Below are 144179 nucleotides of genomic sequence, written 5' to 3' on the forward strand. Positions count from 1 at the left end.
AAAATATAATTTTAAAATTATTTGGTAATTTAAGTCTTATTTGCCTGTAAAAATATGTAAAGCAGTTTGTTAGGTATTTACCTTCTATTAAATAAGAATTAGGGGCGCCTGGGTGGCTCAGTCGGTTAAGCGGCTGATCGGCTCAGGTCATGATCTCACGGTCTGTGAGTTCGAGCCCCGCGTCGGGCTCTGTGCTCACAGCCCAGAGCCTGGAGCCTGTTTCAGATTCTGTGTCTCCCTCTCTCTGGCCCTCCCCCGTTCATGCTCTGTCTCTCTGTCTCAAAAATAAATAAACGTTAAAAAAAAAAAAAAAAATTTAAAAAAAGAATTAAATCAGCACTTACTATAAGCTGCTTTTAAACTCTGAATTTCCTAAATAATTGCAATTTTGTAAACCTAGTCTCTTACTCTACAACCCTATGCTTTTATATTATATTTGTAGTACATTATTAGAATGACAATACTTGGTACTTGTAAAATATCAAAAGACATGAATGATGCTATGACAACTATCTATGAAAATTATCACTTGGAATGCAGTATTAATTTATGATGATACCATATTTTTTAAAAACTCTAACTTAATATCACATACAACTTTAAACTTCATTAAAATTAGATTTATTCTATATTTTCATATAATAAATAAAACTTTTTGCAGTCAAATGCTCTACCCCTGAGCTATACCCCCTAATAAAACTTTTTGGATACATATTGCAAATGCTATTGTTATCCAAGTAGAAACTATATAAATTGGACATATTTTCCCACTAATATTTATAATAAATTTCTCTCAAAGTATTTGAATATTTTATTTGAAGTTAAATATTTCAGTATATATACCTAAATGGCAGAATATCATCAAATAGAATGAACTCTTCAAAAGTAAAATAACTCTGAAAGTAAGTGAATGTCTGAGAACCTGATTGGAAGGAAATTACCAAGAAGTAATAAATTAGATGAACCTGAATTTCTAAGAGAAGGTGTGTATCACACAGAATGCCTCTACATGATGTTTTATCCACTTAGACCTTTATCCTTATACTTTTGTCCTTTATATCTCAATAATGTTAATAAAAAACAAAAGATTATATACATTTCATTGAGTCATAGAAAATATATTGAGCTAAATTTTAAATGAAACAGTCAGAAATAAAATTAGTGAAAAAATTTACAAGGCCATTGGAAATAGTGCAACAGAGTTTTATATAAGTGACCATAGCAGTTGTATTAGTAAAATATAAAATATCCTAAGTAATCAGTCCACCTAAATCTGCCTCTTCCAGAAATTATAGCCATCTCTGAACTATTTGGTTATGTGAGCCAGTAATTTCATACATACCGGTGCACATGCCACTAATTGATTGGAACATTTTCTGAATTTAAAAATTTTGGTGGTTTACTTATAAATTTTTTATTCGACATCAATAATGTGCAATATGCTAGTTTGAATACTTTTTAATGTTTTTTGCAGCCAAAAAATTGTTGCATAGCTTACTAAGCATCTTACTTGTGTTAACTACTTTTACACATCTGACCTGTATCAAATTGAAATGGACTTCCAGAAAATGACTTTGGCTTTCATATGTCTGGTATGCCTGCATTTCTGTGGTTCCCTCTACTTGGAATGTGCTCTAGAACTGTACTGTCAGTAGGACTTTTTGCAATGATGGAAATGCTCTTTTATACTAAGTACATGTGATTACCGAGCACTGTAAATGTGGCTAGTCTGAATTGGTAGGTGCCAGAAATATACATGACATTTCAAAGACTAGGTCTGAAAAAGAGAAGTAAAATATCTCAAATATTATATATTGATTAGTGTTGAAATGACATTTTGGATTTACTGGGATAAATAATATTTATTACTAAAATTAAGTTGACTTTGTTTTTGTTTTTGTTTTTACTATGACTACTAGAAATTTGTAAGTTACATTTGTGGCTTGCATTATATTTCCACTGGACAGAGCAGACCTAGAATCACCCTTTGATGAGTAGTTTATGGATTTTTCCCCTCTCCCTTTCCCCTCTCCTGTGTCCAAAGTTTCAAAGTATTTTGTGTCTTTGTAAGTTGCACTAACAGGTGTATAGAACTATCTATATTATCTTTGCAATACATTTGATCACCATTTCTAGATTGTAACATCCTTGAGAACAGAGATGATCATATTTGTCAGTGTAACCTCACAGCAATAACAGAGTGACCTACCTGCACAATCATTTATGTTGGGTTGGTTTTTAGTTGACTTAATGGTGAAGGGTTTTGGCTTTTGATAATTGGAGGTAGAGGTCATAAAATCAAAGGCTTATGGGGCATTTTAAGTATAGTAAATGGGTGAAAGGTGAGATGGATAAGATAAGAGAGTATTATGGAATTTCTGGTAAATTGAAAAGCAAATGCCCCATCTAAAGGAAACACTAGATACGTAGCCAACTTTTGTCCTGCAGGTGTTCTAATGTAATGCTGCCAGATTTTCAAGTTGTTCAAGAGAAACTCAAAATCCAAATCATTACTTCTTAATACTCCTTAAATATTAAATAAGGATCCAAACCTTGTAAAAACATTGGCCAGCAAAATTACCTCTGTGGGCTGGATCTGGCACACAGGCCACCCAAATAGGGCCTGAGGTTTTGTTTTCCACAAGTTTCCATCTTTGTTTTCAAATTGTGTTCCCTGTTATAGATAAGGAAAAGGTACGGTAAAGTTACATGTTAGTGCCACAAATTAGTAACAGATTGAAAAGAAAACCACAGGAATTCAAAGTTTCTGACTATCCTTCACATTATTGAATCTGCCACTCTCTGTAATTAGGAGATGGCATTAATCATTAATAAGAAAAGAAACCCTCAGTGAACAGTGTGAGATATCTCCATGGGAACACCACTGGCTTAATCTCAACACGAGTGAAAGATACGGGAGCACAAAAACAGATTTAGTGCACATCTCTGTAGGTCTGATTTAGGTAGCTAATATTCTATCCATGTAAAAACCAAATAAAACACTTTTTTTTTTCCCTTTCTGTGTATAGCCATATTATCTCTTTCATCCTTTTCTTTTAAATCTTTGGTGATATGTTTCTGTTTGAATGAGGTAGTCCGACCTATAGTACTCATAGGAGTGAAATATCTTCTCTACCTGCAACATCAAACACTGAAACAAAAGAGCAGTTGTACTGAGTTCATTGAGATTCACTGAAAAGTGTTGCTCGCCTGCAGAGCAGGTGAAAGTTTCCTGCCGGTTTCTCATTTAGGGAAAACCTCTTGGCTTATGCCTCAAGAACTGTACAAGCTTCTAAAGAGTGGTAGTGAGGACTAGATACAGCTTTTGCTTGTAGAGATAGTTAAGTTATATCATGGAATAAGGATCAGGGAATTAATAAGGAAAGAAAAAGATGTGATGGACTCAACACAAAAAGTCTGAGTCTTTTTCTAACAAGCTGTCCTCATGTCCGCCAGCCCCCCATCTGCTGAGAAATTTGAAATACCACTTTGTTGGAAAAGTGCTTAAAGAGGAGTGTGTTATTACTTGTCTCGTCCTTCCAAGCCAGCTACGTTTTACCTTAGCTTTGAGAAGAAATATTTGCATCCATTTCTGTAAAATAATTTATTTGTTTCAGGTCTTTTCATCAAATCTTGAAAAAAGCCACATATAAGATATAAGCAGCCAGGGATTGCCTGGATGTTCTCCAGGAAAAGATGGCTGATTTTGGTGGAATTCATTAACTTAAAAGGTTGGAAAACAAAAGCAGATTCCATTTACTTGGATAGATTAATTTTCTTATTGTAATGTGGCAGGCAATGTAATCGTGCAGATTCCTTTATGATTATTAAAAATAACTTACTCTGCCAGACCCAAGTATAAGGGCTTACCTGCACGATCTCATCTACTCTCCCCAGCTTGAGGAAGAAATTGTCATTGTCTATTTTACACAGGCTTCAAATGGTTAAATCATGTGCCAATTGATCTCACTATCACCCAACAAGCAATTGGCAGTCTAGGATTGGAATTAAATCTGCTCTGACTCCATAATTAACTCTTATAAATAACAACAAAACGATAGTAGCAATCACCTGTATTGCATTCACTGTGATCTAGGAATTATTCTAAGCATTTTACATTTAGCAACTGTTTAATCACAGCAACCCTTTGAGGTAGGTATTACTATCTTCTTTTTACAGATGGGGAACTGAGTCGCAGAAACCTATCGACTCCAATAATTTACTAATATGAGATATAACATCAAAAGTAAAGCAGGTCCTTCTGAAATGATAATCATTAAATGTATAAGCTGCATAATAGTCCCTAGATGGTATTTTCAACAAATATTTGCTAGGGAAATGATTTTTTTTTCACTTCAGCAGTACAATTAATTTATTCATTATCAACATCTCTTGCTTTGCAAACTTGGAGCCTGGTAATAATTACTTTAGTCACTGTTCCTTTGCTGTAATGCAAGAGACACCCCTTGTCAAGGTCCAATATAATTGAAAGGCAAGTTACCATTTTTATTTTTAGGTTCTGAAGATTCTCTTTTGCCAAATTGTTGTGTTGTCCTTCTGTTGCTATTGGTTTCTGTTCTGGCCTTAAATCCCATCTTGTACTGTATCTGCAGGTATTCAATTCTTCTTATATCCAATAATAATAAATTAACATACGTGTTTGAATAATATCAGAAACTTTTTGGCTGTTCAAATTAAACATGATTAAAAAACAAGCTCAGACTCCTAAAAGACTGCAGGATAAGTGCATGATAAGGAATAAATGATCCAAAGAACACTAACAAAAAATGTAAACCACAGGACTCAAGATATCTGATCTAATCGGTTGAAGTATACAGATTCCTTTTCATGAAAATAAATAAGTCAGCTGAAGGATTGAACTGGAGTGACTAATGCAGTATGGCGATGGAATTGTGTCCTTCTTTCCCCCCACTTAAAAATAATGATAGGTCCTTCTGGAACCTGCTTAAGTAAGTGACACTCGTAGAGATGGATTGCTATGCTGTGACATATGGTGCACTGATATTCCGGTTGTATTGTAGAGATTATTACTAGCAGCAAGATTTTATAGTTATTGCCCTGTCAAAGCTGGTGTTTTAATCACTATCATCAACACCGCCTTCATGTTTTACCTCATCTTCTATCCAGCAAGCCATACCAGTGTGTCATCCAAAGAGAAACTCATTTGTTTGGGCCCATTATTTCATTAAGATATATATTTCACAGGGACAAGTGAAAGATGACTTTACGAGAAGGGGAAAAATACTCATCATAGGGAATAGAATTTAAGGACTGCAATTATTGATCTGAGGAGTCATAATACCAGAGAGTTTGTGAAGAATCCTATAAGCCTGCCTTAGAGAGGAGGGATGACTGAAGGTGCAGGTGTTTCCTCTTGTTCCTGAGAGCAATTAGAGATTCAAATTATTTCCACTGTTACCTAATAAGGCAACAAGTGTCACCTGATGAAGTTAATCCCAGGCACTAGCAATGTAAACATAGCTCAGCTTCTTCAGTTCACTGGCATCACATTTTGTATATCCCACAGCCTCAGAAAGCAGAGGCAAAGAATGCAAACCATCTGTACCTTTAAAAATCACAAGCAAAGGAGAAACGGGAAGTGAGTTAAGAACTGTTTGTCTTTTGACCTTTAGTTATTTTACCTTGGTTTAAAAATACAGTGAAATCAAATAAGCGTTTTTAAATGAACTGGAGCCCACCTCTACCTCATTCCCAAGGTTTTCAAAGCTAACTTGCCCCAGTGTCAGTTGTCAGTTTCACAGGGTGGAATACACCATAATATTTTTGTTTTGTTTTGTTTGGAGGGAGACCGGACTATTTCCTCAAACCCCTTTTCTGCCTCCCATTTGAAATATAAACGTGGTTGAGAAGCTTTGATGGTGCAAGTTACAGCTGTGGAGCTCTTTTCCCCTTTGTTTGTTACAATTGACCTCTTTCCCAGCACATTAGATTCAGCCTCAAACTTAAATTGCAAGGTGTTGTGAATAACGTGTTTGTCACTTCAGGCTTTGCTGGGAGAGCTGTTCTTTCCCAGGGTCTCAGCACAAGCACCTCCAAAAAAGCCAAGAGAGACAAATTTCTCATGTGTGGAGCACAGCGGGTCAGCCCCTTCCATATGCTCAAGATTTGTGGCTCATGTCACTCGCAGACCATTCTCATCTTTCAAGTCCTAACAGCTCACTAGCCTCAAATCCCTTTGAACTCAGATTAAATGGGTTCTGGAAAACATGCTACTGTGTGTGGGGGCTTAGGGTTCTCCTGAAGTACAATGCAGCCAGAGCCTTCCTTAGACTACCCTTTGGCTATCTATCTAAATAGCTCAATACCAGTCTTTGGTCTATTTATCATCCAAACATGGTGTGTGTGGGTGGCTATGTATATATGCATATTTATGTATAATTCAGCATGCATATTTGTATCATTTTACTCTCTTGGCAAGCACATTTCAAGACCCGGCTTTCTCAGCCAAAATGAATTTCACAATTTAAGTATAATGCCACGTCTCTTTCTTGCCAAGTACGGGGGACACATTGTGATGATTTCTCCCCACTGAGCTTAATCTGCAAGTCTTATAGGATATTCCCACTGCAATGGGATCCTAAAGGAAGAAGTACCTAATCTATAGGGCATCAGGAGACCTGAGGGCCATTTATTTATTTTTTTTCCATTGTTACCAGTATTTTACAAAGGTATCCCAAACTTTCTAGCTAACCTTAATGATGTTGTATGTTCTTTTATTGATAACCATCTTAAACTCCGCCCAGTTTGATGATAACTTAAATTGACTCTTGTTTAAAGTCACATTTTTTAAAATGTGTATTCATTTTTGAAAGAGAAAGAGAGAGAGAGAGAGAGAGAGAGAGAGGAATGGAGCAGGGGAAGGGGCAGAGAGAGAGAGAGAGGGAGACACAGAACCCAAAGCAGACCCCAGGTTCTGAGCTGTTAGCACAGAGCCCAACACAGGGCTTGACTCATGAACCATGAGATCATGACCTGAGCTAAAGTCGGACACTTAATTGACTGAGCCACCCAGGCACTCCTAAAGTCACATTTTTAAAAATCATTTTTAATGTGCTTATCAACAGCATTTTCAGTAGCCCAGGGACAAAGTGAACAAGTCTGTTCTGGGTTTTGGTATTTCTACTGTAGAACCAGCATTCTGTATTCATTTTAAGAGTCCATACCTCTTCCATTTCCCCACTTTTTTGGAAAGCTTTTCTTTTACCAATACCTGTGTTTTTGGTACCATTATAGGAATGGAAACAATTCATCATTATTGCTTTATAAAGTGTTTCTGGAGTTTTGTTTTTACATGTACTCTTCCAGGTAAAATTTAGAATTTTTATGTAAACTGAATTCCTGCACACCCCACAAAACAAGGGTTTTAATTGTTTAATTGTTTAAACAATTGGGGGAGAATTGAAATATATCCATCTGATTGTTTCCATTATTTACCTTGGCAAAGCTCTGCATTAATCCAAGTGCTTCTATACTAATTTTTCAAGTTTTGTAGTTTCCTATTTTACAGATCACATTTTCAGTTTGTTTGCCTGACTTTTAAAATTTTGTTGATGTGAACTAGATCTTTTATTACACATTTTCTAGTTGAATATTGATGATGTCTAAAAAAGCTATTGACATGTGACTCTTTTAGCCTTCTAACTAAATGATTTTGTTAATTCCAAAAGATTTGGATTTATTCTTTTTATTGTTTATGTACAATCATACCATCTGTGTATGAATGATAAAACTAAAAAGTGATAACTTTGACTCTGTTTTTTTTAAATATTTCCATTTCTCTTATTTTCTCAAACATTACCATTTGCCAACCTGCTTTTTAGAACTTAGTATTGAACATCCCCATACATTCTGTAGGACCCAGGTCAAATATTTTTTCTAAAATGAAGAATAAATACCCCTACTTACCTCATCAATAAGTAATATTCTCCTTCTAGAAATCTCCATACTATATTACTATAATATTTTTTACTATATTACTATTCTCTATATTACTATATTCTTTTCTTCTCTTATTGTGCTTTTATGTTTAGCTCTTTTTATGTATTGGAAGATAGGGATCATGTCCTTGCTTTCAATGTATTCACTAAAAATATGCAAAATAAATACACATTTCTCTTGGAATGTGGAATTTTCTCCAACAACTGAAAATAATAATAGTACTTATCTGTAAAGTTTTTGTGTAGATAAAATTGCTATCATGATGATATAAATGAATTAATAAAATACAAGTATTACCAAATATGCATAATATGATTTTCCTTTATAAAAATGTGTCACTTTTTCTTCCATATTTTTTTTTACAGTTAGGTGTCATTTTCCATATTTTTAAATAATAGATCCCATGAGCTTGTCTTGTGTGGAAGCTGTCTCTGACATTGACGAGTCATTCTAGGACCATTTTTGTGGATTAGGGTTACATTGGCACTGTACATTTCTCCAGCTTGGTAGTCTTTTTATAAGGACAGGCTACTCATTTTACTTAACTGTTAATTTTTTACCCTTGAATTCCCTCAAAATGCTTGAGTGGGTCCATCTCCCAGTAGTGATTTATCTATCTCTAGTTTATCTACGGGCTTTTCTGTGCACTTAGTATGATTAGATCTAGTACCTCTAACCTGCCCAGTTCAAATGCATTTTTGACTTTCACTTAAATCTTTTCAGTATAGCCTGAAGGAAAAAAAAAATTGGTTTTCCACTATAGTCTTTTTAGCCCTTAATGAGTTCTTTATTTCAGGATCACCAAATGGCCCCACTGCTTCTTTAGATGAGTTATATAAAGAACATCTAACTTGTTATAAAGTTACTACTAGTTAACTTTACTGGTCATTTTTCATTTCTAAATTGCAATCACATTTTACATAATATGTGTTTCTCTATTCATTTCACTTTGACCTTTCTCTTAAAATAGTGTATTTTCACTTGCAAGCTTTTTGCATCTTTTAAAACTTTTGTGACCTCTATCATATGGTCCCCTGACCAGGGTTTCAAAAAGTTTTTCAAATATTCTTTAGGTGTATTATTTTTTTTCCACTTCTCACTTTTTAGAAAATTTTATTCCTTCTCTAACTAATGCCCTTATTTAGTCACAGTCTACTTTCCATTCTCATGCTCCTAAAATCACCACTAGTCACATGTTGGGGGAAAGGAGTGTCATTTATATTTTGTTTTCCATTCCCTTCATCAGGGTCAATGAGTATAGTTGATAGGTTATGTCCCATACTGGGACCCCCAGATGAAGGGGCAAATGCAGATGAAATCTAGTCTGTTTTGTGTTGCCAAGAGGACCTGTTCGATTTCCCCACAGAGGATAGGGTGCCTTTTGCTAATTTACAGAACGTCATTGTATACACTAATGTGATCTTGCCCCTCATTGGAAACTATTATTTTTATGTTTATTTATTTATGTTGAGAGAGTGGGAGAGTGTGTGTGCCATCATGAACAGGGGAGGGACAGAGAGAGAGGGAGAGAGAATCTCAAGCAGGTTCCTCACTCTCAGTGCAGAGCTCAACACAGGGCTCGATCCCACTAACCACAAGATCATGACCTGAGCCAAAATCAAGAGTCAGATGCTTAACTGACTGAGCCACCCAGGTGCCCTAGGAAACTATTTTTTAATCCAAAGATCAAAGATCAAAAGATCTTTTAATTAAAAGATCTTTTAATGAAATGATCAAAGGAAGGAAGGAAGAAAAGAAGGAAGGAAGGAAGGAAGGAAGGAAGGAAGGAAGGAAGGAAAAAGATTAAAACAAATAAACTACTCTTTTGAATATTAATATATTCAAAGGAATTATTTGGAGGTGGTGGTAGACACATATAATTGTTTTCTTTCCCTTATGAGGTCTATTATAATAGAAATTATAATTAAAGAGGTGGGATTATTCCCACGAGTAGATATCTGGGTTATAATGGGTGTTGTAGCAACTTTGCAGTATGTTTTTAGTAAATTCATATTCAGTTATTTAATTTAATTTAATGTATTTTTTTTTTGTTTATCACTTCTCTTTAGGGATCTATTTGTGAAGCAATGTGATTCATGTATTTGAAAATTCTCTTTAAAGTACATTTTAGTAAATATTTCAATTTTAAAGGAAGGTCATTTTCCAATTAAGTACCTTATGATGTTTAAAATATCTGATGAGGCATATATATAGTATATTTGATATTTCCACAGACACTATCACTTAAATAGTTTAATGTAGATATATTAATGGTAATAAAACCAAAAGAGTTGATTTCATCATTTGTTCGTTAGTAACCATTTTCAAGGCATGAAAACACTTTTATTTTTTTTTTAAATTTTTTTTCAACGTTTTTTATTTATTTTTGGGACAGAGAGAGACAGAGCATGAAGGGGGGAGGGGCAGAGAGAGAGGGAGACACAGAATTGGAAACAGGCTCCAGGCTCCGAGCCATCAGCCCAGAGCCTGACGCGGGGCTCGAACTCACAGACCGCGAGATCGTGACCTGGCTGAAGTCGGACGCTTAACCGACTGCGCCACCCAGGCGCCCCTGAAAACACTTTTAAATCATTGATGAAATTTTTGTTAAAGAGACTGATAATAAAGTGAAAAATGATACTTTCTAAAGCTTTAGTGTAAAATAAATCAGTAGATACACCCTGTAAAAGTTATTGTTAACAGTATATTTAATTGCCCTACAACACATATAGAAGGGTTCACTCATCATAAGTTCAGTGTGAAAACACCATGCCAGAGTTAGATTCATCAGCACGGACATTTTTTTCTAGAAATATTAGCCCCTACATTTTAATCAACTTTGTTTCCTTGTGTTACTATTAACTAAATTCCAGATTTTATTTGGATTTCACCAGTGTTTTCATTAATGCCCTCTTTCTAACCCAGCATCCAATCCAGACCACCATATTGTACTTAATTATTATTATTTTTTTTATAATTTGAATGAGTTTCACCTCCATTCCTCCTTCTTCCCCTTTCTCAAAGTTGAACACTTTTCATCTGCTTTCCAATATCACAAAGACTACAAATATCAGCCTATGACACATGTAATGGGAATGTTCCCCCCAAATAAAGATCCCTACAAAAATCAAAACAAAAGAAAACAGAAAGAGAAGATATTTAATTCAGTCAGTTTTGCCATTTGACTTTGAACTCTTGTTCTGATGTGGGTTCATTGTGATAGAGTGGAAAGAGCATAGCCGTAGAGACAGACAGTGCTGGGTTTGAATCTTGATTGCATACAGACTAGTTGTGTGATTATGGGCAAGTAACTTAATTTTTTAGCATCAGTGACTGAAACTGAGTTCACACGCAGATTTTCAGACATCATATTTTATATAGCATAGAGTACATTTCTGTTGATCTCTGGTTTGAAGCGTTGTATATCGATTCTTAGAACTTTGAAGCTTTACAAGACTGAAGAAATGAGAGACATACAGAGAATAATTCTTAGAACTTTGAAGCTTTACAAGACTGAAGAAATGAGAGACATACAGAGAATAATGTCTCTGTATTTTATGTAAATTTATAATAACCCTTATTTGATCAACTAATTTTATATACTTTGAGAAAAATCAAGGCTCCTCAAATAAGTTAAAATGATAATTCATTCAGCTCCAGGTTCCTCATCAATGAAATAAGGATACTGGTGCCTGCTTTGTGCTTTAAGAACTAAATTTCAGTTTTCACAGGTAGAATTGTGTTATTTTTCCTCTACAGTTAAGAGAGCTTTTAAATAGAGAAACAGACTCATGGAGATGAATAAAGCACTGTGGGGAAGAGGATCCTTGCCAGAAAGGGGAGAGTTGTAGCAGTTTCTCACTATTGGGATTTGACACACAGTGATGGAAGAGGTGGGGTGTGAACTTCTTCTGGCAGTCTGTGGGTACCCAGGAAACTGGGTCCTTCTTCTTCCTTGTCAGAGAAGGAATGTCTCCAGAGTCATGGGGTCTCAATGTGTACAAGAGTAGCAGCAAAACAGAAGTTTGTTCCATTGTCTCAGGTAATCTTGGAGAACTAGGCGTTGGGTCTTCCTTTTTATGGTGCCAGCGGGAGTTGTCCTGACTGATCCTGAGAAGCTAGGTATCCAGGAGCCATGCCAACAGGGTCTCTCAGTGGTAACGAGGCATTTATTAGCTCAAACCAGGCACCAACTTACATTTCAGACATACCTATTAGAGACCAAATTGATAGTTCAGTTGCACATCTAAGACTTACTAACTTTTAGCTACTTTAGGGGAGAATTTAATGACCAAAGAGAGTATGTCTATTTTCAAAATGGCATCTTCCAGAGAGAAGAGGGCCCAGGGAAGAGATTGTCCAGGGGATCCATTACCAAAGTCCTTCCTCGTAGAATTGGTTGCTTTGAGCTAAGTGTAATACCATATGTAAATCACTACTGACTAGTGCTTGGACACACAGACCCCATGTGTGCAATCTGTTACCTGTCTGTTTCACGCTACCCCACCCCTACTGTTCACATAAATTTGTAATTTTTTCTCCCATTTTTCTGAATATCATCTTCCATGTTGTCAGATGAAAGTTATTAAAGTATTTTCTGTAGCTAAGTATAGGTCACTACGTATGAGATTATGAAAAACACTAATAAACAGTAGTTGAAACCCTAAAAAACAAAACAAAACAACAATAAAAAAACCCAAAAAACAAAACACAACAAAACAGAAAACACCAGGCAGATTGAGAACTAGACCATTGTCAGCACATTAAAGGCCTTGTGTCAGTCTCTGTCCTATCGGACCAAAAGAGAATGGATATACTGACACTTGATGTTGCTGTCTGTAGATTAATCTATTTATAAACTTTTCATTTTTTTGGATTTTTCCCTCAATATTATGTTTGTAAGAGTTTTCTGTGTTACTTGAAGAAGGTAGTTAGTTCTTTTATTCTAATACTATACCATATTTTGTATGAATATAAAATTTATTTCTCCATTCTACTGTTGATAGACTATGGTGTGTTATCCAGGTTTTACTATTACAAATAGTACAACTATGAACTCTTAAATATGCTTTTGGGCACATATGTACATATTTCTGTGGCTTATTCTGCTAGAGTAGAATTACTGAGTCACAGAGTACTTCTATATTCAGTTTTTCTTTCTTTATTTTTCTCTTTTACTTTATTTTATTTATTTATTTATTTACTTACTTACTTACTTACTTACTTACTTACTTATTTATTTTCTGGTTACCCTAGCTCTTAAGTTCTTTAAAAACTTTGAGGGGTACCTGGGTGGCTCAATCAGTTAAGTGTCTGACTTCAGCTCAAGTCACGATTTCACAGTTCATGAGTTCATTGGACTCTGTGCTGACAGCTCAGAGCTTGGAACCCATTTTGGGTTCTGTGTCTCCCTCTCTGCCCCTCTGCCGCTCACACTCTGTCTCCTCCTCCTTCAAAAATAAACAAACATTAAAAAAATAAAAAATAAATAAAAAACTTTGAAATATACCAGTACTCTTAGTATTTCCATATAAAGCTAAGAAATTAAAACATGTTAATTTATGTTGTATTATTTAATCCATTCATGTTTATTATTGTTGTTGTTGAATTTACATCTGCTTTTTGTTTTGTTTTCTCTATTTCTCATGTCATCTAGAGATAGAATTTCTAAATCTTATGTGTGGGGGCCAGCTGGATGAAAAAAGCCCTCAACCTTTGGCCATATCCATGAGAAATTTCACTTCTTCAACTTAGAGATGGAAAAGATAAGAAATGCTGGTGGCTTACCACACCTAGTGAGATACACTAAACTCTGATTGGAAGCTGAGTGGGGAGAGATCCCTGATTTGTGGGTCGTACTTGTCTAGAATGGAGCTTCCATCAAGCTGGGTTAGAGTGAGGGGGGGTGGAAAGAATAAGGTGTGGCTCAAATGCCATAGATGCTGATTCTTATCAAGTTTTATGAATGAATGTTTTTTCATATGCTCCATGTCATTAGGACAATTTCAAAGGGTATTAAATAGTTGGTTTCTTTTATATTTTTTATCAGATATGTTTTTGATTTAATGGGAAGTGAGTCTGCATAGCTCTTCATACTAATGTCTCAAAAGTAGAATTACCTGCATTTACCTGTGAGGGCCTTTTTTACTGGATATAGAATTCTATGTTAGCAGTTATTTTCTTTCAGTACTTTAAATAGGTGCATATTGAAGATTTCTTACTTTTGGCTTCAATTATTTTCCTTCTCTCTAGTGCCTTGTACCCCCAATTCTTGCCTGCCTCAGCTGGACTTGAAGCATTGAAAGTCCTTTCTTCTTTCTTTCTTTCTTTGTTTCTTTTTTCTTTCTGTTTGTTTTTGTTTTTTTCCTTGTAATGTATCCATCGTTTCAAGCTGTTCTCATTAGAAGTTTTGGTTTCTTACAAACTGTTTCATCATAAGAAGTAGTAATAAAATTTGTTTTTTTTTAATGCACGTAAAGGCACAGTCTGATAAAATGACCACAAAATAGAAAGATCTGAATGTCAAAATTAACAGCAGTAAAGCTAAAGGTATTTTTTAAATTACTCAATAATGGCCAGTTTAGGTATTTTATTTTTTAATAATAAGTAAAGCTTGAGAAATCTGAGAGCTATAACTTTCTCTTTTTGCAAATATTTCTTTCCTGTTCCCATCATCCACAATCCCAACTGAATAAATTTTGGTGGTTTCTATTGCACAAACAATTGATGAAGTGAACACTTGAATGAATGAAGAAGGAAATACCTCTGCCTACTGATTTGTGATAAATACCTGTCTAAATTATACTGAAAGACTTCAGGTCCTCTTATCTTTAAATTCAAGTGTTAAAATAAAGATGAAGTTAATTATCATATATAAATAACAAATCTTCCTGACAAAGAAAAAATGAAGGGACTGAATAAGAGCTTCAAATTTTAAAATACTATGGAACTCAGCCTATTACACCAATTGCTTTGAAACTTAAATAAAGTTGTATAAAAGAAATTATTTATATACTTTGCTTATTTATGCAGTCATTGAATGTGTTCAAAGACTTTAGCCATTATTAGGGGTTTAGTGTTCAATACTATTTAGAAGGAAAGGAAACAACATAAAGAACATACAATCAAAGGGCTAAAACAACATAAATTTATTTTAAAGCATATTTGGTCTTTTTGGAATATGAGGTCAGCCAGCATGTAAGTTTCTGCATTATAATTAAGGATAAAAAAGATTTCCTGATCCTAAATTCTGCCTTTCTCTGATCATCTCTAACTTAACTTGGCAATTAAAAAGATCACACACTAAAGGAGTTGGTGTCTCTTATTGACTTGCTAATCAATTGTTTATTTGTTTTACAAATCCATTCCTTTTCCAAAAACTGACCTAATTTTCACAGCCTTGATTAAACTGAGAACCAAATTAGAGGATCTGTTTTCTTCTTCAGTTGTCTATATTACACTGGTTTAGAAGTGAACAAAAATATACAGAAACCCAATCTGCCTTTCTAGTGAGATTTCCTTGCCAGGTTCAAGTGTTTGTCAAAACAGAATCTGCTTAAAATGTGTCAAACTTGTCCATTATTCTTATTGCAAACTGTAGAATGAAAAGGGCTTAATATATGCAAGTAAAATACTCATAGCTAATATTTAGTCGGTACCTATTATTTCCACTGTGTTAATGTGCTTTGTGTACAATTACCTCCTTAGCTCTTCCACCAATCCTATGAGGTAAGTGTTATTGTTATCTCTCTTTTACAGACTGGGTGAAAAATTGGCCTAGAAAGGTGAGAGAAGTTGCCTAAAGTCATGCAGCTTTTAATGGGTAAATTAAACTTCTTCTTCATGTAATTTGACTTCCTAGTGTGTATAAGCAGCCCATAATTCTACTTCCATTCTTTCTCTAATGTTTGTTAAAAAATACTTTTTTCTAATTCATTATTGAAGAAGTAATGAGATACATGAGCCCTCTGAAATATCTGATATATGCATATTATCATCATTAAACACAGTTTACACTTTCTCATTCACATTTTAAGTGCTTAGTATAAGAAATCATAATTGAATACATATAAAATAATTTTAAGCTATAAATCTAGTTGATTTTTTAAGCTATTATATATAAGAAATAGAAGCTGAAGTATTGGTTTAGTTGAGACAATAAGATGATCAAAATAACAACCCATCTACACAATTGGCCTGTATATATTTTTGTGCTATAGAAAAATGAATCAAATTGATCATTGAATAGGTGAATCACATCTATCATGGCATCTAATCTACTTTGCAGGCTCAGAAACTGACCCTTGTGTGTAAAATATAAACAGTTTAAAATATAGACAGTTTCTAGGGACTCCTGGGTGGCTCAGTCAGTTAGGCCTCAGACTTTGGTTCGCGTCATGATCTCCCAGTTCCTGAGTTCAAGCCCTGCATCAGGCTCTGTGCTGACAGCTTGAAGCCTGCTTGGGATTCTGTGTCTCCCTGTCTCTCTCTCTGCCCCTCCCCAACTTGCACTCTGTCTGTCTCTCACTCTCTTTCTCAAAAATTAATAAACATTAAAAAATAATAAAAATAAAATATAGACAGTTCCTATTTTTGGAAGTATCTATATATAACTGCTTCTTGACCAACTTCTCTCCTTCTACTCTTTAAACTTAGTATCCAAAGTTGCATAAACTGTGAATTCTTTCATATTACAATAAGAATGCTTGATCACAAATACTTGCTTATCTTCATAAAATCTGAGGATGAAGCAGCAATTATATCAACCATCTGTATTTGCATCTAGAATGAGACAGTATATGAGGCCACTTCTGCAAAGCAAGTTTTTTTTTTTTTTTTTAATTGCCTTTTCCAAATTATTAAGCTTTTACTCTGGAATTATTAGTGTAGTGCCTCATACAATATTTCTAGTCTTGGAATCCAATGAAATGTAGCTATCTGGTACCCTCATGTTCTCAAATATTTTCTCTTTACTAAATAACAGCTAAATAAATGTTTAGGATTGTTAATGTCTTTAGATAAATGTTCACCACTTGCCATAGTTAATGCATTTAAATATGTGGGGTAATTATCACTTCTAAAGCAGGTACTATGTGTCAAATATTATTGTAACTATTTTACATATGGTATTTCTACTCCTTAGTATAAACTTTTGGTAAAGCTATTATCATTCTTATTACACATAAGGAAACTGGCCTTCAGAGTGAATCCACCTATGGCTACATTGTTATGCCAAATAGTATAAAGAGGACTTGTATCATAATGTTTAAGTTTTAAATGAGTGTTATTCCATGAATCAGAATTCTCTGGAACTGACATAAATGACTCTACTGTCATAGTCATTTTGTCACTCACAGGCAGTACCTATAATAAGGAGATAGAAATCCCAGGGCACCTATCAACGAATGTGAGAAAACATTCTGGTTAAGTTGGCTGACTGGTTTGAAAGTCTGTTCCCTCTTTATATCAAGCAGTGAACAACAGAGATACGTCCCAAGTTTGAAAGAACTAGGAAAAATGCTCTGCTTCCAGAAAGTTAACAGGTATTATCAGTGGTTAGGGATTCAGAGGTCTTTATGATAGAAGTCAAGCTACCAGCACATTTCATTTGCCAGCAATCCCATGGCTTACCTGTAGTCACTGAAAACAGTTTATGGTAAATAGAAATGTCATCTTAAAATGAATGAATATGATATCCCAAATACAAATATAACATATAACTAAAAATTGACAATTATTTGAGGAAAATCAATGACATTAAAAGTAAGCAACCAAACTGAAAAATGGAAAAAATAATATCCAGTGTGACAATGTCAATGGAGTAAATACAAGTCTTTTTTTTTTTTCTAATATATTTTATATTCTCAGAGAGTGGGAATGGATTTTATATGCTTGGATGCTGGGGGAATCAAATAAATACCTTGAAAATGGAAAAATTTTATCATTTATTATATATAATAATATATATTAGACAAGCACATGGATAGAATAGATTTTTTTTATTGTAAATGGGAGGAAACAATGAGACTAAGGTAAAGGAAAGCAAAGATAAAAAATGTGAAAGAAAATTTAAAACGTTTAGTTGAAAAAAGAAAAATAAAAACCATTATTCATCTAGCACAACTTTTACAAAGAGAAATTGATGAAAAATGAAAATAAATAATTAGAGGCAATAGAAGAAAATTATCACAAGCTAATGCATTCATAATTATTTATAGTGAAAGTTACAGACCTAATTCAGGTGGAACACATGAAAAAAGAACTACATCATACTTGTGCAGAAAAGTGATTAATCCAAGGCTGATGAGAAATCTTAAGATTTTTAAAGAGAATTTAAAATAATTAACTACAAAATAAGAGTCAGTATCTCAATAGAATGAGGAGAGCTGCTGATTATTAGATGACAAGGAAATGATAATACAAAATTTTATACTCTGCTATAGATACATCCAAGGGATGAAGGAAAACAAGTATGGTTTTAGTAATGTCAGAACTGAAAATTCTAACCACCCACAGATATATTCTTAATTTTGAGAGAACATAGCTTAGCAAGATAGGTTTAAAAATTCAAGAAGCAGATATAGAATAAGAGAAAGAGCAGGGCAGAGAAACCAGTAAGTGATATGATTGCATACAAAAAGCTTTTGAATTTAAACATAATAATCATCTAGAAAAAGAAATCAAAGAAATAAAATGGTGGGGAGGGAAATTGTGGACTCATGCCAGAATATTGTATCACTTAATGTAAAGCTTAAAACATGGAAAATTTGCTGTCTCTTGTTTATGGCTATGTATGAGTGCAGAAGATTTACAATCACATGAATGGAAATGATGTACCATAACTGCAGGGAAGTAATTATGTCTAAAGAGAGAGGAATGATATTAGAAGGGAGTATGATCTGTACTGATATTTTTCCTCTTTAATCAATCTCAAGCAAAAGAAAAAACAAGATTAGATATAGTTACTAGCCACCCAGAGTTGCTGTGTTATTCGTTGTGATTTTTTGGATGTCTGAAATATTTCATGATAACATAAAATATCATGAAAGTATGAACAAGTGAATAAGGGGGGAAATGGTACTTCATGAAACACGATAAAATAATATCCTTACCTTCTATTTGGAAAACTAATAACATCAAACCATAGATCACAATATTCACACAGATTCTTTCTAGATGGACTAAAGAGTAAAATTGAGGGCCAAATATGAAAGCATTTAAAAGAAGTATTGAATAATTGTTATAATTTTCTGGTAAGAGTAATTCAGCCTTAGCATGAGAATGCAGCTGAATCTTGAAAGAAAGAAAGAAAGAAAGAAAGAAAGAAAGAAAGAAAGAAAGAAAGAAAGAAAAACAGACAAACTGCTAAATTTAACTATATAAAAATTAAATGATTTATGGAAAAGAAATATATAAACAAAGATAAAATTTTAATTGACGTATTTGGGTAAAATATTTGTTTCCTTTCTATAATGGCCAAAAATTAACACAGAAATATAAAAAGAAATGCTAAAATTCCTAAAATTCAACAACAAAAGGAGGTTACATAGAAAGAAGACAAAATAAATGAATAGGCTATGCACAAAACAATGTAATATGCATTTCAATAAAGTTATGACAAGTTAACTGAATAATTAGGGAATGCAAATTTATTTATATTTTTTTCCCTTACTACATTGACAAGAATAACAAAATGATTAATGGTATCAGTTTAGGGTAAGGTTGTGTAAAACAATATCTTATTTACCAGTAATAGTACACATTTATAAAACATTCTTATCAAGTCAACCTGACAGTAACTATCAAAATTTATAACTTGCTTATGTATTCTTCTGTCACTATTGTAGAACTAGGTATTTAGCTCAAAGAAATACGCATATGCACAAAAAATTCATGTTACCTGAATGTTTATTATAAAAACACTTGGATTAGCAAAAAATTGAATGTAACCTAAATTCCCTTCAATAAAGGAACATTAAAAATACAACGGTGCCTTTATAGTATATTTTACGATACAGTAGATAAAAAAGAATGAAGTGAAACCTATATGGAGATAACCTGGAAAGATTTTCATGTCACATTAGCAAGGAAAGAATATTTCAGAAACATATAGTACCATTTCTGACTAAATCCTTCAAACTAAAACCATATACTTTTACGCTCTATATATTAGTATGTAAATATTTAAACAGAGGCCTTGAAGAACAATGAGCAAGCTTTTTGCAGTGATTCCTTGTGAAAAGGGAAATGCATCTTTGTATCCTCCTCTCAATTGTGTCATAAAACTGAAACTGCCTTAAAAAAATAAAGTCTGAAAAATAAAGAGAAAATTGCAACTAGAGATGAGGAAAGGCATATCTGTGTAATTTTTCTTACCACACTTTTTGATCATTTGAATGTTTACCATGAGAATATATTCACATATTTAGTTTAATTAATAAATGTATTTATTATTTATAAGATCAAATGTTTTAGTAACAGCTGGAGACCCTCTACTTTTCCTTTGAGGCACTTATCTAAACTATAGTAGTTGAAATTACTTGAGAAAATCTCTTGTTTAATATCTACAATCCTCATGGCCCTTTCCTTGTGGTGACTTGAAAAGCTCTAGGCATCATATCTGTGTTTAAGAGAAGAAAAGTGTAAGAAGGAATGGTGCTGATTTTATCTGTCATTTATTAAGGGCATAGAAATTCCCAGAAACCCACAAAGAAACTTCTCCTTACAACTCATTGTATATCCCTATGCTACATTAGCAAGCCTAGCTGTAAAGGAGGCTGTGAAAATTGCTATTTAATTTTCTTGTCTTTATACTTCTTCTATGGAAAGGGGGGAAAAAAATGTAAAGGGTTGTTGGCTCAGCATCTGTCATATCAGGCGTTAAATTTTTTACCTGATAGTTTAAATTTGTTGATTTCATTTAACTGATAACATAGAAAATCTGTGCTCTAGATATTTGCCAGAGAATGTAATTTCTAACTCACTGCTTCTAATTAGGTGTGCATAATTATACATAACTGCGGCCAAAAGAACCAATGTTTAGGAAAGCTTTCCTAGAAGATATAGCCTGTCCATTCCAAATACTTTAAGCTCTGCTCTGTAAGTAAGCCATCTTGCTCAACATCATGTACTCTCCTACCTTGATCCTTTTGCTTTCAAATGTTTTTAAATTACATTTCTCATATTGGTCTTGGCATTGATACCACTGTCCATTCATGAAGAATATTATAAGAAACTACTCTGGGAAACTAATTACTATGTTTTCTTACAAATTATATATCTGCAATGTTACGGAATATAAATCTCCATCAATTAAACAATTGCTGTATTTTCAACTTTTTTTTTAATTTAGGGGTAAACATTAAATATTATTTTTTTTCCGTGAGGTCATATAGTTTTCAACAACATAATTTTTAATGTCTTTTTTTGTTGTTGTTGTATTGTGGTGCTATATAATTCATTTAACTAATTCTTTCCTGCTCAGCATACCGTACTTTCTAGTGTTTCTATTATAAGTATCAATGAAATCCTTGTCACTAAATCTTTTTGACCCTCATTGACTATTCCCAGAAATGGATCAATGAATAAGGATGGGTTTAAGTCTTTTAATTTGCAATGAAGTGTTATTTTAAGGGAAGTGAGTGACATGAACTGGTAAAAAAGTGGCTGGGGAATATTTCATTTGAAGGAACTACAATGATTAAAGAAACAGCAGTAAGTCTAATTGGCACAGCAAACATATTGATTTAGTAGGAATGATGATAATGGTGGAGAGTTGAGGACTGAAATGCATGCGTAAAACACGCTGACAAGCAAGAAGGCAGGGTTATAAACAAATTCTTCCATCATAGGTTGAATGAGGTTGACTGGATTTGCAGATAGTATTGTACTTTTGATGCCATTTGAGTAGAAGGTTGATGATGAAAACATAGGTTTGGAGGAAGCTTAAATTGGCCACAGGGCATGCAGTGAAATAAAGTTATATGAATGACAAGTGGAAAAGCAGAAGTATTACATGATCATTACTGGGATTTGTATTAAACTCCATGTTGAAACTGTGTCTTTGTTTTCCTTTTAAATTTTTAGACTTTTACTAAGTTACTTCAGGAAGATGTGTATGAACAAAGTGTATATGAATGCAAAACGTGATTATATATTTATATCTTTAGAATAGTATTTTCTTTGACTCCCACTCCATGATTCATACTGTAATATATTTTTTCTTCATTTAATTTTTTTAATATTTTATTTATTTTTAAAACAGAGAGAGACAGAGCATGAGTGGGTATGGGGCAGAGAGAGAGGGAGACACAGAATCTGAAGCAGGTTCCAGGCTCTGAGCTGTCAGTGCAGAGCCCGACATGGGGCTCGAACTCACGAAATGTAAGACCATGACCTGAGCAGAAGTCGGACGCTCAACTGACTGAGCCACCTGGGCGCCCCTATTTTTTCTTCATTTATGAAGAATCATATTTATCTCTATATGTACACACAGCCATATATGTATACTCAAGTATACACCTCAGTATCATGTACATATACAATGTATAACAAATGTTTATAAATTGTTTTTTTTTTAAAAGGAGATCAATTATACATAAATATTTGAAACTTAGTTTTCTCATTCAGTAGTATCTCATGTAAACCATTTAAGTATGGAATATTTCTACTTCTTTTTTGTGTTTTTTCATTTGTACAATTTTTCACATGATCTGGATATCCCAGAATTTGTACAACTATCCTTCCTGAGCATTGACTTTGTCTCTTAATTAATTATTTAGTTAATTAATTGTTTTTTGCCATTATGAACAGTAGTGCCTCAACCATTCTTGCTTATGTCTGCCCCAGACCTAATATATAGGACTCAACAGACTGGCTTCGCCCCACCTGCATTCCCCATTCCCACAAATGACTTTTTGCTCCGAGGAAAGTCAAATGGCCACTATTACTTCATATCTTCATTGTTGGTTCTTTAGGCCTCTCTTGAGGGTTAGAATGGGTTTTCATCACAGCTGCCATGGAAGAAGAACTAATGTCTGAAGTGCTAACTTTCACCAGGAGCTACCAGAGAAAGAGTTCAGAATACATTGCTCATGTGGGTGGAGTGGCGTGCATGCAGACAAGGAGAACTGGACAGGAAAATTCATTGCTTTTCCTTATTCTCATCCATGACTGTTCAGAGGGCAGTAGTTTTATGGAGCTTCGCAACAGATGTCACTGGTGATTAAGTAAAGGCCTATGTTTCCTGGGAAGCCATAGCTAGCTTAATAACACAACACTTTATATGCCCTTTTCCTTCTTTCCCGATGGCTCTGGATTGCACCTTCACTAACCTCTTAAGAGGTAAACTTTGCTCTGGACTCTGTTTTGAAGGAAAATTGAGCTAAGGCAATGTCCTTGCATTTTATTTAATATATTATTTTACTTCTGTGAGAAAGATTTGTGTGTAGTTTGAATATGTTTTCAAATTACTTTCTTTTTTTTTTTAATTTTTTTAATGTTTATTTATTTTTGAGACAGAGAGAGACAGAGCATGAACAGGGGAGGGGCAGAGAGAGAGGGAGACACAGAATCTGAAACAGGCTCCAGACTCTGAGCTGTCAGCACAGAGCCCGAGGCAGGGCTCGAACTCACGGACTGTGAGATCATGACCTGAGCCGAAGTCGGACGCTTAACCAATTAAGCCACCCAGGCGCCCCTCAAATTACTTTCTAAAAGGATAGTTCATGTTTTCTCTATCAGTGTATGGTTAGCTTTTACTCCACATTTGTATGATGTGGGTGTTATAACTCTTTTAAAATTTTTGCTGGGCAGGAGTTTATTGGTTTTTTTTAATAACATTTAAGAAAATAATTGCAGTATGGTTAACACACAGTGTAATATTTGTTTCAGGTGTACCATACAGTGATTCACCAATTCCACACACTACCCACAAACGTACTGCTTAATCCCCATCACCTATTTCACTGATGCTCCACCTCCAACCTCCTCTCTGGGAACCATCAGTGTATTCTCTGTAGTTAAGGGGCTATTTCTTAGTTTATCTCTCCCTCTTTCTCTCTCTCTCTCTGTCTCCCTTCTTCCCCTTTGGCTTGTTTTTGTTTGTTTCTTAAACTTCACATATGAATGAACTCATATGGTATTTGTCTTTCTCTGACTGACTTGTTTTGCTTAGCATTATACTCTCCAGCTCCATCCATGTCATTGCAGATGGCAAGATTTCATTCTTTTTGTGTGGGTGAGGAATATTCCATTGCGTATATATACCACATCTTTTTTATCCATTCATCTGCTTCCATGGTTTGGCTGTTGTAAATAATGTGGCTCTAAACAAAGGGATGCATGTATCCCTTTGAATTAAAAGTCACTCATTTTAAGTGTGCAGTTCAGTGATTTTAGTAAATTTACAGAGCCGTACACCATCAACACAATCCAATTTTAAAACATTTTCATCCCACCAAAAAGATCCCTTGTACTCATAAGCAGTTACTCTCAAACTCTTCACTTACTTCCAGCCCCAGGCAACCACTTCCCTAATTTCTTTCTCTAGAGATTTATTTATTCTGAGCATGCCATATAAATGAAACCATACAATATGTAATGTTTGTGAATGGCTCGATTTACTTAGCAAGGTGCTGTTGAGTGTCATCATGTTGTTGTTATGATTTATAATTTATTTTTTTAGCACATAGTATTATACTGTATGGATATACCATAATTTGTTTATATATTTATCAGTTTGCGGTTGTGAGTCTTATCTCCAATTTTTGGCTATTATGAATAATACTATCAAGAACATTTACACCAAGTCTTTGTGTAGACATATATGTTCATTTCCCTTGGTCAGATACCTACAACTGGAATTTGGGGGCATATGGTAAATTTATATTTAACTTTTTATGAAACTGCTAAACTTCTCTTTTTTTTTAAAGTAGTGGTTCCCCTCAAGACTGAATGAGGTTTCAGTTTCTGTGCATCCTATTAAACACTTGTTACCATTTATCTTTATTAAAACTGTTCCACTGGATATGAAGTGATATCTCATCATGGTGTTTGCATTTTTCTAACAACTGCTAATGTTGAGCATCTTTTCATGTGTTCATGGTCATTCATACATGTCCTCTAATGAAATGTCTATTCAAATATTTGCACATTTTATTGAGTTTTTGAGATTATTATCAACTTGTAGCAGTTTTAGATTTTTCTCCTTTTTTTCTAATAATCTGGATACAACTCCTTTATTAGAAATGTGTTTTATAAATATTTTCTTCCAGTAAGTTGTTGGTCATTTATCTTTCTTAGTGGTAATTTTGGATGGACAAATTTGAAATCGAATTTTAATATTGATGAAATCTATTTTATTTTTTTTTCTTTCATCACTTTTGTTTTTAGTTTTATATATTTAAAATCTAAAACAGGTAAACAGAAAATAAATAAGGATATAGAAAACTTAAAAACTATCAACCAGAGGCATCTGGGTGGCTCAGTCGGTTGAGCATCTGACTCTTGATTTCAGCTCAGGTCCTGATCTTAGGGTTGTGTAATGGAGCCTCATGTCAGGCTCTGCACTGAGCGTGGAGCCTACTTAGGATTCTCTCTCTCTCTCTCTCTCTCTCTCTCTCTCTCTCTCTCTTTCTCTTTCTTTTTCACTCTCCCCCTCTCTCCCTCCCTCCTTGTCTCCTCTCTCCCTCCCTCCTCCTCTGCCCTTCACCCCCCACTCATGCATGCTCTCTCTAAAAAAAAAAAAAAAAAAAAAAAAATGACAGCTGAAATGGTAAAATTTCTTAAGAGACACAAACTACCAAAACTCACATGAGTAAAAATGGATAAATGAAACTATAACTATTAAAGAAACAAGAATTCTCCCCACAAAGACAACTCTGAGCCAAGATGGTTTACTGGGGAATTCTATCAAACAATTAAGGAAGAAAAATAAATAATTCTAAGTAAATGATGCCAAAAGCAAAGACATTATAAGAAACAAAAACAATAGACCAATTACTTCATGAATATTGATACAAAAATCTTAAAATTGTCACAAATCTAATCTAACATTATATGAACAAGACAATACATGATGATCAAACAGTGTTTACCTGGGAATACGAATGTTATTTAACACTTTAGAATCAATCAATTCTCCTTTACTTTAGTATGGGCTCTGCATAATGACTTCCTTCCAAAGAATAACATATGAAAAGGGCGGTGGGGGGGGGGGGGAGGAGTAACTTCACAGTAGAGAAATCTGTTAAACACTGCCTCAATCAGGTGATGAAGTCAGAACAACAGTTGTTAGTCATATTGATGGTATGTACCCTGAGGTAATATGGTGGCACTTTAGCTTCCTGATTGTTTGCCCAAAACCCATAATCCCAATCTAATCATGAGAAAAATTGCACACAAATTTCTGTAGGAGGCATATTTCTGGAATACCTGACCAGTACTCCTCAAAACTGTTAAGTGTATAAAAAACAAGTCAAGTATGAGAAACTGTCACAGTCCAGAGAGCTCTAAGATAACATGAATGTTACAGAATTCATGTTTATATCCTCTCAAAATCCATATATTGAAACCAGTTCCCCAATGTACTGAGATTTAGAAGTAGGGCTTTTGGGAGTTGACTAGGTCATGAGAACAGAGCCCTCATAAATGGGATTACTGCCATATAAGAGACTCTGGAGAGCTCTCTCACTCCTACTATGAAACATTATAGCAAGAAGACTGCGATTTATGAACCAGAAGGCAGGCTTTCACCAGAAACTGTATCTTCTTGTGCCTTGGTTTTGGACTTTACAGCCTCCACACTGTGAATAATAAGTTTCTGTTGTTTATAAGCCACCAAATCTCTGGTATTTTTGTTAGAATAGCCCAAATGAATTATGACAATGACCAAATATAATGTGATATCCTGGATGGGATCTTGGAGCACGAAAAAGACATTAGATAAAAACCCAGGAAATCTGAATAAACTATGGATTTTAGTTAATGATATGCCAATATTTCCATTAACCATAACAAACGTACCATACTGTTGTAAGATATTAAAATAGAAGGAACTGGGTGTGGAATTTGTGCAAACTGTGTAGTATTTTTCACATTTTCTGTAAAACTACTCTAAAAATTTTCTAAAACTACTCTAAAAATAAGGTCAATCAATGTAATTCACTATATAACTATACTTAAAATGACAAACCAGATGGTCATCTCATTGCATGCAGAAAAAACATTTGACAAAATCCATCATCTATTCCCAGTAAAACTCATAGCTAACTAGGAATATAAGGAGACTTCCTCATGCTTATAAAGGGCATCTATGAAAAACAGTTAACATCATATTTAAAAATGAATTAATGCTTTTACATAAACAAGGTAAATATGTATTCTCTTACCACTTATTTCACACTATACTGGAGGTCTAGTCAGTGTCATATGGTAAGAAAAAAAGAAAGGGATCTCAACTGGAAAAAAGGAAATAACACTGAGTTATTTATAGAAGATACCTACCTACAACAAACAAAACAACAAACAAACAAAATAACAAAAACAAAAACAAAACTAAAAAGAAAGCCTAAAAACAAAGAAACACAGTAGAATCAGCTGACTATACCAAAATATGGTTGGATATAAGACTGATATAAAAAAATTATTTTGTATTTCTGTATATCAGCAACAATTAGAAATTGGAATTAAATTATCATTTCTCATGACATAAAAATATGAAATATTTAGGGATAAATATTACCAAATGTATATAAGCTTTGGTTATATACAAAACATTGCTGAAAGAAATTCAAGAATTAAATAAATGGAGTGATGTATTGTGTTAATGGATGAGAAATCTCTGTATTATTTAAGAAGGCAGTTATTCCCAAAATGACATACTGATTCATCCTAACCATAATCCACAGTCAGGTAGAGTTTATATAAAACTGACAAGCTAAATTTCTAAATTAATTTCTAAATTGCATGTGGAAATAAAAAGGACCTAGACTAAAACAACATTAAAAAAGAACAATATTGGAGGATTCACGTGTTAAATATTATTTCAAAGTTTCATTGATAAAGGCTGCGTTAGCAAGATAGACAAATAGTTTAATGGAATAGGAAACAAAGTCCATAAACAGACCTTCCCTTATATGGTCAATAGATTTTTGAGAAAAGTGCAAAGGAAATTCAAGGGAGAAAGGGTAGTGTTTTCAACAAATAGTGTTTCAACAACAGAGTATCTGTCATATGGGGGGGGGGGGAAGCAAAAACAAAAAACACTTCAAACCTTGCATTATATGCATACATTAATTCAAAATTATTCATAAACATAACCATAAGGGCTAAAACTATAAAGATTCTGGAATAAAATATAAAATAAAATTTTTATGACCTTGGTTTAGACAGAGTTTATTTGGTATAACAAGAAAAGTTCAGTCTTTGATTAATTGATTGGTATTTGGACTTAAAATTAATATCTAGTTAAAAAAAGAATTAAAACATAAAAAGATAAGCCACAAACTTGGACTTGTATCCAGAATATATAAAACACTCTGAAAACTCAACAATAACAAACCAAAGAAATAATTCTGAAAATATGTGTGGAAATTTAACAGCCACTTCATCATCGAAGATATTTGGGAAATAAATATCTTCAGTGATGCTCAGAATCATTAGTCCATGGGGAAATGAAAATTAAAACCACAATGAAATAACTCTAAGCCCCCATTAGAATGTCTAGATTCGCTAAAAATGACCGTACTCAATATTATCAGGGAAGTAAAGCACCTGGTAAGCCCATATACTGCTGGTGGGAATGTAAAATGGTACAACCACATGGGAAAATATTTATCATATGACTCAGAAATACTACACTTGTGTATTAAACAAGTGAAAATGTATATGTGTCTATAAACACTTATACAAGGATATTAAGAGAAAGGTTGTAATATATTGGAAAAGTTAAAAATTTCTCAAATATCCCTCAATAGGTGACAGATAGAATAGAACATTACTTAGCATTAAAAAGAAAACAAACAAACAAAAGTAATGAACATTGACTATTGATACATACCACAACATGAATGGATATGGAAATAATTATGCTGAATGCAAAAAGCAAAAAAAAAAAAAAAAAAAAAAAAAAAAAAGAATACCTAATATATGATTACATATACAGTTGACTGTCGAACAACAGGGAAATTAGGAGCACCTCCCTGACCTAGTCAAAAATATAATTTTTGACTTCCCTAAAACTTAACTACCAATAGCCTCAGGATGACTGAAAGTATTACAAATAACATAGACAATTAGCATATGTTTTATATATTGTATGTATTATATACTGTATTCTTAAACCAATACCTAACTTTTTCTTAATTTTTTTGGTTCAATTGTGAGGTTTTTTTCAAAATGTCAAAAATCTCCAAAAACTTTTCCAATATATTTATTGAAAAAAAAGTATGCTTGTAAGAAGATGTGCATAGTTCATGTTCAAGAGTCAAAATTCTAGCAAACTCAAACTAATCTACAGTGATTCTTAAGATTCTATAATCTATAGAAAATGTATCAGTGGTTGTGTGGAATGGACTGGGGGGGTGGGGCATCGTGTTTGATAATGGAAGGGTTAATTACCAAGGGGCATGAAGAAACTTTGGGGGGATAATGGATACATTTATTCATTTGCTTAATGGTGATGGATTCCCTGGTGTATACTTAACAAACATAAGCTTTAAATATATGCAATTAATTGTTATGTTAATGCTATGTTAAAAAATTAAAGAAAGAAGGGGATGAGACAAGAGAAGGTTGAAGAAGATTTGTGCTCTTCAAATACATTTCTGTTTTTGTTACTTTTGTTTTCTTTAGGTATTGGTCTTGCTCCTCTAGCAGTTCTGTTTCACTAAATATTGCAATTATTCTACCTGATTTTGATCTTGCTATTAGGATCCCTGAGATAGGCTGGTATTTTCACTTGTTAACTGGGCTCAGTTCTTATTATGGAGTGTTCTATGTAGGTATCTTGTGGATGGTGGATGCTAAAAGGTCCCTTAGGACTGAGTTTTGTAGAGAAGCTATAATACCTTAGAATGGCACCCTCCTGAGCCCAAGAGAGGGAAACCCAGCAGTCTTTAACTTTGGGGGTTCAAGGAGATTCTTGATCATTTTAGGTTAAAGTTCAAGCATCAAAGGTGACCATTCTGCAAGTGGTCCACGCTTTTCTAATTTGAAAACTTTTACCTGAATGCACTGCTTTCTTGTTCCTATCTCTAACTTAGTGTTTCCCCCATCTTGCTCAAGCACTTCTGGGAAGAAACCCCTTTATCGTGTCTCTGACAGATCCCAGCAGAGCCAGAGGCATCACCACACCCAGTTAACTGCATGTCCAAATAGCTGGTTGGCGCTGGAGGATGTCAGAGTTGGAAGTGCAGATAGGAACAATGTTGTCATAATTTCTCAGGTTTTTCAAGAGAGATGTTTTCAAATAAAAACAATGGCCATGTTTATGATGGTCTAAATTGTTTGCAAACTTCTGAGAGTACACCTTAGATTGCAGACAGAGCCATACTGCCTGTGTACTCCTAAGACTTTCCATTAGAGCATTACTTTAAAAAAATAATTGGTCCTTTTAATCTATAATGGAACATGGACTCACAGGTTGTCAGTGATTAAAATTGTCTTTTCATATAGTACTATATTCTTGTGCAAATGAGTGTGAATTGATGCCAGTTGTGTGATGGACAGTAAGCTTATCCAACATGACGGAGACAGATTTCTAGGAAGACGACTCTGGTGTTTTTGTGTACAAAGGGGATGAGTAGACCATATCAGCAACATTTAATTATTCTGTACGTAATTATTCATTTGAGGAACACAACTTTTCAGAGAAACAGAAAAGAAGACAGACCAATACAATTACTATTTGCCTAAGTACACTGTTTGGTAGGAAACTGTAATTAGTTTTTCATTAAATTTGCATGAAGTGATTTAAAAAAAAAATAACAAGCAGGAGTTAAATGCATTCATCTAAGAAAAGAAAGTTTGGATGTGAGTTAAAGTTATAATACAGGCTGATTTTTTTAGGCAAAAGTACAACAAATGATAATTTCTCAGATTTAAATTAAAAGCTAATGAGTTTTAAAAAGAAAGTCACTTAAAATGCAAAGTTTCATGCAATATATTATAAAAATCCAGTAGGAAATTTCATTCTGGATACTTCTAGTCTTACTTGTGGGCTAAATTTTGTTTGTACATGTGACTTTACAACAGCTCAGTTTCTGTATTTAATATTGTACCTATAGAACAATACATAATTATCCCTATTTTGCTTGCTAAGCCAAGCTTATTCATGTGCTCCTACCAGTATTAATGGAGAAGAAAAGTCAACATTATTTGTGAAATGTATGTGGTACACCCAAACCTGTGTCCTTAAGTAGAAACATTGCCACTATTTAATTTTACAAGGCAGAGAATCTTTTCCAAAATGTAGATTGAATAACTGAAATGGAAAGATGGATCACTACATGCGTGCATCTCAATTTTGTCTTGAATTTAGCTTCTTTCTAGGTAAAAATGATTGTATTTCTCATCATTAATAATGTTTTAAGACTTAACATCACAGACCAAAGGCTGTTCTCTTTGTATCACACAGATATTTGTAGTCTATATATTCACTTGGCAAAACTATAACTTTTTAAATGCAACTGCCTATACCACACCTACACCTGTGCAATTGAACACAGGTGAAAACTCACATGGCTGCTGGCTGGTCTCCCACCATCCCAACTGTCATAAATCTCTCTCTGTCTCTCTCTCTCTTTGCAAATCTCAATCTTTGCTTCCAAAACAAGCATTCAGAAGAGAATTTGTAGAACTCCCACCAAAACATACCCTGAACTACCTTCATTAGTGCCAATATTCTGCCTTCAATGAATACTGTGTATTAACAGTGATAGCAGTTAAGGCCAATGTGTTTATTTGTGCATAGGATCTCTTCCCTTCTTGTACATGTGAGTATTGATCTCTCCTCTAGCAATTTTTCTCATTTTTTTCTGTTAAAAAAATTATAAGAACTTGGAAATTTAGTAAAATTATTTTGTGCTTTCTTAAACTTACACTGAACATTTTCTAATAATCTTGCTTAAGAACCATCTAACTCTTGGGGATGTATTTTTCCTAAGAAAGTTTTAAGAATTATCAAACATATTGCAAATTAAAATAATTTTACAGTGAGTAACATGTACCTTACTGTACTTATTTTTTTTCATGTATCAGTCCAATTTACCCCACTTTTGTTGATGCAAATGAACAAAACTTTTAGTTTTTTTCTAAAAGAAATGCCTTTATTTGAATCCAAGTTGGGAAAGGTGCCTGGGATACGCAATCTTCAGGAAAGAGTGTTCCAGAGAAGGAATTTTTAATACAGGGTTGTGTATTTCTTACATCAAGAGCTACAAATTGTCATGACATAAGACCCAGAAAAACACAAATTTTATCTTATGCTTTTAGTATGTGCAAGGTTGCAAGCTTGAGAGGTATGGGAACTTAGGGAGATTCTTACTCTTACCTTTATGTTTGAAATGTTTCTTTTAGGTTATTTGCTAACAAAGCTGATGTACAATGTGTGCTTGGGGCAAAAATAGAGCCTATACTTGGAAATTTGGTAAAGTCATTCTGACCTTGGTAAAGGTTAAAAATATAGCTTCCCTGACATCCCAGGAGCAGAGCCCACAACATTAAAAGTTGAAATTTTCTTTATCACTGTCTATCCATTTATTAATCTTATCTTTAGTGCATTTTAAAATAAATTATAAAAAAGGTAAAATTTTGTTTGATGTACTATTTACTATTGATTATGGCCCCCAACCTGTAAAGTTTGATGTTAACTTGTAGAAGATTGATAAATTATGAACTATTTTCATCTGGAAACATACAAATGTTTGCTATCCTACAGGTAAACAAAAACAAAATAACAACAACAAATCACACCCCCACACATAAAACCCCAAAGTTTACAGTTTAATTACTATAAGATATTGATCTTCTTTTTGTATAACTTTGCAATCTTATCTCACATTCCTTTTTTTCCAAGCTCTCCTTTTTCTGAATCTTCTTTACCATGGTGCTTGTTCTCTCATTAGTAAGTTAAATAGAATTGACTATCACACTATATGTATGAGACTAACATTTTTTTAACTTTTTGATATTTATGATTTTATACTCTCAAATTTTTCCCATTACACACACACACACACACACACACACACACACAATTTGCTCTCAAAACACCCTTCTCTTGACCACACTTCGCTTTTTAACTATCACTTCACTTCTTTCCATTTTAGAGCAAAATTCATCCAAAGAATTAATGTTCTCCATATACTCTAGAACTCACACCAGTCAGGCTGTCTCCTTTAAATCTCCATCAAACTATCTTATCAAGATCACCAGTTCTTACACAGTAGTCAATCCAGTTATCCCATTCCACATAGTAGTTATCAGTAGCATTTCCCATTATTTGTCCTTGGCTTCCAGCACACCATTTTCTTTTGGTTTTCTTCCTCTCTTCTTTCCACTAGAGTCTTTTCTTAATCTCCTTTGCTGATATCAATGGACCTTGATGGATTTTGCATTCTTTAAGAGGTACAGTAATTTTAGTAAAGTATCTCAACCTTTCATAGGACTTTTACATAGTCTTGGAAACTCCCTGGTAAACTGAAAAAGCAATTTATATCTTAAGTCTGCATGTAATCAAATACAATGATTCTTTTTTTAAAAAAACTATTAACTGGCTACTAGCAATTTTAGAAATATGCTCTTTGTTTCATGTATTCTCCATGTGTGAGGATTGATCTCTAAACAAAACTTACCCATGAAGCAGTAAATTTAACTTAATTACATGAATCCATAAGATATATTTACTAGGCTACAACTTCTAATAGAACTGAGTACTAGTATACCATATTTAGAAATAATTTTGAACTTTGATTCCAACCAAATCTTCCTCCATTGTGCTCACAAATAATAGAATTATTATGATCCACTCTGTTTTGTAATTTGAGACTATATAACTACCATAATGGTTTCTTCAAACCAGTCTTTTTTATTGCATTTTTAAAAAAGTGTAGTAATTTCAACATAAAATTGTCCGTTAATATATATACATTCTTTAAAAAGGTACAGTAATTTTAGTAATGTACCTCAACATTCAATAGGACTTTTACACAGTCTTGCAAATTCCCTGGTAAACTAAAAAAAAAGCTATTTAATTGTGATGAAAAAAATTTTTTTTAACATTTTTTTTTTTTTTGAGAGAGAAAGAGAGACAGAGACAGAGACAGAGACAGAGACAGAGAGAGAAAGTGAGTGTGTGCGTGGGTGCGTGCGCACGCACCGCACGGAAGAGGGGCAGAGGAGAGGGAGGGAGACGAAGAATCCGAAGCAGGCTCCAGGCTCTGGGCTGCCATCACAGAGCCGGATGTGGGGGCTCGAACCCATGAACCGTGAGATCAGGACCCGAGCTGAAGTCGGATGTTTAGCAGACTGAGCCTTCCAGTTGCCCCGTTTATTGTTTTTTGTTTTTGTTTTCTTTTTTTAAAAATTTTTAATGTTTATTTTGAGAGAGAGTGTGTGTGATTCAGCTAGGGGCAGAGGAAGAGAGGAGGTAATTGTGATTTTTAACTGTGTGACTTTCTTGCTGAATAGAACCTCTGCATCACTAATATAAACTGGACTTGCCATTTTGCATTTGAATCCCTTTTAACTGAACTCTAATCCTTTTAACTGAACTCTAGCTAGTATGGTTTTGATTATACATGAAAGACTTCAAGTTAATAGCATAGTCCTACTCTGGTCATTTTTTTTTTTTTTTTTTTTTAATTTTTTTTTTTTTTTAACGTTTTTATTCATTTTTGAGACAGAGAGAGACAGAGCATGAATGGGGGAGGGTCAGAGAGAGGGAGACACAGAATCTGAAACAGGCTCCGGGCTCTGAGCTGTCAGCACAGGGGCCCGATGCGGGGCTCGAACTCACGGACCGCGAGATCGTGACCTGAGCCGAAGTCGGCGCTCAACCGACTGAGCCACCCAGGCGCCCCCCTACTCTGGTCATTTTAACCAGGTCCTAATTCCCTCAGGAAATATCTGGTTGGTTTGGGACCACACACCTTCTTGGAAATCAGAATTCTCCTAAAAACTTCAAGTAATGGAAGGTTCTGTTTCGTCATATACATGATAACACCTGAGACTTCATGAACATTTATCCATGTGACTCTAAACTAATGAGGGATTAATACTCCTTATTTTTAAATATAAATGTGCAAATAAAAAGTATGCTTCCAAAAAATAATGATAATAAGGTTTAGATGTTTTCTAGTTTTGTTGCCATTATCTCATACATTTATGAAATCCTTGTCCAATTGTCTCTGACCTATTTATGATCCTAAATAAAAATCTCATTGCAGATAATATAACTTTATTATTATTATTTTTTAAGCCTCAGCCATATTTTATGTCTCCTGAATTACTCACCTTTTAGTTCTGGATGACCTTAGACTGTTTCCATAAAGTGAAATACTCAAGGAAAAATATTTAGAGAAAATTAAAACATTTAAACATATACTGTGAAGGCTATTTACTAAGAAATGACAAATACATTTTGAGTAAAGGCAACATCATTGGAAAACATTTAATCTCTCAATATGTCTCTTTATACATTAATATACTTAGATTTCTAATTTCTGATGTATTTGTTCTAAGAATAATCATCTCTCATATGTATTCAAAAGTTGTGCTGTGCTTCTGATTTTAAGAATGAGGTCATCAAAAATGTTAACACTCTCTTTGAAATTGGAGACTGGATGATGGGCTCATTTTCCATTAAGATATTTCTAAGGCAAGGAAGAACTTAGTGTACAGGTTGAGTAACCCAACAACCTAATTCAATCACTGGGGCTGAGGGCTTATAGATCAAAAATGTTCTCATTTTTATTCCTACAAGAAAACCATGGCAAACCCAGTTTAGGTGCTGTAGTTAATAGGTACTCAATAAATGTGAAAGGGAGAAGGAATAAAGGGAGAAGGAAGAAAATCACCTTCAGCCTTGCCTGAAGAACTGTACAATTAAGAAAAAATTCATAGTAAGGTTTCTGAATTTGGGTTTCCTCAATATCAGGTTTTTTTTCTTTGAAAGTCTCACCTGGGTGGCTCAGTTGGCTAAGCATCTAACTCTTGATTTCAGCTCAGGTCATGATCCCAGGGCCCTGAGATGGAGCCCTGAGTCCTGCCTGCTTAAAATTCTCTCCCTTTCCCTCTGCCCCTCCCGCACATGTGGGAGTGCTTGGATGCTCTAGCTCTTGGTCTCGCTCTCACTCTTGCTCTCACACACAAGAAAAGTATTTCTGTGGAATTTTAAGGAAAATTGGAAATGTCTACATGTTATAGATAACTTTTCTACTGATTTAAGTTATTTTCTGCAAACATGACATTTTATTTAAAAGTAATTTTGTAATAATAATAATAATATGCCACTTAGGCAATATATTGTCTTAAATGGTAATATAGCTTGTCCCTCAGGTGCATGCTTTCTAACACAACCAAGGCATAAAATAATTGCTTAAAATATACTACTTGTCCTAAGCTCAATAGTCCCTGATTCTGCTCAATGTTTTAACTCACTTAGGTAATTTTTATCATTGTCAAAGGGATGCCACTGGTATTTTATTATTATTATTATTATTAAATTTTATTTATTTTGAGAGAAAAACACAAGTCGGGGAGGAGCAAAGACAGGAGAGAGGAAGAGAATCCCAATCAGGCTCTGTACCATCAGTGCAGATCTTATCACGGGGCTTGAAAGTCTTCCACTGACTGAGCCACCCAGGTGCCCCCATTGTTTTGTTTTGTTTCATTTCATTTTGCTTTGTTTTGTTTTTTTGGGAATGCCAATGGTATTTTAAAGGCATGTCACCTGGTCAAGTCTAACAGTTCCCTTTGATCGATGTTCTAGATTAGATGTTTTTCCTGCATCTGCTTCCTTGCACTGCACTGAAATGAATGAACCAGCACAATGACAGTAGAAAGTGAACATTATGAAATCTATGGTGCAATTTTAATGAATCTTCCTTGGAATCTATTGAGCAGGTTACTAGTTCTCTCACTGATAAAAATACTACCAGCTGGCAGACTACATCTTGAAACTTGTCTATTGTGTATTTTATTTTAACATGAGAGGGATTCCTTTCCTCTGCCAACCGTAAGAAATATTTCACTACAATAACCCCTGAGAATCTTTTAATCACACTTTATATTTTAAACACATATCTTTCTTTTTCAGTAATCACATCATATGTGATCAAAACTAAATTTTTTTGGAAGATTTCAATCCAGAATTCATGTTTTTTTAATAGAAATAATAATAATAAACAGTCCATTGATTTAGCATGAACATTCAGATTATGAATGGCCATAGGGTCATGGCACAAACCTTAGTAATTTATTTTTGTATTTTTGGAGTTGATTTTAAGGAGATTTAGAATAGTATTGGTTTGGTTTGAAAACTTGAAACTGAACTGTTTTTTCAAAAGTAAATTTTCCTCTGAGTGCCAGTCATTGAATAATGCAGAGGAAGGAGGCACTGGGTGGAAGCTAAAAGAAATTTTGTAGTATAGTAACACCTCCACCCTTTATCTGTGGGGCTACATTCTAAGACCTCTTGTGGATGCCTGAAAGTACAGGTAGTATCAAACTCTACATAGTTTTCTGCGTAGTTTTTTTTTTTTCCTGTACATACATACATATGATAAGGTTTAATTCATAAATTAGGCACAGTAAGAAATTAACAACAGTAACTAATAATACAATAGAACAGTTATAACAATATACCATAATTAACCTTATGTGAATTAGTCTCTCTCTCTCAAAATATCTTACTGTACTGTACCCATTCTTCTTCCTGTGATGATCTGGGATGATAAAATACCCATGTGAGACGAGGGGAAGTGAGGTGAATGACATAGGCATTATGATGTACTGTTAGACTACTGTTGGCCTTCTGACCATATGTCAGAAGGAGGATCATCTGCTTCTGGGCCATGGTTAACCATGGGTAACTGAAATCACAGAAGGCGAAACTGCAGATAAGGAGGGACTACTGTACAATGAGACATTATAGTCAGCATATGGGAGAGTGTTCTCCTACAGTCAGTAGTCAATGGAATGAAGAATGGAAAAAAATCCTGGTGATTTGATGAATTACCAAAACTCTGGATTCTGATTCAGAAAATTCTTTTAACATCTCCAGGATCATTTGTCCAGCAACAAAATGGATAAAAGCCAGGCAATCACTTTTTTAAGTTGTCACATATTTTTGTGAATAATAACTTGTTGTGCTACTTTTTCTAATGTAGTCATTGCATACATTAATATCAATTTGTTTATTTTTTAGTGGTAGGAAGTTTTTGTTTTGTTTTTGTTTTTTTCCCCTTCTGGAGAGGGTTTTTTAAAACTAATCATGGAGCATGCACCCTACTTTACCAGAAGTCATTTCTTAAATATTCATATTCTCCATTCAAATGTGATCCACTAGTTGTGACAATCTAAAAACTATTTGTTGCTCATCTGTAATGAAATGAATAAAGAAATTAAGACTATCCATTTAGAACCTTTTATAGCATTTTGACATTTCTGTGGTATTCACATGCATGATCATCTTTGTAGCAATTTACTTATTTACAAAAATACCAGTATGCAGCTGACAGGAAATTAAAAAAAATAGCTGGTGCTTTTTCACAGAGGTCTGCGAAACACTGCTCAATAGGTTTTGAATGCTGCTGTATGGTACAGATTCTGATCCTCATGTATAGACCTGTTTGGCCACTGCATGTTTTTGCTTGTCTTCACTCTAATACCAGTCATATTAGGACAAAGACAAAGCAGCATAAAGTGAAAGGAAAGGGAAGAATTTTGTTCTTTCAATTTATTTAATAATTACATTATCAATTACATCCTCTACTTAAAAATCACAACTTTTAATCCTCCTACTTATAGTTCTTTCAGGATCTCCACAGGAAAAGAGGTTCAATTTGTTAGATTACATTTTTTCCACAGTGGTCACTCAGTGAATCAATATCACGTAACATTTGAAATTAAAATCCCTTAAGTACTTAATATAAATTTATTGAAATTGTTATATGTTTGAGGATATTTATTAGCATATAAAGTGTTTTTGGTTCTAATAAAAAGCTATGCTTGATGTTTTCTAACTCCACTGGAAGGAGGACTCTGAATTCCATCAGATGATCTCCTTGGCATGAAAGGAGGCCTTAGTGAGTGCCAGTGTAAAACCTATACCACCTACTAGGAAGAAAGAAAGAGTTCAACAACTATGTTAAAGTTAGATTCAGTGAAAGAAAATGAGGAATAAGGATCCTGGATATCATCTCTGGAGAGGTGCAGGACATTGCATATAGCAAATTTTATACCAATCATCACCCTCCCTGATTCCCCAAACTCTAAACGGGTAAAATTGCTAAAATGGATATGGTGCCATGTTGCATAGGTATCCAAGGGAAATAGAACATAAGAGAAAGTACATGTTGGAGAATTTAGAGAGGTGAATTAAGGTGATGGATTATAATATGATACAGCCACTCATTCCACCTATAATAATGCTAAACTAATCCAGAGGATAAATGATTGCTAAAACAACTTCCAAAAAAAGTTGCACGAGGTTTTCTGCATGTCCATGTTGTATCATAACTATAATAGTGTAAATTAAGCCACCTCAAATGCACTTTTGGAAAATTATATAGAGAATAAACAACAAAGTAAAGTGTCCATTGTTAACTTGAAAATGTGCCCAGTAGTCTCTCTCCAAATGTATGTTTAACATTATGCCACTTTTTAATATCTATGATTTTTTTATGACCTCATAAGTGAATATTACCTCTGAACTTCAATTAAAAAATATTCTTAGCTCACAGTCATACAGAGTTACCCGGGGCATGTCACTACCATCTCCATATAAATGAAAACATGGACTCTGGATCTGCCTAATGAGGTAATAATATTGAAGAGCTCTTTAAGGAATACCTTTAAGGTATACCTAAAAGAGCATAGTCAGTTAATTCCGCTATTCACTTTTTAGTATACTCAGTGTGGTAACTTTAACAAACAGGTTTCCTAAGACCCAGTCTCCCTTGCAGATTATCTAACAACTAGTGGAAGTTTCACTTGTCTACCTATAGATCAGAAAAACAGTATTATAATAATAGTGATTTCAATTAATAGTTATAATATCAATAGCTAATGTATTTTGAGCATTTATTATAAGTCATGTACTTTGTTGGGAATGAGTAGTTCCTTGATCATAGAATTGTTAAGAGGATTAAATGAGATTCTATGATAAAAGAACAACTTTTATTTCTATTTTACATATGAGGATACTATGGCATAAAAGAGTCAAATATTTTGTTGAAAATCAAAAAGATAGGAAAAAAGGCAAAACAAAGAGGGTGCTTCATTCTGGCCCCAGATGGGTCATGTTTTTCTCTACCTAGCTGGGGAAGGAGGGTAGATTTTCAAAGGGATTCTATAAAGAAAATAAAAAGAACTAAGACCTGGAGGAAGAAGGAAAGGAGGGAGGAAAAGAGGGAGAGAGTCAGTCACTAGCAATACATTTTTCTTATTTATAATATCTTAAAATTTGTCAGAATTAAATATGACATTTAAGGAATAGTTTGCCAGTAGATAATTTAGTTTGTTACATCCCATCATCTTGACACCAAACCTTTGTTTGAATAGTCATTATTCTGTTTGCTTTAACAGATTTCTGTTTGAAATGTTTTAATCATTCCATCACATGCTCAGTGCATATCGACTTTTTAAGTACAGTCACAAATGGGGATTAAGTATTATACATTAAAGCTATTTTGTTAAACTTGCCGCATTTTGCTAATACTTGTTTAAAAGAGAAAATATACTATTAGCTATGATCCTAATTAAAACAAAAACAAAACAAACCCACAGTATCTTTATACAGGTTGAGTTAATTAAAGCTAGATAAGAGACTTCCTAGTGAATTAATTATCCAAAGTGTGGATAAAATCAACCTACTATGGTAAACATAGCTTAAAATTTTTAAATGAGTACAGATATTTTTCTACAATAAATATTTCACCAGATGTAGTTTCTTAAAACAAACATTCAGAATCACCTACGGAGAAGAAAATAAAAGCAAAAAACACACACTTTCAATATTTAAGCAAAATGTTGTCCGGTTAAGCAAGCAAACTTTCACAGAATTTAATTTCATGATAAAATAATACATTGTAAGATCAGACATAACCAATAGTGTGTAGAAACTGGTATGTGAATATTTGCTAATCCCTCTCCTTTTAAACGTCTCTAACATGCTATAATGTGTACCTCAGGATTTTCCAACTCAAAGCACATTGTCAACAAATACCAATTTTTTTAAGGTTCGCTATTATTCCTAAGGTCAGTTTTTTTTCCTGTTTCAGTTACTTTTTACACATACTCCTCCGGGTCAACTTCCAACGTGGCTTTGTTCATATGAAGTGCTGCAATCCTATTTTCCAGATATTTCCATTTTTAAAAATGTACCCTGTTTTATTGATTAATGATAGGTACTTAGTTTTAGCCTATCTAAGGATTTAAGTTTAAAAAACAATGGCTGGGGTAACATCAAGTTAATCTCTATTGGAGTGTCCTTGAAAATTACTACTGAATATATGTATTTGGTTTATATATTTGGTTTATGTATTTGGCTTATATATATATTATATTATGCATGTTGGTTCTATATAATGTTTAAAAACTTTAATTATTGACAACATTTAAACTTTAGATGATTTAATATAAAGTGAGAATATCTGTCTTCTCTTCAAGAACCTGAAGACATGATCAAAGTGAGCCTGCATTCAGTTTCCATGTGGCAAAATATTGACCAGAATTATATTGTAGCTGTTTCCTTTTAATGGATACAGACACCTTCTGTTTCCTTCCTTTTCCCATCTCTCCTCTGTAGCAATCATTCTTCACCCATTTAAGATACTGCTTTGTCTTTGCAAGAATTTGAACTTGTAATCCTTTTTTCTTTTTCTTCTTTGAAATTATTTAATATATTTGCTCAAAAAACAATGAAGTATGTGAATAACACACCAGAGATGTTACACCTTATTCACATAGAAATCATGAGAAATTTAGGAAATAATCTGTCAAATAAAGCTATCTTATGATAGGTATAGCTTCTATGATCAAAGCAGAAAGGAAAAATAAGCCCAATTGTGAATTCCTCATTTTAAAATCATTTTGTCAAGTACAACTTGCTAAATTGAGACTTCTCTTTATCATCGGTTTCAGTATATCAACCTTTCTGCATGCCAAGCTCTGCAAAATTTATGAAAGGCAGCCATACGATAATGTAAATTAATGGTCATTCATTGTTGAGCAGTAATAAAGATAGAGGGTGTTGATAAACAGTAATAAAAAATATAAAAATGGAGAAATGAAACATAAGATTAAGTTTGCTAAATTGTTTATTCATTTATTTTCACATTTTTGTTGTAAATTTTGACCAACTTCATACTTGCATAGTCCCAAGTCTATAAACATGAATGACCCACAATATAGCATCTTACTACTCTTTAAGATTGACTATATTTGTACAATGAATTGATTCTATTCTAGATTTAATGCCAAAATTAAAAGCTGTGACATCAGCATCCAGTGTAGTAAAAGTGCTTAAAACTAAAATTCTTGGTTATGAGTTACGTCATGTCCCAAGTGAGTGAAAAACTTGAAACGATAAAACAATATAAGGTATAAAAATGAGTTTGCGATATTGATGAAAAGTGCAGTAAGAATAATTCTGGTATGATTTATATATAAAATCTAAGGATGTAAAACAATAAGCACAACTATTATTCTAGGTAGTAATTTCTTTATCTACATTATTACTCATCAGGAGAAATATTTAGTTCTGTTCTTTATACTTCATGTTTATTTTTTTCTATTTAAAAATAACAATTATATTATAGCTTTTCCTTTATTACAGTTTTTCCTTATTTCACAAATAGGGAGTTGAATATATCACTCAAGAGAACAGATACACATGGGTTGCAACCCAACTTAATAGCCGTGTAACCTTGAACAAATTAATTCACTTCCCTGAGTGTCAATTCTCTACCTCCCAGGATAATGTATTTAAAGCATTTGGCTTGGCATGTAATATATTTACATATGTATAACTATGTCTCTGCATATCTAAACCTATACTAAAAAATTAAGATCAGGGAATTGCAAAATATTTTTATCCAACACGCTTTTGATGGCTGCCTATTCTATCATTGTATGAACTTATCACAATTTTTTGTGCCTTTCCTATTGGTAAATGGTAGGACATTTCTAATATTTTGCTTTTATAAACAAAACTGGGATGAACTTTCTTTTAAATATATTTCTGTGTAAATTTTATTTAAAAATGACACTTAATACTGCATCATATTTATAGGTTCCACAGGATATAATGTATATTAAATTTATATATATGCATATTTGCATATACTAATATAATTATATATAGTACATATATACCCATATAAAATATATAAATATATATAATATATATGTGTATTTTATGTGTATTTTCCCTTTTCCATGAAGTAGATAAATAGTTAGAAAAATAGAGTTCTCAAAGAGAAAGAAGGTACTTTGAGAAATATTTGTTGTGAAGAAAGTATGTGATTCTCCTACCTTTTAGTTAATCATTTTAATTCTTTATAGGCAATACTTAGCCTATAGGCTGCTAAAATGTTTAATTATATTATAGCAGTTGGAGTTAAAGTAATTTTTTGTTATGTGTAGGACCACAACAACTCATTTATCCTTAAGAGCTCAGTCATTGTTGTTCTTTTTGTGAAAATCTATTTTATAAGCTATCTCCACAATGTTAATGTACTGTTAGAATTTCTGGAGTAACTGTATTTCAAAATATTGAAGGAAATATTATTTTATACAGAGAGAACACTTTTTGTGGAGAGCAACTGACATGGCATTTTTATATTTTAGCATTATATCATGCATTAGAAAAATATGGAAATCCCTGCATAGTTTTAAATAGGGCATGTCAAACTTATCAGTTTATTTGAGAACAAGAAACTAACCAAGCATGGGGGAAAATATCAGAAATTGTATCTCAAGTTGTAAAAAAATTATAAAGTCTCCACACAAATGTTGACAGCTCAAAGAGAAAATAAAGTGTTTAATTATATTATCCAAGGAATTTTTTTAGTACGCATGTTCATTAGTGAAAATGCAAATTCACTGGCATATATTATTGATAATAATTATAACAATGGTTTAATAACATTGAGAATGACAAAATAGACATATATTCTATCATTGTATGTTTATAGGATTTTGAAATAAATGAGTCTGTAGTTACGGAAGTGTAGTCCATTAATACAAAGATGTCTGCATATAAACATCAGAGTAAGTCTCGTTATTTTATTTTTGCCTCCCTCTGTCCCTTCCCCCAGAATAATTCTCATTTTAAATTAGTGCCAACATTGACAATGGATTTTGGTAGTAATTATGAAGAGAAAAATACCTCTAAACTGAAAAGATTTTATTTAAAGAAGCCAAAAGTAAATAACACCTGACAATAGAAAATACTCATATAGCACTTATGTATTCTAGGTAGCGTTCTGAGCACAGTGACTCAGGAACTGAATTAATGAATTTTGTTTAATCTACAAAACAACTCTATGAGATAGGTACTATAATGGTATCAAATACTCTCTCCATTTAACAGATAAGAAAACTGAGGAACACAGAAGGTAGAATACGTGGCTCAAGGGTCACCTGGGTGGCTCAGTTGGTTAAGCAACCAACCCTTGGTTTCATCCCAGGTCATGATCTCCTGGTTCGTGGGTTCAAGCCCCACATCAGGCTCTGTGCTGATGGCATGGAACCTGCTTGGGATTGTTTCCCTCTCTCTCTCTCTGCCCCTCCCCTGCTCACTCGCTCTCTCTGTCTCTCTCAAAAATAAATAAATAAACATTAAAGAAAAAAATTACCTGGATCAAGGTGTCAGATTAGGGGATACAAGAGCTGGAATCTGAACCCAAGTAGCAATGGTTCCAGACTGTACACTCTTCCAAGTATGTCATCGTAATGGACCATACGAAACTGCAAATACTAAATACTAAGTCATTTTAAGCTCTCTTCTAATAAAGGGAACTGAGGTCAAATAGGCTTATAAAATGCAACATTTCCCACTCCTGTATGGAAATTCCCATGTTGAATATTTATCTATTAAAAAACAGTGAAAACAAAAACTCTTGATGCAAGTACTGCAAGTACTTGATTTCATCCAAAACTAATCAATCTTTTGGAATGCATTCACTTAAAAAATCTAAACTAGCTATTAATTTAAGAGACAGAACATGCCATTAATTCAGTTGGTGGGGGGATTTTTTTTGTTCCTCCTTGGGTGATGGCTGATGTGTTCTGGCCCAGTCAACAAATGAACAGTTTCCCTTAACCTGAGGACATATATAACAAGAAGCCATCTGGTTTAGGTTTCAGATTCTCTCCTTCAAGTGTCTGTGGGAAAAAAAATAGTAATAATAAAAAAATATATGGATATGATCAAAGCAGATTATTCAAAGTACAGAGATAATAATTACATACTGTTAGTCATTGGAGGTGTTGCAAGAGAAAAAAGAAAACGATGAAGTTTCAGAGTTTGGGTAGATGACTCTTGAGCCAAAGCACTTATTCTAAATTATGCTATTAGTGGTACATTTACAGTTTCACTTCTGATTTTCTCATTCTTCCTTTAAGTTTTCACGTTTGTAGTGGCAAAATTATGGCCAGATATTTATTTGAAAGTGAAATAAGAAAAAAATGAATATAAGATGCTTAATAATAGAAAAATAGAATATTGTTCCATTAATATTCTAGGTCAGATACTCTTAACCTGTGATCTACAGCTATTTTGAAAAACAATGTGGGGGGTGTATATATATATATATATATATATATATATATATATATATATATATATATATATACAATGCAGCATATATATACATATGCTGCATTGTTTTCCAAGAAAAAAAGTCTGTAGTTTTATTCAGAGCTTTCTATTTCCTATCATCTTCAAAATGTTTGCTATTCCATATACTGAAGACAAAATATAGTCTAAATTAGGTGGGTAACTTTGTTTTCACTTTAGTATTTTAAAGAAAATCTAAATCTAAACTTGGGGCGAACAGAACAAAGTCACATTGAACACAGAATAAATTTAAAAAACAGCAAATGTTTTTGCTGAAAAATGAATTTGTTTTATTTAGAATAGTGCTTTCTTAGATCTTACAAACTAAACTGTTCATCATATTATGAAAAAATATAAAACCAATAATAATTTTAGGTAGTAGAAGTGTTTGTGTATTAAGTATTTTTAATTAATATTTAATATATGAAAGGTGCCGCATATGTATTTTATTCACAGTAATTATAGACATAGTAGTTCATTATAAAGCTACTTTGAAAATATCTGGTTACTTTATTTTTAGTGTTTTCCATGTATTTGAATATATAGGATGACTTTGATGTTATCCCTGATTGAGGTATGAGAGTAGCACAAATAAAATTTTGCTAATCTAGAATTTACTCTAAGCTGCATACATGCTTTATAAAATCCATATGCAAACCCATCTGGACAATTGGACATAGCAGTTTGATGGTGTTAAATAAACTCAGCATTTATATTAAGGTAGCATGATCTCATCCTAAGGATTTCTGTAGATGTCAAGAGGATAAAAAGGCTCAGGAGGGTGAGGAAGAAAGGATGTTTTCATCAGTAGGGAGAACTTACAGTCCTTGCCTATTCACATTAGACATTTTAAAAGCTCATTTGTTTCTCCAGAGCATGTGAACATAGTACCTAAGTCGTTTTAAATCACCACACTTGTGAAAGAACCGTTGTCCTAAGAAGTATCTTAGATAAACGCCTACTAGGTTAAGGCCTCCTTCCTTGGAACCATTTTGGATTTTTTTTTTTTTTTTAAGTAATAGAACTTCCTGAAATTCTGGTTAAATATTGTGTTTATGAAGGTTAATTTTTTTCAACATTAATAGGTCATATAGTTTTGGAATGATTAGTTAACTTTCTAAGCTTTTAATTTTTAATTAAATCTTACTTTTCATATTCTCTTTCCTTTTCTTCTCTAACAGAAAATGATTGAAATATTAATAAGGCTTAGCAGCATTCCATGAAAGGCTAGCATAATCATCAGGTGAGGAGTTATATTAATGAAAATACTATTGTTGCCTCAGTAACTTTTGATTCTCTTTATATTTTCCCTTTCAAGTAAATATTAAATGCTCACATTTAATTAGAGTAGGGAATCTTGTAAAGGACAATTAAAAATAAAACACAAATAGCAAATTGATGCGATAAGCAAAATACGCTTCGATTCCAGAAAACTCTGAACAAAATAAGAAAATAGGAAACAAATACTACTCAGAAAGAGAGGTGCTGAATACTGTCAAATATTTTGGAATGATTTAGTCAATGTTATGACCAGTAGTGACACTTACAGAACAGATTTCAGCTTTAAAATGTGTCTTTACTTTCACTGTTACCATGACACTTTTTTCTAGGGAGTCTTGGTGCTGAAAGAATGGAAATCAGTAACTGAATAATAGCTATGTTCCAAAATCAAATATTTTTTTATTTAATTTTTTTTAAATTTTATTTTAGTACAGTTGGCACACAATGTTACATTAGTTTTGGGATGTACAACATAGTGGTTCAACCTCTTCATTCGTTATGCTATACTCACTACAAGTATAGCTAAAATCACAGTGCTATTACAGTATCATTGACTATATTCACTATGTTATACCTTTCAAAGTCAAATTTTAAGATATAAAAATAATAAAACAATAGAAAAGTGAAAAGTAAAAAAAAAACAAAAACACAAAACAAAACAAAACACTTCTGAATAGCTATCAGGTCAATTAACTTGTTTAAATTCATAGTACCCAAATTGGTTTTTTGAGACATCATTTCTTTCATCATACACTCTTTGAATTTATACTGAGACATGAAAAATCACTATTTAAAACAAGATAGTTGGAAATATTTTAAGACTTTCCGTGATGTGTAATTTTTTGAAGGTTTAATACAGCATTATTTGATGGCAAATCTATTATATTGTAATGGTTGTCCGGTGCTGCAAAGCTGATTAGGAAATTACATAATTGTTATTTAATGCACCATTCTTTTATGGAAATTGAAGAAGGATATTTATGAGGTATATCCAATAAGTAGATGATTCCTTAAAAGAAAGGTTATAAACATTCGTGGTTACGTTCTACTAATTTATCAAAGAAATGAAGTGCTACTAAAATGGAAACAAAAACCCTTTAATTTATTTTGAAGGACCATTACTTGTTTAATGGGGGGCCAGGAATTGGCATTAAGGTGTTACTACTGAACAGTGTGACATATATTTGTGTGAACTAAGAAATATGGCTTGCAGGGGGTGGAGGGGAGAGTGGTGAGGAGGGTGCAGCAGTCAGTGACAAAGAAAATGAGTCCAAAGAGAAACATTTGTGTGTAGTTTCCTGAGAAGCAAAACAGGGAATATTAATTAAGAGGCTTATTTTATTAACCCAACATGGTTCCACCGATCACATAGAGGGCTATAAGTACATATCACAGCTATTTTTCTCAGTGAGTCAGTGAAAACAGAAGCCTAAGCTGAGATATTTGGGAACCCAGGAGTTAATAATAGAGTTAGAGGAATGGACAAGTTCCCCACAACTCCCCATCCTACTCCCCTGTTGTATGGAATATACTATGATTCCTTCTCTGGAGAAGTGAGAGAAAAATAATACCCTTTGTTGGTTTAAGAAAAACATGGATATGCAATAGAAATAATGGTATTAAACAGACCAAAATCATATCTCTGACATAGGCCACTATAGTCATTGATTATAAAATTGATTGACTTTTTTCAATATTAACACATGCCTGTGGTAGTGCATATGTTGACATGTTTATATTCAAAGGAGTGGAGGCTGAATTTCCTACTGTCCTTACATAGAAGAAATCGGTTTTTGCTTGAATAAAGATCAAACCGTCTGTTGGCACAACAGCACAAGTTCTGTAGTGGTTAAAGAGAATCAGTGAAACACCTCCCTTTAAAATGTGATAAGGTTTTCAATAAATCAGCTACTTTATTAGACTGACTATGTCATTCACAATGAAATAGCAGAACCGTATGTCCCCACCAATATTTCATGGTTTTACTTTGAAAAAGCATCATCTCTAGTGTTCTGCCAGTATTGTATGATTTACTGTTCTATACTCAATTCTGAAATATCCTTCTGCATCTCAGCTATTCTATTCTTGGCGCCAGGAAAGATTTTGCTTCAGGTTTTATTTATTCAGAGCCTGTTAATGTTGTAATTTTTATATCACTGTCATGTCATTTTGCAACTAATGTCATATATCTGATAAAAGAGCATAGGGAGAGGAGCTGTGTACTTATTAATTAGAGAGGTCTGATAAATGGATTATCTTATTTAGTAAGCAAGTCCTTGACAAGCAGGTGAATACAGATGGGCATATTAATGCTGGTTGCCTAATTTACTGCTGTGTTAACCTCAGACTTATTTATTTATTTATTTATTTATTTATTTATTTGGTAAATTTCTGAACATTTCCTTGAAACGTGCCTTAATAATAACAACAAAACTTGATGAATAACAACCATGAATTATTGTATATGCTAAATTTGCATGAATTATTTCATTTTACTACTTTAATCGACTCTATAAGGGATGACCTGTTATTACAATTTCCATTTTACAGATGGGGAAACTGAGGTAAAGCAAGGTTATAGGAAGATAAGATTTCATGGCTAATAAAAGTAGAGTTGCAATGAGCCCTTCTCTGAAGATGCTTTCTTGCATTACTGCCTTTGATAATGTTTACCTCCTGTAACTCTCATGCTGACCTTTTTGGCAAATACATAAATATTTACATAAAATATAAATTTGTATAAAGTATATATAGTAAGCTTTTCATGTGGATTTTGGGCTTATATTATTGTTTGCTCACTGATGAACTATACAGTTTTTTACTTCCGTTCTGTAACGAAATGCTAACTTGGTTATTTTGCACTTGATAGGGATTCTGACTAATGCACTTTAAAATGTAAGAGAACATTATCAAGATTTATCTTGTTTTTGTATGGAAAAAAAGTAATTTCTATTCAGTGCTATCATTCAAATAATTTCCACTTGAAGATGAGTAAATTTTCTCCTTGCAATCCTCTTTATTTTCTTTTGGCTCATTCACTGAGTGACTGCTTGTATAGGAAGTGCATAAGAATGATTAGTTTCTTACCCGTGTATTATAGCTTTTTTAATTTTGATAGTTAACTTTTGGAACCTCCCTTAAAACATACACAAACACACACACACACACACACACACACACACACACACACATACACACACCCCATTGGGTTTTAAGCATTCATTTTAGGAAAATACATGTGTAATAGAGAAGTATAAAAATCCTTTAATAAATCTTTAACTATATTTGTGTGTAAAACCTATTAAGAGGGAGTGCCTGGGTAGTTCAGTCAGTTAAGTGTCGACTCTTGATTTCAGCTCAGGTCATGATCTCAATGTTCATGAGATCGAGCCCTACATCAGACTCTGTGCTGATAGCACAGAACGTGGTTGGGATTCTCTCTCTCTGCCCTCCGCTACCCATACATTCCCTCTCTCTCTCTCTCTCTCTCTCAAAAATAAATAAACAAAAAATAATTTAAGAAAATGACTTATTCAAGAGGAATTTCAAGAAGAAAAGTGTTTATTTTAAAAGAAGGATGAGACAGACTTGGATTTACTTCCAGATGAAGCTCAAGTGTGTTTTGTCTGTGAAGGGATTCTCATTCATCTAGCCAACATCCTATCGCTGCCAAATCTCCCAGGGTCAGGGATGTCAAGATTTGTAGGATGTTAGTGTCAACCCCTGTCCAACTCTGACCAACTTGGATTCCATGATACCTTACTCCTAAAGGTTCGGCCACACTTAGTTCCTGAGTCTCTCAGGGAAGTTTCCACGGCCCATAAAAACAGATCAGAGTGGAACTACATTAGTCTTTTGTAGGCCTTGCCCTTCAAGTTCCTCCAACTGGTTACTTCTGTCAGTTTGTATGACTTTGGTTTCCTAACTTCCACAGGACTTCAATCTCTCTTAAAGTCATAACTTTGGTACAGCCCTGACACTGGCCTATATTCTTAGGTACTTCTGCTTATTTTCCCATTACTTTCTGTGCCTCTGCCTGTCCCAAAAGGTTGGTTTACTGAGACTGAGGGCTATATTGCTTTGACTTTGAGTACTATCACTTATGGAAACCCCTGTGTCCTCTGGACCAAATTATATCCTTTTGGACATGGTCACTGGCCTATATCATATCCAAATAGGCTGACTTCCTATAGGTAAACATTACCTGATAGAGTGTTACTGATGGAGCTTACCTCTCAGGATAATTTATTTGCTGCTACCTTGGCTTCTTCCCCTTCCCTATCGGCTCAGTCCACCAGGTTCCCAGCCTGTCTATGGACTAAGCCCATCTGAGGAGCAACAGCAAATATGTAGTTTTTCTTCTCAAGCAACTCTGGCTGTATGTCCAGTGGAATACTGACAAACACATCCTAGGTATTGAACACCACTTTCATTTCTGTTTGTGTGATGTAAAGGGCAAAACAGTCTGGAAAAGGGCAATGTGATCACGAGTTTTCTACTGATATGGAAGCTGGAAGCTAACTTAATAAGGTCCTCCTGGCTGAGAACTAGCATTGTGAATCACCACACCATGTACTTCTTGTGGAGATAGGTGACAGAGATGGAACTTCAGCTCTGATGTGCATGATTACAAGATCCTACACTTTGTACCTCCTTTTGCTGCCCCACTTTCCACTGTGGTGCTCAAATTAGCTGTCTTAACGTGGATCAGTCCCTTAACCTCTCTGGACTTGATAGATTGTTTTGTTAAATTAAGGAGGTGGACAAGATGTTGTCTACTTTCAATTTCTGATATAAGTCATACTAAGTGTCAGAGCACATTTCCAATGAGCAATACACTTTTAGCACTTCTAAAAGGCTGGGAATGAAAAGAGGAGGAACTGCCTGTGCCCAGAGCCTGCCTTTTCTGGGGACTAACTCAGGTTTGAATCTATTTCATTGTAGTTTGACATTTTGTACATTGTTATCCTGCCTCTTATATTGAATACATTTGAGTTTGTATCTTGAATATTTTCACACTTCCATCCAAACCTTATGAGAAATAGATTTCTCCACCATCCAAGTTTTACTGAAGAAAGCTTTCTAGAATGCATTATAGAGGATAAAAAGCCATACTTTCATTGCCATTAGCATTACTTTCTTGTCTCATTTTTTGCTTTGCTTATTACAAATACACATATTGGGAATCTCTCTACCCAACAAAGCCAACAACAACAACAAAAACACCTTTTTAAAAAAAATATTTACAGAGATTCTCTTTTATTCCTTCAAGTTGTGCAGGCATGGACATATGGTAGATGGAAGTATTCTGAGGTAAATACTTAGAATTCTGAAATATTTTGTGTAATAACAAAGTATCCCAACAGTTTCTTACAGATTTATCTGACTAATTACTACAGATTTGGTTGCAACCCAAGTCACTTTAGTACCTTACAAAAAGTGAGATGCTTCAGGCAAGATTATCAGCATGAGAATAAATGAGTTAGCAAGCATTAATAAACCTGGAGAACAACAGTGTTAAATGTTTTATGCATCGTTTGAGTATGTGCAGTGCAGAAAATTGAATGAACAGCTTTTTGGTTATGAATACTGGAAGTAATTTTTTTTTTTAACATTGTTTTGCATTTCTTTTGGTGACAGACTTATCAAAATGAACATTTTCTGATAGAGAATGCCTTGCAGGCATTCTGTCTCTTAGAGTTTAGCAGTGTGTGAGAAAACTCCAGTCAGTCACCCTTTATATTTACCTTTCTTCTCTCATGATGAACCATTCACCCGCTGAGCATTTATTGAATGTGGATTCTGTGTCAGAGATAGGATTCCATTATGATCACACTTAGGGCTACAACAATGAAGAGAATTATGTCATATACTCTAAAAGGTCATCAAGTGCACCATTGGTTCTGAGACCATTTTTAGCATTCAAATTCTATTGGATTACTGAACTGTGAATGATGGTATAATATCAATAATATTCTTAGTAGCAAAATTTTGCTGAATAGCTACCATGTGCTTAATGCTCTGCACGTCAGATATTAATGATACAGCTCCTACCCTTAGGAGTGATGTGAGTTAGTTTACATATGGATTTTCTGTTCCCACACAGTTCCAGGCCCATAAGAGTAGAAGGAGGAAAAGCAAGAGGAGAGTGGAAGGAGGAACAGGGAGAGGGTTAGTAATAGTTTGTGTATGTGTGTGTGCATGTGTGTGTGTTTGAGTCTAATGTGCAACAAGAATTCTTTAAACTTCAAATGAAGTATAACATGAACTCTTAAAAATTACTTTCATCTAGCTAGAATAGAAAATAATATTTACTGTGTTTTTCCTATGTATCGGGGATTCTAATAATAATAATAATAATAATAATAATAATAATAACATTTACTGAGAAGTAACTAAATGCTTTATGTTGATTATCTTTACATGGGTTTTTGTATCCAAAGCCATATGAGATGGATGCCATGTTTGTCCCTACTTTAGAGATGAGGAAACCTAGGCACAGAGACATTGGTAAATTGCCTGAATTCAGATAGCTGACAAGATAGGGAGCCAGGATTTGATTTTAGGCAGAGAAAGAAATTTTCCACAAAACTGATGAAATGTAAGATTCAGGAACACTCACTTGTACAGGCTCTTTCTGAGGACTTATATTTAAATTGTGTTTGTAATTTTTGCGTGTTTTATCCTCAAAGGGACCCTAAAAAGTCAATAAGCTTCAGACCTCAGGGATTTGGACCTTGTGCACAATTTCACTTCCAGTTAATAGGAGTATAACCCCACCTACTTCTTGAGCTGTGTTCTCCTTCCCTCCTCTGACCACGGAGGAAGTGTATTCCCTGATAACAAAGGCTCATCTGTCTGTCTCTCTGGAACTTGTTTTCTCTCCTTTCACAGATACTGTGATCTGTACAGCTTTATTTATTTTAATTCTCTCCTTCCTCTCTATTATAATTCTATTTTTCTCTACTATATTAGTCCCATCAGCATTCAAACGCGCTCTAGTTTCACCATTAAAAAGAGAAATTAAAAAAAGAAAGAAGAAAAAACAAATCCCAAGTCTTCCCATTTCCATTCCAGCTATTTCCATACTGCTCCCTTTTCCAGCTCACAAAAGACCTATTGACTCAGTCTGTCTTCACTACACTCATTCTTTCATTTATTCAACAAATGTTTATTGATACCTACTAGGTGTCAGTCATTATACCAAACCAAAAGATTAAAACAAAGAACACCAACTCCACAGGTGTAATAATTCATGATAGGAGCTTGTATTTGGTATGTCCTATTGTCTGAGATGCACTCAAGAGATCATAATAGGGATCTTAGTTTTCTGGTGTTTTCTTATCAAACATGTCCATGTTTTAAAGTCTTGGTGGGCCTGTACTCAAATAATCCACCAATGCTTTTTTTTTTTTAATATTATAAAACATTAGTGGAACTTTTAGGTTCCAAACCGGCCATTTGTATCTGATTTATCTATCTCTATTGTCGTCTAAGGACATCAGTTTCATTTTAATTTAAGATGTTAGATTTACCTAATTATTTAGAAATTTGAGTGACTCAAGTAAATAACTGCTGTCATTACCAGGTACCCAAACAAGGACACATTGTCCCACAAAATGGCATTTTCGTGGGCATTTCTATTAATATGGGTATGTTTTATGGACCCTCATTTTATAGATAATATAAATAAGCAATGGGGATAAATGAATAACTTGTGCAATCTCACTCAATTATATACAAAACCAAGATTTGAATACAGTTTTATTTGATCTCAGGGCCGGAGATCTTTCAAATATATTTTATAAATGCCGCAAAATCAAGACATACAGGATAAGTGAGATTGAATGGGGGCAAAAGTATTACAAAGGTGAGCATTATGGTACATGACCTCAAAAGGAGGAGACAAGGAAAAAGGCCGTAGGAAACTTTAGGTAGAAAATATGTAATCAGTTGTGCTTGAGTAGCACAGAAAACCCAGAACAGGAGTGTCAATAGACTAACTTTCTATTTGTTGAAATCTTTCTTAGTCTACTCCTGTTCCCTAGCCAGGGAAGACAGATATTTTAAAAGTTCCATCAAAGAGATCACAGTTGACTAAGTGGCTTTTTGAACTATTGATAGATTGTTTCATTTTCATTTTCTATGTAACCAGACTCATAGTGTTTTGTTTCTAGAACACTTACAAACTCTTCAGATTTTTGCTATTAAACTATTGGATTCTTTTGCTGTTATAGGAGAAATATTTTTAAAGGAGGATTTGTTCCTAGTTTCCTTTAGCTGAATTTAAGTTTATTTGAGATTTTGTGTGATTTAGTGTTCTGCAGAGAGTTTTGTTGTGTTTTTTTCTCCCTTTAATTTTAACCTGAACAGCTTGATGAGAGTTTAATAGAATTTGTTTTAAAGTTATTGCTGACCTTGAATTAAGTGGGAGCCCATATATCCCCATACAGGTGTGGGTTTCAATTTATGGCAAATATGTTTGTCTTTACAGTTATGCATAATTTCCAAATTCCAGAAATTACTTCTGTTTTATAGCTGTACCTTCTAAACCCATCGTAAGGAGGGCTCTGTCAGCATTTCTATTACATTCTTTACTTTACAGAGGTTTATAACGTGGTCATAAAACTCACTCCAGGATTAGTTTTGGCAGATAAACTCTCATCTAGGGAAGAAAGGTGTTATTTTTTACCAACTGTTTAAAAAGAATATACCGGCTGTCTCTTCTCATACAATTGGACTTCACAGACTCCTGTTTTTGCTACAAAATCTCTTTCTCTAAAAAATAGGATGTCCTAATTAGCCTTTATATATTTGTGCAGTAGAACCTCTGCTTTTCTTCAGAAGAACTACATAGTAAAAAAAAAAAAAAAAAAAAAAAAAAAAGCTTGCTTTGACACTAGAGTTCAACAGACATGAGTTCAAATCCCAATTCCATGACTTACTGGGTAGGAGATTGTGAGTGAGCTACTTACCAAATATAATAAACACTTAATAAGGGGTAGCTATACAGGCATATACTATTCATAATTTTTAGTCCTTTTATCACTTAGGAACTTAATGAGCTCCTTAATCAGATGCTTATCTCTAAAAAATGGATTAAATTTGTTCCTTCATTTACTCATTCAATATTTATTGAGCATCAGACAGGTTACTAGAGATACAAAGGAAATATAACACAGCCCCTGTCCTCAAGGGATATGTAGCTCAGTAGGCAGGAGTCAGGCTTCTAAGGAGACAAAGTACAGAATATTTAATGCTTCCCTAGAGGCTTGGACAACTCAGAGCAAAGTCACTTTACTCAGAGTAGGGCAACACTGAAGGTTTTTTTAGGGAGTAAGTAGAAGCGTAGATATTTCTGAACCGAATACTAAAAGATAGTTTCAAGATAGATAAATATCCTTGTGTTGTGGGAGCAGCATGTGCAAAGTGTAAAGAGGAAAAGGCTGGTATAAACTGGGAAATGGAATGTGACCGCAGTTAAGAGTATAGAGTGATACGAGGGGAGCAAAAAGGTGAAATGGAAAGATATGACTAGTTCTCCCTCGTGGTAAACCTGCTAGGCTCTTCCTTGGCTCATATATCCTGCATGTCAGTCATATAATCCTCTATTTTGGTTTATACCTTTATTTTGATGAAGCATATTCTTTAGTAATGTTCCGAATAAAAAAAAATAATAAACTGTGTGAGAGGTATGATTTTTAAAACATCTTATTTGACTTAAAATGACTTTATTCTACCTTTTCCTTTCAGATATATTTTAGCTCAGTATATAATTTTAAGTAGGAAATTATTTTCCTTCAAAATTTTGGAGTTTTGCTCTATTGTCTTCAAGCATCTGATAGTGCTTTTGGGAAATTGCAAAACCTTCTGATATCCAGTATTTGTCTACAACTTCCAGTCTTCTCTTCAGAAAATTTTAGAATATTCTTTTTGGCCCCATATTTCAGGACATTTTTACTATTTTTTCTAGTTGTTCTAGACAATCTGTAGGACACTTAATACCAAAACTCATATCCTTTAGAACTGGAAATTTTCTCAAACACTTTATTTTATTATTTTTTTTTCCATTTCTCAGTGTTTTAGAACTCCTCTTAATCCCATGGGAGACAATATTATTATGTGCTCTTGTTTTCATATCTTTTTCCTCATCTTTCATTATTGTGTCCTTTTGACATATTTTCTAGTAATTTTCTTAATTTTATCTTTGAGTCTCTCTATTGATGGCTTTTTTTTTTTTTTTTTTTTTTTTTTTTTTTTTTTAGTTTTCCATTATGGTTTTTATTATCAAGGACCAATTTCTTTTGAAGCGTTTATTTTTGTCAATGTTTATTTACTTTTGAGAGAGAGTGAGTGGGGAAGGGGCAGAGAGAGGGGGACAGAGGATCCGCAGTAAGCTCTTCACTAAGAGCAGAGAGCCCAATGCGGGGCTTGAACTCTCGAACCCTGAGATCATGACCTGAGCAGAAGTTGAACACTTAATCCACTGAGCCACCCATGTTCTCCTCAAGGACCATTTTTATTCTCTAAATAATTCTTCAAAAATAACAATATAATTTTGCATATGAGAGGATATACTCTCTTATCAACCTGAAGGTAATGATTAGAGTTTTCTTTTCTGAATAATTTGTTTCATCCGTGTTTCATTATATTGACTGGTTTTGTTCTCTGTTCTCCATATTAGGGAATTTCTTTAGATGTGTTGTAATCCTGATTGTCTATTTCATGATTATATTTGGAAACTTAAGAGGTAACTTGAAGTTATGAATACTTAGGTGGTGTTTGTTGACTTTGGTCTTCACTGTGGATGTCACTGGGAAAGCCATTTGTTGGAACTTCCTTAGATAAGCATTCTTTGATATTTCTTCTTAGAATGGTCAGATTTCCCAGAGAAAGCTTCTTCAAACTTTTACTAGAGAGTAGAGGTCTATATACCGGTATTCTGGGAGCTAGCATTCTGTAAAATGTGTTGAGATTCTTTGAGTTAAGCATTCCACATACATACCTCAATTAATTTGAGGTATAAATCAGGTTAGTTTCTGGAATTTTCCCTGCCAGCTTGCAATTCTTCTGTCAGGTAAATTTCTTTCTCCTCATCTATCTGATTTTCAGATTACAAATGTTGTTGATTCTTTTCTCCTTTTCTTTCCATTCTATGGGTTTATGTCTAAATAGCGAATAAACTGTCTATTTTTTTTTCATTTAACCAATAGATCTTTATTTATTTATTTTTTTAATATATGAAATTTATTGTCAAATTGGTTTCCATACAACACCCAGTGCTCATCCCAACAGGTGCCCTCCTCAATACCCATCACCCACCCACCCCTACCTCCCACGCCCTATCAACCCTCAGTTTGTTCTCAGTTTTTAACAGTCTCTTATGCTTTGGCTCTCACCCACTCTAACCTCTTTTCTTTTTTCCTTCCCCTCCCCCATGGGTTTCTGTTACGTTTCTCAGGATCCACATAAGAGTGAAAACATATGGTATCTGTCTTTCTCTGTATGGCTTATTTCACTTAGCAAAACACTCTCCAGTTCCATCCGTGTTGCTACAAAGGGCCATATTTCATTCTTTCTCATTGCCACGTAGTACTCCATTGTGTATATAAACCACAATTTCTTTATCCATTCATCAGTTGATGGACATTAGGCTCTTTCCATAATTTGGCTATTGTTGAGAGTGCTGCTATAAACATTGGGGTACAAGTGCACCTATGCATCAGTACTCCTGTATCCCTTGGGTAAATTCCTAGCAGTGCTACTGCTGGGTCATAGGGAAGATGTATTTTTAATTTTTTGAGGAACCTCCACACTGTTTTCCAGAGCGGCTGCACCAGTTTGCATTCCCACCAACAGTGCAAGAGGGTTCCCGTTTCTCCACATCCTCTCCAGCATCTATAGTCTCCTGATTTGTTCATTTTGGCCACTCTGACTGGCGTGAGGTGATATCTGAGTGTGGTTTTGATTTGTATTTCCCTGATGAGGAGCGACGTTGAGCATATTTTCATGTGCCTGTTGGCCATCTGGATGTCTTCTATAGAGAAGTCTCTATTCATGTTTTCTGCCCATTTCTTCACCGGATTATTTGTTTTTCGGGTGTGGAGTTTGGTGAACTCTTTACAGATTTTTGGATACTAGCCCTTTGTCCGATATGTCATTTGCAAATATCTTTTCCCATTCCATTGTTTGCCTTTTAGTTTTGTTGATTGTTTCCTTTGTAGTGCAGAATCATTTTATCTTCATGAGGTCCCAATAGTTCATTTTTGGTTTTAATTCCCTTGCCTTTGGGGATGTGTCAAGTAAGAAATTGCTACGGCTGAGGTCAGAGAGGTCTTTTCCTGTTTTCTCCTCTAGGGTTTTGATAGTTTCCTGTCTCATATTCAGGTCCTTTATCCATTTTGAGTTTATTTTTGTGAATGGTGTGAGAAAGTGGTCTAGTTTCAACCTTCTGCATGTTGCTGTCCAGTCTTCCCAGCACCATTTGTTAAAGAGACTGTCTTTTTCCCATTGGATATTCTTTCCTGCCTTTTCAAAGGCTAGTTGGCCATATATTTGTGGGTCCATTTCTGGGTTCTCTATTCTATTCCATTGGTCTATGTGTCTGTTTTTGTGCCAGTACCATGCTGCCTTGATGATTACAACATTGTAGTAGAGGCTAAAGTCTGGGATTGTGATGCCTCCTGCTTTGGTCTTCTTCTTCAAAATTACTTTGGCTATTCGGGGCCTTTTGTGGTTCCATATGAATTTTAGGATTGCTTGTTCTAGTTTCAAGAAGAATGCTGGTGCAATTTTGATTGGGATTGCATTGAATGTGTAGATAGCTTTGGGTAGTATTGACATTTTCACAATATTTATTCTTCCAATACATGAGCACGGAATGTTTTTCCATTTCTTTATATCTTCTTCAATTTCCTTCATAAGCTTTCTATAGTTTTCAGCATACAGATCTTTTACATCTTTGCTTAGATTTATTCCTAGCTATTTTATCCTTCTTGGTGCAATTGTGAATGGGATCAGTTTCTTTATTTGTCTTTCTGTTGCTTCATTATTAGTGTATAAGAATGCAACCGATTTCTGTACATTGATTTTGTATCCTGCAACTTTGCTAAATTCATGTATCAGTTCTAGCAGACTTCTGCTGGAGTCTATTGGATTTTCCATGTATAATATCATGTCATCTGCAAAAATGAAAGCTTAACTTCACCTTTGCCAATTTTGATGTCTTTGGTTTCCTTTTGTTATCTGATTGCTGATGCTAGCACTTCCAACAATATGTTAAACAACAGCGGTGAGAGTGGACATCTCTGTCATGTTCCTGATCTCAGGGAAAAAGCTCTCAGTTTTTCCCCATTGAGGATGACGTTAGCTGTGGGCTTTTCATAAATGGCTTTTATGATGTTTAAGTATGTTCCTTCTATCGCGACTTTCTCGAGGGTTTTTATTAAGAAAGGATGCTGAATTTTGTCAAATGCTTTTTCTGCATAGATTTACAGGATCATATGGTTCTTATCTTTTCTTTTATTAATGTGATGTATCACATTAATTGATTTGCGAATATTGAACCAGCCCTGCATCCCAGGAATGAATCCCACTTGATCATGGTGAATAATTCTTTTTATATGCTGTTGAATTCGATTTGCTAGTATCTTATTGAGAATTTTTGCATCCATATTCATCAGGGATATTTGCCTGTAGTGCTCTTTTTTACTGGGTCTCTGTCTGGTTTAGGAATCAAAGTAATACTGGCTTCATAGAATGAGTCTGGAAGTTTTCCTTCCCTTTCTATTTTTTGGAACAGCTTGAGAAGGATAGGTATTATCTGTGCTTTAAAAGTCTGGTAGATGGGCACCTGGTAGCTCAGTCGGTTAAGCGTCCGACTTCGGCTCAGGTCATGATCTCCCGGTTCATGAGTTTGAGCCCTGCGTCGGGCTCTGTGCTGACAGCTCGGAGCCTGGAGCCTGCTTCACATTCTGTGTCTCCCTCTCTCTCTCTGCCCCTTCCCTGCTCATGCTGTGTCTCTCTCTGTCTCAAAAATAAATAAACATTAAAAAAAAAAAAAAACTAAAAAAAAAAAAAAAAGTCTGGTAGAACTCCCCTGGGAAGCCGTCTGGTCCTGGACTCTTATTTGTTGGGAGATTTTTAATGATTGATTCAATTTCTTCGCTGGTTATGGGTCTGTTCAAGCTTTCTATTTCCTCCTGATTGAGTTTTGGAAGTGTGTGGGTGTTTAGGAATTTGTCCATTTCTTCCAGGTTGTCCAGTTTGTTGGCATATAGTTTTTCATAGTATTCCCTGATAATTGCTTGTATCTCTGAGGGATTGGTTATAATAATTCCATTTTCATTCATAATTTTATCTGTTTGGGTCATCTCCCTTTTCTTTTTGAGAAGCCTGGCTAGAGGTTTATCAATTTTGTTCATTTTTTTCAAAAAAACAACTCTTGGTTTCATTGATCTGCTATACAGTTTTTTTTTTTTTAGGTTCTATATTGTTTATTTCTGCTCTAATCTTTATTATTTCTCTTCTTCTATTGGATTTAGGGTGTCTTTGCTATTCTGCTTCAATTTCCTTTAGGTGTGCTGTTAGATTTTGTATTTGGGATTTTTCTTGTTTCTTGAGATAGGCCTGGATTGCAATGTATTTTCCTCTCAGGACTGCCTTCGCTGCATCCCAAAGCATTTGGATTGTTGTATTTTCATTTTTGTTTGTTTCCATATATTTTTTAATTTCTTCTCTAATTGCCTGGATTACCCATTCATTCTTTAGTAGGGTGTTCTTTAACCTCCATGCTTTTGGAGGTTTTCCAGACTTTTTCCTGTGGTTGATTTCAAGCTTCATGGCATTGTGGTCTGAAAGTATGCATGGTATGATTTCAATTCTTGTAAACTTATGAAGGGCTGTTTTGTGACCCAGTAGGTGATCTATCTTGGAGAATGTTCCATGTGCACTTGAGAAGAAAGTCTATTCTGTTACTTTGGGATGCAGAGTTCTAAATATATCTGTCAAGTCCAACTGATTCAATGTATTTTCAGGGCCTTTGTTTCTTTATTGACCGTGTATCTAGATGATCTATCCATTTCTGTAAGTGGGTTGTTAAAGTCCCCTTCAATTACCACATTCTTATCAATAAGGCTGCTTATGTTTGTGAGTAATTGTTTTATATATTTGGGGGCTCCCATATTTGGCACATAGACATTTATAATTGTTAGCTCTTCCTGATGGATAGACCCTGTGATTATTATATAATGCCCTTCTTCATCTCTTGTTACAACTTTTAATTTAAAGTCTAGTTTGTGTGATATAAGTATGGCTACTCCAGCTTTCTTTTGACTTCCAGTGGCATGATAAATAGTTCTCCATCCCCTCACTCTCAATCTAAAGGTGTCCTCAGGTCTAAAATGAGTCTCTTGTAGACAGCAAACAGATGGGTCTTGTTTTTTTATCCATTCTGATACCCTGTGTCTTTTGGTTGGTGCATTTAGTCCATTTACATTCAGTGTTATTATAGAAAGATATGAGTTTAGAGTCATTGTGATGTCAGTAGGTTTCATGCTTGTAGCGATGTCTCTGGTACTTTGTCTCACAGGATCCCCCTTGATATCTCTTGTAGGGCTGGTTTAGTGGTGACAAATTCCTTCAGTTTTTGTTTGTTTGGGAAGACCTTTATCTCTCCTTCTATTCTAAATGACAGATTTGCTGGATAAAGGATTCTCAGCTGCATAGTTTTTCTGTTCATCACATTGAAGATTTCCTACCATTCCTTTCTGGCCTGCCAAGTTTCAGTAGAGAGATCTGTCACGAGTCTTATTGGTGTCCCTTTATATGTTAGAGCACATTTATCCCTAGCTGCTTTCAGAATTTTCTCTTTATCCTAGTATTTTGCCAGTTTCACTATGATATGTCATGCAGAAGATCGATTCAAGTTACGTCTGAAGGGAGTTCTCTGTGCCTCTTGGATTTCAGTGCCTTTTTCCTTCCCCAGATCAGGGAAGTTCTCAGCTATTATTTCTTCAAGTATACCTTCAGCACCTTTCCCTCTCTCTTCCTCCTCTGGAATACCAATTATGCGTATATTATTTCTCTTTAGTGCATCATTTAGTTCTCTAATTTTCCCCTAATACTGCTGGATTTTTTTATCTCTCTTTTTCTCAGTTTCCTCTTTTTCCATAATTTTATCTTCCAGTTCACCTATTCTCTCCTCTGCCTCTTCAATCGGAGCCATAGTTGTCTCCATTTTATTTTTCAGCTCGTTTGTAGCATTTTTTAGCTCCTCCTATCTGTTCCTTAGTCCCTTGATCTCTGTAGCAAGAGATTCTCTGCTGTCCTGTATACTGTTTTCGAGCCCAGCGATTAATTTTATGACTATTATTCTAAATTCACTTTCTGTTATATTGTTTAAACTCTTTTTGATCAGTTTGCTAGCTGTCGTTATTTCCTGGAGATTCTTTTGAAGGGAATTCTTCCATTTCTTCATTTTGGATAGTCCCTGGAGTGGTGCGGAACTGTAGGGCACTTCCCCTGTGCTGTCTTGAAAAACTTGTGTTGGTGGGTGGGGCCGCAGTCAGACCTGATGTCTGCCCCCAGCCCACTGCTAGGGCCACAGTCAGACTAGTGTGTACCTTTTCTTCCTCTCTCCTAAGGGTGGGATTCACTGTGGGTGGCATGGCCCGTCTGGGCTACTTGCACACTGCCATGCTTGTGGTGCTGGGGATCTGACATATTAGCTGAGGTGGATCGGCAAGGTGCACAGGGGCGGGAGGGGCAGGCTCAGCTCACTTTTCTTTGGGTGATCTGCTTCATGAGGGGCCCTGCGGCACCGGGATTGAGTCAGACCCACTGCCGGAGGGATGGATCCACAGAAGCACAGCGTTGGGTGTTTGTGTGCTGCAAGCAAGTTCCCTGACAGGAAATGGTTTCCTTTGGGATTTTGGCTGAGGGATGGGCAAGGGGGATGGCGCTGGCGAGCCCCTTTGTTCCCCGCCAAGCCTAGCTCTGTCATCCGGGGCTCAACAACTCTCCCATTGTCCTCCAGCCCTCCTTCTCTCCGAGCAGAGCTGTTAGCTTATAACCTTCCAGATGTTCAGTCCCACTTGCTGTCTGAACACACTCCGACCGGCCCCTCCAGTTTTGCAAGCCAGACTCGGGGGCTCTGCTTTGCCAGCGGGCTGCCCCTCCGACCCGGCTCCCTCCCGCCAGTCTGTGGAGTGCGCACCGCCTCTCTGCCCTCCCTACCCTCTTCCGTGGGCCTCTCATATGCGCTTGGCTCCAGAGAATCTGTTCTTCTAGTCTTCTGGTGGTTTTCTGGGTTATTTAGGCAAGTGTGGGTGGAATCTAAGTGATCAGCAGGACGCGGTGAGCCCAGCATCGTCCTACGCCGCCATCTTCCTCCTCTCTCATGAACACTCTATTAATAGTTATAGTGGTGTTTGGGAGGAAGAAAAATTGCATGCATGGGTTCAATCTGCATTCTTAACTTGAAACCAGTTCTCCTTTGAATGTACATCATTCCAACTTTTCCCTCAGGGCGCATGATAACCTGCATTTGTTGAAGCCCCTAATTTTTTTTTAATGTTTATTTTTATTTATTTTGAGAAAGAGAAAAAGAACGTATGTGAGCAGGAGAGGGACAGAGAGAGAGAGAGAATCACAAGCAGGCTCCAGGTTTTGAGCACAGAGCCCAGTGCAGGGCTCAGTCTCAGGAACTGAACCATAATCAGGGTCTGAGCCAAAGAAATCAAGAGTGACCAGATAGTTAACCTACTGAGCCACCCACACACCCCATTGTTGAGGTTGCTAATTAATCTACACTGCAAACCCAGTGTTTTTGTTTGTTTGTTTGTTTTTCTCTCCTCTCAGTCCTCATACTTGGCCAATCAACAGCCATGATACAGTCTTTCCTCCTTAATACACTTCATAAAATTAGCATTTAGAAGAACTTATTCTACTGGTTTTCCTTCTATTTCTGTGACTTCTTAGTTTGTCACTTTTTCAGATTTCTTATCTTTTCATCCTCTCAACAGTGGACTCTCACAGAATTTAGTCCTTGCATCTCTTTACTTTCTTTTAGTCTCCTTCTCTTCATATTCTTATCTAGTGTCATGACTCTAAGTACCATTTATATGCTGATGACTCCAACTTTTATTTATAATCCTAATATCTCTCCTGAACAACAAACCAAATATTCATGTCTACTCCTGGACATATAAAGGTATCTCAAACTTAATGCCAACCAAGTTGACATTGATCTTCTTCCCCAAATCAACGTCTTTCCTGAAATCTTCCCTGGTCTTGTATATAATAACTCCTTTCTACCAAGCACCCAAGCCAAAGTTTGAATTGCCCTTGACTTCTTTTCCTTCTCACACCCTTCATCTAATCAAGAAATACAGTTGACCTTTAAATATATCTTTAAAATATATCAGGAATCTGACTCTTCTCTTTATTTCCATTGCTATCACTCTCATGGAAACTACCAATTTCTTTCACATGATTATTGCAATAGCTTCCATGTGGTCTGCCAGCTACTTCTTTTGCTTTCCTTCCAACAAAGCAGTTGAACTGGTATTGTTGGAGCTACAGGACTCCTGAAACAGAATGCTAAGGACACCAGTGACAGTCACCACAAAGTTTATTGCAATGAGAGGCAAGGCCGACTGATGGGGACCTACACTCTTGACCAGATTGCGGCCTTGAACAGCTGGGGTACAGAGTTTTTATAGTCCACCACATTGTCTTATCATCACCTGGGAACAGAACAAAGAAATAGTTCCCAGATGGGGGTGGAAACAGTTCAGAAATGCCCTTGCCCCAATCCAATCAAACACTAATCCAGTTGATTTTCCTTGAACTTTTGTTCCCTGGATTGATAGGACAAGGCTGTTATCTCTTAACCTACAGTGTCAAAACAAAGCTGTTATTTCTCAAGGCTGTAGGTTAGCCCGACACTACAATTTAACCCTTACAGTGTGTCAAATCACGCCAGTGTTCCCAGTTTATTCAGTGCAAAAATAAAAATTTTGTGATGACCAACAGAGCCCTGTATGACCTCTGTTTACTTTACCTCCCATCCCACATTACCTTTCTGACCTTCTTTTCTTTTTGTTCCTATTTTGCATAACTCCAGCCATTGTCTTCTTCTACTTCCTTGAACATCCCCTCTCTCCTCCATCAGAACGCCTCTCCACTAGCTGTCCTTTCTGCCTGGAACACCCTCCCTTCCCACCCCTACTCTTTATCAATAGTTACACCTCCATCAAATCTCTGGTTAAATGTCACCTTCTCAAGAAAGCACAACCCATCTAAAATTGCAATTCCCTTTTCAAAATAGCAACTCTCCCCACCCACTCATCATTCTATACATGATTTGCTTTCACCTTTCATCAGGAACTAACATATTACATAACATGCTTGTTTATTTTCTTTAGTAACCACTAGATTATAATATCTGTGTAAGAATTTTCATCTCTTGTGCTCACTGATTTACCTCCAGTGTTTACAACATGGCCTGACACAGAGTATGATCTTGATAAATAAATGTTGAGTAAATAATTGAATGAGGTAGATTAGTTTCATTATCGTTTTGCATTTGAGGAGATTAAAGCTCAGGATTAAGTAACTTGCCCAAGGCCTCAAAATTCTTTAATGTGTGAAGCACAATTTAATTCCGATCTCTTTGGCTTCAGTGCCTATGCATTATCTAAAGAGTAAACTGCCCCTGATAAGTAAGTAAGATAAAGATTAGAAATTGTCTAGTAGACTTAAGAACAGAGAAATTTTCTGGTGGCCTTGTCAGCAGCAATCCCGGGAAAGTAATGAGATAGAAGCCATAATGTAATAAGTTTAGGAATGAATGGAGACAAGTTTAACTGCTTCTTCAAAGCCATAAAAAAAGGAAAGGGGTACATAGGGAGTATCCTTTTTTTTTTTTTTTTTTTTTTTTCAGATGGGAGAATCATGAGTGTGTTGAAGTGCAAAAGATAATGAGAGTGGATAAGATAAAAGAGGGAGGGGAGAAAAATGATGGAGAAAAACCACTGAGTGGATGGGAGAGAATGTGACAGGAAACCGAAAGAACCAAGGAAGAAGAGTTTAATTTTTAACAATTTTCACAGTAATGTTATTGTATTCACTCATTATTCTTTCAGTAAATATCAACTTATAAGGCCTTATGCACTGTTACAGGGTATAGGGTGGCATAGGGTGGGGAATAATGATAATATTATTGAGACTTTGCATTGTCTCATCCTATCCTTGCAACAACTTTATGAAGTAGATGCTATCTTTATGCCAATTTTTTTATTTTTTTTATTTTTTTTAATGCAGGAAGTGCTGAATTTTAAGGAAGGGAATGGACTGGCCCAAAGTAATTCATCTAGGAATTGTTGGTGTCTGCATTCCAATCACAGAAGTCTGACTCCAACCCATGACTTTAGTCACTTTTTCTACTACTTACAAAAACAAAATTTGTATTCTGGTGAGGGAGAGAGAAACAAACAGAAAATCATTAAATACCCTACAAAGATCATTTTACATTTTATAATGAGGTTTAACATAGGTTTATAAGACAGTTAGTGACTGGGTGATCAGAGAGAGTTTCTCTGAGGAGGTGGTATTTAGGCTGATTAGAGTATAATAAGAAGCTAGCCACTAAAAGATTTGGGGAAAGAACATTTCAAGCCCAGAGGAGAGCTAGTTTCAGGACATATGTGGATTTAAGCTTTTTATAATTAAGAATGTAAAGAAGGTTAGTGTGTGTCTGGAGAAAAGGGAGTGAAGATGAAAAGTGTTGGCATCTCAGATCATTTGAAACAGGTATGTTAGGGCCCAGATTGTGATTCTGTGGAGTTTAGATTTTATATTAGTTACACTGATGTGCCATTGGAAGGTTTTAAGTATTCATTTAGTGTGATGTGATTTATATTATTGAATGATTATTATGATTGTAGAGGAGCCTACTGAACAGATTTCTTAATGGATGAAATATAGTAGAAATTGAAGTTAGCTTCTGTTTTAAGCATGTCCTCCAACCTACCAGTTTATTTACTACAAAAATAGAGCATGTAAAGCCATTTCTATCATTTTCACTTGGTGACTCTAAGGATATTCACTTCTTTCTAGTTTTTTGAAATGGAGAACAGGTAAAAGTACTGGAATAGAATATTGGTAGGAAATTAAATTTTAACCTTAATTTTGTCAGTATTCACTAACTACTTACTGAGCCCCATACTAAGTGCTGGACGAAACAGAGCCCTAACAAAAATAATAATAATAAGGTATGGGCCCACATGGGGGATGAAAATGGCCTGCTGAATGGTCAGTTAAATAGTAACCAAATGTTGAAATTGTGATCACTCAGTGTATTTACCAACTGAATTAGAGATGTGAGTTGAACAAGCTGAGAAAAAAGAATTCAGTTGGTTACATTAAAGGATTTTGATTGACCCTCTTATTAATACTTACTTCATACAGACCAAGTAAAGCAAATAAATTCCACTAATAATGAAAACATAATATTTGTGGTCCGTATATGTAGCTAGTCAACATGATATTCCAATCAGGGGAAAAAAAAAAAAAAAAAAAAAAAAGCAATGTAGAACAAACAAAATAATACAATTTAGGCAATGGGGTGAAGAATGACAGAACAAAATAATTAAAACAGTGCCATTTATGAGATGCCTGCGTGGCTCAGTCAGTTAAGCTTCCAATTCTTGATTTTGTCTCAGGTCACGCTCTCACAGTTCATGAGATCAAGCCCCACGTCCAGCTGTGCAGAGCCTGCTTGGGATTCCCCCCCCCCACCCCTCCCCTGCTTGAGTGCACCCACATATTCTCTCTCTCTCAAACATAGAAAATATTTTTAAAAAGCACCATTTGAAGTATACTTCAAAAAGATGAAATATAAGGATGATTACAGTAGAAAGACGATTTGTTTAAAGCCTTTGTTTTATGGAAATTTATCTATTTACAGGTTCTTCTCCCTAGGAACCTAGGCAATGTACTCCTTCAGAACAAAGAACATTGCCATGGAAAGTAGTGCTTCCTGTTGGTTAAGAGCACAGGCTTTGGTAGCATTAAACAAGAAGCAAAAACAACAATAACGCCCTGGATAAACCCTGTTTATACAGTTTATTAGTTGTGTGAACTTGAACAAGATAACTAGCAATACAGTGACCCTCCTTCCAAAAGAAAAGATAAAAATTATAGAGCTGGAAAGCAACTTGAGGCCATTTAATTCAGTACTCCTGTTTTCGCATAAGGAAAGGTTGACTCAGGGTTTGTACGGTATTTGTGTAAGGTCACATAAATTGCTAATGTTCAGAGCTTCACAATCACACCCATTCTGTGGACACATTCCCTTTTAGAACAGAGATGGCAGCCCTACATGGTGTCTGGAGTTCTTAGAAAACTCTGAAGCATCTCATTGAAAATTAAAGCACAGCCCCAGAAAAATCCCAGCCATCGCATCTGATTAGTTTTCCTTTCGGTTTCTTGGGTTTGCCAGTTTGTGAGTGCAGCTTTCTTCAAACTCCCTGCCTGAAATATAACTTATTTGTGACTTTTTTCAATAGGCCTGCAAACTTTTTGAAGCACACTCTATTTTATTTCTTCCTGCGGTGTTCTCTGCCATTCCTTATGGTTGCACAAGGTGGGGAAAACTTTATCTCTATCTCCAATTAGGCTACTGCCAAGTATGTATAGAATCCCAAATGGGATAAATCAGTGATCCACAACACAAGGTCCATCTCAGTCTGGTTCATTTGAATACCTTTCATATCTATTTGCTTCAAGAGAGAACTTGAGTTTAAATGGGAACAGATGCAAGTGATTAAGCTAGAGTCAAAGTTTGGGGCTCTCTGATCCTCAAACATCAATACTGACTTCATACTCCAGTGATATTTGTTGGAACATGGATATGCAGAAGGTATGCTATAAATAGCAAAACATTTTTCCTGCTCTGTGGCAAAACCACAAATGTATTGGCCTTGTTTTTTGTCATATCAGGCTTTGGTGCCAAAACATGAAGTCTATTAAAGACACTTGCCACATCCATAGAGTGATTTGAACCCTTTTTAAATGTGCTCATCACTGACTTAATGCATAGTAACTAGCCGATTAAAATGATTTTAGAATTGGCATATAAAATATGTGGCCATTACAGCCATCTTTTCAGGAGTGGGAAAAACTCCTGCTGAAGCTACAGCTGGAAAATAATTTGCTGAAAAATCGGTTGAAGCGGGAGGTTCCAGCTCATTGAAACTCAATTTATTATATGCTTAAATGACTCCTGGAACAGAAGAATATGTAGGCAGTACAACTAGACAAGGCAAATTCTGTGCTGATAACAAATGTGTAAAACTTCAATACCTATTGGAGAAGTCATAGCAGCCAAATTCTATACTTGCCAACTAGTAGAAAATGTGAACATGCTGTTAGATAATTAACATTTTCCTTATTATGCAGGACTGGGTAGTGAATGCATAACCCAACTTTTTTTCCCCCTCCAGATAAGTTGCAACTCGAAAAAGCACATGATTAAAGCAGCACACTTTTCTGAGAAACTTTGAGATGTACTGTAAAGTTGTGATATATTAGCCTGTGGTTCTAAGGTAACAGACCTGTAATCATGGACCCTGGTGAGTAAGATCAGATGGATAGTGGCTTAGATATTGTATTTTGCACAATTCTGTTAAACTTGAAACTGAGTAGTATTGGGGTGCCTGGGTGGCTCAGTCTATGAAGTGTCCAACTTCAGCTCAGGTGATGATCTTACAGTCTGTGAGTTCAAGCCCTGTGTTGGGCTCTGTGCTGACAGGTCAGATCCTGGAGCCTGCTTCAGATTCTGTGTCTCCCTTTCTCTCTGCCCCTCCCCTGCTTTCTCTCTCTCTCTCAAAAATAAATAAATGTTAAAAAATCTTAAAAAGAAAAAGAAACTGACTAGTATTAAAGAGTTAATATGCTGATGTTACACTCCACTTGTCATATCATACTATTATAAATCTGTGCAGTTAACCCTTGGTAGGAATTCTCAAAGCCATACGATGTAATGTATAATTCAAAATGGCCAATTATATTAATTATTAATATTATGAAATTTTGAGGATTCATATACTTTTAGATGAAATATTTTTTATAATTGATTTGAATTTCTAACACATGTTCAAATTTGAGATCTAATTTGAGCTCAGTATAATCTTTAGAACTCCCAGCTATAGCCTGTTTCCTCTCAACATTGCAGCAAAGTTTCAGAAGGATGTAGTCTGTTTTTTAAAAGTCCCAAAGTATTACTCAGTATTCTTTTAACACTCTAAAGACGATTAGAGTAAAAAATGAAATTCTGTCTTCATCCCACAGCTCTGCTACTTCCCTTCACAAGGGTTAGATTTATTTTCTTGTGCATTTCTTACATTTTCCATCTAAAACTGTTCATTTTTGCAATGCATTTCTAGAAATTTGCTTACAGAAATGTACAGTTTCATATGTGTTTTTGTGTGGGTATGTGTGAATCTGTGTGTGTGTGTTTCCATCAATACTTTTGAACAACAGTATTGTACTTTTTTTTTCAGTTTAAATTACCTTGTGAAGAAATTCCATAGGTACCAATAGCTAAATTAATAGGCCTACTTATAATGTAAATCATCAAACGTATGAATGCCTTCCACATTATAGACAACGATTTATTTATTTATTTATTTATTTATTTATTTATTTTTAATTTTTAACCTTTATTTATTTCTTTGAGACAGAGAGAGACAGAGCATGAGTGAGGAAGGATCAGAGAGAGGGAGACACAGAATCCGAAACAGGCTCTAGGCTCTGAGGTGTCAGCACAGAGCCCGACGCAGGGCTCGAATTCACAGACCTTGAGATCATGACCTGAGCAGAAGTCGGACGCTCAACCGACTGAACCACCCAGGTGCCCCATTATAGACAACAATTTATTAAAGCATGATTCTATTCATGGAATCTAGAATATTTCCTTTTTTATATATAAATAATAAGAACGGTGAACATCATTTCCCTTGACTAACATGTGAGTGTATCTTTATTAGAAATCTACATGCAGAATTGCTGAGAAAAGGTGAATACACTTTAAAAATGTTTACAGATACCCAAATATTGGCTTACAAGTATACGTGAGAATTCATTCCACTACATCTTCTTCAGCATTAGATATTTTCATTGTTACAGATATTTCATTGTTTTAATTACATTTTTCTGATCACTTATTAGTCATTCTATTTCTTCCTTTATAAATTTCTTGCTCGTATAAAATTCCATACTTTCATTGGATCAGTTGTTTGTATTCTTTTGAATTTTAGGAGTTCTTTGTATATTCTGGATATATTTATGCATGTGTGTGAGACAGATTAATAGGTGCATGAGAAAGGAAGAGAGAAGTGTTACAAATATTTTGGTTTATATAGTTATTTTCATCAGTCTTTGTGCTACATTGCTCAGTGGAGGCCTAGCAAATTTTATAGTAATATATTGTTTACCAGATATTGAATATTACAAAGATAGTGAGTGCTGAACTCTGTTTCTTACATCTATCTCTATTTTTTATGAAATCCTTCCAGATAGGAATTGATATTTACACTTCACAATCATGACAAGTGAGGCTTGGTGAGATGATCTGATTTGCCTAAAGTCAAACATTAGACAGTAAACAAATTGGAATTCCAAGAAATTATGGTGGCTCTCCTTACTGCATTGTGCTAATGATATCTATATAGATCATAATACTATCTACCTACATATGTATCTTTTTGAAATCATTTAAACAATGCCAAATGTTAAGCCTTCACATGGTGCTCCCCTCCACTGCCTTAGTGAGTGAAAATATAAGGAAATTGGCAATACGGTGAATCTTACTTGGTGCGTGGCAGTCTTGAGACAAAATAACATGTCACAATGTGTGTAAGTTTTCCTCCCAACACATTAAGAAAACACTCTCATAAACATGGGTCCACCTGCATCTGCTATTTTCACTTAGCATAAGGCTAAAATATGAGATATTTTACTTTATCTATTGTATATTCCATTATTCTCCAATACAAAGTCAATGGATTCCTTGGAGGTGATCCATTATGCAATTTATTTTGGTATCAGAAATTCCAATGCAATGCAAAACAAACTATCAACTTGCAATGAATTTTAACTAATATACCTTGCTTAATGTGTGTGCTGATTGACCCAGCACATCGAAATGAAGTCTGTCGGGCACTTACTTGATTGTTAGGAAAACTGTGAATAGTCAAAGTATTCAGCATAATTTCAGATATTAAAACTATTGTTCATCTTGATTTGACACCTTTGAGATTTGAAAATGGGCTGTATCTGCATCAGAGTAGCTCAGAAGATGGAAGATGATGAGAAATGTCTACCACAGCTGTGGCACTGGCCCCTATTTGCTAAATGTAAGAAGATTAAAAGAAAAACTTTCCCTTCCCAAACTGACTTTTCTCAGATTAATAACTCACATTCAATCCTGGTTATATTTATCTTTTACCCTCCAGTATTAATTCCTGTACACTTTGGTTGAATGCATGTGAAGTTGCCAGCCCCATTTTATAGAATTAATTATGATTAGATATATGAATTTCAAAAACATGGAATATGTTTACTGATGTAAATTATATTTTCTAATATGCTATGTTTTCATTGGAACAATGTTTTATGGGTCTCCTAAGACCAAGAGAAGCTTCTGAATACATATATATGCTATCCCTATATAGCATATACATATATACTGTGCATTATATGTAATACTTACTGAAGATATAAACCTAAAATATCGAGAAAGAAGAAAACCACTTGTTTCAACCAAAGTACTGCAGGACAGATTTTATATTATTTATTTTTAAGGGTAAGCCAAGTTCAAATTTAATGTCAAACATAATTTTGTATTCAAAATTTGAAATATGTGATTGTCCTTAGAGAAAATCTTAGAACACATGTCTTCTTGCCAAATTTTTATTTGCATAATAGTGAGCTATAAGGTTATAGATCACTTTGTGGCAGAGTGCCAACCCATAAACTGGTTGGTAAAGCTACTAAAAACTTCAATCTGAAATACATTTATCTCAGTTAGGAGTTTGAATCCTCTATAAAAAAATGAAATGCACTAGAGTCTCTTAGTTCTTAAAAAAAGTGAGAGAGTAAATTCTAAATTCTGTTTATTTCCACATTTCTTCCTTTAACTGCTGCAGACATAAATGCAAAATGAATGTTGACATATTTGTTTAGCATCCCTGAACAGATTAAACTGCTTTAGAAGTTCTTCTGTAATCAGGCTTGAAAAATGGAAGCTAGCATTCACATCCCTGGATAGATTAAATTGTTTCAAAAAGTTTCTCATTAATCAGACATGAAAAAAATATTATCAAAGTAGCAGTAGGTCCTTTGAAAAATACTTGAAATTTTCCTTACAACAAACTTTTTTACAGCTTCACTGTATAACGACTTATTTTTGTCATACACATACAAAATATTAAGTGTATAACTTGTTTATGTTTTCTATAGGGGAGTTGCTAAATATGAGCAAATATTGATCCGTTGTGAAGTACAGTGTCTGTATATAAAGAACACTGGGCTGGCTATAGAGTTGTCAATTGCTTATGATGTGTCTTTGGGCAAATCCAATAGAAAGAAAATATAATTTTTAAAAGTCTGAACTCTCTTCAGGTAAATTGCAAGTATTTGAATGGTATTCTTCATAATTATTTGGCAAATTTAACATTGCCTTACCCATTTTAGAGATGAGGAAACCAAATTTCAAAGTTATTCATTGATTTGTCTCATATCAGAGCTTTGAAGTAGTAAACATTCAATGCTAGATCTATCTCACTCCAAGTTCCTGTTCCTTCCATTCTGTGCTAACTCTCTGAAACTAGTTTTCCCCTTCATAAAATGAAGGGACTGAATTATATTATTAACATTTTTACATTTTCTGTAGCTCTCATGTATAGGCTCTCTGATTCTTGATTTGATTTAATCCCCCCTTTCAAGATTGGGTCTATTTCCTGCGTATTACACAATACTTAGAAGTGAATTGTGTGAGGTGGTATCTCAGTGTGGTTTTGATTTGTATTTCCCTGATGATGAGTGACGCTGAGCATCTTTTCATGTGTCTATTGGCCATCTACATATCTTCTTTGGAATAGTGTCTATTCATGTCTTCTGCCCATTTCCTCACTAGATTATTTGTTTTTCGGATGATGAGTTTGGTAAGTTCTTTATGTATTATGCTAAGTGAAATAAGTCACTCAGAGAAAGACATATCATATGTTTTCACTCATATGTAGATCTTGAGAAGCTTAACAGAAGACCATGGAGGAATGGTAGGGGGATAAAACAATAGTTACAAACAGAGAGGGAGAGAGGCAAGGCATGAGGCTCTTAAATACAGAGAACAACCTGGGGATTGATGGAGGGGTTGGGGAGGGGAAAATGGTTGATGGGCATTGAGGAAGGCACTTGTTGGGATGAGCACTGGGCATTGTATGTAAGCGATGAATCACGAGAATCTACCCCAAAAACCAAGAGCACACTTTACAAACTGTATGTTAGCCAATTTGATAATAAATTGTGTGTGTGTGTGTGTGTGTGTGTGTGTGTATGAATTGTTACACTTGCTCCATCTTTCACTCATATCCTCTAAATTCTTGCCAAGTAGGCACTGAGACTTGGGATAAGGAATGATTCATCTATTATAAAAATGAATATTATTCCAACAGTGTGAACTCTTGACTTTATTTCTATCATTTGGCTAATGAGTATAAATGACTTGAATTTTGATAGGCACCATGCAAGCAAAAGACATACACACACACCACTATATTTTTAGTACATTTGATAAATTTGCTCATATGTTTGAAGGAGTCAGCAGTGAAACACTACTAGTTACGCTAGTTCCCTTATAGGTTTTACCCTTTGCATATTATTCTTTCTGTAAAATTATATGACATTGCCAAATAGTGATCAAAAAGGAGAGGTCATATTCTTTTGTATTGAGGGAATGTTTTTAAATGAAAAATCTTCATAAATGAAATTTAATTTCTATTTTTCCCCACATGTAAAAAGTTACTGGATGCATCTCATTCATTTAAAAAGGTACATTTAGTATGCCTTAGCAAAAACTCCGAGCTTTTTTTCAAAGAGGCAGTAGTACTAAGGAACAGCTTGAACAGTCAAAGAGGTAACTATTTTAGTCAAATATCTCATGACACAAACAGTGTCAAAATTAATCAGATGTCATGGGCGGGTTTATGATTTCAAACATGATAGAGTAATGGGTATCAGATTTGCCTCCATAATTCATAAAATTGGATAAAATATATGAGACCACAATTTTAAGATCTGGGATAGTAGAAAGCTTGCAGAGAGATCTTTGAGAAAGAAAAATGTAAAAGATGTGTTTAGCCTGCATTCCAGATTTTTACATGAAGACACTTTCCAAAATGTGACACAGAGAAATGAAACTCAAACATAAACCAGAGGCCTCACTGCCTGGAAAAAATAGAAGTCAGAGTTGGAGCTGCTCAGGGGCTGAAATTTGTAAATTAGGGTATTAGACACAAAGGATCTGTGCAGAGAAGGTGTCTTAGAAATTTGCATAAGATTCCACTTGAGTATTTAGCTAAATACTACTATGTGCATGTGATAAAACACTGTAAGACTTTGTAGAAAACAACTGTTGAATATCTGAGCTGAATTTTTTTTTCCCTGAAATTCCATAATATTGGGAGACATTCGTATTTTTACTATCAATAATTAGAGAAACATTTCTGAACTTACCAAATATTCAGTTGATTCCACAGGATTCAGTTGATTCCACTGAATGCCTGTGTAGTTTGGCAGCAAGGTCAAACCTTAGCAGTAAGTTTATGTAAATGTACCGTAACAGATTAAAGCAAACCCGTGACAGGATAAAACTATACAACTCAGCAACTGTTAAAGTAAGAGAACACAATTTAGGCAGACATAAAAGTAGTAGTCACAATATTGAGAAAACCTCTAAAAAGAATAACTATACCCTGTCTCCCTTTCTCCTTAAGAAAAAACAAGCAAACAAAAACTTACTCTGAGAAAAAAGTCAAGAGAAATACCAGCAGAGATTCTACATAAGTTGGAATCAGCAGTCAAGAACTTTGAAATAGCTATTATGAAAATGTTGAATACTTTAATGAAAATATGTACAAAATGAATGATAGATGGAAAAAAATAGAGAAGTGAAAAATATGATACAGTACCAAATGAGTATTCAAAAACTGAAATTTGAAATGTCTGAAATGAACATTTTTCAGTATAGCTCAACTGAAGATTAGACACTAAAGATGGAAAAAAAAAAAACTTCAACAGACTTAAAGGCATATTAGAAGAAATTTAACAAACTAAAGCACAAATAGAGAATAAAACAAGAAAAACGTGTGTAGTGAGTTGAGGGGAGAAAAGTTCATGTTGCTTAATGTATATGTAACTAAAGAAACAGAAGGAAAGAAGAGCGATTTTTCAAATATGATAAAATATAAAACTGATAGATTCAAGGAAAACTTACTGATAGTCACATTGCAAAAATCAAAGACAAGGAAAAAATATCAGAACCAACCAGAGCATGAAAAAGTGTTAATTATAGGCAAACAATGGAACTAATTGCTGACATCCTATCAAGTACAATGTAAGTCAGCAGAAAATGGAATTATATTTTTAAAGGACCAAAGAAAAAAGTGTAGAAATCTAATCCTATTGATTATATCATTTAAAAATGAAGGTGAGGGGCATGTGGGTGGCTCAGTCGGTTGAGTGTCTGACTCTTGATTTCAGCTCAGGTCATGATCTCAGGGTCATGGGATCTAACTCCGTGCTGGGTCAGCTTAAGATTCTCTCTTTCCCTCTCTCTGCCCTTCCCCTGATCATGTGTGCTCTCTCTATCTCAAAATAAATAAACATTAAAAAATATAAAAATATAAAAAAGACAGTGAAACAAAGACTTTTTCACATAAGCTAAAGCTGAGAAAATATGTTAAGGATATATTAGAGAATATTCTCCAGGGTGAGTAAAAATGATATCAGAAGGAACCTCAGGTCTACATGAAGAGATAAAGAGTATAGGAAACTGTAAATATATTAGTAAATAAAAAAGATTTATTACATAATTTATATGCATTTTGTTAACAAAGTGTTTTGATGTAAAACATGTAAAATTTATATGCTAACTAATTTGGATGTAAATTTAAAAAAATAAAAAACATACAAATCAGTGGCAGAACTGGACGCCAAACCCAGGAAAAAAAAAAACACATATAAAATAAATATACATAATAATATTACAAAGGACTAGGTGGTGACAAAAGGATTTATATTGCTGGAAGCTTCTAAAATGATATGTGAAGTTGTAAGTATTAATCTTTAATATATTTTTATCATTAATGCAACCACAAAAATTAAGTCAAAGAGGTATAAGATAAATGTGTAAAAAATAATCAAGAGAGGAGATTAAAAGAATGAACACCAAGAGAAAGGAACAGAGGGCGCAAACAGATATAATAAAACAGATGGTAGACTTAAAATCAACCTTATCAATAATTATACAAAATACTAGACATGCCTGGGTGGCTCATTCGGTTAAGTGTTCAAGTTAGGCTCAGGTCATGATCTCACAGTTCATGGGTTTGAGCCCCGTGTTGGACTGTGTGATGGCAGCTTGGAACCTGGATGGAGCCTGCTTCAGATTCTATGTCTTTCTCTCTCTCTCTGCCCCTCCCCCGCTCACACTCTGTCTCTCTCTCAAAAATAAATAACTGATAAAAAAAATTTAAAAATAGTACCAGTTGACAAAACATTCCAATTAAAAGTATTAATTGCCAAACTAAATAAAAACAATTAAAATTCAACTATATTCTATTTACAGAAGAAAATTACATTTATTATTTTTTTTCAAATTTTTTTAATGTTTTATTTATTTTTGAGACAGAGAGAGACAGAACATGAGCAGGGGAAGGGAAGAGACAGAGCAAGACACAGAATCCGAAGCAGGCTCTAGGCTCTGAGCTGTCAGCACAGAGCCCGACACGGGGCTTGAACTCACAGACCGTGAGATCATGACCTGAGCTGAAGTCGGACGCTTAACTGACTGAGCCACCCAGGCGCCCCAAAGAAAATTACATTTAAATTGAAGGGTTCAAAGTAAAAAGATGAAAACATACATATTCTATGTGAACACTAATCATAAGAAAGTTGAAGTGCATACATTATTGCCAGAAAAAGTAGACTTTAAGACAATCCATTCTACCAGCAAAAGAGAGGGATATTTACTAAGGATTAAATTTATAATTTATTAAGAATTTATAGTACTCTTAAATTTGTATGTGCCTAGTAAATGAACTTCAGAATATATAAAAAACTGAAATTGACAGAATCAAAGGACAAATTCATACTCAGCTTTGAATACTTAATACCGTTCTAAAATGAATAAATCAAGATGACAGAAAATCAGTAAAGGTATATTTAAACAGCTAACTTGATAGATTATCAAACAACTTGAGCTAATTGACATAGATTAATCTAACCAATATAAAAATTTCATATTCTGTCCAAATGCACTTTATATTTTCCACAAAACAGACTGTATTATATGCCATACAGCATATTTCAATAAATTTTAAAATATTTATCTAGAGTATGTCTTTTGATCAAAATAGAATTAAATGAAAAATCAATATCAGAACAATATTTGAAAAAAATCCTCAAAATTTTGAAATTAAAGTAACATTTGGAAATTCCTAATGTCCCTAAGTCACCTTTGGGTCAAGGAATAAGGCAAAAATAAAATTAGATAAAAACATGAATGGAAAAAAATTATATTTCAAAATCTGGGGAATTCAACAAAAGCTGTGCTTAGAGAAAATGTGTTCCTTGAAGTGATTATATTAGAAAAAATGAAAGTATGAAATTTAGGATCATCTTAAGAAGCCGGAAACATGGAAATAAATTAAATGCAATACAAGTAGAAAGAAAAATAATAGGTAAGAATACAGCCATATAAAATGTAGAAATAGTGCAGAAATGAAGAAAATTTAAAATTGGCATTTTAAAAATATTAAAATTTTGATCTGCCTCAGTGCTGATCACAAAAAAAGGAGAAAAGAAGTGGAGTCAATGAAAGCATATCATTAAATATCCTAGTGTTACTAAAGGGAATAAGGAAATTTATAAGCAACTTTATTTTGATTACCTGAATAATTTTTTAAATGTTTATTTAATTTGAAAATGGGAGGGGCAGAAAGAGAGGGAGAGAGAGAATCCCAAGCAGGCTCTGTGCCACATGGGGCATAATCCCATGAAATGTGAGATCATGACCTGAGTCAAAATCAAGAGTTGGATGCTTAACCAACTGAGTCACCCAGGCACCCCTGATTACATGAATAATTAAACTGAACTATATATATTATCAAAACTGACACTGAAAGGAATAAAAAATGTGAATAGCATTGTATCTATTGAAGAATTTAGATTTGTATTTAAAATTAAGAATTTTCTCACAGAGACAAGGCCAGACCCAGAGGTATGTAAGAAACACATAATACCAATACTACATTTTTTTTTTTTTTTTGTCAGAAATAGAGAAAAGAGGGAACACTTTGCATCTCACCCGGATCATGATGTTGAAATCAGTCAAGAACATTACAAAAAATAAAACAAAACAAAACAAAACAAAACAATATCTTTTATGAATATTCATGTGAAAATCCCTAAAATATTAGCAACTTGAATCAGGACCAAATACTAGAGAAGGTACACTGCATCCACTTTGGAAAACAGTTAATTTCTTATTAATTTAAATATATTCTTATCAGTTAATCCAGCCACCTAGGTATTTATTTAGTCAGAAGAAATGAAAACTTATTGACATGAATTACAATGAATACTTGTACATGAACATTAATAGCAAATGTCTGTAATGTCTGTATAGTAGCCCAAAACTGAAGGAAAAATGAACACAGTAGAGTAGAAAATGCATCAACATGTGGATGATCTTACAAAGATATTTTTAAGTGAAAGAAGACATATGTACTTCTTACTTATATGAACTGTATCATTATACTTTTATTAAGTCCATACTATCTACAGTATGAGAAGTCAACATGACAGTTATCTTGGAGGAGGCAATTAGTAAAGGGATGTGAGAGCACTTCTGGAGTTCCAATGATATTGTTTCTTGTTTTGGTGCTAGTTAGAGAACTTTCCTTATTTTGCAAAAATCCATTGTGCTACAAACTTATACTTTCTGCTTTTTTAAAAAATTTTTCTTTTTTAAAAATTGCACTAAAAATCATTGGATTTCAGAAAGGGTCATGAAAGCTTGAGGTAAAATTGAGATTTAGTTTGGCTTTTGGAATTTTATTAGAATTATGTTATACCAAATATTTTTATTCTAATGGTCATAATGTTGTACTCTTCATCTAATATAATGATTGGATAGTAGAAGGCATACAATATAATGGATTCATTGTTTCAATAATGAAATTCTAAGGGAGTGAATTCAGAGCATATCATATGGAACAAAATTGAATTGTGCACCATTCAAGTTTGAGTGATCCTAACATTGTTCTCATTGTCTGTGTATGATTAGCAAGAAAGATGTGGAGGTAGCATCTTCTATAAGTACTTATTTGTTATTCATTTATGTTTTTTATACTTCCTTTGAAGTGCCCTCATGTTTGTCCTTAATTTTGCTCCAAAAGTGCCTTAGCTGTATATTTAAATACAGGTTGAGTGCAAGATGATTGACTAAAGTCTGTAAAATTGGTGAAAATGTATCAAAAAGAATGAATTTATTTTTCAAAGAATTTCTCCCTTATACATATGTTTTAATGTTTAAAAAAAATGTTTATTTATTTTGAGAGAAAGAGAGAGTGCAAGCAGGTGTGGGGCGAGGGAGAGAGAGAAAACCCAAGCAGTGTCCACACTGTCAGCATAGAGGTTGATGTGGGGCTTGATCTCACAAACAGTGAGATTGTGACTGAGCTGAAATCAAGAGCTGGACACTTACCTGACTGAGCCACCTAGGCACCCCATCCCTTGTACACATTTTTGCCAGTCACATGCCACTCTCCTGCTTTGGAGGGTACACTATATGTACTGTGTACAAACTAGTGTTTGTTTTCAAACTGTTACTCATCATTTGTATGAACTTTTTTTTATTGCTAATTGATATATTTTTCTACCTGTAAATATTGTGTATCTTGGGTTAGTTTGGACTGCATCATAATTTTTTCTCTTTACGATTAAAGGAATATATGTTTTCACATCATGACTTTCATATAGCAAGAGAGTTTTTAGGAATAAATTGAAGTGACTAAGCAAGATATGGCATGCATGATCTTCCAAGAACACCAGTAATTTTAATTACAAACAGAGAAATTGCTGCCTATGTTTTCTTTCAGGAATTTTATGGTTTCAGGTCTTATATTTAAATCTGCAATCTATTTTGAGGTTATTTTTGTGTGTGATATAGCAAAGTGGCGCAATTTCATTCTTTTGCATGTGGTTGTCCAGTTTTTCTCAGCATCATTTATTGAAAAGACTGTCTTTTCCCCATTCTATACTCTTGCTTCCTTTGACATAGATAAATTGACCATACATGTATATCAGTTTATTTCTGGGTAATCTATCCTGTTCTGTTGATCAGTGTGTCTGTTTTTGTGCCAGTACCATAAGGTTTTGATTACTATAGCTTTGTAGTGAATCTTGAAGTCTGGGAATGTGATACCTCCAGCTTTATTCTTCTTGCTAAAGATTTCTGGGGCTCTTTGGAATCTTTTGTGGTTCCATACAAAGTTTAGATGATTTGTTCTAGTTCTGTGAAAAATGGTATTCATATTTTGGTAAGTATTGTACTGAGTCTGTAGATTCCTTTGGATAGTGTGAACATTTTAATGATATTAATTCTTCTGATCCACAGCATGATCTTTCCACTTGTTTGTGTCATCTTGAATTTCTTTCATAAATGTCCTATAGTTTTGAGAGTATAGGTCTTTCGTCTCCTTGGTTATTTTTGTTTTCCTAGGTATTTTCTTCTTTTTGGGACAATTATAAATGCGGTTTCTTTCTTGATTTCTCTTTCTGCTTCTTTATTATTAGTTTATATAAATATAATTCTGTATATTTATTTCGTGTCCTGAAATTTCAATGAATTCATTTAACAGCTTTAATAGCTTTTTGGTGCAATCTTTAAGGCTTTATATATATGTACATATATATGTACATATATACATATATATACATACATACATATATACATACATATATATATATACACACATACACACTACTGTGTCATCTGCAGATTGTGACAGTTCTCCCTTATCCATTTGGATGCCTTTGATTTCTTTGTCTTGTTTGATTGCTGTAGCTAGCACTTTCTGTACTACATTGAATAAAAGTGGTGAGAATCGACATTTCTGTCTTGTTTCCGATCTTAGGGGAAAAGTTTTGAGTTTTTCTCTAATGAGTATGATGTTAGCGGTGGGTTCTTCATAGATAGACTTTATCATGTGGATGTATATTCCCTTTAAACCTACTTTGTTAAGAGTTTTTAAACATGAGCAAATGTTGTATTTTGTCAAATGCTTTTTCTGCATCTTTTGAGATGAGCATCTACTATTTTTAGTTTTGTGTTAACACACTAGTTATATTCTGTGACACATTTTGCCCCATGTAGTTTCAATAAAATTATAAAGTGATAGGCAGCTATCAAACAGTCATGTTTGAAGTTTTATTCTAAAGGTGTGTCTAAGAGATTTTGGCTAACCACACAAATATAAAATAAAATTTGTACATCAGCTATAGTAAATTTTGGTAGAAATCAGAAAGTTTAATGTGGAAACTGAATCATGACACATGTGAATCTGATAGGACAGGGGAAGGTTAGCAGGAAAAAGAAAAAAAGAACTGAATATTTCTACTAATTCAAGTGTTAACTTCTAGATTTGCCGATGGCACATTGTTGATCAGAATCTTTAATGGTACTTGAAATATCATTTTTTTAATATATTACTAAAATGTTCATTGAATTGACAGGCAGAGAGAGAAACAAGGATAATTTACATAGAGGTAAAATTTATTCTTAAAATAAGTCACAAAACAACTTTGACGTATTTAATGAAATTCTTGACAGTACTAATTTAATGTTAGCCCTTTATCAAAACCTTAACAAAGAATGATATAGGTATATGTGAATAATAATACACAAATGTCCATATAAATCACATCACTAACATAATGAAAATTGGCCATATTGTTGGGTTAATGAGAATATACATTTTTGTTAATAAGTGAAGATGTGTATGCTTTTAAAATTTAGAATTGTCTAAAAGTTTTGAGGCAGGACTGAGTTTTTTTTCTCTTAGTTCTTATTTTAAAGATTAAAATTTCCCCTAAATAAACTAAACTAACATCATTATATCTCCTGGATCTGTAAGGGATTAAGTCTCCTTTGCCTCTTAATTTTTAAAAAAATGATTTAAACTTGACTTTGGTATAAAAATACAATTGTTAGAAGAAGATGCTGCAGAAAGTTCTTTGAACAAGATTAATGCAATTCTATATTTATTATTCTTGCCTTAAGCATAAAATCCAGAACTCTGAGATGACATGTACTATCTCAGAACACACTTTTTAATACATCTATTTTGAGTTATCTCAAAGTTTTCGAAGCATAAGTATTAAAGTAGGAATCTGATTCAAACTGGAAGTCTCAGAAGTAAGTATCCAAACCATTTTCTTAGAAGGCAAAGGTCAGAAGTGGTAGAGATGCACTTGGATTCAGCTCAGGATATCCCTTGAGCTTTTAAAGTAAATATTATTTAATTAAGAAAGTATTGGGCTCAGCATCCCAATATCATAGTAAAGTGCACTCTAGTTTGCAATTCCATTCCTCTTTTGAAACTTGCTTGGTGTAATTATTTTGCTTACTATCTCTTTTCTTGAGGGTAGTCAGATTTTTATTGTCTTTTCTTGTCTGGTATATTATGATATTTTTTTTTGGTTACAAGTGACAGATACTTCCATCAGACTAGGTTGTATTGAAAGAAAAAGACAAAAAGCAGAATTTACCAGAATATAGACCGTCAGAATCAAATGTGAGGAAGTATAGTTCTTCCTTCAAAAAGGAATGAACGAAGAACTGGAATGGCGGAAAAGTATCTTGCCTCCCCAGTGCTATAAGCACTTCTACGTCTACTTTCCTGTGGACGTGTGCTTACTTCACTTTTACACATTGGCTTTCTCTGTGTTGGTGCTCTAGTTTTAGGGAAGCAGAGACTCTTGTCACTACACAGAACCTCTTCATTCCAACTCTGAATGTAGACAGAATATGATCCAGTTTAGGTGAAGTGGCCACTATTAATCCAGTGGATTGTGGCCAAGGCTGATAAGGAAATGTACACTATTCATTCAACAGAAGTTTTAGGATAAGATTGAAGCAGGAGACATAGGGGCAGTGGATGTGGGTAATAAGGGAGAGCCCAGGGGTATGTCTAATAAGTAGTTTTAGGTAAAAGACACATAGATTCAACAGGTACACAGAAATAGAGCCTACATTTACAGTGACAGTGTTCAGTTGTCTGCAGAGGTTCATTTGAATGGTTCCTTGTGTACAAAATTTGCACTTGTAATGAAAAGTTACCCACATATGCAAACCTCATTCACATCAATAATCTTAAAGATTTTCAATTATATGAATTTTATTATAAAATTATAATTTGCTTCTATAGAATTTGAGAGTACTAAATCCTGTAAACATAAATCCCCTAAGATCCTTTTAATCATTAACATATAAATGATATATATAAAGTAAATTTAAATATTTCTGAAATAATTAAGAAAAGATAGGCACATGGTCATTGACAACAAAATATAATTGAAAGAATAAGCGAATGATGGAAATAACAAACTATTATATAGAGTAGGCTAGTTTGTTTGCATTTGTCTTTTATGGATGCTTTAAAGAATTCTTTTCAAGTTGAATCCAGAGGTGATGACATGGATCTCCCATGCTTTACTTGAGTGATTTTTTTCTTGTTTCCTTACTGGAAGGAGAAGACCAAAAATCTAACATGTGTTTGTTCAGATCCCTCTTCACCTTCTGAGACAAGCCAAATACTGCCAGGTTCTCAGAAAGAAGCAAAATGTTGCCAAATGAGAATGTCTGCAAGATCTTGCTTTCTTATTTCAGCTGCTGGCCTTGAGGAAACAGCTCCAGTGGAAACTTCCATTGCCTATTGTATGATTTTCTCATTCTAAGGAAGCTGGTCAAAAGTGCACCCAGCCCTCAGTGATAACAAAGGTATGATAATAGTCTTTGGATGATTGGGAATTCATTGCAGATTATATCATTTTTCCCAGCTACTCAATTTAAATTTTGAATCAAGAAACAAAATGGTAAGTGTTCTTTCTTTTTCCCTTTTAACATTAAGTGGCCAGAACCACACATGCACGTTGATGGTTTCACCTTAAAATGCCATCAAAAAGCAAAAGGCTTCTGGCTCAGTAGTTGTTCAATGATGAGAGATTCTTCTCAAAAATTAAATTCAAAGTCCTAGTGACAGGAAAGAATGTGACTGTGTAAGGTAGTGTGTTTTTGTTTGATTTCCTGACACCTGCAAATAATTCTGAATAACATTTTTTTATCTAATTTAAATGAAGTACTTTATTCCTTTTTTAAATAAACGCATTTAGCACCTTCAAATATTATCTTGACCTCTAGTGACATAATTCATCAGCTCAACTGGTAAGTTAAGAATATGGAATAATTCAATGTATGATGTGTACTGCATCTTTAATATAACTATACATCAGCAAGTGAAGGAAATATGAGCAAAACTTTGGCTGCTTTGAAAAATTCAGTTCTACCATCTAGACAGTGAAAATCCCCTAAATCCTCTGCTTTGAAACATGAACAATCACTTGATGTTGTATGTAAACAAATCTATCTTGACCAAATTCCTGTCTTCTTGATACCAACATCTTGTAGGGAGATACAAAAGATAAGGCCAGGTTTGTTTTATGATATGAGTACATCAGAAAAGGTGATCAAATGCAGGAGTGTTTAATGCATGAAAAAAGGAATTTCTAGAAAGCCCTACATGTAAATCATACAGGATCACCATTTGGAAGGTCAAACGAGCTTAATGAAAACGTCGTCCAAATCCTGTACTTTTACAGAGAAGGAAATTAAAAAGTGAAGGAATGGGGCAAATGACCCACCATCATAGAACTTGCCCTTAGCCTAAAGTTTTGTTCTCTGTTTCATATTCTTCTAATAAGTCCTGCCTCGGTCAAATATGTATAAAGATCTGGGCAAAGTCAAAGTACTAGCGTTCTGTAATCATCAGGTTGTTTTAAGTGTCTTAGATCTTGTGTCTTTCTTACTTTCTTCCAAGTGTGAATTATGATATTCTTGGGGCTCCTGGGTGGCTCAGTCGGTTAAGCGTCGGACTTCAGATCAGTCATGATCTCACAGTTGGTGAGTTCGAGCCCCGTTCGTTTCAGGCTCTGAGCTGTCAGCACAGAGCCAGGAGCCTGCTTTGAATTCTGTGTATCCCTGTCTCTCTGCCCCTTCCCCACTCACACTCTGTCTCCCTCTCTCAAAAATAAACAAACATTATAAAAAAAATTCAAAGAAGTAGTAAAACGCTTCTCTTCACGCTAAATCAAGGCTTCCAGTTAAAGTTGTTTCACTCTAATGTTATTTTCTGATATGAAGTCAGACTAACGGGATTTTGAAAAAAAAAAAAAAATTCAAGCTTGTTATTTAACTAGATACAATTTGTTTCCAAGAGGTTGTATATTACTGAGGCTTTACTTGACTTATTATTTTTCATGACCCTTGTTAATATTAAAGTAGAGCCCCTGATGATCGTGGATAAACAAACACAACCACTCCCGAGCTATGTGAAAAGGCCATTTGGTAAACAATCATCTTGACCTCATGGGGATACTTTAAACTTTTCTTTTAGTGAAGTGTTCATAGTTAACACCATTTTATCTTTCAGTGTCTACAGTACATATAACAGCTAAGTCAATAGACATTTATCTATTTCAGGCAAGCTAACATTGTAATACAATTACATTTTCTAAGACATTTTCCCTGTGTTTGTTTTGTAAATTCATTTTAAATAGCCACATTATATTACTAAATCTGTGTTCATTTCTTTAAATTGAATCATTACATTGAAGCCACTAATGTAAAGGTACGTGGCTATTTGTTTGCAAGAGCTGTACATCGATTGTTTAAAAACCAAGTGTACATTAGATTAGACATTTGAATCCATTACAGAGAGTTTATACCCCAATGATTTGTTTTAGAATAATCAATTAAAATTTTATTAACATCAGTGGCACTAGTTTTGATAGCTAAAAAAATATTCCTGAAATTCTTCAAACCTTCATAAAATGTATATTTAGCACCTTCTAGAAAAAAAAAAAAAAACCTATCGTGAAACTACCAGGCCTTTATATGGTATCCTATAAACCAGCCATATAGGTTGTCCCATTTTAATCGTTAATTGCCTTCAAATAAAAGCTCCTTCCAGATGTACCAAAGGAAACAGTAATCAAACCTAAGCCTCACCATCTCTAATATATGCTACTCCACTTGGATTTTTTTCCTTTGAATTCTTAATTAAAAAAGTCTTTTAATGAGAGGCAGCTTGAGTGTGAAGCTGTCAGTTCTACCCTTGTCCTTGATGCATACCAAAAAAAAAAAAAAAAAAAAGGAGAGATTTCACTTTTAAAAGAAGCTCCACTTTCTTGAGACATTTGTATTCAAACAGGACTCTCTCTTTCTCCTTCTTTCTCCTGGGAGAACTGCTCTACTCTTCAAATGAAAAAGAAATAATAAAACACATCAGGAACAGCGGACCTCAGACCTAACGTTTCTCTCCTTGTCTTGGAATGTTATTTCCATATAGAAAGCTACTCTAATGGGACACTTGTAAATGGCAGGGAATTTAGCCCTTGTGGAGTCCTCTCCAGAAATTGGATTTTTGCTTAAGCAAACAGCAAACCATGCAGCGGGGGAAAAGCTATTTATTTGGCTGCCTGTTGAAGAGCCTTACAAAAATACAATTCAGTCTGTTCTGACCGTTGAGTCAATCAGCATACACTGGAAAACAAAATCCAGTTACTTGTATAAGGTATCAGACTAGCTCTTTCATGTAACAGTTAATCTCAAATACACTTTAATGATATTTTTCTTGATTACCCTTTTCTTAGGTATAACAGCTTTTCCAGTTTACTTTCACATTAAAGAAGGGTAAAAGGCTTATACAAGCCGCAGACTTCTACCCAGTCTTTTGGGGGATTATTTAGAATCTTTGCTGTTCAAATACAAGCAAATTTATACTAAGGAAAGTTAATCTTCAGTTTACGACATTTAATAATGTCATTCAAAACACCTTATGACAACACGTTTACCTTCTTAAATCAGATTTAGATTCTAAAAGGTTCTTATGATTTATAGGAAAAATGTTTCATAATTTTCTCATTTGCTTCATAACTTATGTATCAGACATCCTTCTACACACACTGATGCTTTTCTTCCTTAAGCAAGTAACCCCCACCTTAAAATATATATAAATACATGTCTTCTAATGTCTCCAAAGTGCCATTCTAAAGGATAAGAGGAGATATCTTTTATTGAACAGATCTTCTTTTAGGGATAAGATCAAGGTAATTCTTACAAGGAATCAGACCCACTAATTTAAGCTTTGTGGAAATTCGCTTAGACTTGCTGACATTTTCATGTGTCCTTTGCAGTAAGTAGAGTTTCTTTCACTCTATTTCTCAGAAACAGCTTTTCTACACCAAAAACAATTTCCATCTTTCTACTAACAAGTTTTATAGTTAAATATCAATGAAGAAAATGAATAATCTCCTTGCGTTTTTCTTCTTCTCACCTCCCAAACTATGAAAACTTGATATTTTACTGAGACCAGCATTCTGTACCCTGAGAGAAAGTATAGAACAATGACAGCTTTTTAGTCAAATATATCCATGATTTAAGAAGGTGGAAGAGCCTGCTCTCTCCCATAATTCCAGAAATGATTCCGTCAGGCAGAGATCTTTGTTAGTGAGAAGTGTTAGAACCCAAATGATTTAGAAGTAGTGTGACTCAGCATTACCTAAGCATTATTATGGAGGGGTTTGCCAGGGAGATACTTAGTCTAAACTTGTTTGATTATATTATATGCTAAACAAGTTGTATTTTTAAAAATTTTTTTTAATGTTTATTTATTTATTTATTTTTTTTTTTTGAGAGGGACAGACAGAGCACAAGTAAGAAGGGGCAGAGAGAGATGGACATATAGAATCTAAAGCAGACTCCAGTCTCTGAGCTGTCAGCACAGAGCCCAACACCGGGCTCAAACTTCTGAACCGACTTCCTCAGCCAAAGTCGGACACTTAACCAACTGAGCCACCCAGGCACCCATAAACAAGTTTTATATAGTTGATATCATTGAAGAACATTTAAAAAAATAAGTTATGTAGACATTTTATAATAGTTCATAGTATTTATTCATTTGGAAAATTCATATATTTTCCATTGAAGTGGTTGTATATGTTTATAGTAAATATGTATGAACAGAAAAAGGTATGCATTGGAATATACATTTACATAATATTATGGCAAGAGTCACAGTTTGAATTGAATTAGCAGGAGGAAAACATTCAGTCTACTTATTTCTTTCTGCCATAAGAAATAAATTATATCAAGCCTACACTTTCACATAATAAGGAAAAATAAATTTAAAAAATTATCTTGTTAACTGACATTTCCAAATTCAAATATTCTGTTCCAAATTATATGGAATGCAATAAGAAGTATTATCCTTGTTTTTGAAGTTGTAATCTTATTTCTGAGATAAAATATAAAACCAACAGTTGATTTTAGAAAAATGATACGGTACAAAGCAATACATGCACATTTGTTTAGAAATTTTTATTTGGTTTTGGATTTATATTTGTTCATAGAGATATTTAAAATTACAAAACAGTATAAGGAAGAAAATTGAAATCACATATAATCCCACTTCTCTAATCATAAAAAATATGCTAATTAAAACAAAACAAAACAAATGCCTCTACATGCCCCTTAGAATGGCTGAACTAAACTAAACTAAACTGAGATAAAATAAAAAAGAATAAAAAAGACAAAAAATAAATGTCAAATTTTGACGAGGATGTAAAGAAACAAGAATCCTGCTGGTGGTAGTATAAATTGGTGAAAAACACTTTGAAAACTTGTTAGCAGTATTTAGTAAAGCTGATCATAGCCATACTCTATGGTTCTACGCATCCACTCCTAAAACTATGCCCAACAGAAATATATATATATATATATATATATATATATATATATATATATATATATGACATGTAACATTGAGAATGTCCTCCTCTGTAAGACATGAACATTGAGAATCTTCATAGCAGCACTATCAGTAATAACTAAAACTGGAAACTACCCAAATGTTCATCAACAGTAGAATTGATATAAATGTACTATGGTGCATTCACAGAATGAAATACAATAAAGCAATGAAAATGCTTTATTGAAAATTTCATACCCCAACATGGATACATTTCATGAACATGATATTTAGCCGAAGTCCCAGACAAAAGAGTAATATCACACTGTTCCATTTGTATGAAATTTGAAAACAGGTAAAACTAATTTATAGTGTTAGAGGTCATGATAGTAACTCCTTATTTTCTGATGTACAGCCTGGGAGAAGTCTAAGTTGGTTTCAGGGATTTCATCAAATTCTATGCTTAGGGTAGGGGAATTTTCTTAATGTGATAATATTTACAAAAGAAAATCACATATACTCAAATAACAATATGCTTTGATATATTTATTAGCAGCCATTTAAAATGCTTAAAAATTGGAATTTTTAACATGAAATTTGGAATCATAACATGTGCATTTTTTTTTGAATTTAGCACTGTAATGTATATCTATTTTTTGAGGGTAGTGACTTCTAATGGTTATATAGTGTCCAATTGTATAAATTAAAATAACTTAAAATATTTTTTCTCTTTCTGAATAGTTTGCTGTTCATTTAAAAAAAAAAAAAATTAACATTTATTTATTTTTGAGACCGAGAGAGAGAGAGCATGAACAGGGGAGGGTCAGAGAAAGAGGGAGACACAGAATCTGAAACAGGCCCCAGGCTCTGAGCTGTCAGCACAGAGCCTGACGCGGGGCTCAAACCCACGGACCATGAGATCATGACCTGAGCCGAAGTCGGACGCTTAACCGACTGAGCCACCCAGGAGCCCCTGCTGTTCATTTTTAATAGCATAAATAATGGTGCAACAAATGTCCTCTGTATTGCTTATTTTCTTCAGTATGTAATCTAAATAGCGTTCTTTGACTAAGTCAAAGAACATTATCATAATTTGAACTTTGATAAATTTATTAAATTGCTTTCAAAAAAAGTTTATGCTTTTTATGCTTCCATCAACTGATAGGAACAAAATAACAAAGTTTAACAATCTTTGCCAAGTGGGCAAAATAATCTCATTTTTATTTTTATTTTATTTTATTTTTTTTAAATGTTTATTCATTTTTGGGACAGAGAGAGACAGAGCATGAACGGGGGAGGGGCAGAGAGAGAGGGAGACACAGAATGGGAAGCAGGCTCCAGGCTCTGAGCCGTCAGCCCAGAGCCTGACGCGGGGCTCGAACTCACGGACCGTGAGATCGTGACCTGGCTGAAGTCGGACGCTTAACCGACTGCGCCACCCAGGCGCCCAATCTCATTTTTAAATTAGAATAATTTTTATATTCATACAGTTTAATTTTTTTAATATATTTTTGAGTAATTGTGTTTTCTGTAGTTAATTTTGATGTATGATCCATTTCCATTATAGGTAAGGAACTTTTTATCTTTTTTTGCTTATCTTTTTTTCTTTTCTTGTTCTAAAACCATTCTTTATCAGTTATAATAGCACTTTGTTTATTTCACATATTCTTTCATATTGCTTAGTACCTTATCATTTTGTGTATTTTTGTCAAAAAAGAAGTTTGAAATGTATATTTAAAAATCTTACTGAATTATCTTTTAAAACTTTTTAAGTTTATTTTGACATGTTCAATAGTTTTAAAACTTACAGTAATAACCCAATTACATGTTACTTGAATTAAGGTATTTTTGATACTTAGTTGTCAAACAGTAGTAGTTTATTTAATGAAAGAATTGATTCTTTTAAAATAATGAGCTAAGAGCCTCATCATAATTTTATATAGGAACATATATAGTTCCTAATCAAAAGTAAGAAGCTGGGTTTAAGTAGACATTATAAATAATTTTTGAAATAATATTTAAGGTTTAAAAGCACATTTTACCGATTAGTTAAGCCTATCACAAGATAATTGAATTTGCTATGTCATATTCTTCAGTTTGTCTTTACTCATATTTGGAACGTGTTACTCAGAATTGTAAATAATAATCCATGTTTGGTCTCTGACTTTAGGCATGTCTAGATCCTAGTTTAAAACAATGCCATCAGGAATCCCCGTCTTATCAACTCCCACTTTGTCTTTCCTTTATGTTGGCATGATTCTCTGGCAAGTTCTTCCCTTAGGCTACTAAGATAGCTATCAGAAGATCCAGACTTATATTCCTACAGCTGAGCAACCTCAGTAGAAAAAGAGTCTTCTTCTCAACAGTTCTAGCAAAAATCTTAGAGATGGTTTGATTCATCCATCAGTGCTATTTTCCTGAGTGTACCAATCCCTGTGCCTACAGGGAGTCAAGTTTTCTCATTGTCTGCCCTGAATCACATGCTCATATCCAGGAGTCAGACGTCAAGCATCAGATAGGGGGTCTAAGGGTTGAGCAAACTGGTTCCTTCATGGAAAACCATGGTGCTTTTAGGTGGAGAGTGAATATATTTGGTGCATGCAAAAAAAAGAGAGAGAAAGAGAGAGAGAAGTTCCCTACAATATATATATATATATATATATATATATATATATATATTTGCATGTAATCCACATATATATATGAGTAGTCATTTATAGGCTCTCTGACCAACCGTTTATTTCATGGCAGATTCTTCATGTTTTAGAAACTATCCTTATATAAAATGTTTTTAAAATTGCCTATCTGCCAACAATCATATATATGTATACAGTTGTTAGTAATTAATATATTAATTATGTTACATGTATTACATTAATTACAATATTAATATATTACAGTTGTTTATTAATACATCAAAGTGCAGGAATTACATTTACTGATTAAGTGTCATCATTAGATTGGATCTATCATTCTCACGATTTTAGACCTTCCATATTAAGATCATATACAAATGTTGCATAGTCAGTATTGGGTTAATGTCCTTATGTAACTCATCTAGAAATGTTGTCTTGTGCCAGGATAAGTTCAAATAGACTTAGAAGTGAAGTTATACATCAGGACCCTAGATAAATTTCTCCAGGTTGTTACCTATCCTTTTTTCAGGACACTTAAGATAAGGATTTAGTACCAACTGTGAATCTAATTACATCATTAACCAAGCATGCCTCTCAGTCATCTTCTGTAAGTATACAGAACTGTATTGTTAAATGCCTTCTTAACTCCATGTATACTGTGTTTACCTTATTTTCTATAAGTCTAGTTCCTTTACCAAAAAATATAATAAACCAGTCATGGCACAAGCATTTTGGTATTGCATACTATTCTTTGCTTTTCTAAATATTCATGCATTGTGCTGTTTGACATCTTCACAGTCATTTACAAGCTCTCTGACCAACCGTTTATTTCATGTCAGATTCTTCATGTTTTAGAAACTATCCTTACAGAAAATGTTTTTAAAATGGCCTATCTTCCAGAAATCACATTTATAAGTTCTTTCAAGACCCTGGAATACAATTCATCTGTATCTGAACTCATTTAGATAGACTTAAAAATAATTTATCCACTTAATTGGGCTTCAGTTATTACTCTACATTTCCCAGTCTGAATATCATTTTCTTGACAAATATATTGAATAAAAATAGTGCAAGACTGTATTATACCATTTATACTTCATGAAGCATCAGTTCTTTGCCTGGTAGTTGTTCCTATTTTGAATATTATAAAATTGCCAATTGTTACGTTTAACATTATTCACCAGCTTAATTCATTTTGAGTTTTCGTTTTCCTATTACTGTTTTTATAATCCAGGCAACCATTTCTTTTCATTCCTGAAGGTTCTGATCCTTTTGTATCCTCTCGTGGTTTTCATTTACAATGCATTTTTTATTTCTTCTTCATTAGGACCTATCCTAATTGCACTATCACATGTCACTTTTATAAGTCTCTCAAAACTCTTGTAGTAGCTTCTCTATTTGAAACAATGGGTTATACCTACTGTTTTTTTTTTCCTGTGATATTATGAAATAAAATTTAAGTAGATTAAACTATGCCCTGGATTCCCTTACTTGAGTTTAATAACCTTAATGTAACATGTCTATTTCATAATGTAGACAAGAGGAAAAACTTATTAGTGTAGAATTTCAAGACCTGAATTCAAATTCTTGGTGGCTTCCCTGTTAGAGCTATGTTCAAGGATATATCATTGAACTACTCTGGGCTTCACTTTTTCTCACTTGTAAGATAGGAATTAAAATTGAGCACTGGGTGTTGTATGGAAACCAATTTGACAGTAAATTTCATATATTAAAAAATAAAAAAAAATAAAAAAAAAAAAAGATAGGAATTAAAATTAAGTCACATGGATAATGAATAGTAAAGATCCTGTGGGGGAAAAGGGACAGTTGCTGGCAAGACAACAATTTATTATAAATGCTATCTTTATGAAATTTAAAATATCTTTTTTTCCTGATTACCAAAGTAACACTCATGTTACAAAATAAATTTAGACATTTCAGAATGCAATACAGAAATTTTAAAACTTCCATAATCTCATTCCCAGAGATAATCATTGCTAATTACTGCTAATAGTTCCTATGTATATTTGGCTAGACTTCTGCTCTATATGTTCACTAATAAGCAGACTTTGATAAAAATGAAGCCAAGTTTAGCAATGTGCTTATTTGTTTTAGTTAATACATCATGGCTATCTTTCCATATCATTTTTTGTTGTTGTTGATATGTTCATTCTTTTTAACAGGATTTTCTGCTGCTAGTGAAATAAAATAATGTAGAACAGATATCTGTCAAGTTGAAGTGTTCCAGTCTACTTGCTCCTGACCCAGGCCACTTTAGTGGAGCATCCTATATTATATTTCCACAAAAATGTAATTTCTGGTTCTCTATCCTTCATTCTGATCTCATGCAGTTGCTAATAATCAACAAGTTGGATTCACTGAACAGTAGTTTTCTTACATTGCAAATTATTACTTAAATTATTACCTTTGAAGGCCAATTTAGGGCTCTCCAGGACATTGCTCAACAAGTCTCCTGTATTTCATTGTGTGGTGATAGCATAAGATGTAAGAAGAGAAGGTGCTCACACTTTATGCTCAAAGGAAGAAATCTAATGGAAAATAACTGAGTTAATTTATCCCCAAATTGAGATAATTTCTCCCTTACTAGGGAAGTTCACCAATTCAAAGTTATGAAGATGTATTTATTCTTCTTTCTCCTGCTCTGCCCTCTCCCCTGTGCGATAAGCTGATTTTTTACTTCAACAAGCCCTGCAACTTCAAAGTCTAAAGCTATTGGTTTCAGAGGCTCTGTTCAGCCTCAAAGGTCACAGATCCTTCCACCCTGTCCAAGCTTGTACGGATCAGGTTCTTTGTAGGATTCTATTGCTTTGATCTTTGATGGATTACTGGCCAGATCAGGATTCCCATGGAAGTAGATTTGAGAGTGGTTTGTTGTAGGGAGAAATTTTGACAAGGCATTCTTTAAAAACTTGTTAGATATAGAAGGACAAATCCACTCTTGATATAGTGTCATGTAGTGTCTTTTGGCCATAATAAAAATTATCACATTTTAATTTAAAAATAATAATGAAAGTAGTATCCATATAGTTAGAGAGAAAGTATGATATAGATAATTTTGCTCATGTTAATTGAGAGAAGCATAGTGTTGCACGTTACTTCCTGACTGAGTGGAATAACTACTACTTACCTTTTTAATGAAATAACATCAGCATTCAAATGTCCTATATGCAGGGAGTTTGCTAATTCTTTTTTAGTAACGAGTAGTTTTTGCCCTTCTTTAATACATCTGCTTACTTCAGTCAAAAAAACCTAGCTGACATTTTATTTGAGTTTAAATTGCATTTTTAAAAATAATTCTAGTGTTGTTATGTTTTATTTTAATTTTCTGGTGGTCTTCTGATTTGTTTTTAGTAGAGCAGAAAACTTGCTTCTTTGTATATTTTGCTGGTTTGAAAAACATAATGAAAAATTCATTTCATTCATTTTTCATTATTTTATATTAAGCATCCCCTTGTGGATTTACATTTTGTGTTTCAAAACAGATTAGCAGATGAGAATAATGACAAAAATCTTTATCATTTCCAACTGTCCTTGAATCACTTATATTTCTGCCTTACATTTATTACAGTAATAGGAAACCATGACGTAGTAGTTAAAACAAAAAACATTTTAATGTTGGTGGTGGAAAAATCTCTCCAAAGACTTTTGTCCACTTGTGGTATTTAAGTACTGGTTCAATTAAAACTAAATGAATGTTCATCAGGAAAGAAAGTGGACAGGGCACCCTGGTGGCTCAGTCAGTTGAGCGTCTGACTTCGGCCCACGTCATGATCTCACAGTTCGTGAGTTTGAGTCCCGCGTGGGCTCTGTGCTGACAGTTCAGAGCCTGGAGCCTGCTTCAGATTCTGTGTCTCCTTCTCTCTCTGCCCCATCCCCACTCATGCTCTGTATCTCTTTGTCTTAAAAATAAATAAAGCATTTTAAAAAATTAAAAAAATAAAAGGAAAGCAAGTGGACTTTATAAATTTAACCAGCAGGTGATGATTAATTTCTTACCTTCTTCCCTGCTTGATATCGAATTGATTCAAATGCATTATAGATGAAAGAGTCAGTCCATTGGAATTCCCTTCCCTTGATGGAAGGTATGAAAACAAGATAGTATTCTCTAACAACTAATGTAAAAAAAAAAAAAAAATCATGGTTTTGGTTGTTCTCAGCATCCACTGGTTGTCTGGGGGAATAAATTACAAGAGGTCACAGAGAATGCCAATTACTTTGAGGCCTGAATATATGGATAGCTGATATTATCCTATTATGCAAAAAATGGGATAGCAGGAACACATTTATAATTTATGAAGAAATCCCAATTCAAGTATGGCTCTTAGTAAATGAAATATTCCTAATGTGGAGAGTTCTATTTCTTTCCTCTTTAACTTGTTTCCCCAGTTCTTTTCCTTTGGAATAGGATCATCTACATATTATACCTTAGTTTGTATGGATGCATTACTATATTTAAACACAAATTTTTTAATGTTTATTTATTTTTGAGAGTGACAAAGGCAGAATGTGAGCAGGTGAGGGGCAGAGAGAGAGGGAGACATAGAATCTAAAATAGACTGTCAGCACAGAACCCAATACTGAACTCACAAATGGTGAGATCATGACCTGAGCTGAAGTCAGATGCCTAATGGACTGAACCACCCAGGTGCTCCTGGATGTATTCCTTTAAACATCAATAATATCTTAACTGCATCATATCCATCATGAATAAGAAAACCCTAGGTTACTAGATAATAAGATGCTCAGTCAAATTGCCTCGAATCACTTTTTCTCCAAATATATCCAAATTCTTACAAAAGGGTGGATTTTGTTTAAGGTTTTTTAGGAGTTGGCAGTTAGATTCGATCTAAAAACAATAACAATAATAGTGAGTATTTAATATATGCTAGCCCCCTTTTCTAAGCATCACGCATATAGCATCTCATTTAATCCTTACAGTAACTTTATGTAGTCAATATTATTTTACATTCAATTTTTAAAGTAAGATACTAAAATCTAAAAGGAAAAAAAATCCAAAGATCCTAAGACTAATTAATGTTGGATCTGAGATTCATATCCAGGAAATGTAATTCTAAATCCTGGATTCTTAACTACTATATAAAAGGAAGCCTGCCTAGACCACTCCATATAAAATAGTGATTATTCCCTCTATCCTACGACCATCAAATTGGTATTGCATCCTTTTATCCTGTCTCTTTTTCCCCCAGCTCTTTTAAGTTTCTCTCTCTCTGTCTCTTTTGCTGTGTGTGTGTGTGTGTGTGTGTGTGTGTGTGTGTGTGTGTGTGAGAGAGAGAGAGAGAGAGAGAGAGAGAGAGAGTACTAGTAGTAGTTGTTTATTTTTGCCTCCCTCTGTTTGAATATAACGTCCTTATGGGTCTTATAAATTGTCTCTTTGGTTTTTTGTTATATCTCAAGTTCAGAGAACAATACATGGTTAAAGTAGGCCCCTAATAAATAAAGTACCTAAGGAATGTAAATATTTGGGATTCCCAGCTGAGGTGAAACTGAGATGGTTCAAGAATCCAAGGGAGGGGAAGGGTTGTATAAAGAAGGGATTAAATGAGATGGGATGAGAGGGATTCTAGGACTAATGCTCTATCCCTGGCCTGCAAGTGGGATGAAATGAAATAAGGGCATGTATCTTGAGCAAGAGCTCAAGATATGTGATAGCTGGTATGGCAGGCTAGAATTCTGCTTCTGTGGCAAGATTCAGAGATGTTCTGAAAAATCCCTTCACTTGCTCATGATCTGAAGTTAATGATGCCCTTTATCCTAGGTCTTTGTAGTATGTTTGGCCAGCTCTAAGCTAGACAAATTCTTCTCCATCTTGAAGAAAGAGCTCCCTATTATCAAAGGCTGTACTTTCAGCAACAAGGACCTTTAGTTTTCTCTTTCTTTACATTGGAGAAATCAGAGATTTAGTCTTCTGTGTTCTCTGGTTCTTCTCATTTAAGTTCTCCTTTGCCAGTGGAATAGATCTGAGCACTCGTATTCTTTCTTTGACAAACAAGACTATTTAGTTCATCTCTACAAAGCAGGCTAGAAAATATCTGTGGCAACAGACCATTAAACTGTAATCTCTGAGTATATAAATTGAAAGATTGATCACTAACCCATTAGTCTGTTTTTTCACAGTTTTGATTCATTGCATTATTAGGAATTTGAAGAAAAACAAGAGAATATCTTGATCTCTGCCCTCATGATTGCTGTGGTTTACATTCTAAAAGAAGCCATAAGAATGTATAAATAAATAAGTCCATAGTACAATGGAACACAATTGGATAGTATAGTACTGAGTATAACACTTAGTGTTATAAAATGATATAAAAAATGATTCTATTGGAGCACTCTCTTCCAAGTAAATTCCTTGAGTTTGTGCTAGGCCTTGAAAAAATGGGTTAGAAATCAATGGGTAGAAAATGAGAAGAAAAGTATTACAAGTGAGAGAAAGGAAGAACACAGTATGGACATGTGGACAGTTATTGGCATTACTTATTATTGTTAGCTTTACATTTAGACTCTAATTTACATGAAGGCAGAATTGTTCTTGTTTCTTATACCACTAAACTGGTACTGGACTCATTGTACAAATTAGGTGTTACTAAATAGCTGTTGAAGAATTAATGAAGAAGTGAATATTTGAAAATATTTGAATGTAAGGGGTATTTCTGGATATTGGATAGATCTGTTTGCAACAAGGATAATAATTAATAGTATTTTTGTTGGGTTTTTATTATGTGTTAGGCACTGATCTAAACACTTTGCATTGTTAACTATTATAATGTGACATCCCAGTACAATAGGTACTTTTATTATCTCCATTTTGTAACTGAAAAAAAAATGAAAGAAAAAAAGTAGAATAACTTTCCCTGAATCATACAGCATTTACTGGTAATGCAGTAATTCTAACCCAGTCTGTCTGCACAATCTGTGCCCTTACCCCTACACTATACCTTCTCTTGTAGATAAAGTTGTAACATAGCCTTGAAACATTTCTTCTGATGTCATTCGATGCCAACATAAAAGAACTTTGAGGAGTTATTTGGTTTTTTGTTTTGTTTTGTTTTCCTTTTTTAAATTATTTAATTATTTTTCTAGCTTTATTAGAATATAATTGACAAATAGAAATTATATGTACTAAGGGGTACAAGTTGACGTTTTGGTATATGATATATTGTGCGATGATCATTGCGATCAAGCTAGTTAACACATCCATCACCTCACAGTTACCTTTCTTTTTTCTTTTTTCTGTAGGGACTTTTTTTTGTTTTGCTTTTTTTTTTTTTTTCATTTATCTGTTTCCCATTTTTATTGGTGAGGATTCTATAAAAAGGTGTAGCTGCAGACAGACATCTTGCAACAACACCTAAAATGGATCAAGAGAGAGGAATGGGACCATTGATAATATAGCCATCAAGGGTTAAGCATGTGACACAAATATTGTCAATAAGTAGAAGTGCATGAAGGAAAGTGTGATATGATAAGAGTTGGGAAGTATGATTCAAAGATAGTTCCTCTTTTCATCATTGATTTTCAGGAAAAATGATGGTATATACTCTACTGGTCTAGAGAACACATTCCTTGAGGCCAATTTTAGAAAAAATATTAAAGTGAATAAGACGTACTGAGTTTGTAGCAATTTCATAAAATCTAAACACATGTGAATAGCAGTTGAATAGCATATAAAGTGCAGATTATTCCCATGGTTAAAAACGAAATTCCTGTTCCTTCAGGGAGCCTAATTCTTATTCTTGGAAACTTCTAATTAGACCTTAGACATAGGAAATGCCAATTAACTTTGGGGAAAGAAAAAAATATTCTAGGAAGAAAATTATGGACATTGAGTCATAATTTTGAAAACTATAATCCACTTTAGAGATAATCTGGTTCACAAAGCACATTTTACGATTGAGATACCTAAGACCTTAAGGGATTAAGAAATATTTAATCAAGAACAGCATTAGTACTACACTGGGAGAAGAGGTTTCATCCTCCAGGATACTGGTAGTTACACTGGAAAACAAAGTACATTGATGATGTCCTTTGTCAAGCAACCTCCTCCTACCTTGTCTTCCTACCTATAGCAGACGCTGCTGTTGTCCTTCCCACATCATTTATTTGACAGGAAACCTTTCCCCCAGCTATTGTGATTATTGATGCTAAGTAACACACAGAAGTACTTTTCTCTGGAGAATTGCCCTTGCCTGACAGGAGTCACTTTACACGGAGATACCTGTGAGTTTATGCCTCTGCCCCCTACTAGCAGGGCAGGTGATAGCATATGACTGATAATGCCTGGCCCTCTTGTGCCAAAGTGCACTAACTCTGTGATATTTCTCATGCTCCAAAGCTCCCTATGGGATCAGGCTGAGGCTAGATTTCAGCCACATTTTGCTTGGCTTTTTTTTTTTTTTTTTTTTTTTCTTTTTTCTGTTCTTCTTACTTTCATATGGGTTTATGCTTTGGGGTTTGTTTCCAAGAAATCCCTCAACAAATCACCTGCACAAGCCTCCTGTTTCAAACTACGTCTGAGGAGCCCAGCCTAAACAGTAACTGAAAGTGAGACTCACAGCATCACTGATGGCTGCTGATTTCTGACGCAGAACTATTAGGTGATACAATCTGTTCTATTTTTCTTGGAGTCTGAATAGCTTATTTGGGGAGTTTATAGAAGTGTTATGGATAAATGTTGACTGAGGGCTTGGGCTCAGGAGTCACATAGTCCAGGCTTGAATCCCAATATGGGACAAGTTACTCAACTGTCTCTGTTTTTAAAATATTCTATTCACCTCACAGAACATTTGTCTAATAGGGAAAAAAAATTACAATTTAGCCATAGTGAATTTGATGAATAATTACCAGTAATAAAAAGCAACCTTTCTATCCAGATTATCTTAATAGTCAAACAAATGTAGTATATTTACTTAACATTAAAAATAGTTCAGGGACACCTGGGTGGCTCAGTCAGTTAAGCGTCCGACTTCTGCTCAGGTCGTGATTTCACTGCTGGTGGGTTTGAGCCCTATGTCAGGCTCTGTGCTGACAACTCGGAGCCTGGAGCCTGCTTTGGATTCTGTCTCCCTCTCTCTTTGCCCCTCCCCTGCTTGCTCTCTCTCTCTCTCAAAAATTAAACATTAAAAACAATTAAAAAATTAAATAAAAAGAAACATTAAAAAAATTAAAAGAAATAGTTCAATGATACAACCTAAATACTAGTTGATAATTTAATTTTTAAACTATTACTCTATTCTATGTGGGGTAGAGGTTTTATAGTAGGTAATAACAGAAAAAAAATCAGTTTTATTTATTGCTCACTCCATGTAAACAGTCCTACTTGTCGTTAATGGGTGGGTACATTGGCATTTTCAAGGGTGGCTTAAGTATAAACTTTCCAAAAGCAGCTCAATTGAGAACTGAAACATTTCTGATTTTGGAGGCCAGATTTTGTGAATGTTAGTGTGTGTATAGGTGTTTTTTTGTTTGATTTTTTCCCGACCTACTGAGTAAGACGTGTTCATTCACAAGTGATAGGTATTTTGTATTTAAGATTTAGAGATGAGAAAAGAAAACGATTGGCAGTAAGTGACCAAAAATTTTAATTTCCGATTTGTACATTGTACCATGGCAGCTTTTAGAGTTATTAATAATTTCTAGCTTGACTGGAGATGAACAAATGTGAAAAAAGAAGGAAAGAAAGAAGGAGAGAAGGAAAAGGAAAGGAAAGGAAAGAAGAAAGAAAAAAGGAAAAAAAAAGAGAGAAAAACACTGTCAATGAATAGAGGTACCTATCTGGTCAGAAGATTAAATCAAACATATTTAGAAAATATATCTTCTAATCAGCTCTTTTGGGTGATTTATTTTTATCATCCTTATGCCTTTACTACATGGTACCTGGTGCCTGATCAATTATTAGTTTGAACATGGAGTGCTGCTTTTTAGAGAGCTATCAACCCCCTTGAAGTAAATTGTATCCTGTGGCTAAAATTTGACATGGTTCAGGAAACACATACATCGTATATTCTTCAGCGGTGGGTTGCTATTTCTCAGACCCCTCAGAGGCATTTACATCCTCAGTGTTTGAGCCAAACTTTCCAGGGCTTGGATTCTTTGAAAACTTCAAATGCTCTGTAGTGTTATCAGACCAGTGGTGAAACTGATCTCAAAGTCCACTATTAAAACTCCCCTCAAGGACATTTTCATTAGAACTTTGTACATGGGCAGTTCAAAAGATCCAGCTATTGATTTTTGTTCAGAAGTCCTGTCTCCACTTTCATATTATGCAACTTTTTTGACAGACTTTCAAAAACCACAAACTGGGCTGCCTGCGATTCCAGCCAGGATTTTATGCTGCTCATTTGATTTCCTCAGGCCACATCCTTCTCGTGTCCTTGTCAACACTGCAAGGAGAAGAGACGTCTTAGAAGATTCGCTAAAAAGCAGAAGCAATTTCACAGCAATGGAAGAAAAAAATCTGACCTTTCGATTGCCACACAAAAAAATCTCACTTAAGTAAATAACCTTTTTAGCTGTAAAATTTTGTTGCGGCATTCATTTATCAGACATATAGGTAATCAGAGTGTTTATTTCTTTTCACCATTTAAAATTTCATGAAAAGGAGTTAGGAACTGATGTGTATAAATTGCAGCAAAGAGCCTCTAGCATATGCGCTCAGCACATATTTAATGGAATTATCTATTGTATAATAGGTGGCAAAGGCAGCTGAGGAATTAATTATTGGGATAGATATTTTATATCCATCTGCCAGTATGATGTGAAATAAGATTTGCCTCCATATTACTTCTGTCACTTTGTGTGGCCTTTCAAAAGGAGCAGTTTCTAAAAGGAATTTAATCGTGTGTTTGGTCCTGATCCACAGTGTGAACATTTCATGACCTACTAGTTCATTCTGAATAGACCGATTCTGGTAGAGTATGTAGAATTCAATTGTAAGATTGCTAAATGGAGGGAGTGAAGTGACAGTTTACACAGGTAGGGACCTCATTGGTTTGAAACTTGGAGATAACATACAATGCCGCTTTATATATCAGAATAAAAAGCAGACTCCATAGGGAACCCCATGTAGCTCTTTTGTCACACATGTGAGTTTTCTATGAGTATTGCTATTACTTATCATTAGAGCTAGCTTTTTGCTGAATGGTTACTATTCAAAGGCACTGCACAATAGACTTCACTTGCATTATCATTTTTTAAAAATGTTTAGATATTTTGAGGGAGGAGGTGAGTGGGGGAGAGGCAGAGAGAGAGAGAGAGAGAGCGAAAGAGAGAAGGAGGTAGAGAATCCCAAGCAGGCACCACACTATGAGCACAAAGCCTGATGCAGGGCTCTATCCTACAAAACATGAGATCATGACCTGAGCTGAAATCAAGAGTCAGATGCTTAATTGACTGTGCTACCCAGGCATCCCTCAGATTTTGTTCTCAAAACAACCCCTTGAAGTGGGGAGTATTAATATCCCCATATTATGGATGAGGAAACAATGGCTGAGAGAAAATAGGAAAAGTGATCAAAGTTTGTAACTAGTAAATTTTGATGAAAGTGAAACAAGGTGAAAATTCTACTTATATGGTTAAAAAGACTGAGCCAGAAAATATGCAAGATGCAAAGACTGACACAGCAGGAGCACCAGAATTCCAACTCCAGGATTATGGTTATAATATAACTTGCCACTAGGGGGCAACATAGACTCTCCATCTACTTGAGCCCATTTGTTCCCAAAATATCTAAAGACCCATGGAACAAAAAAGACCAGTAAAAAGACATAAACCAAATACTCCAATATTTAAAGCAGAAATAATACTTTATTAAAAGGTTAAAATAAGTTGTCTTTTATGAATAAAGAATGTTGCCTTACTTATCAAAGAAAAAGAGATTTTTCTTATTGATTTGAGTGCTTTAATTACATGCTTTATCTTTCTCTTTCCTGGCCCCACTTCCCCCAAACTCAACTTGCACTCTACCATACAATGACAACCAGGCAGTGAAACATGGTCTCATTTGGGTTTTCTTGTCAACCTTTTCAAGGAAGTGTTGGAGTGCAGCAGGTTTACCTCACACAAAGCATTGTATCCAAGGCCAATTTTAAAATGTCAGACAGTGAAGAGTTCCATGCTGCCACAATTCAGGATGCAAGTGGACACTGGTGAACAGTCAGATATGTCTCTTTTAGATCAAATGTAGAAAATGCACTGTGCCTATAAAAAGCTGTTAGCAAGTTCGTGAACTTGACAGCACAGGGCAACAGCTTCCTATTGTACAAAGAAATGAAAGCGTGCGACACTTGGTTTTCCTGATGCTTCTCTCTTATTTGATCCTTTTGAATTCATTTTCATACTCCCCCTGCTGGACTTAATCAGGCCTAAACAAATGAGTTTGGGTGGTTGTAGCCTGTTGACCTGTGGATGACACATTTCACATCAAGTTGCCCAGGAGTTCCGTTCTTTTGTGCTTGTTGAGTAGAAATCAGTCATTTGAGGCCAACAACCATCTCACCCTCTTGGTGTTATGTGTTGAAAGTTATTTTAAAAAGGGGGTGTGTGTGTGTGTGCTAAATTCAGTACTGTGTGAATCAGTTTCTGATACAATATCAGAAACAAATGAGGTCCTACTGTAAAATAGTATAATAGGGTCAAATTTAAGAAATTTGTGAAACAATTAGTTTTGTATGATTTGGGGGACCAAAAATTTTTTACAGTTAGCATATTAGACATACCAAATCATGTGGTTTTCAAGAGAAACAGTATCCAGCATATTTATTTTTTAACTACTTTAAAATATATACATAAATACATATTTTCAATGTTCAGAATAAACATAGAAATGGAGATCTCTTCATTCTTGGATTACTACAGTTACAAGCTATTGAATAGCCTCTGTGAATTGGATGCTGAATTGTGCTTTCTGAGAATCAATAACTGCAAATTCAAGTATCATGAACACTCACTCAGATCCTAGATGATAAAAATAAAATCGTGAAAGATTTCATTGATGACACGGGTCTTGGAGGTCTCATGCCCTGGATCAAGAATTTAACTGTGAACAAGTTACATGTGAATTACAGGAGATTCTTTTCCCATTGTCACATTCCAGTCTCTTCTAGATCCTACAGCTTCCTAGCAAGATAATAAGATCCCTGGGAGAAGGAGCATCATGGGTTGCCACTGCTGCTTTCATCCCTCATTCAGAACTTTGCCCTTGGAGGTCTCCTATCTTATCCTCCTGATCTGTGACATTATGTACATATATACCCTCATAACCTTACTGATGGGTTTTAGTATATTTCCTGTGCAGCCAGGGTGTTTTAGAGTGTCTTCATTTAGCTTCAATAGCTGTAACAAATGCCAAAACCCCATAGATCCTAAATATAGACTAGCAAGAGTGACAACATAAAATATTATAAGAGTGCAATTTATCGAGGTTGTTCAATTTAAAAATGTAGAAACACAGAGAGATTAAAAATGTAGAAATAACAGAGAGATAGAGGGTTCAATGCTTGGAGAGGAAGGAGAACATGATATTGATAGGAAAAACTTAGACTTTATATCCCTTGTACTTAAACAGAACTCCAAATTAGCAGCCTCCATTTCTTCTGAAAACAAACTCAACATATGACCTCATGTACCTTTCCAGATGTTCCTATGGGATTTATATTAATCCCAATATCAATCCCTGTCCTCTTCAGAGTGTGTCAAAGAGATACTTTCTGGCCATCCTATTGAAAGAGCACCACTTTCATTTTTTATGTTTCTTTTTTAAAATTATTTGATATGATTTAGGTTTTATTTTTAATTGTTTACTGAGACAAACTCTGAAATAAAGTGGTTTTTGCTTATTTGCCTGCTTTTTAAAAAATATTTTCTTGGACAAATTCTGTCCTTTTTAAAACTTTCCCTGGTTTTATTGAGGTATAATTAACATATAATATTGTATTTGTTTAAATTGTACAACATAAGGATTTGATATATATTGCAAAATGATTGTAATAAGTTTAGTTAGTGTCAGAGACCTTATGTAGTTGTAATTCTTCTTATGCTGAGAATTTTGAAGATTTACTCTCTTGGCAACTTTTAAATATATAATATGGTGTTACTAACTACAGGCACCATGGTTTACATTATATCCCTAGAACTTTTTAATTCTATTACTGAAAATTTGTACCTTTTGACCATCCCCACAATTTCCTTTACCCCACCCCCTGCCTTTTTCAATAACTGCTTTGTTCTTTGTTTCTTGAATTTTGTTTTTGTTTTAGAGTCCACATATAAGAGAGATCATATAGTATCTGTCTTTGTCTCTCTGACTTATTTAACTTAGCATAATGTTCTCAAGGTCCATTTGTTTCATATGGCAGGATTTCCTTCTTCTTTGTGGCCAGTTAATACATCCATTGTATATTTATACCACATTTTCTTTATCCATTTGCTTATGGGTCAACACAAGTTGTTTCCATGCCTTGGCTGTTGTAAATAATGGTGCAGTGAACATGGGGGTACAGATACATCTTGACATAGTGATTTTCCTCCCTTCGGATATATACTGGGAAGTGGAATTGCTGGATCAAGGGTAGTTCTATTTTAAAATATTTAGGAACCTCCATATTGTTTTCGATACTGGTTGCACCAATTTACATTCCCACCAACACTGAAAAAGGACTTCCTTTTTTCCATATCCTCACCAACACTTCTTATCTCTTGTCTTTGCTAATAACCATTTTAACAGGCGTGAGATGATATTTCACTCTGGTTTGGATTTGCATTTTCCTGATGATTAGTGATATTGAGCACCTTTTCAAGTACTTGCACATCATTGCAATGTCTTCTTTTGAGTTTCTTTGCCCCTTTTTTTAAGTTCTACCCTTTTAATGTAGGTGTCCTGAGCAGCTGGAAGGGTACTAGGTCTGTATTTGGTACAGAATATATGTCTGTTGAATCCACTGTTATTCCATTAGTTGGAAGAACAGAAAAACAGCAGATAAATCATTATATACAAATCTAGATATTCACATCTAATCCATCTGGAAAAGGTCAGCACTTTTATAGAAAGAATGGGAAATCTTATGACTTGACATTAAACATTAGCCTGTAAATCAATAATAGTACTAATAAAGACTTAATGAAAACTTACGTTATTTCTCTGAATACTTAAAAAATTGTTTTAATCAGAAGAGGATACTGAATCTTAGAAAGGTGAAGTGACTTGCCTAAAATCACTTGGCTAGCAAGTGAAATTGACTGACTGTTCAAACCTACATCTATCTCTGAAGTTACTCTCTTTATCACCTCTCTGCGACCCTGCAGGATCCCCTTTCAACTTAGAATATTTAAAATCATTTTTATCTCATCTCTGCCATTCACATTCATTCAGTAACAAACTTGTATATATTCTGTCTCAGAAATAGCTTATAAATCTCCTCTGTACTCTTTACCCTTATTTTCTCCTTTTTGTAATCTCGGTTCTCCTTAACTCTCCTCTCTTATTTTGACAGTCCCATCCAGTTCTCTTGACTTAAAACACTCCCGTTTCCCAGTTCAATATTTTGTTTTGTTTTGTTTTGCTTTCGTGGTGTTCCCAGAACTTGCACTCTTCAAAATATGGCCCAAACTTACCTTCAAACTTACCTCTTCCAATATTATATCACAAAATCTGACACTCCAGCCACATGGAACTTTTTACAGTGTGTCTATTTTCTTCACATGAACTGTTCATCTTATGCCATGTTCTTCACATGAGTTGCCTCACTGCCTTTGATGTCCTTACCTAAATTCTCTACTTTTGTTTTTAATTTTTTTACATGTGTATTTATTTTTGAGAGAGAGAGAGAGAGATACAGAGTGTTAGTAGGGGAAGGGCAGAGAGAGAGATACAGAATCTGAAGCAGGCTCGAGCCTCTGAGCTGTCAGCACAGAGCCAGATGCGGGGCTCAAACCCATGAACTGTGAGATCATGACCTGAGCTGAAGTCGGATGCCTAACCAACTGAGCCACCCAGGGACCCCATAACTTTTCTCCTTTGAAATCCTCTATTAACTATCAAGCACATGTTCAAATATGAAGGTTTCATGGATTTTTAAGGTGGCAATATTTCTGTATTCCCACAGCACTAAACATATAATAACTCTAATATATCATCTTTCAGATTTACATGTTTGTGTCATTGTTTTGGATAGCCATGTTTTATTCATCACGTATTTCCATTAAATATTATAGTCCTGGCCACATATCTTGTTAAATATTTCAGGAATGAACCGATGAGGTTACATCTTTAGTCAAATATTCAGTTAGTTTTGAATTCTTTAGATTTAAAAAGATGGGTCACTGTAGAAACTTTTTATGAAGTAAAATTTCATACTCAAATTTCCGTATTAAAAAAAAGATAAAAATATACTAGGATGAGTGGACAGGACAGCTCACTTGGACTTCCTCTTAAATCCTAGAGTGGCCTATGAATAACCCTAAGATTCTGTGCAACTTTGTGGAAAACCACAAGCACATGATGCCAAGAAACTTGTGTGAATTGTCATTTTTTTGTTGTTGTTATTTTGGCACTATATGTTAGAAAGCCAGATAGCTTAAAAGAAATTCTCTTGTTCCCTATAAAATGCATTCATGTGATGTACTTCTTAATTTGGATTTCTCTAAAATACTTTCTTTTCATTACTTTTATATAGCAAGTATGTAGACCCCTTTATCATGAGAATTCCATGTAACTTACCTGAGACAATTCTAAAACAATGTTGAAATTCCTTCTAACATGCACCTGGATCCAGTGAGGAAAACCAAAAGCAATTTGAGAAAGATTCTGTGAGAGACAGAAACCATCTCTGGTTAATTAAGAAAAAAAAATGCATGTCTCTGTTTTAGTAATTTACTGGTTTGAATGCAAATAGTCATTTATATGGAGACTGTGGCTATTTTTATTAAGCCTTTTTTAGCTTGATGTCTTTCACTTAAAATGCAGCAATTGGAATTAAAATAATTCAACAAAGTAATTTTGAATATGTAGAGCTCTCATATCAGCTATCAATGCATACATGCTTTTATTCTCTTATTAATCCTATTCTTGAATTAAAATTTATAACAATTTATTAAATATCTACCAAGCATGGGGAATCCCCTGTTGTTGGTACTCAGGTTACTATGATGAGCAAGAAAGGTGTCTTTTGTGTCTTCATAATGCTTAGAATCTATTATAGTAGACTGATACTACACATGTAACATCTAGCATTCCTGGAACAAAGTACTATGGAAATACATAACTGTCAAAGCCACCTATACTGTGGAGAGTCTCCAGAATGGAGTCCCTAAGGAAGTGATATATTAGACAGACAAAAAAAATTGCAAGTTCAGCTAACTAAAGAAGGGAGCTGGGAATGATTCAGGAAAATGGAAGAGGAGGTGATAATTGGTGACTGCATAGATTTGTAACTACTTTTAATTAATTAATTAATTTATTTATTTATTTAGAAAGAGAGAGCATGCACATGTGTGTGCAGGAGCAAGGGGGAGGGGCAGAGAGAGAGGAGACAGAATCCCAAACAGGCTCTGTGCTGTTGTTCAAGCTGGCAGCTAGAGCCCAGTGCTGGGGTCCATCTCACAAACAGTGAAATCATGACCTGTGCCGAAATCAAGACTCTGATGCTTATGAACTGAGCCACCCAAGTGCCCCAAGTTGTAACTACTTTAAATTAATGCAGAATTAATTAGTTAAGAATGAAGTCATTTTGAATAATAATAATAAAAAGTTGTGTACATTTGTCAGTTGAATAACGTTTTTGATAATAAGAAGTTGTAAACCATCTATATGTCCAACAGTATGAAATAGACCAGGAAATTTTGGTATATCCTCTTGATGGTCAGACCATTTAAAACACTAAAATTATTGCATTGAGAACTGTGAAGCAAAATAGAAAATGTTTATTATACAGTATTATGTAGAAACATAGTATAATGTTGTAAGTCCCTCATGATTGTGCGTATACAAAATAAATAATGGGAAAACACTGGAAAATATATTGAGATTATCTTTATAAAAAATGGTTTCTATGCCAAAAAAATGTATTTTCTAATTTTCTGCAATGTACTAATGTACCTTTTTAAAAATTAACAAAATAAATTAAAATATTGGATAAAATAAGTTCTGCTTTCAAACTAACCACAAAGTAAATCCCACTTTGAAATGAGTATCATGAAGAGATTTTTCAGAAATCAAGAATTTGAGCTCCAATAAAAAGAGTAGAGAGAAGTTTAAGCATGTTCTTTTTAATGAAGTCAAATGATAACATTTACTCAATTTTACTGATTTGACAGAGCATTTAACAGAATGGTAGAACTGGAAATTTCCTTCATGTTACTGTTACTCTGTTTCCTGTCTTGGTAGCTGAGAAAACTGAGCAGGGTGATATCTGCATATTTGAGTGGGCATTGTGAACCTATATATTGGAGCATCTATGAGCCAGAAATATTAAAGGGAGAGGAAGCTATAAACTCCTTCTTCTGTTCTCTTTGAAATTATAATTTATAACAAGAGGGAAGATACAACACTTAACTCTTAACTCTCATTTCCCAGTCTCTTTTCACTTTCATTTCCATCATGGTTGTAAAAATGTAGAAGGGTTTTTAGGTACAAACCATGAATTTCCTATTTGTCTAACTACCATTTCTCCCATCATAGGACAAACTGACAATCTGCGCAGTGTTACAGATTCCTCACTGCCACAATAACAAATGGCTCTAAAAATGCCATATGAGTCCTCTTCCTGCTCCCCTTGTTGGGAACAAAACTGATACAGAAGGTTTGGGCTGTGAGTCAAGAAAGTAGATAAACAAACCGAACTAACAGTTGGGAGTAGGATTAGAGAAAATGTTCCCCTGAGATTTCTATTGTTAGAAGAGTAGATAACGCTGCTAACAATGAAAGGAAATAAAGTGATACGAATACACAAAGAGGCAAGGTCTAAACATGTTGCCGGCACATAGGGCAAGAGACAAAATTGGGTTCAGTGAGAAAGGACATTTTTGTTATTTTCCTTGGGACGTATTGGCTCAGCTTGTATTTTTTTTTTTTTAATCCCCCCCCTTTAAAGTTATATGTTAATTTGATTTACAAAGTGATTATCTGTGGCTTTCCCTACATATCTAGTTGTTGTTTGTAGAATCACATATTATTCAGACATCTTTATTTCTACCTTTGGACCATTTTGAGGCAGGTTAAATGAAGTAGGAAGTTATCATTTACTGGTGAGACTAATAAATCTGGGAGCCAGAAAAGATAATTTAAGCTCAATGAACATTTTCTGCAAGATCTCTTTTAGAGGGAAAAATAACTGTTGACATGGTTTTTCTTAATTCATTTGAATATCGACTACAAATTAGTTAATTCAAATAGGTAGTCAAATATAGAAAAGTCAGTCACATCAGATATTTGAAATCTTATACATATCAATACCAGCAACTACTAGATTGACATGTATGTAAACCCTGCTTTGCAAAAGGTGAGATTCTAACTCGTTGAAGGCCTTTGTTTCCTATTCCCTAAAATGATGCATTTGGATTAGATCATCTACAAAGTCTTCTAAATTTTGTAATTTATTAAAATTTTTTTAATGTTTATTTATTTTTGAGAAAGAGACAGTGCAAGCAGGGAAGGGGCAGAAAGGGACAGAGGATCCAAAGTGCGTTGTATGCTGACAGCAGCCAGCCCAGTGTGGGGCTTGAACTCCTGAACTGTGAGATTGTGACTTGAGCCGAAGTCAGACACTCAACGAACTGAGCACCCAGGTGCCCCAAATTTTGTAACTTATTAATTAAAATATGTTTTTTTCTTTTTTAACTAATTAATTAATTGTTTAATTTACATCTAAGTAAGCATATAGTGCAACAATGATTTCAGGAGTAGATTCCTTAATGCCCATCACCCATGTAGCCCATCCCTGCTCCCACAACCCCTCCAGCAACCCTCTGTTTGTTCTCTATATTTAAGAGTCTGTTATGTTTTGTCCTCCCTTTTTTATATTATATTTGCTTTTTTATATTATTTTTGCTTCCCTTCCCTTATGTTCATCTGTTTTGTCTCATAAATTCCTCATATGAGTGAAGTCATATTTGTCTTTTTCCAACTAATTTTGCTTAGCATAATACCTCCTAGTTCCATCCATGTAGTTGCAAATGGCAAGATTTCATTCTTTTTGATTGCCGAGTAATACTCCATTGTGTATGTGTATATATATATATATATATATATATATATATATATATATACACCTCATCTTCTTTATCCATTCATCCTTTGGTGGACATTTGGGCTCTTTCCATACTTTGGCCATTGTCAGTAGTGCTGCTATAAACATTGGGATGCAAGTGCCCCTTCGAAACAGCACACCTGTATCCCTTGGATAAATACCTAATAGTGCAATCACTGGGTTGTAGGGTAGTTCCATCTTTTTCTTTCTTTTTTTTTTTTTTTTTTTTTTTGAGGAACCTCTGTACTGTTCTCTAGAGTGGCTGCACCAGTTTGCATTCCCACCAGCAGTGCAAAAGGGTTCCTTTTTCTCCGCATCCTCACCAATATCTTTTGTTTCTGAGTTGTTAATGTTAGCCATTCTGACAGGTGTGAGATGGTATCCCATTGTGGTTTTAATTTGTTATTTCCCTGATGATGAGTGATGTTAAGCATTTTTTCACGTGTCAATTAGCCATCTGGATGTCTTCTTTGAAGAAGTGTCTCTTCATGTCTTTTGCCCATTTCTTCACTGCATTATTTGTTTTTTGGGAGTTGAGTTTGACAAGTTCTTTATAGACTTTGGATACTAAACCCTTTATCTGATATGTCATTTGCAAATATCTTCTCCCATTCCATCGGTTGCCTGTTAGTTTTGCTGATTGTTTCCTTTTCTGTGCAGAAGCTTTATTTTGATTAGATCCCAATAGTTTATTTTTGCCTTTGTTTCCCTTCCCTGTGGAGACGTGTTGAGGAAGAAGTTGCTGTGGCTGAAGACAAAGTGGTTTTGCCTGCTTTCTCCTCGAGGATTTTGATGGCTTCCTGTCTTACATTTAGGTCTTTCATCCATTTTGAGTTTATTTTTGTGTATGGTGTAAGAAAGTGGTCCAGCTTCATTTTTCTGCATGTCGCTGTCCAATTTCCGGAGCACCATTTGCTGAAGAGACTGTCTTTATTCCATTGGATATTCTTTCCTACTTTGTCAAAAGATTAGTTTGGCCATATGTGTGTGGGTCCGTTTTTTGCCAATACCGTACTGTCTTGATGATAACAGCTTTGTAATATAGCTTGAAGTCCAGGACTGTGATCCCTCCAGCTTTGGTTTTCTTGTTCAAGATTGCTTTGGCTATTCAGGGTCTTTTCTGGTTCCATACAAATTTTAGGATTGTTTGTTCTAGCTCTGTGAAGAATGCTGGTGTTATTTTGATTGGGATTGCATTGAATATGTAGATTCCTTTGGGTAGTATCTACATTTTAACAATATTTGTTCTTCAAATCCAGGAGCATGGAATATTATGTTTTTGACTGATGCTAGGATACAAAAATGGTTTGAACAGTTAAACTGAATTTCTCACCACAGATTTTGACATCCTGCCTTGACGGTTGGCCTTATAGACTGGACCATACTGCTAAAATTTATAATTGATGATGTTATATTTCAGACTAAAATACTTTATTTTTAATTTAATCTTGTAGCTCACATATTGTTTTAAATTAACTTTTGTATATACATATTCATAAGATATCTTCCCCCCCGCCAAAAAAAAGCATCTCAGCCAGATATCAGCTAAAATATAATTTAAAACAACAATTGAGAAAAAAAGAAAAAAAAATTCTATTCTTTAGTGAAATGCTCTCCAGAGACATAAATTTATGTCAAAATGCTTAGTATCTTAACCACATAGGATTTTAGACATCAGAATAACATATTTATACTATAATTAACAATAAGTTAGGGAGGTTCTAGACCCTAAATTTAGATGCTGCCTCCCTGGTTCTATAATGCTCCTGGAAACCATTCAATACCAACTAGAAAATTGTCCTATGGGTTTTAACTTCCAGCATACTAAAGCCCAAGAAACATCTTTGCCTTTCATATCCTCTTATTTTATAAAAGAAAAAAAAAAGGTTTCCAGATTTCAAGGAATTGAAGAATATCAATAAAAGGAAAGTTATTTTCTGTGTTAAATCTAAGCAGCAAACCAAATAATTACCCCGTTAACTGGGGCACTTAGTTACAGGGCTCAGTAGATTAAATCAGGCATCATGTATGTACCTGTGACTCTTCTCAATAATGTGGCAACTAGTACTTTTGAACAGAAAGGGGATCCCAAGTTAATTCCTAATGGACTTTTTTATTTTTGAAACTAACAGAAGTAAAAGAAGATTTAAAGTCTAACCTGTGACTTTTTCAGGACTTTGAGGATTTTTTCCAGATCCTTCTCCCTCCTACAGTGTAGCTTTCGAGTGTTAATATAGTTAACACTTTTCCAAAATAATTTTCTTGCTGTCGCTAAATTATTTGTTTGGCACTTAAGTCTTAGACATGATTCATTGATCTTCTAATTGTCTTATCCTTTTTCTGACTTTTTTCACTTCATGGAGGAAGTTATAGTTTAATTTTACAGAATGTTCTTTGCTTGTCAGGATGACATCTCATCAGCCTTTCTTGATATGTTTTGCTCAATAAAGTTGTTAAGTTTACCCATCTTTTTTTTTTTAATGTATATCTATCCCCTGCTTTAACTTAACAAGATAAAATGTACCTCTTTCTCACCTTTAAAAATATTATTTATTAATCCAAATCCAATACCTCTATACATTTTTTTAATCAGCCAAAATGTGAGGCACCGGAATTCTAATGAGTTAAGGTGTATTCCTTTTGAAAATTAACATCTACTTAATAGTTAAAAGTAAGGAAATATGTTCTATAATAAACCCTTGAATAATTCAACATTAATGGGAGTAGAACTCTCTGATACTACTTTCATATCCGGTTCTTTCAATATGATCATTTTTGTTACACTGATTAGTTTATAGGCTGAGAAGTTTTAAAGCGTTTTCTTTATTCCTCTTCTTCTGATATTTCCTGATAATATTCTTTAGCACAAGTATTTTTCAATCTAATCTTGAAATTTATGTCCTTTGCATCTAACAAATTATATTTTACTACCAGTGGTTAACTTCATTCCACTTCTAATAAGAATTCCTTGTAATTGGGCATTGGTTCTCCTTGTTAATCCTCTCCTTTAAAAGAGTTGTTTTTTGTTTGTTTGTTTGTTTGTTTTTGTTTTTGTTTTTGTTTTTTTAGTGGGATTTTTTGCTGTCCTTTATCTTTTATCTCTTTGTCTTTCAGTTTTATTTTGGGGGAGACTTCCATGTTTTTTCTAAGGTTTTAAGCTACCTTTCATTATATTTATGTTATTTTTGTTCTTATATGAACTCTTCTGTGTACTCAGAATGTTCTTTTGTGTGTGTGTATTTGTTCTTGTTATGTATACACAGCTTTTTTGTGTGTGTGTTTCTTTGACTAAACTGAAAATAGTAATTTTAAAGTATTTAGTTTTCCCTATATTTTTTGTTTCTTCTAGGTTTCTTTGAATTTGTTTATTTTTCTTTTCTTTTCTTTTTTTTTCAGATAGGATGTTTTGAATTTTGGTTATTGACTTTATTCACATTTAACAGGAAGAAACTATATAAAATGTTTGTTCTATGTATAGGAGCACACTTTGTTTACTAGAATAGCTTACATTGGGGACATGACCACTTACTAGGGAATCATGCAAACTTTGGTATCTAAAAACCTTGTATATGGGACTTTTCAGCTCCCAGTAATATTCTTTGAGGGTAGGGGAGATGTGAGTGCCACTATTCTGAGGGACCCGTGTGCTTTACAGCGCCTTCCTCAGCAGAAGTCCCCTCTCATGTGTTGGGCTACCAGGAGCAAGAAGCACCATGCAGTATGCTGGGGATAGGGGAGGTCCTGAGCCTAGACTCTGGACCTATACTCTATTTCTCTACTTTGGAGCACTTTTGTCACCCCACTCATGTGAGGTTAACCAAATATTCTGAGAAAATCCTGGATTCAAGTTTCTGGGGTCATTCCAGGATCCCATGGCTGACTCCAATTCCATAAAGACATTCTGGCAAGTGAATTGCTTCCACTGACCATCAAGATAATTCTTTACAGAACAATATGAGTTTGGGCCACTGGCATGGTGTTGACATACTAATTTGTGGTTATTCTTACTCATGTCAGACACAGAATGAGATTGCATCTCTTTTATCATTGGTCTACTACCAACCCATGAGTTTGAGCCTATGTATGAGCCTGTGTGTTACCTATTGTCTGTCTGTGTTCCTACCATAGTGCTCTCTCTGCTTTACAGCCCCTAGTGATGGTGGAGTGGTAGTAAGTGTTTTTTATTTAATTAACACTTTGCCAGTACTCTTAACACCCCTTCAGAACCTACACCATGTGTCAGGTTGTCTTCTCGTGCTTGTGCATATCACCTCCTAAAACTTTTAAGATCTTTACTTTTTAATCCAGTGGGTCATTTCAATCAATATTTTATTTTGCCTCTGGCTTATGTGGTGAGGTTGTGCTCTCTTAATTTGTTTTATAGCCATTTTGGACAAAGGATGGACATTCCTTGTGTTAATAAATGGCTTGGCTCTTCTCACTCTGGCCATAGGCCTCTTCCCTCTCTTCCCTGGTGGTGATGGTGTGGAAGGTTGGAACACTCTAAGAATGCAGTAATTATAGTGTAAAGAGCTCAAGAGAAGACATAGTTGAAAATTGTGTTGTGTCATCTTTACATCAAAATTCTAGAATAGTAAACCTAACATGATGAGAAAAAAATATATCATTCACATTTTCCTATGCACTTGAGGTCAGACTTGCATTTGTGGTCATTGTTAACAAAACATTCCTACAGCCTTTTAGAAAATCTGTAGAATCCACTATTACTGACCAGCATAATGGATGATGCAGTGTCATGAGAAATAATTCGAACTTATTAAATAAATGATAGAGGTAAGAAAATTTATATTGTTTCAATAGAAACGCATTCTGAAGAATAGCATTGCTACTTATTTTTTCACCTAGTAAGATATATGAAATTATCCTCGAATGACATATTTGAAAATCTAGAACATGAATAGATAGTTTCTTTACCTGAAAATGAAAAGATATTACCTGAGCACTATGAACAATCTTTATGTGCACTGACCGGTTAATAAACAAATATGTATATACATCTTCTGTATTCCATTGTTCAAAATATCCATCAATACATCAATATAAGTCATATGGACTCAAACATTTTATAATGTGTTTTTAATAAAACATTTTTAATAGATACACCTCCATAAAAAAGATATTTTCCCAGGTCACTCTAGTGGTAGTTCCTTCAGCCAGTTACTGACTCATATGAGTACAAAAACCTGACTTCCTCTCCTGAAGTGGAGACAACTCTGTGATGCCATACTCTAGAGTTCTCCATGGGTTCAGATTGAGGCCAGATAGCAGCTGAAACTACATTTTGCTTAGCTTCCTCCACTGCTCTATCCTTCTTTCTTATAGGTTTTTTTCTAAGAACACTCCTTAATGAATCACTTGCATAAAAATCCCCATCTGGGGCTATTTCTCTTAAAATCCACCCCTATCTAAGAAAGTGTCTAATTACTCCTTTATTCAGACATTCACCTTATCCCTATATTTGTATCCCTATTCTACACAGCCTTAAGCTTTAGTGTCTGGAATTCCTCAAGTTTGTTATAGTTCTGCAATACATTTAGCCCACTTCTTGTTAGTTCTTGTTAGTTACTTTCACAAAGTTCACTTTTAGCTTCCTTTACTAAGTCAGATATCACTCCATTTTACATCTTCCAAAATTGGCCTAACCTCTATTAATCTAATTTTGTCTGCTCTCACATTGTCTTTGTCATTAAAAAAAAATCTTTACTGTAATTTAAATTCTATTTTGGAAGGAGAAAAGAAAAGGCATTTGTTTAACCTACTCACTTAAAAAGAAGTCCTTGAGGGTAGAGCAGATCATAGGTCCCAGTAGGGTAAGGAGCTGATTTTACCAGAATATGTCTTTTATCGGTATTAAACAGACTCCCAGATTATGATGATGAGAAAGGTGTCATTATTACCATTAGAAAATGGGGATGGCATGCTGGGAATGGGATAATAAGAGTGAAAACTGAGTTTTTGAAATTTTGATCTGGAAGTTTGGTACCCGAATTCTGACACTAGAGTTGAAATTAACACAAATGCAGCAAGATAAGCCACTGACAATATGACCAAACTTTAAGTCACCAGTTATTTCACCATGGTGATTTCCAACCATCAAGGAACTCTATCTGGTTGTTTGCTTTCCAGTCAAGGATAGAATAGGGGATAGGCAGCTGGAAATAGGAAATAGACAAGTCCTCCTAAAAGCCTCCTAAAAGCCAACCCTGATCTAGTTAAAACCAAGGTAAAGCAAATATCATTTGCCTTATAACGTGCCGCAAAGCAAAACTAAATAGTTCCTGGAGAAAGATATCCCAACTCTCAGCTTCTCTCTATTGTACTTCTGACAAGGAAAACTTTAAGCTTGTAATTTTAATTTAATAATCTTTGTAGTAAATGCACCCCTCTTCTAATCCCTGTCTCCATTCATCCTTCCCACTTTTGAGGAGGAGTAAAATCCATTCCTGAGCACAACAGGGATATTGATGAAGTGTGTTTTCATGCACCTTACCTTTTCAGATATTTACTGGTTTTCAGCATTGTATGTCCCCCATTTATGTTCCACTTGATGCAGATACCCAGTATACAAATACCCTCTTCTCTCTTTTATGTTTTAGTCTTTTAAAAGCCACTGATAACTGCATTTACATAAAGGAGTAAATAACTGTTAAGGGAATACATTTTCATTCTCCAATATGATATTTAAATTTGTAGAGAAAACAAATCTTTAAAAATATGAGTGAACATCTGATTTTGGATTCTTATTTATTAGTCCTCTGGTGAAGGAAATCTTTTCCTTGCCCCTAAAATTAGCTATAGACCTTGCTTTATTTAATATTATTAATATTCACAATAAATAATATCATCATTCATAAAAAATTGCTTAAATACCTAGTAGTACCTAATAAAAGAAAGAACTATCTTTAAACACAGGCAGTGACTTCAGATCTTTGATTAGTTGCTACTGACAGTTTACATCCTTTTAACTTTTTTTGCTATCCCAGTTTCAGTTGTCTTTAGTTACTACTCATTATTGAGTTACTTTCCCAGATAAGTCTTTCCTGATTTGAGAGACTGGATCCAATTTCATTCAATACTCATAGCATCTTGTATTTTTCTCAGAATCAAAATGATTATTTACTTGTTTTTTTCTATAATGTTATTTTTATTCACAAGCTTTTGTTCCTTAAAATGTTTATTTTGGTGAATTACCGAGGATTTTTAGGGCAGTGAAAATACACTTTAAGATACTATAATATACAATGAAGCATTTGATACAGTGATACAAATAATACATTTGTACAAATCCATAGAATGTAGAACCCCAAAAGTTAACCACAATGGAAACTATGGACTTTGGGTGATATGACCTGTTAGTGCAATTATAATAAAAATAGCACCCTTTGAAGATGTTGACAATGAGGAGGTTAAGTATATATAGGGGCTGAGTGTATATGAGAAATCTCTGTATATTTCTCTCAATTTTGTTATGAACTTAAAGCTTTCCTAAAAAAAAAAAAAAAGTCTTGAAAAATGGAGAAATATTTCCACACAAATTCTGCACATGAATGTCATAGCATCTTTATTCATAATTGTCAAAACTTGGAACCAAGGGAGATGTGCTTCATTAGATGAATGGATAAGTAAATTGTAGTCCATCCAGATAATGGAATATTATTCAACACTAAAAAGAAAAGACATGAATAAAACTTAAATACACATTTCTAAGTGAAAAAGCCAATCTGAAAAGGTTACATACTGTGACTTTAGCTACATAACAGACTAGAAAAGGCAAAACTATGAACACAGTGACAAGATCAGCCATTAGTTAGGGTGGGTATAAGGGAGTGAGATAAATAGGCAGAGCACAGAGGATTTTTAGGACAGAGAAAATATTCCCTGTTTGATACCATGTGATGAATATATGACATTGTACATTTTTCTAAACCCATAGAATGTACAACACCAAATGAAACTCAGGTAAACTATGGATTATGATGTGATAATGTAGGCTTATTCTTGGGTAGACTGAAAAAAGAGAAAGAAAGAAAGAAAGAAAGAAAGAAAGAAAGAAAGAAAGAAAGAAAGAAAAAGAAAGAGAAAAAAAGAAAGAAAATATCATTGGTGAATGATACTGATAATGTAAAGAGACTATGCGTGTATGCATGGGAAACTTCTGGATCTTCCTCTCAGTTTTGTTGTAAACCTAACCTGGTCTAAAAAAAGATTAGTCATAAAAACAGAACATTAGGGTAAATATACTTGTCCAAATTAGCTAATAGATAGGTAAACTTTAAAAATGTTTATTTTACCTTTATTTTTCAAGTTATTTTCACTGAAGTAGTGTTCTAGCTTGGGTAATATTTTCTTTGAGCATATTAGAGATGGCATTTTCATTATCTTGTGACTCATTATTTTTATTGAAAAGTCACATATTAGTCTTATTGTTGGTTTACTGATAGCTATGCATCTTTTTTATTTTATTATTATTATTTTTATTTTTGGGACTTACAATATTTTGTTTGCCTTTGGCTTTCAGTACTTTGATCCTGATGAATCTAGATGTGGTTTTCTGTGTGTTTACCTACTTTTTGTTTGCAGAGCATTTTAAACCTTTGGGTTGATGCCTTTTATCATTTTTGGGAAATTATCTGCCATTATTTCTGTAAAGATTGTTCCCACATCATTCTCTCTGTGCTTTTGTTCTAGAACCCCAAGTAATCATATGTCGGAACATTTGAACTGATTCCACGTGTATCTTATCCTGTTACCTGTGGTTTTAAATTATTTCTTCTCTCTCTTCTCTCAACTTGTTTGGTCTTTTTATTTTTCTTTTGTTTTATTCTCTTTTCTGCTGTGTTCAATCTGCTGTTAAATTTATCTTATGAGATCATAATTTAGATATTATATTTTTCTTTATTAGAATGTTAATTTGACTCTTTTCATTGATTCCAATATTCTTGTGTAATTCTACAGCCTTTCTTACACTCTAACAATTTTTTTCCTTTATTTTTGTGAACTATTCATCACAGTTACTTTAAAGTTTTCTTATGTTAACTACAATGTCTGAGGAGGGAAAATAATGAAAATGGTGGAGTAAGGACCTCCAAATAATTTTTGCTCGATAAAAGCAAAAGAAAAACAAAAAAGGAATTCTTAGAGTCAGCTCTGCATAATTCTGAAAATTAACCAAAGGATGGCAGCAATCTGCAACATATTTATTCCAATAAAAGTGTCTAAGTCTTAATAAAAATGATGAGTTTTGAGGCATGATCTTTCCATGTTCCCATCACATAATGTCCAACCTGACAGTATCTTTAAAAAACAAAAAACAAAAAACAAACAAACAGAAAAACCCAATAGCCCACAAATTACAGTAAAAACCAACAGTAGGCTACCTACCAGGACAGGGGAGAAGCTTCTCCAAAGCCTTATTCTCATAAAGTTGTCATTATTTGACCTGGTAGCTTCCAGGAATTTCCCATTTGCAAGGTTATCTTTGTCCTAATTTGGACCTCCCTTAGTGCAAATGCTTTGTGGCTGGGGGTATTTGTCAAGACTTATGGGAAATCCTTTAACTTTATCACAGTTAGAGGCAACAGATAGCCATTGGTGCAAACAACTAAAAGTCTAAAAGAAAGACTAGGAATGAAATGTCTGTAGAATGTCTTTAGAATATTTAAAAAACTCTGACTGACATAAACAGAATCGAGAAATACACATGTATGTGTAGGGCTATATATATGCCCTGGTCTGTACACATGATCACAAAAGAACTGAGAAATCCCTAAGTCATCACCTTTGGCTGACCCTGAGGATCCATGCAAGAAGGAAGTGAAGGCCAAGGTTGAAAGTATGCCCTCAGCAAAGACAGGATGACTTACTGGTTCCAGACACTTATCTAACCACTAAGTTAACCAAGTAGAGACTTCAAGGACCACACAAGACAAGAATACATCCTTTATAGAATTAGTTAAAAAAAAAAAACCACTAAACAAACAGCAACAAAAACTGGAACAATAACAACAACCACAAATTCTGTGGGAAGGGGAGAATCTGATTTTCAAGACACCACATTATATTGTTTAAAATATACTGTTTCTACCAAAAAATTGTAATACATGCATAAAGCAACAAACTATGGCCTATAAATGGGGGTGGGGAGGATAATCAATAGAAAGTTTCCCTGTGAAAGCCCAGATATTAGATTTACTGGACAAAGATTTAAATTAGTTATTTTAATATTTAATGAATGGAAGGAAATCATGTCTAAAGATCTAATATATATATATATATATATATATATATATATATATATTAGATATATAATAGATATATTAGATATGTATATAGATAGATATTTCACCAAATATGTAATATCAATACGCAGATAGAAATTATAAAAAAGGACTAAAAATAAATTCTATTTCTTTTTCTAAATAGAAATTCTTAAGTTGAAAAGTACTATAACTAAAATTTTAAAATCCACCTAAGGAACTAAACAATATATTTGATAAGTCAAGATAAAATTAGTAATCATGAAGACCACTCAGTTGATATTATTCAGAATAAGAAATGGGGAAAAAAGAATGTGGAAAAGGAAACAATGCTTTAGAACCTAGCCCATCATAAAGTTTATCAACATACATAAAGTGACAGTTCTAAGAGGACAGGAGAGAAGGAGATAGTGAAAGAAAGAATTTTTGAAGAAATGATGGCCAAAGACTTCTCATATTTGATGAAAAACCAAGAAGCTATATAGCCAACAAGCTCAACAAAATTCAAGCAGGATAAAGACAAAATTATCTGTATCTGTTCACGTCATAATGAAACTACTGAAAACCAAAAACTATCCTGAAAGCAGCAAGAGAGATGTGACTCATCATCCACAGTCATCAACTAGTTGATAATTAGAAACCATGGATGCCAGAAGATGATGTGATGACATATTCAAAGAGCTGAAAGAAAATGATTATCAATAAGGAATTTTGTATCCAATAAAACTATCCTTCAAATAAACAATTAAGACGTACCCAGAAAAACAAATCCGAACAAAACTTTGTTGCCAATGGACCTGCCCTACAAGAAATACTAAAGAGAGTTTTGTAAGCTGAAAGGGCACTAGACAATAAGTCAAATCCATGTTAAGATAGAAGAAGAAGAAGAAGAAGAAGAAGAAGAAGAAGAAGAAGAAGAAGAAGAGAGCTCCAGTAAGAGTAGCAACATATATAAATATATAACATGTTATAGATGTATTTTTTTGTCTGCAACTCTTTTCTCTCCTATTTGATATAAAAGAAACTTGCACAAGGCAGTAATTACAAATTCATATTCATGAGCACATAATGTATAATATGTAATTTGTAGGACAATAACAGCACGAAGAAGGTGGGAAGGAATGACACTACATAGGAGCACAGTTTTTGTTCCTTTTTCTGTACTATTTAAATTAAGGTGATGTTAATCTGAATTAAAGTGTTATAAATTAAAATGTTAATTGTAATCCCCAGGACAACCACTAAGAAAATAATTTTAAATTAAATAATAAAATAAGAAATAAGGGAATTAAAGTACACTAAAAAATCTATTTAATACAGAAGAATAAAGGTATAGAGAAACTGAAAGATACTAGACATATATAGAAGAAATAGCAAAATGGTAGATGTAAATTCTCTCAGTATGTTATACTTATTACTATAAGCATAAATATCTTAGTCATTACATTAAATATATTGTTTAAATACTTTATTTAGTTTAATTAACTAAAATTCCAACTAAAGGTAGATTTTAGCCAAATGAATAAACATAACGTGACCCAACTATATGGTGTCTACAAGGTATATACTTTAGATTCAAAGTCACAAATAGGAAGTTCCTCAAAAACCTAAAAATAGAACTACCATGAGATCCACTGATTCTACTTCTGGAGATACATCCAAAAGAAAGAAAACTACTAACTTGAAAAGATATCTGCATCCCCATGTTTATAACAGCATTGTTTACATTAGCTAAGACATAACAAATGAGGAAATCCTTACTATTTGTGACAACATGGATGGAACTTGAAGGCATTATGCTAAGCAAAATAATTCAGAATAAGAAAGACAAATACTGTATTATTTCACTGTAGAACCTTAAAACAAAAGAAAACAAAACCCCATAAAGGTCACAGGAAAAGGGATCTCATTTGTGTTTACCAGATTCAGGAAGGTGGGGGAGAGGGGATTAGAGGAAGGTGGCCAAAATACAAACTTTGGGTTATACTACCAGAAATGTAATATACAACATAGTGACTATAGCTAACACTGCTGTATGATATATAGGAAAATTAAGAAAGTAGATCCTAAAAGTTCTCTATCCTCGGGCCTTTTTTTCTTTTCTTTTTCTTTTTCTTTTTTACTTATATCTATATGGGATGATGGATATTAACTAAACCTATTGTGGTAATCATTTAACGATATCTGTAAAGCAAACTATTGTGCTCATAACTTAAACTTATACATCACTATATGTCAGGTATTTCTCAATAAAACCAGAGGGGAAAAAAAAGAGAAAGAGAAGGACACAAATAGATTGATAGTAAAAGGATAGAAAAAGATAGATCATGAAAACTGAAAGCAAAGAAAAAAAAAGGCTGGAGCAACTATAATAGTAACAAACAAGATGGATTTCATTACTAGAGAAAAATAAAGACATTTATAAAGATAAAGGATCAATTGATCAAGAAGATATAACAATTAATAAATATATATGCACCTGACAACAGCGATGAAAAATACATAAAGCAGACACATAAAATATTGAAGGGCAAATAGATAATTCAAAAGTAATAGTTTGAAACTTAAAATACCCACATTTAATAAAAGAACAATTAGAATATCAGCAAGAACATAAAAGACTTGAACAACAGTATAAACCAACCTGACCCAAAAGAAATCTATAAAATACTGTTTCCAACAGTAGAATATTCATTCTCCTTGAGTACACAAGGTACATTTTCAAAGATCGACCATACACTGGGCCATAAAACAAAATTCAAAAAGTTAAAAAGAGACTGAAACCATACAAAATATATTCTGTTACCACAGTGGAATGAAAATACAAGTCAATAACAGAAGAAAACTTGGGAATTTGGAAAATATGTGGAAATTAAACAACATATTTCTAAATAACCAATGTTTCAAGTAAGAAATGACAAGAATTAGAAAATATACTAGGATGAATGAAAACAAAAATTGCAGTATCTGAACCATCTGTGCATCTGCTTCTATTGTCTATATTTTTCTTTCAATTATGAATCATATTTTTTTGCAACTTTGAATGGCTGTTTGCAAGAGCTTCTGTATGAAGAAACGATACAGACTTCTGGTGATGTTATCTAATTCCAGAGAGAGTTTTCTTTCTTCTTTTTTCTTTTTTTTGTTTAGTAGATAAAGTGAGAGACCAATTACCTCAATTTAATCAGGAATTAAGCTGATTTGGGGACAGGTTGCAGTTCTAGTAAGACTCAGTTTCTCTCAGTTTTGTTTTGCTTAGAGATTAGCCTTCCTGGCTTTTATTTGAGAGCCTTCCTTTTATGGGTCTCTTTAACCCAGGAATCTTTTGGAAAATTTCTTCTTTCATAAGTTCCTAGCCCATATTTCTTTTGTTATATCACACAAAGATTCAAAATCAAATGCATATCTTGAGGGAAAGACAGGATGTATGCTTGAGATAGACTCCTTCTCTTTGGCATGTCTGTTTTATAATTACTATGAAGAACATGAGGTTTTATTCAATCTTTTAGATACTTTTAATATACCCTAGTTCCTTGGGGTGCCTGGGTGGCTCAGTCGGTTAAGCCTCTGACTTCAGCTCAGGTCATGATCTCACAGTTTGTGATTTTGAGCCCTGCATCGGGCTCTGTAATGACAGCTCAGAGCCTGGAGTCTGCTTCGGATTCTGTGTCTCCTTCTCTGTCTGCCCCTCCCTCACTTGTACTCTCTCTCTGCCTCTCAAAAATAAAATAAATGTAAAAAAAAATTATTTTTTAAATATATAAACCCTAGTTCCTTGGACTCATGCACAACCCTAACTCAGAAAATGCCCCCAGGAGGAATCTGTTTATGCATTCAATACCACTGAAATTTGTATTTTTTATTCCATTGCCATATATCTACCAGAAGTTGTGTGTAGATTTTTATTTTTCCCCACCAACAAAGCCTTTCTGTCTGTGATTGGTTTGATCCTTAGTCTGTGTCCATAATCAACAAAATGTCCTCAAGAAGAAAATTGTTTCCTCTCTTGAAGATTTTAGTTCATCTTGTCCTCTTTGCTTCCACAAACCTCTGATACATATGTATTTTTATTTCTTTTATTTTAGTTTTTATTTATTTTGAGAAAGAGACAGTGAGAGTTGAGAAGGGGTAGAGAGAGAAAGAGAGAGAGAATCCCAAGGAGGCTCTACACCACCAGTTCAGAGCCTGGTGCAGGGCTCGAACTCATGAAACTGTGAGCTCATGACCTAAGCCAAAACCAAGAGGTGGACACTCAACTGACTGAGCCACCCAGGTACCCCAAACCTCTGATATCTTTAAAAATATAATTTAAAAAAATTATCTAGAATTTTTTCTAGTTGTTTCAGCAGGAGTATTGGTCTTCCACAATCTATTGAGAAATGAAAGTTGCAGTTATATGTTTCAGGAGCAATTGCTTTCCATCTTAAACAAAGTGTTTCAGTAATTAAAAAGGGAGAGAAAGAGACAGAGACATGTACATCTGGCCAGCTCATTTTAAGACTGGTAAGGATAGCCTTATGAGAAAATGACATTTAACAGAATTGAAAAATAATGGAATGAACCATTCAGTGATCTGGGTACAGAAACTTCCAGATAGAAGGAATAGCAAGTGTGGGGTCATGAGGTGGGAATGGTCCTAGAACTTTGGAGGAACAGTCAGAGGAGAGTGTGGCTTCAGCAGAGTGAGAAAAGAGAAAAATGATAAGATATGTATAATCGGATAAGATAATAAGGATAATTAAGTCAGTATTGGATAACACATATAGCCTCATAGATCTGGAATGCTAGAATCCTAAAGCTTTTTGAAATAAACTAATCCAACCTGTCCATTTCATAGATGTGTAATGTAGGAACAAAGAGGAAAATAACGTTTATGTTTTCTTTACCTAAGATTTTTGGGATATGAGTTGTTACACTTTCACTTAGAATCCCCAACAAAATCACCTGCCCTATTTAGCTTAGTTCATTAAAGGGGTTCCTTTGACTGTTCAGACACAAATTTATCTGGCAATCTAGCTATAAAACATATTTGTTTTTTATACTTTATTTTAGTTTTTAGTACAATGACCATTTTCAGCAAGAGCAAAACCATATGATGTGCACTTTCAGTGCACAGTCTAATGAGCACTGATAAATATTGCATTCCCTTGCAGTGAACAAATTCTTGCCCCCTGCCGTTTTCCTAATAGCTTACATTAGCAGGCCATGATTGCTGGAGTTTCATTGCTCTTCATCAAAGAAATGGCTGAGATCGTCTTTTTCCCACACTCCGCATCCATTACAGAGTCTGAGCTGTAAATATAAACCATTTCTATTACTAATGGCTCCGTCTGTCTCATATTAACTGTCTTCCATTTTAGCAATGCATCTTGAAGTCTTTTTTTACTGAGATAATTGGTTATGCTATTATGCACTATGCCAGTCCCTAGGATATACTCTTTACATGTTTTAATTCTTCATTTAATTCTCACAACAATTCTATGGGTTACACACTGTCATACTAATTTATCAGATGAAGAATGAAAAGTCTTAGAGACTTTGTTTGCTAGGAAATGGCCGTACGGAGATTTTCATCTAATTCTGTCTCTAAATCCCATACTCTTTGCATTCTTCCATGTTGCCTTCTTCCTGTTTAGTTCTTGAGACTTTCTTTTTCTTTGTGGGTCTTGGGACTTCTTTAGAATGGGGAAAACCAACTCTAGAGCATAGCATTCACTCACATTCTGTAATTTTGAGGCATATCATTACTCTATGAGAAATTTTTTTTTGGAATCCTGACTTGGGTCACTAAACCCAAGGGACTAGGGAGAAATGGGGGTCATTCTTAGAAAGGGATTGATAATGCTATTAAAAATTTAAAAACATTGCATTGTATTAATCAAAATTTTCTTCAAAATTTTATGATTAAAATTTTTAATTATACAAAAAACGTAAAGGATAGGATACTAAGTACCTATATAACCACCAGCTAGACTAAAGTTATTTGCCATATTTATTTTATATATCTATCTACCTATGATTTTTTTTGTTTGTATGCTTTTTTTCTGAACCATTGGAATTGGCACAGTTATAATAGAACTTTATACCTAAATACTCCAATATGTTTCTCTTAAAAGTTTATTTTTCTATGTAAATGCCATAGAAATATTATACCAAAAATAGTAATATCACTTAAAAATCAGTAATATTATCTAAAATTCAGTCCACGTTCAAAATTCCAAAATGTCCCTAAGAGCTATTTTTGTTTTCTCTTTTAAACCAAGATAAAATCAAGGTTTGTCCCTTTAGGTTATATCTTCTTAGGCTCATAATTTTAATCTCTACAGTCTTATCTTTTTTGTTATTATGATTTCTCATGACTTTTTAAAGACATCAGACACCAGAATAGTTTTCTTGAAATATACTCTACATTTGAGATATTTCTGATTGTCTGCTGTAGCAAGGAGCCTTGCCTTTATCATATATCCCTTCCTTGGAAGTTACATCTAAAGGTGGAATAGATTCAAGTTAACTATTTCAGACAAACATCCATTTGAGGTAACAATATCTACTTCATATTGCATCTCATTGCAAACCATGTCAGTTTTTCTCACAGTGTGAGACAGTGAAGTTGATTTCTTTGTTCTGGGGGCAACCATCAGAACTGTTTCAGTATTTTTTTTTTCCCATTGAAATAAAACTTTGTGGCTAATAATTGACAACAACTAATGCTTTTAATATTCATTAATGCTTGCCTGAAATAATTTTAGTGGGAGTTGCAGAGTTAATTTTACTTCGCTCTTACAAAGAATGATCTTCAGATTCTACCTTTTGTGGTTCAAAGGAGAATGAACTACCATACTCTTCAAAGATACATAGATAGATACATACAAAGATACATACAAAGCTACAATAGATAGATACATGCACTTTCTTATCCTTCAATTACCAATTTTCCTAGTAAGGACTTGATATAATAGTTACTACAATGGTCACAAATGAATTTATCTTCATTTTATTTCTCTGTTCTTTTTCCCATCGTCACCTCTAACCACAGGATTTTATTTATTGCATGTGTTAGTCACTTTCAAAGTCTCCCTTTTCCTAACTTAGAACTGGAATAAAACATTTCTCCAATAACACTTGTTCCTTTTGATTATGTAAGGTATGTAGAAAGCAGGGTCTGGGCACTAGGTGTGCTCATAGATACTGAATAGTCATTGCTCTGGGCTCTCTCAATTAAGAAGTGGAAATTAAAAAAAAACAAAACAAAACAAAACACTACAGCTATGTTTATCTCTATCTATATAGAGAAAATATCATTAGTTTATATTATAGGCATATATTATATGCCTATTTATTTTAATAGAATCATTAGATGAGAAAAAATGTTTTATTTCAATAAGGTATAATTTTAAGTTTTGCTTTCTATGTTTTATCTAAAAACCTGTATTACTCTCACATCATGCAGATGTTCTCCAATGTATCTTACAATAGCTTTATAATTTTAGATCTTATATTTAAATCTATACATCCATCTCTAATTAATTTTGTATATGGAGTGAAGTGGGAGTTGAGGTTCATTTTCTTACAGACAAAGTTGTTCTAAAACAGTTTGTTAAAAATAATTTTTTTCTCCTTTGCAGTGCTTTGGCATTTAAAAAAAATCAAATGGCAGAGAGGTTCTATTTTTTTTTTTAATTGTTTTTAAAGAGTTTCTTTATTTCTGAGAGAGAAAGAGAAAGAGAGTGAGAGTGCAAATGGGAGAGGGGCAGTGAGAGAGAGGGAGAAAGAGAATCCTAAGCAGGTTTTCTGCATTGTAAGCCCAGAGCCTGATGTTGGGCTAGGTCTCATGAACCATGAGATCATGACCTAAGCCAAATCAAGAGTTGGATGCTAACCAACTGAACCACCCAGGCGCCCCAGAAAGGTTCTATATTTGAGCTCTTTATTTTGTCAGTGATATATTTGTCAAATTTTTTTCCAGTATAAAATTGTCTTGATTACTATAGCATTGTAAGTCTTGAAATCAGGTAATGTAAATCCTCCAACTATGTTCTTTTTCAGGTTACTTTGATAGTCTAGGCTCTTTACATTTACATTTGCACTAACATTTTACAGTAAGACTGCTGATTTCCAATAATAATAATAATAATAATAATAATAATAATAATAGTAATAATAAAATAAAGCCTGAGGGGATTTTGGTTAAAGTTGCTTTGAATCTATACATCATTTTGGGGTGTATGACATTTTAACAATACTGAGTTATCTAATATGTGAAACAGCCATATCTGCTTCTAGACATACTTCATTTTACTGTGCTGCTTCTTGCTACACTTTTTAGATACTACATTTTTTACAAATTGAAAGTTTGTAGCAACCCCGTGTCCAGCAAGTCTATTGACAACATTTTTCCAGCATTTGCTCACTTCATGTCTCTGTGTCACATTTTGGTAATTTTCACAGTATTTGGAGGTTTTTTTTATTATTTTATTTATTACAGTGATCTGTAATCAATGATACCAACTCACTGAAAGCTCAGATGATGGTTAGCAGTTTTTAGCAATAAAGTATTTTTAAATTATGTTGCACACATTTTTTAAAGACATAATACTTTTGCACACTTAATAGACTACTTTTTAATATTAATATCACTTTTATATGCACTAGGAAAACAAAAAAAAATCATTTGGCTTACTTTATTGCAGTATTTGCTTTATTAAGGTAGTCTGGACCTGAACCCACAATATATCTGAGGTATGCTTGTATCTACATCTTCCTTTACATCTCTCAGGGATTTTTTGTCATTTCCCTTGCAGAACTGTTCCATGTCTTTTTTGTGAAATTTCTTTCTAATTCTTTTATTATTTCTTGGCTTTTGTAATAGCACATTTTTAAACCATACATATTACAATATGATTGCCTATTTTTCTTACGCTGTACTTTTTAATCTATGTAACTTATTTGTTTTATAACTAGAAGTTTGTAACTCTTAATCTCCTTTATTTCACCCTTCGACCCCTACCTACCTCCCTTCTGACAACCAATTCATTCTGTGTATTGAAGTCTAGATTTTAGTTTGTTTGCTGGTTCATTTGTTTTATTTTGTTGGATTCAACATATGAGTGAAATCACATGGTACTTGCCTTTCTCTGTTTGACTTATTTCACTTGGCATAATATTCTCTAGATCCATGCATAATTGTCACACATGGCAAAATCTCATTCTTTTTTATGGCTGAGTAATATCCCATTGTGTATATATATATATCACATTTTTATTCATTTGTCTATCAATGGGCATATCAGTTGCTTCCATATCTTGGCCGTTTTAAATTGTGCTGCAATAAACATAGTGGTGCATATACCTTTTTGAATTAGTGTAAATAGCACCTTTTACATTGTAGTTTGTCATAATTTGTAACTTGTGCATAAAAATGCATTGAATCTTGTATTTAAACTTAGATGCTGTAAACTTGGTAAATTCAGGTGCTGGCTAGTTCTAGTTATTTGTAAATTGCTTAGGATTTTGTGCATAAACAGTGAAGTCATAGATCAGTGATGGGATCTTAACTTCTTCCCTTCCAAACTGATGCTTTATTTCTTTATCTTGTTTTATTTAATTCATTGAGTGTCACCTCTAATAGTAACAAATTGAAATGAGGGGGCAGGGATTCTTTGTTAATAATCTTAGGAGAAAACTGTATGACACTATCTGCAAGGACTGTTGTGCCTACATTAATGAGGCATATTAGAGAATAAGTTTTTAAATGTCTTTTTTTGGTCAGGATTTGATATCTGCATAATTCTGGCTCATGAATGAAATACATTGTAAAGTATGAGATTGGTGTCATTTCTTCTTAAATGTTTGAAAAAATTCACCAGTTATATCAGATGGACCTGACATTTCCCTTTTGCAATGGTTTTATTAGTTTTACTTTTTGAGAAACTTGTACCTACTATTTGTTGAAAAATTTATTGGTATAAAATTATGACTTCCTTAGTATCTAAAGGGTTTTCATTCTGATATTAGTATACTCTATTCTATTTTTTTTTTTTTTTTTTACCAATCTGGGGATTTATCAATTTTCTTGATCTTTTTGTAGTTTTATATTTTCATATATTGAATATTTTATTGATTTCTAGTATTACATTTCTCCTGAGAATCTTAATTAATCGATTATAGATTTTTAATTTCTAATAAAAGCATTTAATGATGTTTTTCCACCAACACCACTTTAAATGAATCCCTCAAGTTTTGATATATTGTATTTTCATTGTTATTCAATTGAAAATCTCTTCCAGTTTCGCTTGAGACTTATTCCATATTGTTTTGTTGTTGTTGTTGTTGCTTTGTTTTGTTTTATTTTTAAAGTTTATTTGAGAGAGAAAGAGAGTGAACATGAGTTGGGGAGGGACAGAGAGAGAGAGGGAGAGACAGAATCCCAAGTAGGATCCACACTGTTGGCACAGATCCTGATGTGGGCTTCATCTCATGGACCGTGAGATCATCACCTGAGCTGAAATCAAGAATCAGCTGCTCAACTGACTGAGCCACCCAGACACCCCTTGTGTTTTTGTTTGTTTGTTTGTTTGCTTTGAGAGAGAAAGGGTGTGTGCAAGTGGGGGTAGGGATGGAAGGAGAGAGAGAATCTTAAGCAGGCTCCATTCTCACCCAACATAGGACTTGATTCTACAACCTGGGATCATGACTTGATCTGAAATCAAGAGTAGGACACTACACTGACTGAGCCACCCAGGCTCCACTACTCCATAGTTCTTATATTTAGAAATGTGTTGCTTAATTTCCAAATTTTTTTTTATTTTTCTACATATTCTCTTGATTTTCATTTTTAATGTAATTCTGTTTTCAACCTTAGGACATACTCCTCATGAATTTATCTTTACAGCTTTAATGAAGTATAATTGAATTCAATAAACTATAGATATTGAAAGTAAGCAATTTCATATGATTTTGACATAGGTATACACCTGTGAAGCCACCCATAAAATTAGGAAAATGAATTTATTTATCACCTTCAAAACTTTCCTCATAATTCTTTGCAATAAATTATTCCTACCCTTCTCTGTTCTTAACCCCTAACTCCAAATCATTAATAATCCAAGATGAACACTGACCTACTGTTACCATAGATTAGTTTATATTCTTAAAAAATTACATGAAGTCTAATACAGTATATGCATTTTTTAATCGTCTTCTTTGGTGAAGTATTTGCTCAATTGTTTTGACCATATTTTATTGGTCGTTTATTTTCTTATTATTGAATTGGAGAATTCTTTTTATCTTCTGGATATTACTCCTTTATCAGATATATAATGCAAACATTTTCTCTTAATCTTTCTCTCTTAACAGTATCTTTCAAGAAACAACATTGTTTATATTTAATTTTTATAAAATCCAATTAATCAATTTCTTGTTTTATGGATTGTGCTTTGGTTTTATATTTGGGATATATTTTCCTAACCTAAAGTCATAAGTTTTCTCCTATATTTTTATATTCTATAATATTGTATCATCATATTAACATATTATAGAAGTTTTATTCTTTTAGGTTTTACATGATCAATTATACTATGTTTATTTTTTGAGTTGATTTCTGTATGTGGTATAAAGTATGGATCAAAGTTAATATATTTGCATATGGATATCCAATTATCCTAGCATTATTTGTTGAAAAGACTATACTTTCTCTCATGGTAAGGAAAGAAAGTATATTAGATTGATTTGGATGACAGATATAGATGTATTTGTAGATGTAGATATGGATAAATTGATGATATATAGACAGTTTATTTCTGGATTCTGTTCTGTTCTATTCATCTATCTTGACACCAAACATATGTTGCCTTGATCACTGTAAGTTTGAAATAAGTCTTGGGGCACCTGAGTGGCTCATTTGGTTAACTGCATGACTTTTGGTTTCAGCTAAGGTCATGATCTCATGGTTTGTGAATTCGAGCCCTGCGTCAGGTTCCATGGAGACTGCTTGCAATTCTCTTTCTCCACCCATTCCCCACTAATGTGTGCTCCCTACCCCCCTCTCTCTCAAAAATAAATATATAAACTTTTGGGGCACCTGGGTGGCTCAGTTGGTTAAGCATTCGAGTTTGGCTCAAGTCATGATCTCACAGTTCATGAGTTAGAGCCCCGCATCGGGCTCTGTGCTGAAAGGTCATAGCATGGAGCCTGCTTCAGATCTGTGTCTCCCTCTCTCTGCTACTCCCCAACTCGCGCTCTGTCTGTATGTCTCTCAAAAATAAATAAAACATTAAATATATATATATATATATATATATGTGTGAACTTTAAAACTAAATAAACAAATAAACAAAATGTTTTGAAATTTGACAGTGATAGTTCTTCAACTCTTACTCTGCAAAGTTGTTTTAGATATTAAAGGTCTTATGTTATTATATAAGATTTTTAAAAGCAGATTTTGACATCTAAAACATTACTTGGAACTACATTATGTTCTCCCTTGAATGCATTTTGTAGTCTTCAGTGTACAAATCCTATACATTTTTTGTCAGGTCTATCCCTAAATGTTTTCTATTTTTGATGCTTTGATAATAGCATTTTAAAAAATTTCAAATACACACACACACACACACACACACACACACACATATATATATATGTATAGTTCATATATATATATATGTATAGTTCATTGGTAGTATAGAGAAACAGTGTTTTTTTGTGTGGTTTTTTTTTTTTTTGGATATTGATTCTAAGAGCCTACAACCTTGATAAACTAACTTACTGCATCTTATAGCATTTTTGTAGATTCTATTGGAGTTTCTCCATACATAAATTCTAGTTGTAAATAATAGGAATTTTGCTTTTTTCTTTCTAATATGCTGTGTACTATTAATTTTTGTTTCTTTATTTTACTGTCTAAATCATTACTTCACCAAAGTAAAATGTTGAAAAGAAATGATGAGAAAACACTTCCATGTGTTGTTCTTGATGTGAAGGATAAAATAAGTCTTTCACAGTTAAATATCACGTTATCTGTAGGATTTTTAGACAACCCTTACTAATTTGAAGATACTCTCTTGTATTTCTAGTGTGCAACGTTTTTCTGCAGAGTGGATGCTAAGTTTTGTCACATGATTTATCCACATCATTTGAGAAAGCCATATTGTTTTTCATTATTTTTTAATATTGTGAATTTTGTTTTCAATATTCAAGTATTATCATTTTACATATCCTTAGATTCATGTTGCTAATATTTTGCCTGGAAATTTGCATCTATGTTCATGAGACATATTGGTTTGCAGTTTTCTTTTCTGATTCTTTTTTTTTTTTTTTTCTGTTTTTGGTATCAGCATAATGTTGATCTTATAGAATGAGTGGAGGTCTCCAATTTTCAGGAAGAGTTTAAAGCTTTCTTTTTGTATAGGCTTTATCAAGGTATATATTATATTATACTCATTTCAAAAAATAATTTAGCAAATTATATTTCTGTGTTTTGGGGCATATTAAGTAGCACTGGAGTTACCTGATTTGGGAAGTTTTGATAGATTTCTTCTGTGATTCCATTTGGTACTCGTACTTTTTTCTAATTTCATAACTTCTTTAACTTTACTATACAATTTTTTAACCTTAAACTCTTTATATATGCCAGAGTTTAATTTGGTAAAGCATATTTTCCTGAAACTTTATCAATTTTATCTAGGTGTTAAAATCAATTTGCATAATAACATAGTCTTTTAATTTGTTTTGTTTCAATGCCATTTCTCTTTCATCATGTCTTGAAAAAGTATTTATGTCTATGACTTTTTATTGAGTAGTTAACTTAGCTTTATTTTTGACTTTTCTTATTTATTTTAAAGTTTATTTTGAGATAGAGACAACAAGCTGGGGAGGTGCAGAAAGAGGGGGTGAGAAAGAATCCCTAGCAGGCTCTGGTCCTGCCATGGGGCTCAATCTCATTAACTGTGAGATCATGACCCTGAGTCAAAATCAAGGGCCAGATGCTTAATTGACTGAGTCATGTAGGCACCCCTATTTTTGACTTTTAAAAGAATAAACTTTTGGGGCACCTGGGTGGCTCAGTCAGTTGGTTAAGCATCTGACTTCAGCCCAGGTCATGATCTCACAGTTTGTGAGTTTGAGCCCTGCGGCAGGCTCTGTGCTAACAGCTCAGAGTCTGGAGCCTGCTTCAGATTCTATGTGTGCTTCTGTCTCTGCCCCTATCCCACTCATGCTCTCTCTGTCTCTCAAAAATAAGTAAACGTTTAAAAAATTAAAAAAGATTCAATATTGTTATAAAACTATTCTTTAAAAAATAAATAAAAGAATAAGCTTTTTAAACTTATTTTATATCATTTACTTATATTTATTAGTTATTGATTTCTGAATTTTTGTTTACTCATTTCTTTCTCTTTATTTGCACTTCTTTTTTCAACATTTTGAAATGGAAACTTAATTTTTTGTCATATTTAAAAAAATAATATTTATATTTTAAGGCTCTACATTTCCCTATGATTGCTGCTTCATTTACATATTCTTATAGAGGGTTTTTAAAATTATAATTAGTTCGAATATATATGTAATATTTTTCTGTACTTTTTGATAGATGAATTATTTATCAGAGAATTTTAAAATTTCTTTTTTTTTTTTTTTTTAATTTTTTTTTTCAACGTTTTTTATTTTATTTTTGGGACAGAGAGAGACAGAGCATGAACGGGGGAGGGGCAGAGAGAGAGGGAGACACAGAATCGGAAACAGGCTCCAGGCTCCGAGCCATCAGCCCAGAGCCTGACGCGGGGCTCGAACTCACGGACCGTGAGATCGTGACCTGGCTGAAGTCGGACGCTTAACCGACTGCGCCACCCAGGCGCCCCGAGAATTTTAAAATTTCTAAGCAAAATGTTGTTTATAAAATTTTGTAATTCAGGGGTGCCTGGGTGGCTCAGTCGGTTGAGCGTCCGACTTCAGCTCAGGTCACGATCTCACAGTTTGTGATCTCGAGCCCCGCGTCGACCTCTGGGCTGATGGCTTGGAGGCTAGAGCCTGCTTCCGATTCTGTGTCTCCCTCTCTCTCTGCCCCTCCCCCGTTCATGCTCTGTCTCTCTCTGTCTCAAAAATAAAAAAAAAATAAAATAAAAAGTTAAAAAAAAATAAAAATAAAATAAAATTTTGTATTTCACTTCTAGTTTTATTATATTGTCATCAGAGAACATTATTCATATTATTCCAATATTATGGGACTACTATGATTTTTAGAGGTACATAATATTTAGTTAGCTTTTAAAATTATATATTCTTCTGCTTTTTAAATTTTTTAAATGTTTTATTTACTTTTGAGAGACAGAGACAGAGCACAAGTAGGGTAGGTGCAGAGAGAGAGAGGGAGACCCAGAATCCAAGCAGGCTCCAGTCTCTGAGCTGTCAGCACAGAGCCCAACATGGGGGTTTGAACCCACAAACCATTGAGCTCATGACCTGAGCCTCGTGGATGCTTAACTGACTGAGCCACCCAGGCGCCCCAGTTACTTGCATGTTCTTGAAAATAAGTTGTACTATATATTGTTGTTTTGTCAAATTCTATACCTTTATGATTATCTCCCTAACTCTCAATAGAGCCATGTAAATCCATAGTATCCATAGTATCTATGGAGAGAGAGACAGAGTGGGGGAGGGCAGAGAGAGTGGGAAACATTGAATCTGAAGCAGGCTCCAGACTCTGAGCTGTCAGTACAGAGCCAGTTATGGGGTCAGACTCACAAATGGTGAAATCATGACCTGAGCCAAAGTTGGACGTTTAACGGACTGAGCCACCCAGGTGCCCCAGACAGTATTCTCCATTCTGACCAAACCTCAAGCCTTTTCCCATAGAAAACATAGGAGCAGTTTTGAAAAATGTTAATTGTTATACACTGTGGAGACTTTTTTTAAGCTGAGAAATAGTGTTTGAATAGTATTGTAGAAAAACTATAAGGTTTAAAAAAAATCCTGAACTCTTTAATATAAAGTCTTTCTACTCATTGTGTCCTAATTTTATGAATGTTATATTGCTACCATTGAAAGTGGACTTTAGTCAATAACTCTGTGTAGTGGGAGATTCTTAAATATGTCACAAAGTGGGCATGCCATTTAATTATTAGACTATAAGTCAGGTCATAGTTTACTTTTGAAATATCATTTGATGACATCATGATTTTCTTATTTTATTCTTGAAAGCTTCTAATATCCAATTATATTGAAGAAAAAGTAAATGAGAACATTTCTTTAACCTTCACGTAATGTCAGCAACAGCAGATGATCTATATAGACTTACTAGTTTTTTAGGAAATTTGATAATTTCCATAATTAAGGCCTATAAGGAAGTATAGATATTGAGCACAATAACTCTGTTTACTTTACTGAAGATAAGTTTCCATTTCAAAGCCTGTTTTGCCTTATGATATTCTGATGATGTTAGAACAGCTCACAATTGCCATTGAAGAGGGAAGAAAATTAGATATCATTGCTAAAGAAGAGCTTTGGAGTTTACATTACGAGAAACATTTAATGGTTTTCTAATATTGTGAATGTTTGTATTTGTGTGCATGTGTTAAGTTATGTTAAAATATCTCTACTTGGAATATATAAAAAAATAATACTACAGGTGGTTAGCCCACAGATTTATCATTGAAGCCTCTTCAGTCTGTGTAAGAGCAGCCATGTAGCATGCCCAGATAATGTGTCTCTAATGATAATTTCCAACTATTATAATTGTTCTCTAAATTTCTGTTTGGTGACAACCTTTGTGAGATAATTACACATCATCAGTGTTCTAATGAACTACGAGACACTTAATGCCTGGACATGAGGCAAAGTAGCTAAGAAACATGTGTCACAGGCAGTTTCGCAGGAACTAACATACAAAAATGTAGGCTTCATTAACAGTGTTCAAAAAGACAGATGAGCCTCCATCCTGCCTAACCCAGTGGTTAATTTATTGACTGACTTTAACAGTGACGTCCCTTTGGAGGATTTTTAATAGTTTCTAAGTTGCTTGCTGAGGTTTTAATAGACATTTGCCTCACTGAGCTCAATAAATATAGAGTGCAGTTTGAAATCTTGCAACCTAAAATGTAAGCAACTGACTGAATGAGGTTAGAAAGGATTTATATTTTGTCTAAATATACTTCTGAGCTGAAGTTCAAGTGTAAAAGATTTCCAAAATATCTACCCACTTTCTTAAAAACTCTCTCCTATTTTATGTTAAGACCTTTGGTGCTATAAAACAGAGAAAAATGTGTCAGGAATAGCAAATAAAAATGACTAAGCAGTTCCTTTCAGTTTGCTCCAAAGTAGATTTTGGAAAGCTTTGTAGGAATTCAGGACTCAGATTGTAACCATTCAGGTTAATTCAAAGTAACTGGCAAACATTTCATTTCTCAGGCTCCAATTACTTGGAACCAAAAGCATCCTGGTTTATAAGGGCATTGTATTATTCATGTGATGCTACAGCTTATCTATTTGGTCATTTATAAAGAATGTTTTTGGCTGCAACGTTAAAACAATGTGAAAAATAATAATGGCTAATGTGTATTGAATGCTTCCTCTGTTATGGACACTGGCGTTTTCATGAACATAAGCTCACTGATTTCTCTGAGGAATGCTAGAAGGCAGATACAATTATTAACCTCACTTTTTATGAAAACTAAAAGGTACATTTTCTAAGATCATACAGCTAATTAAAGTTGGCACTTGAACCTATGTAGGTCATCTTTAGGACCAGAGCTCTAAAACATCAAATTACTATGTGAAAACACCTCCTTTTAAGAAAAAATAAGGTGGGGGAGGGAGGGTGTTTCTTTTGGTTTTAGTTTCAGTTTTGTTTTTAGTAAATGTAATCAATTTTGTTTAAAGTTATCAGGCAGCTTTCAGTAGTAAGTTTGATTTGCCCTTATATATATAAATGAATGTAAATGAAGAACTATAAACCAAAGATCAAATTACAGTTTTGATTGACTTGTGATTTTAATATGTTGTGTTTTTCAAAATATACATTTCCGATCAAGTTTATTTTATTTATATATTTTTTTCTGCAACACATAAAATCAAGACCAGAAAATTAAAACAACTGTAACTTTAAATAATAAGTGTAATATGTTATATTCTCAATTTTTATTATTAATTTCCAGAAGTTAAATTGACATGGCCATTTACATATCATCTCAGCCAGGTGTTTCATGATAAAAAAAAATTTAAACATCATTGTATGATTTTATTTTTCTATTATAGAGGAAGTAACTGCTAGTGAAAAGATTTCAAAATAGCCAACAATAATGTGTGTTCATGAAAGGATTAATTTTACGGTGATTGGACTACTATTTTCTGAAAACAGGAAAAAATGTGATTACTCTAAAACTGTTATGTTACAATCAGTATTCCCTAGACTGACCATTATAAATCAGGGCTGTATTTAAATAGCAGCATCTATCTAATATGAAAATCAGATCATAAAATTGCAGTTTTGATAATCATGATTATAATTGCCCTTTGAAATTTATACACATTGTTGTTGAGTTTAAAGCTTCAGAAGAAAAGCTGTGGTTTGGTATATGCTGTGGAACATTGGGTCATTAATACACTGACAATATAAAATATTATTTTCTAGGAAAGAAACTTTGGATATCTTTTCAGTGTCATTGTGCACATTTTCATTTTACTCAGGGGCATTTTCTTGGGCATTTCTTGGGCATTTTACCCAGGGGCATTTCATAATGTAGTGGAATAATTAAAAACACACATTTGGAGTCCATTTTTTCAAAGGTTTCTCTAGAGTGATGTTGATGTGGATATTGGGCAAGCCACCTAATCAGATGGGACTATTGTGAAAAGTCAGTGATTTAATACATGAAAATCATTAACCCAGTTTCTGGCACATACTAGACACTATTGGTTAGATATTGTGATAAGATTATGAAGCGTGTTGCTTCTTCTTTCCTTATTCCTTTACTTTGCCTACCAAGCATTTCCTGGTCTCCAAAAGTTTAAGAAAAGCTGTATCTTCCTCAAGCCTATTTATGTGATATTTCTCAGAAATAATAATCATTGTCATATATTTATGATGGAGGTGTCTTAAAGATATACAATTATCCCTTCCTCTCAAGTTAAGAGAAATGTCCTTGGGGCGCCTGGGTGGCGCAGTCGGTTAAGCATCCGACTTCAGCCAGGTCACGATCTCGCGGTCCGTGAGTTCGAGCCCCGCGTCAGGCTCTGGGCTGATGGCTCGGAGCCTGGAGCCTGTTTCCGATTCTGTGTCTCCCTCTCTCTCTGCCCCT

The sequence above is a fragment of the Panthera onca genome, chromosome A1 (assembly GCF_046562875.1).
Source record: "Panthera onca isolate mPanOnc1 chromosome A1, mPanOnc1 haplotype 2, whole genome shotgun sequence".
NCBI lineage: Eukaryota > Metazoa > Chordata > Mammalia > Carnivora > Felidae > Panthera > Panthera onca.